Source organism: Lacerta agilis, chromosome 1, assembly GCF_009819535.1.
Source record: "Lacerta agilis isolate rLacAgi1 chromosome 1, rLacAgi1.pri, whole genome shotgun sequence".
In the NCBI taxonomy this organism is placed as follows: domain Eukaryota; kingdom Metazoa; phylum Chordata; class Lepidosauria; order Squamata; family Lacertidae; genus Lacerta; species Lacerta agilis.
In genome coordinates, this window is record NC_046312.1 from 39958545 (window position 1) to 40080393 (window position 121849).

The 121849-nt window shown below is 45.2% G+C and overlaps 1 protein-coding gene and 1 long non-coding RNA gene across 7 annotated transcripts; one reads left to right on the forward strand and one right to left on the reverse strand.

Annotated features, from left to right (window-relative positions):
* Positions 1-11492: 11492 nt before the first annotated feature.
* Positions 11493-38896, forward strand: LOC117044385. Its single transcript, XR_004426288.1, has 2 exons — positions 11493-11806; positions 38791-38896. It is a non-coding gene; the product is annotated as an uncharacterized LOC117044385 (long non-coding RNA).
* Positions 12821-99346, reverse strand: BMF (Bcl2 modifying factor). 6 transcript variants are annotated; one of them, XM_033145046.1, is made up of 6 exons: positions 81276-81343; positions 78407-78509; positions 75085-75405; positions 71603-71766; positions 38715-38875; positions 12841-12940 (listed from the first exon to the last, which is right to left on the reverse strand). In XM_033145046.1, the coding sequence occupies exons 2-6, from the start codon at positions 78459-78461 to the stop codon at positions 12916-12918; spliced, it is 726 nt and encodes a 241-aa protein (XP_033000937.1). In that variant the 5' UTR covers positions 78462-78509; positions 81276-81343; the 3' UTR covers positions 12841-12915. The 6 variants fall into 6 exon arrangements, with proteins under 6 accessions (XP_033000961.1, XP_033000937.1, XP_033000953.1 ...); XM_033145070.1 differs by lacking the exon at positions 38715-38875 and having other exon boundaries at positions 12821-12940; positions 81276-81339; XM_033145062.1 differs by lacking the exons at positions 78407-78509; positions 81276-81343 and adding an exon at positions 99322-99346 and having other exon boundaries at positions 12842-12940.
* Positions 99347-121849: the final 22503 nt, after the last annotated feature.

A 121849-nucleotide genomic window follows, 5' to 3' on the forward strand; every position in this document is an offset into this window, starting at 1 on the left:
GGAAGATGGTGACTGTGAGGAGCCCTCCAAATTTAAATTTTTAACAATTTGGTTCGACTGTTGGAACACCATGGTTGATCTACTAAAAGTAGATCCCTGAACAGGAAGGCTCTTCATTTCGAAATTCTTTGTACAACTTGACGTAGAGATACCCGGGGAGGGAGACATTGAGTCCATCGGAGGAAACCCTCTGGCAGATTTATCATCAGACATTAGGATGATTTTATTGATGCGTCCCATTGGGTCTTCAATCATTTCCGACGGCGGGTCCCGATGTGTAACATTCGCATTTTCCTTTGAAGAAGGTAATTGAGGGGACATCACGGGGGTGGGAATTGCGGAATACTCTCTCGGGGGCATCACTTGTGGACTACTTCTATATCTGGTCGAAACTGGAGAAGATTCAAGATCTGGCATAGATGAGTGTGTTAAAGAGGGATTTGAGTCAAGCAGGGAAATCAGAATTTCGTCCTTAGGTGTGTTGGTCGATGAATGAATGTCGAGGTTACGTGAGGATGGCAGAGCCTGGTCTTCTCGTGATAAAGTGCAAGGGGCAGAAACCACTTGAAGATTTGAGTCTTGCAGGATGGTTTTTGTTTTCAGAGAGGGGCTGAGCTGAAGAAGGTCAACCACTTCTGTCCGTTGCGTCCAAGTGGGGTTATTTAAAACATCGTTAGTATCTTCCCCTCTGTGTTGGACTTGCAAGAGCTGAGATTTAAGCGTGTCAAATCTTTGCATCATCACCGACTGTTCTTTCGGTGGAAGGGCTCTGAACGAATCAATAAGTTCCCTTTCATCAAGGGCAGCCTGCAGATTTTCATCCTCATATATGGCTGTTTGAGAGGATATCGAGTTGGGTCGAGAATGGCACGTTGCAGAGTCATCGCAGTGGGGCCTGACTGTATTTTGAAGTAAAGCAGAGTCTCTTGTCCTATTGACCTCACCATCAGGGCACCTCTTTAGAAGGGGTTTGATCTTGCTATCTGCAAAAACCCTCGTTGCTACGATGTCGGCCATGGTCAAAAGCGTTTTCCGCCTAGCAATGATAGATGGTATCTTTTCAGAGTGGAACGCAAGTATCACCTTCAAGAAGTTGGTCTGTCGGAACAGGGGCATCACAGCATAAAGGTCAATCTGGTGTTTCTTAATTTTTAAAAGTTTGCTTAAACAGTCTTTAGCCCCTTCTAGCGTTGACCATCTTCCTATTTCCGACCTGACAGAAAGGCAACTTTTCTTGGGTTGCAGAGTTAATATCTGATTATTCAATTGGGAATTTAAGATATATTTAATTTTAGTCTCCTTTAATTTATCTGAATTGGGGTGAGGCAATAAATTTTTGACCTCACAAACTGAAGACTGTGTTGTCGATTCAAGTTTTTCGACTTTCAGCAGGATATTGGATAATTGTGAAGATACCTCATCCAGCCTTTTAAAAATACAGTGAAGGGTCTTAATTACTAATTGTAACTGCTCACAACTGGGGAACTCCCCCATATCAGATGTTAAACCATCTTCCTGCGATGAGAGTTTTTCTTTCGTATTCTCCTTTACAGGCTTTACTTTTGAAAAATTTTGAGTCATCAGAGTAGGAGTGGATTCTAAGTCAATTAGAGGTAGGAAGCGATTTTGGGTTTCCACCGCAAAGCAATGCTCAGCATGGTCACTCCCTCCTCTATTCCGGTGTGGCTCCAACCTTGATAGTTTTGGTTTGGGGGATGATAGGGGCTCATCAGAGTCTCTCAAGCGTTTGTTCTGACCCATACTTTCCTCAGGCCAGGGATTATACGATTCTTAAAATTCTTAAAATAACAAAACACTTAACACACAAATAAGATATTTAAAACCACCAAAAGATGGCACCGCGGGTGCAAGCTCCTTGGATGGGTACTAATAGGGAGGTTTTCCTCTCCACTACGATAAAATCCACTTACAACAGCAGTCTTTCGTGAACACCTCGCACCCAGTTTGCTGAAGCTTCTCACAAGGGAAGTACTGAGATGTGACAGCCTCAAGATGTCGAGGGGGTAGGGTGCCAATTGTCCTGGCTCCACTGGCCTCTCACAGCCCTCTATGACAGCAGCCTGGGCACAAACGATGTCTTATCCAGGATTTAAACACCACACAGCGTCTTCCTCTTAAGCCCTCTCTCCTCTCTCCAATTAAGGCAATGGCGTTCTCATCTCTTTTAGCAGCCGAGGCCGGCCCGCTGATAAGAGAGAAACAAGGAGCAGTCTGGAGCAGGGCCAAATCTCTCAGAGAGTTGCTATAGCATGCAGCTGCAGCAATTATAAAATGCTTCAAAAACTGACTGAGTCAGTTAAGATAAAATATAAAAGAAGATTAAAAGAAGTCCGAGGAGCACCGGTAAGCGTGTCTTACCTCGGCGCCATGTTGGCCGGAAGCCTCTTTCGTACAAAGATTACCACAATTAAGGACAAAAGTGGAAAGGACCTAACAGAAGCAGAAGACATCAAGAAGAGGTGGCAAGAATACACAGAGGAACTATACCAGAAAGATATAGAGGTCTCATGCACCCCAGGTAGTGTGGTTGCTGACCTTGAGCCAGACATCCTGGAGAGTGAAGTCAAATGGGCCTTAGAAAGCCTTGCTAACAACAAGGCCAGTGGAAGTGATGATATTCCAGCTGAACTATTTAAAATCCTAAAAGATGATGCTGTTAAGGTGCTACACTCAATATGCCAACAAGTTTGGAAAACTCAGCAGTGGCCAGAGGATTGGAGAAGATCAGTTTACATCCCAATCCCAAAGAAGGGCAGTGCCAAAGAATGCTCTAACTACCGCACAATTGCACTCATTTCACACGCTAGCAAGGTTATGCTTAAAATTCTACAAGGCAGGCTTAAGCAGTACGTGGACCGAGAACTCCCAGAAGTGCAAGCTGGATTTCGAAGGGGCAGAGGAACCAGAGACCAAATTGCAAACATGCGCTGGATTATGGAGAAAGCTAGAGAGTTCCAGAAAAACATCTACTTCTGCTTCATTGACTACGCAAAAGCATTTGACTGTGTCGACCACAGCAAACTATGGAAAGTTCTTAAAGAAATGGGAGTGCCGGATCACCTCATCTGTCTCCTGAGAAATCTCTATTTGGGACAAGAAGCTACAGTTAGAACTGGATATGGAATAACTGATTGGTTCAAAATTGGGAAAGGAGTACGACAAGGCTGTATATTGTCTCCCTGCTTATTTAACTTATATGCAGAATTCATCATGCGAAAGGCTGGGCTGGATGAATCCCAAATCGGAATTAAGATTGCCGGAAAAAATATCAACAACCTCAGATATGCTGATGATACAACCTTGATGGCAGAAAGTGAGGAGGAATTAAAGAACCTTTTAATGAGGGTGAAAGAGGAGAGCGCAAAATATGGTCTGAAGCTCAACATCAAAAAAACTAAGATCATGGCCACTGGTCCCATCACCTTCTGGCAAATAGAAGGGGAAGAAATGGAGGCAGTGAGAGATTTCACTTTCTTGGGTTCCATGATCACTGCAGATGGTGACAGCAGTCACGAAATTAGAAGACGCCTGCTTCTTGGGAGAAAAGCAATGACAAACCTAGACAGCATCTTAAAAAGCAAAGACATCACCTTGCCAACAAAGGTCCGTATAGTTAAAGCTATGGTTTTCCCAGTAGTAATGTACGGAAGTGAGAGCTGGACCATCAAGAAGGCTGATCGCCGAAGAATTTATGCTTTTGAATTATGGTGCTGGAGGAGACTCTTGAGAGTCCCATGGATTGCAAGAAGATCAAACCTATCCATTCTCAAGGAAATCGGCCCTGAGTGCTCACTAGAAGGACAGATCCTGAAGTTGAGGCTCCAGTACTTTGGCCACCTCATGAGAAGAGAAGACTCCCTGGAAAAGACCCTGATGTTGGGAAAAATGGAGGGCACAAGGAGAAGGGGACGACAAAGGATGAGATGGTTGGACAGTATTCTCGAAGCTACTAACATGAGTTTGGCCAAACTGCGGGAGGCAGTGAATGATAGGCGTGCCTGGCGTGCTCTGGTCCATGGGGTCACGAAGAGTCGGACACGACTGAACGACTGAACAACAACAACAAACAGGGTTGTTTGCACAGATATTTTAGGGTTAACAGGCCCTTTGCTTGCTTTAGGCTGAAATCCTAGACACTTACAAAGGAGTAAGCTCCAGGACTCAGGGGCATCGCAGGGGGTGGGGGGCCCCGGGCAGCGCCCCTGCTGGGGGTGACACATCGGGGTTTTTTTTTTAAAAAAAAAAACTTTAAAAAAAAATCTTTTTAGGCTATTTTCGACACTGCCGGGGTGGAGCCGCAGGGGCCGCCAGCGAGTCGGGGTGTCACCCCCCTCGCTGGCCGCCCCAGCGGCTCTGCCCCGGCAGCGCTGAAAATAGCCCCCGCCCTCCAGCGGCTTTTCGCGCCGCTGGCTGGCTTGCGGAGCCGGGGGAAGGAGAGGGGCAGGCCAGCGAAGAGGGGTGACACCCCTCTTCGCTGACCCGCCCCTCTCCCTGCCCCACTTGCGCTCCCCCGAGGGGGCCCGGACGACGGCTTCGGGAGTCTCTGCAGCCCGCAGAGGCTCCCAAAGCCCCCGCCCGGCATCCCCCTGGGGCGGGGCGTCGCAGCGTGTTTGTGCGTCATGACGTCATGACGCATGCACGCATGCGCCACGATGCCCCGCCCCCAGGGGTGCCTCTTGGCTTCCCGCCCCGGGCAGCCAAGGGGCTAGGAACGCCCCTGCCAGGACTTATTTCTAATGGCAGAGGAGCGTGCCATCAGGCTGCAATCTGTACACATTTACCTGGAGTAACTCTCATTGAATACAGTAGAGCTTACCTCTGAGTAAACATGAAAAAGATTGTGCTGTTAATCTCAGATTTCTTTTAAAAATGCTTTTAAGGAATTAATCAGAGGATATAGCACATGAGTGCCACTAACTGAGAGTAATGTGTAGTTAAATCACAGGGCCTGAATGCAATACTTCTCTTCTGCAAACAACAAAAAGAGATAGCATATTGCTGGCATATCATAGCCCCTCAGTTCTTTGGGCTTGAAATGACTCATAATGAGTGTACAGGGCTTCTATTTGCATACATCTGTGTAATGGAGATGCTGCTTGTGCTGGTGGGTTAGGCTGAGCTCCTTGTTTGACTCAGTGGGAGTTCAGAGCCTTTGTGGGCATCTAACATAGTATAACCAAGTATACCAAGCACAAAGTGTACAAAGTATAGTACAGTATAACCAAGTATAGTATAACCAAGTATAACCAAGTATAGGTGCTTCTTAAGGGGACACAGTGAATTCATTGGTGTGGTGTTCAGGGCTTTTTTTGGGGGGGGGTACCCCAATTTCTTTAACCATGGAACCCAAGGCAGTGTGTAGGTGGTTCCCATGCAAGCACTGAACAGACCCAGAACTTCAGCAGGGTGGTAAACTCAAATGCTATCAGATTGTTCTTGAATAAAACACATTTGGGGGATTATGGCGTGACTAAGCTTCCATGTTTTCACCAATCTGAATCAAAGAACTTAGTTTCGGTTTAAATATTTGTTATTAACAGAGGCATCTTGTTGGCATCTATCTTGGGAGAAAATGAAAGAGTGAGCCTTCCGGGGGGGGGGGCACAGTCAAGCTGTTGGAGAGTTACAGTGCCTGCTGTGGCTGTAGAGACCAATACAGGAGAGGCATGTATAGTGTAGCCTGGGAAGATGAAGGCATCTGGTTTTGCTGCTATAGCTGCGCTTCTTCTCTCTGTCTTCCTCGCAGAGGTCATTTCTCCTCTGATCATTGCTAAGGATTCACAAGGGATTCCCACATGGCGGGGTTAAAGTTGCCAGCCTTCATTTCACGTTTACAGACATCTTTGTTACACAGAGTTGGTCTGCCAACTGGCCTAGTGCCTGAAGTCAGCTCCCTGTAAATCATATCCTTGGGGATCCTTCCATCTTCCATTCTGTGTATGTGACCAAGGCAGTATAGATGTCGCTGAGACAGAAATGCAAACAATTCATAGGTTTATGGGTTGTCTCTCTATAGTAGGGTTGCCACACATCCAGAATTTCCCGGACATGGCTGGGATTCGGCCATCTGAAACGACGTCTGGGTGACAATAGCTGAAAGCTCAACTTTGACAAAAGTTCTTTTCACTTTTTGAAAAATGGCGACCCTGCTCTATAGCAACTTACAGTATTGGGGCAGAATTCAACATACCGGTAGTTCTATAGCAACTTTTCTACAAGCGTTTCAGCTTGATAGATGGAACAATCTCCTCTCTCCTCCTGCCCAAGCATTGTTCTGGGGTTTTCCCTAGCCCCCCTGAGCCATGGGGGGGGCAAGGGGGGAAGCTTCGTAGTGCTAGCAGAAGTCCTTGCTGTTACCAGGGCTTGTCAGTTCAATCTGGACCCAGAAATAAATTAACAGAATAAAAACAGTAAGACAGAAATAAAATTGTCAACAAGGCAATAATGCATAATATAAAACAATATGTACATTAAACTGGATCTCAATTACGTAATTCAGGAGCCTTCTACTTTTATTAGAGATTATGTCAAATTTCATGGGTCCTTTTGGTTGGAGTCAAATTGGTGGTTTCACTCCCCCATCAATCATTTCAGGAATCTAGACAGGGCACCGTATTAACACTGATTATTTCTTGAGAATACCAAAGGGAGAGTTTGTAGCTTTCCTATCTCTTAGTGGCTTTGCTATGCTGGCACCATTTATGTTAGCTAATCATGATGAGACCAACCACAACAAAGGCAAAGGGGGAAATGCTTGTTTTGGACCATTCTCTCCCCTTCCCCTCTCATTTATTTTTGGCCAAATTAATCCCGAGAAACCCAATCTGTGTCCAGAGCCATGATCTGCCCTAGACACCAGCCCGGTTACTAGCGGCCTCCACTTTATGGCCCCTCATAATTGGGAAGGGTGAAAGGTCAAGTTGTGGAGCCATTGTACCAGCCTTACAATTCCTTTAAAACTTGTATGCAAGACAAAGCTCCTTAGAGACCCTGATGGAACACTGCCCCAGGAAAGGAGGGAGGGAAGGAGGGAGGGAGAGAGAGACAAGTCTGCCCTGGCCTAGGAGATAAAAGCCACATCAAAAGAAGCAGTGGTCAGCTGTCCATCTGGAGTTGCAGCTTGTTTTGAGAAGCGTGAGGGGAAAACTCTCACAGGACAGTCTCTAAGAATTTTGCATGTGAAGTTTTTGTGTGTGTTTTGTTTTGTTTTTTTAAGCCACAAGAAGGAGGGGAGAAAGCTCCGCTGCAAACAGAAGGAGTTGCTGTTTGGCTAGATTCCCAGACTGAATCACTTAAATCATGTTTAGTGCCTCCAATGTGAGTCGCCGCCTGTTTATAACAGTCACCGCGAGGGACCCAACATGGATGCATTTCCCAAATCAACATCTGAATGCAAGTATGGATCAAAAACTAACATCATAAACTTTAATTCTGGGAAACTTCTTGAACCTTGTGGCTGGGTCCTTTTAAAAGGACGTTTCCTGACTTTACAAAAAGAAACCTACAAAACAAACAAGGCCTGAGCACAAACAGCTTGATGAACTTGTAATACCTGTTTAATTATAGCAATTATTCTGGTTCACAATACAGTAATAGTAAGGGTTGGAATCTAGAGATCCTTGCATGCACACACATAGATGCTTCAGGGCTTTTGAAATATTTCACTGCAGACTGCAGTCCCTCGTAACATACTGGATGCCTCTGGAGAATTCAACTTGGACTATTGTGAATATGCAGAAAACAAAATGTGGCCTTTTTATATTGAATAGTTTTCATGAAGACATCAAACATATTTAAAATTATATTAAGCCCTGCAAAGTCACCTTTAGCAGGAAAAATATTTCCTTTTATTATTATTATTAGATCTTAGTCCCTTGGTTAGCACTGGATGAAAGCTTTGCTCTATGTTATTAACTGGTAAAGTTCATAACAGTAATGTTTTTTTAACTGTCTTCAAGGGCGGCCCAAGGGGCAATTTATTAAAGTAATCAGGTTGAGAAGACACTAGGATATGCAAGTCAGGAAGGATTGTTGTTTTCCAGAAAGGGATGCAGGCAGAATATCAGGGCACATGATACAAGCAGTCATGTTGCTGAAGCTGAGCAGATCTGGATATGGTCCTCACTTTGATGAGAGTTTGCCTGAGAATCCCATGAATGCTAACCTTGAGTTCCGTGATGAAAGAAAGGCAAGATATTGGTGTATCCTGGTGTAGCTATTATGGTGCCCTTCAGATGTTGCTGGACTCCCAACCCCACCAGCATGGCCAATAGACAGGGATTAGAAGTGTTGTAATTCAGTAGCATCTGGAGGATTCCATCCTGGCTACCCCTATATTAAAGGATAATATCAGCTGATGAAGGTACATGTCAAACCACAATAGGTCACCTGGAGAAGGAAAAGCACAGGTCCATGAGATTTTGCCTTTCCAACCTGTTATTCAGCTCTAAATCAGAATAAACATCATTCCACAGAAAAACCACTTGACTTTGCTCTGGTCCAGAGGTAAACAGTGTGTTCGCCCCTGGGGAAAGTGGTGGGTCAAGCGGATGAGCCCTAAGTCAACCCTAAGTCATAAAGAGACTGATTCATTGCTCACTCAGCCATTTTAGTCAAAACTGTTGGATTTGAAACTGGTCTGTAATTTCCAAAATCACCAAGTTGAGAGGAGGCTTCTTCAGTAAAGGTGTAACTACTGCCCCTCTCAGAACAGATTTCTTGCAGTGTCCTTCTTGCAGAGAAACACTGACCACAACCAAGATAGAAATCAAAATAATTTGTCTTGCAAGAGAACACTATAATCCTGAATTTTTGGAGGTACTTTGCTAGAGGTACTGATCCTGATTTTGGAGGCTGAACTTGCTTGGGGACTAATAGTGCCTGGCTGGTTTTATTTTGTGTGTGTGCATCCACCTTCTGCTTATTATATTTTGTTTACAACAACAGCTAACATAAATAGTTACTTGCTTCTTACCTGGTCTGCCTGCCTGTTTTAAAATACTGTTTTCTGTGGGTATAGTTATCAGTATGGGCTACCCTGAGGCAATACTTAGCCAGAGCCTTGAACTTGACAAAAGAGAGTTAATAGCCCAGCAATGTGTTTCCATGGGAACTAATTATAAGGCCATTTTCCTTAAGACTTCTTAAATGCCTGAAAGCATATTAGACACCCCCACTTTATGGATGATGTAATCTAGGTGTCTGTGTACCAGGAGAACAATAGACTGCAGTGTTTGAAATCGAGAAAGAGAAAACACTGGTACAAACTATGTGTGATGCTAAATGTACCCCCCGCAACTATCTCAGTTTCCCCAAAAATTTAATAGCAGGCAGAGGTGCCGAGTTCCACCTGACATATGGGGAGGGTCTCGTTGGGTGCGTGTGTGACAGCACATGCATAAGGAGGAGGCCATGAGGCCCCACGAGGCTCACTGCCACCATGCGGAGGCCCACCGCCACCATGGGGAGGCCTGGCAAGCCCCACCCCCACATACTGTATGCCTGGAAGTCTGATCAGAGAAGTGGAGTGAGTGTCACATTACAGTCATACCTTGGATCCCGAATGTCTTGGTACTAGGATGTTTTGGCTCTCAAACGCCGCAAACCCACAAGTGAGTGTTCCGGTTTGCGAACATTCTTTGGAACCCGAATGTCTGACAGGGCTTCCGTGGTTTCCAATTGGTTGCAGAAGCTTCCTGCAGCCAATCAGAAGCTGCGATTTGGGTTTCGAATGTTTTGGAAGTCGAATGGACTTCTGGAATGAATTCCGTTTGACTTCCAACGTACGACTGTACAGTTTAAGGTATTTCAAACACGTCTCCAGCATTCTCTTTTGTCTTGACCTAGTAAAACAAGGGGATTTGTGAATATTTTAGGATACGTAGTCCAAGATAGTTGGTGGAAGAGATGGGGTTAGTCACTCTGCATCACTGTAGATAGATGGTGGAAGGACCATGAGTGAGAGAGGGAGGGAAGTGGAGGTCTCTCAGGGTGAGAGACTTGGAGAGGGCAGGAAAGCTTCCAGCTGGGAGCTGAAAGAGTTTGCTATTTTCTGCAGAGGTGGGGATTAAGAACTAGTTTTTTACAGAGAGAAGTAGAGGCACTTGTGCACTGTTTCTAAACTTTAGGTATCCTGCAGCTGATTCCCCCCTCATTTTTTATTTATTTTTAGCATGCTAATGTTAAAAAGGGTGGAATTAATCGTTGCAGAATGACAACCCGCTTCCGTCAGCATAGCCATTTCAGCTTGTCAGATGGAAGCGTCTCCCTTCTCTTCCCCCTGTGTGCTGTTCTAGGGGTACTCCCTGAACCAAATTGAGCTGGGGGGGGGCAGGCAGTGGAGGGGATGCACGGGGGTGGGGAAGAGTCCCATTGCACTAGCAGAAATTCTAGTGCTGGCTCCCGCTAGCGCAGCTGTTTAGTTGAATGTGGCCCTAGATGTGTATCATGTTCACCTGAGATAAGCAGGTAATCACTTAAGTTATGAGACACTATTTTACAGGGAAAACAAAATAGAAAAAAAAAATTCCTTCCAGTAGCACCTTAGAGAACAACTAAATTTGTTCTTGGTATGAGCTTTTGTGTGCATGCACACTTCTTCAGATACAGTATAATTAAGACATTGCTGCTTATTATATTTTCATTACGTTCATTATGCATAATGTACAGTTACGTATTATGAAATATTTTGTATTACTTATTATTATGTATTGTATTTATATAACTGTTTAATTTTTTGGCATTGTATGGTTGGTATTTTGTGTAATGACATATATTGTTTATTATGTTCTATGTCATAAACTGCCTTGTGATCTTTTGACAACAGGCAGTATATAAATGTTAAAAAATAAATAAATAGTTTCGAGGGGGCGAAGAAAGTTCAAGATCCCTGTGTGTTGAATTATTTTAGAAATCCTATTAATCAATGCTCTTGGAGGGCAAATCAGTGGGATTTTCACTGGTTAGAAGGAAATTCCCTTGGACAACTTGCAGCTGCAGAAACGTCACAATAACTTGACCTAAGGGTTTCTTGGGGGGGGGGACAATTTAGAGAGAAGATTTTGGCCTTGATTATCAGTATTCTACCTACTGTTTTCAGGGTTAGAAAACTCTATGGGAAAGATTTTCCCCACCATATATCTGCTTGGAAATCTCTGCATAGAAATGTTAGCAATACTTCAAGTTACAGGTAGGTAGCCGTGTTGGTCTGCCATAGTCAAAACAAAATAAAATAAAAAATTCCTTCCAGTAGTACCTTAGAGACCAACTAAGTTTGTTCTTGGTATGAGCTTTCGTGTGCATGCACACGAAAGCTCATACCAAGAACAAACTTAGTTGGTCTCTAAGGTGCTACTGGAAGGAATTTTTTTATTTTATTTTGTTTTAGCAATACTTCAAGGCCTTCATCAAACGGTAGAACAGCTTCCTCCAGAGTCTTATTCCTGCAGATCATCCCTCGCCCTGCCTGCCACCCTTTCTTTTTTTGCATCAGCCTGCCTTGTAATGAAGGGGTTACTGTCCCGATGCAGTGTAATAGTCCTTGAGGGCTGACTTGGCTGGAACAGACGTTAACTTCCACAGTAAATCTGGCAGGAGCTGGTAATTATGGAAAAAGCAGCCAGGGGTCATGCCCAGCCAAAGCTTGGGAGTAGCAGAGCAGAAAATCAAAACAGGGGGGGAAGGGAAGTTACGCTCATCATCGCCTTCGGCCTTCCCTGCTCTCCTCTGAACTATCAGGGGCCTGTCATCGGTTTGTTATGCTTAGAAGCAGCCCCTGGAAGATGAGGTAATAATCATGTTAAACATTAACTGCCTTAGCACTCGTGGCACTGTAAACTCACCTTCATCTCTGCAGTTTGACCATGGAAAAGCTCTCTGTGGTGGCAGACGGAGTGCTTGTTCCTCTGGTTTTGTTCCGAGACCTGCTGTACCTTCGCACAGCCAATATGTTGCCCCTCAGGGTCTCATTCTGCAAATGATTAGCATTAGCACTCACTAACCAAACAATAAAATGGCAGGGAATCAGCAAGCAGGCCTGCAGAAATCTGGAGCAACTGTCCACCGTTTGATTGTGTAATTTCTGTTTGATGGGTAAATATGTTCAGCATATAAATGTAACGTGTGTTTTTTTTTGGGGGGGGGGGAGGGTGAACTCCAGCTGCACTTGATCCACATAACCCTCCCCCCCTTCTTCACAGGGTAAACTGATCATCACCAAACATAGGAAGCTGCTTTATACCAAGTCAGACCATTGAATCATAGAATTGTAGAGCTGGGACACCAAGGCTTATCTAGAACAAGCCACTGCAATGCAGGAATAGGTCCATCTAGCCTAATATTGTCTCCGTTGACCATCAGTGGCTCTCCAGGGTCAGTCCTACCTGGAGACGCCAGGGATTGAACCTGCAACCTGATGTGTGAAGAGCCTGTGCTCTCCCACTGAGCCATGGCTCTTCCCAACAGGTTGTATGGCTGTGGTTGAGGCACATAAACTGTCACAATGTATAAGATGAGGCAGCAGTAATGATCTAACAGGCATCCTTTATTGCAGATATTAATATTGGGCAGCATGAAGCAATTGGATGCATAAAAACGGAATCCATTTGGACTATAAATTGTCCAGAACCAACTTCAGGCTAGTTTGCCAGAATCTGGTTGGCCTCTGTGATAACAGGATGCTGGACTAGATGGGGCACTGGCCTGATCCAGCAGGCCTATTTTATGTATTTTATAAGCTAATGGAGATTTTGTGATCCAGCAGGCTGTTCTTATATTCTCGTGTTCACACACATAAGTACTCCTTGCGATGACATTCTCATTCAGAGATGCACCAGGGTCTCCTCTGAGCTGGAGACAAGCACAGGAGCCTTTTCGGCTGCCCAGCAGAGTCCCGTTTCAGGCTGAGTGGCCATGGATAAAGCTGAAGGGGGAAAGGGAGAAAGAGTGTTTACTCATTAAACCTTTAACAAGCTGCCCACCCTCTGCCTTGTCTAGTGCACTATAGGTTGTTTAATGAAGCAGATATACACTAAAACAGAAACTCCCTTATTAAAAAGCTCAGGGCCATGAACTAACTCAAAGGAAAGAGCTCAGCCTCAGCAGCAGCAGCGGGAAGGTCGAAGGCCACCCATAGGTTATGCCGAATGCTTTTGTCCGAGATTTGCAAGCTGCAATGCCGTTTGCTGGCTCAGTTTACTTTGTACAAAATGTTGGTTTTGCAGATAAAGTGTCCCACACCTTGAGTTTCCATTGGCACACTCATGAGTGCAGTTGCCTTTCACGGCCTCTTCGAAGGGTAATTGGGCTTGTTGAATGTTCTCAGAGCCCCGTGCCAATGAAAGGGGGCCCCTCCATATTGTGTATTCATTTTCCATATGTAGTTTTGTTCAATCAAAACATTGTTTGGAAGGCTTCCTAGATAAATGTCCAAACACATCCATTAAGTGCTTATTCTAGTCAATTGGTTGTGGGGGGAGGCTATGCCTCTTCCACTGGATCAGAGCCAACTTTTAGCCTACATTTGCATCATAGATTGTCTACAGGTTGTAGCTTGTCATATACTGAAATCACACATAGAATCATAGAATTGTAGAGCTGGAAGAGACCCCGAGGACCATCTAGTCCAACCCCCTGCAATGCAGGAATATGCAGCTGTCCCATACGGGGCTCAAACTTGCAACCTTGGTATAATCAGCACCACGCTCTAACCAACAGAGCTATCCAGGCATACATTTTTTAAAAAGTGTTTATGACCACTTGGGGTGTTCCCCTACTTCAGTCCACACAAACTAAGGCAGAACAAGACTCCACATGATGTTTTCGTATTAAAATGGCACACACACCCTCTAGCTAGAGTAGGAGAAGACATCTCTCTGCTGTCCTATCCCAGGTGGTGGCCCACATTGCTTTTGACTAGAGGAAAACACCATCCCATCATATTATGGATGCTTTAGCTGAGATTCCTGCAGTGCAGGGAATTGGACTAGATGGCCCTTGGGGTCCCTTCCAACTCTGCAATTTGATGATTCTTTGATCATACTGTGGTTGGTGCCATGCTGCTAGTGTGATAATTTGTCATAGAGATGTTCTTCTCAAGGCCAGCCCAATATTGTTTGCCATATTTGCCCTGCCCTGATTTTCAGATGTTGCTACTTGCTAGGTTTAGATCAGAATAGATGAGACTAGAATGTGTGTGTGTGTGTGTGTGTGTGTGTGTTAAAAGGTAAAGGGACCCCTGACTGTTAGGTCCAGTCGCGGACGACTCTGGGGTTGTGGCGCTCATCTCGCTTTACTGGCTGAGGGAACCGGCATATATGTGGCCAGCATTGCGAAGCACAGCAGTGCACGGAAACGCCGTTTACCTTCCCACTGAATGCTTTTGAACTGCAGGAGCAGGGACCGAGCAACGGGAGCTCACCCCGTCACAGGGATTCGAACCGCCGACCTTCTGATCAGCAAGCCCTAGGCTCTGTGGTTTAACCCACAGCGCCACCTGCGTCCTAATACCCGTGTGTGGTGTGTGTATTAGGCATGCCTTAAAAAGGATTGTTTAGTTTTGAATAGAGAAAGGCAGCTGCTGTAGATATAAGATTTGCAGCCTGCCACAGTTCAAATATAAGAGTGAAATCCAGAAAAGGAAAAGTAGATTGTTCTGATAATAGGAAACAGACGTTCCTCAATAGATCATCAGTTCTGATTGCAGCAAATCTGGCCCTGATCTAATTACCTGTAAATATCATTGTGACAGCTGTTTACAGTTTTCACAGTACAGCTACCAATATCTGAACATGCCGAGGGACATGAAATTGTCTATGGCCATGGGACATCTGGGACATGGTGTATGTTGTGTGTTGATTGTGTGCATAAAGCATGCTGGATACATAGTGGCGTGAGTCGTAAAGTAGGCTGGATAAGTAAAAGGATTTCATTATGGAAACTTTGCATAAATAAATCTGTACGTGATATGAGCGGTGGCTGTGGTCTCATCTCAGCTCGGAATTAATTACTTCAGAAATGGGGGGGGGGTTATAGTTGCATTTATCATTCATATTAATTTCCCAGCCAATTGGGGATCAGCAGCCTATCTATATGATAGCAGTGTTCCTTTGAGGATGGCAGTGATGGAAGCATGAACATATTAGAGCATCATGTTCTTGAGCACCTCAGCAGAATGTTAACTGGTTTCATGAATCAGATCACAGGATTACTGAAATAAAATTCTCCATCCAGCCCCTAAGTGTGGCAATCCTGAAAAAATAATCCAGTCAGAAGTTTGTTGCTAGTTTCATAAGTTTTAATTAGTGTTTCATATTCACTATTGCCTCTTCATATCTAGTTTTTCCTTGGCAGAGAACAACACTCATACAGTATTTATTTATTCTCTCTCTCTCTCTCTCTCTCTCTCTCTCTCTCTCTCTCTCTCTCCCCCCGCGTGTGTATAAGAGAGAGAGAGTGAGAGGGTGTGTGTTATATGGGAAATCCCTACTCCCAGAGTAGTTATATCTTAAAGATTACGCTAGAAGAAAGGACTCTGTTTCTACAGCTTGCTCTTTTTGAATTCACACAGAAATATGTCCCCTTGATTTTTAACAGAATTTGCTCCCAAATTCTGCTCTGCTGCAGGGTACCAGTTATTCTTAACAATACATAAAGAGCAGTGGCACAATTAGGCAATTTTAGACTCTGGACTTCATGATGCTATGGAGAACTTCCTCTTCAGATGGCAATGTGTATTACTTCATTTAATATATATATATATATATATATATATATATATATATATATATATATATATATATATATATATATATATATATATATTGTTAAATCATTCCTCCTACATCTGAGGGCCCTCCTGTTCACAAATTAAGCAATGTGGACTAAAGTAGCTTCTGGAGCCCCTCCAGGATTAGAGGCCCTGAAATTTAAGATTCATTAGTTTCATAGTAGATCTGCCCCTCTCCAGGATGGTTTAATATGTTACATTTTCCCTTATATAACTATACCCAAAATTCTGTGTACTGTCATATGTTGGGAAGCATCAGCATACATAAGTGCCAGAGTAGTGTGGTTTTGACGCATGGTGACTGATGTATACAGGTGTGCATGTCTCCCAACCACCCACATCCATGTAGGTAAATTCAAAGCTTATTCGGTGCACATGACTTCCACCAAAGAATCCTGGGATCCAGGGGCGTCGCTGGGGAGGGGCGGTAGGGGCGGTACGCCCCCAGTGACAGGGCGACAAGCGGCGGGTGGGGGTGACAAGCGGTGGCCCCTCCCGCCACTCCCACGCGCCGCCGCTCCCTCTGTCACCCCGGGAGCAGCAGCGCTGCACGGACGGGGTGCTCGCTCGGCCGAGCGAGCACCCCGTCCGTGCAGCGCTGCTCCTCCCAGGGTGACCGGTGGTGCGTGGGGAGTGATGGGAGGGGCCGCCGCTTGTCACCCCCACGCACCACCGCTCGCTCCATCGCCGTGGGAGCAGCAGCACACAATGTGTGCGGTGCTGCTGCTCCTGGGGCGACGGAACGAACGGCGGCAAAAGGGAAAGGGGTGAGCAAACGGGCGCTTCCCCCCCTTTCGGCCACCTAAACGCGCCAGCTTTGCTTCTCCCCCCCTTTCAGCCGCCCCTTTCGGCGCTGGCTGGGCTGCGGAGCCGAAAGGGGCAGCCGAAAAGGGGGGGGGAGAAGCAAACAGGCGCGTTTAAGCGGCCGAAAGGGGGGGGGAGCGCCCGTTTGCTCCCCCCCTTTCCCTTTTGGACGCTTCTTTCGGCGCTGGCTGGGCTGCGGCTCTGCAGCGCAGCCGGCACCGAAAGAAGCGAAAGAAAGGGGAGAAAAGCGCCCGTTTGCTTTCCCCCCCTTTTCCCTTTCGGACGAAAGGGAAAAGGGGGGGAAGCAAACTGGCACTTTTCTCCCCTTTCGGACGCTTCTTTCAATGCTGGCTGGGCTGCAGAGCCGCAGCCCAGCCAGCGCCGAAAGAAGCGTCCAAAAGGGAAAGGGGGGGAGCAAACGGGCGCTCCCCCCCTTCGGCCGCTTAAACGCGCCTGTTTGCTTCTCCCCCCCCCCTTTCGGCCACCCCTTTCGGCGCCAAAAGGGAGAGAAAAGGAAGCAAAGCGGGCGCGTTCAAGCAACCGCTTTGCTTTCCTTTTTTCCCCCTGCGGGGGCATCCCCAGGGGCATGGCATCGCGCTGTGCACGTGCGTCATGACGCATGCACATGCCGCAATGCCCCGCCCCAGGGGTGCCTCTTGGCTTGCCGCCCCTGGCAGCCAGGGGCGTCGTAGGGTGGGGGCGGGCCGCCCCTCGTCCCGCCCCTAGGCGGGTGTGTGCGGTGCTGCTGCTCCCGGGGTGACAGAGGCAGCGGCGGCGCGTGGGGTGACAAGCGGCGGCCCCTCCCACCACTCCCACGCGCCGCCGCTCCCTCCGTCACCCCGGGAGCAGCAGCGCTGCACGGACGAGGCTCCCGAAGTGGCGGCCCGGCATCCCCGGGGGCGGGGCGTCGCCGCGTGTGCGTGCGTCATGACGCACGCGCAGCGATGCCCCGCCCCCGGGGATGCCGGGCGGGGGCTTGGGGGCCTCGGCGGGCTGCAAAGAGCCCCGAAGCCGCAGCCTGGCACCCCTTTGCGCTACGGCAGCGGCTTCGGGGCTCTTTGCAGCCCGCCGAGGCCCCCAAGCCCCCGCCTGGCATACCCCGGGGGCGGGGTGTCGCCGCCGCGCGCGCGCGTCATGACACACACGCAGCGATGCCCCGCCCCCCAGGAGTGCCTCTTGGCTTCCCGCCCCGGGCAGCCAAGGGGCTAGGAACGCCCCTGCTGGCAGCCAAGGGGCTAGAAACACCCCTGCTGGGATCTGTATTTTGTTAAGAGTGCTGATAATTACAGTGTAGCTCTATGAGGCAGAAACTACAGTTCCCAAGATTCTTTGAGAGAAGCCATGCGCATTAAATAGGTGTTAAATAAACTATGGCGTGGATTTGCCCCTCTCCCCAGTATCTGCAGCCTGCAGTTCGGCCTATAAAGGCTTCCCAGCAGCATCAACTAACAGCTTCAGCTTATTTAGGGTTGCCATATTTCAAAAACTGGAAATCCGGACACAAAAGTTGTTGGGTTGTTTTTGTTTGTTTTGTTTTGTTTTTTGGCCAAAGCTTGGGCTACATTTGCCAGATGCTCTTCTTGTACTGTAAGTCTTAATGAGCACCACAGTGCCATAGAACAGACTGGGCGTCCATTATTTCAGATACCCCAAGTGACCCTTTTGTGAACTTCTAATCTGGCAAATCTAGATGTCAGTAGTATGGGGCGGGGATCTTGTTATTATGTGGGAAAGACCAATTTAAAGCTATAAATACCTCGTCTCCAGCCACAGAGTTATCATGATTCATCATATTTTTTTCCCTTTTGTAAATAATTTACAATACGATAGAAGAGAGATTTTTGTTTTGTTTTGTGGGATGAAATTGAAGCTAGTTGTTGCAACATGAGGGCAACTGTTAGGTAAATTCTGATGAAACAGGTCAGCTTAATCCCACCACTGAGGAAAAACAGTGTTCCATTAAGAAGAAAGGGAGGGAGAGGGAGAACGTGGGGTTGAGTCACTGTTTAATAAACTGAACATTACTCACTGGGGCTCAGATAATAAAAATAATGCCTAATACGTTTATACTGAGTCTAGAGGAAGAGCCACAGAATCGTGTTTCTCCTGAGAAACTCTTTGCCACAGAGGAGCCATAAAAATGAACATTAACAAAAGACTAGATGAGTTGTTTATGTAACCTTCCTAACCTTCCCTTCTACTCCCGCACCAGCACCTAAGGCCTGCTAATATGCCGATTACCAATTATGGGACAGATTCCCAGGGTTGCTGGTTTTACATGCCCAATTTAGCCAGTCCTTTCCTTGTATTTGTATTGCTGGTCTTGAAGAACAGATGACAGAAACCATATCATTGCATTCCTGAAATGCTCTGTCTCCAAAAGGTCCACAGTTCCATTCCTGTCTGAAATCCTGGAGCAGTCAGGGGCAACAATAGTGATCAACAGTCCGACTTGGTTCTCACTACAGCCAACCAAAGATAACCAACCACACCCTAGGCCACCCCAACCTCTCTCACTACCAAGGAAATACCACAAGTGAATAGTAAGAGAACCCACACAAGTGACGCTGACACAAAACCCCACACATACACTAAGTACAAGAATAGAAGCATAACCACCCAACCCCTACCCAACTCACCATTCTCCCCTTTCCTTCCTAACCTAATACTGCATGCAACACTAATGTCTCACAACTGATCTGTAGAAAACACAACTTGAAAAAAGAGACAAGGCACGTATTTTTGTAAACTAAGAAATCTTTAATTAAAAATAAACAAAATAAAACAGTCTGACTTGGTATAGGGCAACTTGCTATGTTCCCATGAAAAGACCACTGCTCTTCCAATGTTACTATTGCATTCTGCACCTTTCCTTCAAGGATACCATCGGCCGAATAAATAAAATTTACTTCCGCACTTGGCATTTACTCCAGAATGGTTGCGCTTTTTGTTCACTTGCTTTTTATGAGGCAGATATATGATGGTGTCATTCAATCAATCAATCAATCACACACACACACACACACACGTGGTTCTTCTGTCTTTTCTTATGGCTGTTCCAAATGACCTGTTAATTCACCATCCTGATTTGCTTGCACAAAACTTACACAGGAGTTAGGTCCTGTCTTCACTGAGCATTTGTTCTGATCTGTTTACAGGGTGGTTATATGGCAATGACCATTCACGCTGGTTGGCTTTGCACACCTTCCTATTCATCATTCATTCAACCCGTACTTTTCACTGCATTTCCCCATCACATTACTTTCCCAATCATAAAAAGTCACCACGCAATTTATTCGGTGCATATTATGCTTCCCAGTGGCATCATTTTATCAGGGTCATTGTGTGCTGGCGTGAAATCGCGTGCAATTGAAACACCCCATTCCACCCCCAACCCGCCTTTTAGTGCCATATTTTATTATGTTTCCAGGTCATTTCCGGGTTTGGCGCTGTGTGCACGATTGGTAATGCCTAAAATGGGGATTGCTTGGGTATTCAGTTGCAATTCCATGTAGCTTACAGAGGAAGAGCAATGGGATAGCATTAACAGCCACCAGCCTGGAAGCACCAAAAGCCACCCAGAACCCTCTTGGGTACAGATAAGAGGCAGCTTCCCACCCTTTCCAGCAGAAATACAGTCCAAAGATTTGTTCCAGAAAACGTTACAGACTCCAGAGCAAACTCAAGCCTCAAAGCTCTTGATTTCTTTAGCAGCTGGGAATGTTACACCAGAGCTGCTGCAGTCCGCACTGTGGGAACTGATGCTGCTAAATGGTCCAAAAAGCATTCCCCCGCCCTTCGTGCTAAAGCATGGCTCCTTCCAACATGTGGTTACATTTTCATAAATAGATTTTCTGCTATATCATCACATGTAGCATTTGCTACCTGGCACTGGAATCAGATTTAATTCAGGTGGCTTTGTTCCAAAAAGGAAAGAAATTCTGTCCCTTTAAGAGCTTTGAAGCAGAGCAACAACAGCCAAGGTGGGGATTTCCTGCCACTGCCACACTGTGATGGGAGAAGCTGCGCCTGTGGAACTTCCACCTGGCTTAGTGCCCTTAAAAGGACAGTCCTCTTTAGAATATGCACTGCTCTGACTTTGTGTGCCAGATCAATGGGCATTTCCAGTGTTCTTATCAATAGATATGTAGTGTGATTTGTGGTGCAAAATTGTCTGGCAGAGTATGAAAATACATTTTTTCCCTTTAAGACCACACACACCCTATACTCCTTATCCGTTTGTCTGGCAAGCTTGAATGGTTCTCAGTGGACATTTTCATCACCCTTCTTTAGTTATTATGCTCTTTCTGGTACTCACATGAATAAGTCATTTAGTAATAATCTGTTCTCTTGACTCCTTGACCTTTGACCTGTTGCAGCCAAAGGTGGCCAATGATGAATGAAAGCCAGTATTTGCTTCAGGCATTTTCACAAGTGACCCTAAATTGTGTGTTTGAAACACATGGGTTTGGGTTCAAGGACGAATTCAGAAGAGTAACTGAACGCAGTATAGTTTCACATTTGCAATAAGATTTTAACACGAAGCCAATTTAAGCCTTACGTGTGAAAATGCCCTTAGTTGTCTCTTTCTCCTTCCCGTTCTACAACCCGCACCTTGTAGCCTTGAAATGTTGCTCTTGGCAGGAACTAGGCCATGAGGGAGGTTACATTAGCATGAGCGTTCATTGTTTTCCGAAATGTTTTTCTTAATGTCTCGGGATGGGGGGTGGGGAGAGTGTGAGAAGTCAGGCTGAAAGGTCATTTGACCCCTTTGTTTGTTTTGGAATGCCAGATCCAACCGCTTCAGAAATGTTTCATGCACCCGGCACATTTCCATATATCCCACTTTAGATTTTCTCTGCCGTGCTGAGCAGTGCATAGCCCAGCAGAGTAACAAAAGAAGACAAGGGAAAAAGCCGAACGCATCTATGTTGAAAATAATAAAAGCATCTGTATGCGTACTCACAAATGAGTGGAGAATTCAATGTTACAAACCTAAGTGTTGATACTTGGAAGTACAGTATATCCTGAAACATCAAAGAAAAGTGTGGGTGCATAGAGGGTATGTTGTAGGCATCCTGTAACATAAAACAGGCCATTCTTCTTGAGATGGTTAGATTCCAGGGAAGAATTAAACCTGGTAGCAGGCAGATTGCAGTGTATGGTACAGTGGCAGCTAGGCAGAAGTGTCTAGCATGGTGAGGCAGAACAGCTTACCTGACCTCTCAGCAGGTGTGAGTCTCTGCTGCTTACTGGAAGGGGCAAGGTCAGTGCAGTGCAACCACTCCAGCCAAGCCACATTGACATGCTTTCATTTCATTGCCCTCCTCATCACCTCACCCCCCCCCCCTGCCCATGAGCAGCAGTGACTCACCTGCTGGGAGGTCAGGTAAGCACCTTCATGCCACCAAGCTATCCGCTGGTGTAGCAAGGCCATATTGCACCACACACTATGCAGGAGAGAGAAGACTCTGGAGATCTTCACTTACTGGTATATGACAGAAAGGTTGGTGGAAGAGAAGAAAAGACAGAAGATTAAAGGGAAATCGTGAGGAGGGTTAAAGTGGGGGAAATTAAAAGTAACAGTCTGGGGGTAGGAAATGGGAAACCGATGAGGAGTGTGGATTGTTTAATTAGAGAAAAGCTGAGCAAATGATGGCCAGATCCAGAAATGGTTGCTGTTTGGGTTCACAGATGTCCTGCATTTAAGGATTGGTTCAATGCCATGAATATCTTGGAAGTGGTGAAATCTCATGAAATCAGAGGGGTTTATAATATTTCCCTTCACTGATCTGATAGTAGAACCAAAGCTGGAAAATAACCTGTTTCTCTTTTTAAAATATCTACTTTGGACAAATAATATATTGGGTGTTACAGACAACATATAAGACTTGGGCTGCGTTCCTCCAGATGTTATGATACTACAACTTCCTCCAGCCAACATGGCCAGTGGTCAGCAATGATGGGAACTGTGGCCCAGCAACATCTGGAGGGCCACAGGTTCATTGTCATACTCAGAGCAGACTCCTTGAAATGAATGAACATGACTGAGATTCATGACTTTCAGTGGTTCTGCTCTGAGTAGAACTTACCATGCAAACCTGTTGATTGTTTGACCAGAACTGATAATACTGATATTGCTATTAAAGGGTACAAAAACATAACCACAATAAATGTTTAGGATTAACACATCCGTGTGCTGCTCTGGTTCGCCAGAAGCGGCTTTGTCATGCTGGCCACATGACCTGGAAGCTGTACGCCGGCTCCCTCGGCTGTTAACGCGAGATGAGCACTGCAACCCCAGAGTCGGACACGACTGGACCTAATGGTCAGGGGTCCCTTTACCTTTTTATGCATGTATGCTTAGAAGGAAGTTTCACTGAGTTCAACAGGTCTTATTCATTGGTTATGTGTGTATAGGATAGCAGCCATTGTCATGTAGCTGAATGTGAAATGTTGTCTTTGGTTGTGGATTTTACTCTAGTTAGGTGCTAGACATTTTTGGTGGTAAGGCAGGAGATACAACTGTAACAAAGACAAATGCAATACAAATGACTTCATGATAAAGATGCAGCTGGAAGGACAAAAGAGCCGCAGGGCAACAGTTTCTGTCTTGCTCAGGTAATGTATGGCTTGTGGGAATACACTTCGTGGATTCGTAAGAATCCATGGTTATTTGTTTATATTAATGTTTATTATGAACTACTTTTCATATCCTTCCATTTAAAAGTGAAAGTAAAAGTAAGATTCAGTGGGCACTTTGCCACTGAGATCACTCCGCCTAAAAATTGTAGTTCCAGAGGTTTTTGAAGTTGTCAATGGACGTTTATTCTGCTTCCTGCCTTTTTGGGAGGCAGCAACAGCATTTCTATTGGTAATATATCGATCGTGATGTCACACTTGGTTATCAATAAAAGGCTGAGGCTCCCCGCTTAGGCATACTTCTCAGTTAGATCTCAGTTATCTTGGTTCTTTTAGATCTCAGTTCGGTTAGGTTTCTTTGGAGTTTAGTTTAAGGGGTTTTTGGGGAGTGGGTTGGATGGGCTGGACGGGTTGGAAGCGCGTGCAGGTGGTAGTTAGGGTGTAGCTCGCGGAAGATTTGGCGGTAAAGGTTAGATAGCCTTTAGACCTAGCATAGGTTTAGATCGCGGAAGATTTGGCGGTATAGATTTAGCTAGCCTTAGCATTGCGGAAGATTTGGCGGTGCAGGGACTGTTAGTTTAGGGAAAGCCTAGCATAGGGCTAGGAAGTGTAAGAGCCTATGCGGGTCAGCCAAAGCCATAAAAGAAACATCGGTGTCTGTCTTTATTGGGGAAAAGGTAAAAGGATTTGATTTTTAAAAAAAGTTAGGGGTTTCACTTAGTGCTTTAACTTTGCCCTTAGTTTGGTCGCCTTTGCTTTGGTAACAGTACAGGAGGTCACAAGTGGTTTCAAGTTTAGTTTCGAGGCATCATCATTTCCGACTTACTCACGCAACTTCAGATTATGAGGCTTGGCCGGCGCCCGTGCCAATACGCACGTGGAACGCTGGCCGCATTTCCCCGGCAACTGGTATCCCGTGTGTAGGTGGCCTAGACTTACACACGGGAAGCTCCAGCACCGAATCCCCGCAACGGCTTATCTCTTTATCATGCTACTAATTTGGGTCTATGCATACTTAAAAAAATAAAAACAAGAGTTCAGAGAGGCTTCTTAGAATTGCAGGTAGGAAGAGTGCTGTTACGCTCATGCTCAGCTTTCAGGCTTTCCACAGGCAGATGCCTACCTAGGGCAGTGGCGGAGAGCAGGCAGGGGCAGGGCTAGCGCCCGTCCCGGGGCCGTGGCGCACTGCCCACAGTGGCATGACGCGCATCCTGGGGGCATGGCACGCCGCCTGCGGGGGTGTGGTCCCAGCGCAGGCAGGTGGGCAGCCGCGATGGCACCCCACTGGGATTGCGCTACCAGGGGCGGTGCGCTCCCCCCCGCACTCCTCTTCCTCTGCCAGTGACCTAGGGGTTGACAAAACCGGCCGCTGCTAGGGGTGAAGGCCAAGGGATGGAGCAAAAATCACCTATCAGACTTGGGAGTGTATGATGTTTATATGTGTGGTGCCATGCCTCTGCTGTCACAGCAAGATCAAACGCAGGAGAAGCTTCCTGTCCTCTCACTGTGGCACAAGGGTGGATCTTTTCATCCTTCCTCCTCGCCTTGCCCTCACGTAAAATGTAGTAATTTCTAATGTGGCTATTGCAGTAAAGTGGTTTCTTCAGGGTGTGTGTATGCCTCTGTCCACAGGCATCTGATTGGCCACTGTGGGAACATATTACTGGCCTAGATGGGCCATTGGTCTGATCCAGCAGGCTCTTCTCGTGTTTTTATGTTGAATTTACTCAGAAGAAAAAACAAAATAAAAAATAAAAAAATTTCTTCCAGCAGCACCTTAGAGACCAACTAAGTTTGTTATTGGTATGAGCTTTCGTGTGCATGCAAACTTCTTCAGATACCTTCACTCAGAAGAAGGTACTTCTGCTTCCTTTGGGTATTGATTTTTCATGTAGTTTTATTTAGAAACAGGCATCTATTTTGTATTGCTACTGGCATTTTATGGGGAATATACTGGGGAAATAATTTGGCCACATACAGGTTCATAAATTAAGTTGCATTTTCAAATATGTGTGCCAGTTTTCTTTCTCCTCTCTTTCTCTCTCTCTCTCTCTCTCTCTCTCTGCTATGCATGTGTTCTGTTACGGCTCCTAATCTAGCCTCACTTTCTCCATATTTACGACCCCCCTTTGAAAGGGCCATGCCTTCTGGTGATCATTTTTCAGCGGTGGCAGGCAGGAAGTGCTCCTTTTTAAGGATTCAGTGGACCACTGCAAATCAACAGAGTATCTTTCCTTTCCCAAGAGTTTAGGCCAGGTGCCGAGATTCCAACAATTCATGTCCCAGCCAGGGCCCAACAGAGGGAAAGGCTGTTCCCCATGTAACCTTTCATTATAAATACGGAACTTCATCACTTTTGTTTCACCGCAAATTTTTTTTAAAAAAGAATCTAATGTTCCTCCAGCACAGCTGAGGGGTTATAGATTCTTTCTCTCCCAATATTCAACAGATAAAAATAGAATATTTTACAAGCTCATGGAATACAATCCACAGCCATGAAAACCAATGGATCTTTTGCCATGGATCTCAATTAGATGCAGATGATGGCCTCACACCTGCCAACTTTCCCACTTGGGCTAGAAGACTATCAATTTTTATGGCAATATCTTTATCCTCACACTTTGTATTTTAATCTTCTAGACTCACCACCTGTCTTTTTGCTGGGAGGCCTTTCCAGCTCTCTAACCACTCTTGTTTTTAAACAGCACATTTATTTTCATTTATTTAATATTTTTTTATCCCGCTTTTCAAGGAAAATAGCCTCACGAAACAGCAAATAGGAATGTACAAACCAAATAACATGCACAGAATACCACAGTGTTTCGTTACATGTGGTGGCTATGCTGCTGAGAGAGACTAGAAAATTGGTGGGCAGTGTTAGGGAACAGGAGGACGGACTGTTTATTTTTATTTTTACTTATACACTTATTTATCCTCCAAGAAGTTCAGTGCAGCATGCATGGTTCTCTTTCCCCTCACAACAACCCTGCGAGGTAGGTTACGAGGCTTAAGGATGGTGGCTGCCCCAAAGTCTCCTGGTGAGCTTCATGGCTCAATAGGGATTTGAAACTCGGTCACCAAAGGCCCGAGTTCAGTACCCCAACTATTACACCACACCGGATCTATTTATATTAAGCTCTTAAGGACCATAACCATTATGCTAGGGGCAGTAGTGCAGAGGGCAGCGCACTGGAAGTTTTCAAATGGAAGAAACATAAGCCCCTGCCTTTATATAATTTTGATGAGTTGGCATGTATCGTAGGAAAGGTAACAGGAATGGATGAGTTTCTCGATGGTGCTCTGCCACTGTTTGCTCCTCTAAATATAGTGGATCTGTTCATTTCCATTGCCTTGCCAACCTGGTGCCCTCCAGATGTTTCGAACTACAAATTTAGTCACGTTGGCAAAAGCTGTGTTGCACCTTTGCAGCCCAGAGGGCCCTGATTTCCCTTTCTCCAAGAGAAAAGTATCTCTAGCAGTGTCCCCAAATTCCTTCTTTGCATGCTGCTCCCTCCAGAGTTTAAAGAAGCCCAGGGCTTAGCATGGCAAGAGACAAAGGAGGCCTGGGTTCTGACGGCTGGCCTGCTCTATTTTGCTTGAATTCCTTCAAGATCTGTTTTTTTTATTAACTGCTTTGTTATTATTGTGCCTTATCTTGGTGTAAGTAGTTTAAACTTTCTCATGCAAGATTCTCATTCCCAGCATAAGGAAGAAGGACTACGTCCAGGGTCAGAGAAGCAACATGCCTCTGAATGCCAGTTGCTGGGAAGCACACAAGAGAGGAGAGTGCTGTTGTGCTCTGGTCCTGCCATTGAATATAACATAGGCATCTGGTTAGACACTGTGGAGGTGGACTGGATGGGCCATTGGCCTGATCCAGCAGGCTTTTGCATTCTTCAGTGTGGTTTAAAAACACCGGTGACTGTGTAGGTTTGGAAAGCTGCTGCTCAGACTCCCTCACAAATGCAGTTGCATGTCCCGTTTGTCCGAGGGCTGCTTGTCTGATGCAAATCATCCTTGAAAGAAGGCTTTTTGCCATGGAGAAATGGCAGGTTGTATGCTTAACCCTTTCTCAGTGTGGGCAAGATTCAGCTAAATTGTTGCTTGTGCAACAAGACTCCCTTGCCCTCTGCCAGAGAGGGTGTTGTTGTTTTTTGCAGGGGAACCCAGAAACATGTTTGTGGGGACAGGGGGGGGGAAGGAAAAGTCTATTGAACAACCGGACCTCGTTTCCTTCCTGCACACCCCACTTAGTGCTACACTGAATTCCACCTTGTGTGTGTGAGCCATGCACTCCCTAATCTAGGTTTGCTGAGCTTTTTTTTGGGAAAGTTGTTGAGCTGATTTTGGAAAAACCTGGACATATGGCAACCCTACCTAAACTAGTCCACTGCCCTCAGGTGCATGGAAAGATGTTGCCTCATTGCCAGCGCTGAAGTGAGTTTCAACCGCCTTCCCAGCCAGCATCTGCAGATGAAATGGGGAATGCTGTCTTGTCCTTGGCTAGCCCTGGAGGGTGCACTGAAAATTACCCTTAAAAATAAATAAAGGTAATGTCCACATTGTTCATTTAATATAGATTCTCCCTGGGAAACTCAGGAGTGCCAGAGTTAACATACCTGCACTTGAAACCAAACTGCATCACCTGAGAACTGCAAAGCGTACCTTGGCAAGCCTTTCCAAGGTTACTTAGTAAACCAGAGATAAATTGCTGGTGTAAGCACCCTGTGGTGTTTGGAAGAACAGATCCCTTTCCTTTTGAAAAAAGAAAATCACTGCTGTTACAGGCTGTACTGTTGCACGTTATGAAGGTAATGTGTGCGTGCGGCTGTGAGCTTCAGAAACAGAATTTTGACCCTCTCTTCAGGCACAATGGCCAGCACCCTGGCAGCTCACTGAGCGCTCCGACTCTGTTACCTAATCTCCAGCTGTGGGCCCTGTTTCGTGCCAAGTCTCCTTTGGCTCTGTCTAGTAATAATAGTTTCTGGAGTCCGGCCAGGGACTCCTGCCAGTTCCAGTCACACTCTGCTAATGCAAGAGGCAGAGTTTATTAATTCATCGCCAAGGCCCATTGTCTGGGACACTGCCTGGCTGTTTATTTACTCCAATATGGGCCGCATTTATGCAGAAACAGCAAGCAAGGGGACACTCTGTTGAAGAGACGTGGGACCTTCTGCAGAGCTATAGAAAACATTCAGAAAAGAGGTCCACTTCACAAGAGCCTGCTTTTAGTGAACCATAGGGGGAAAGAGTAATAATCTCCCATCATATCCTCATCCCAAAGTGCCTTTGTTTTCTTTCAAGAGCAACACACACACACACACACACACACACACACACACACACTAATGACCAGCATCAGTAGAAAGCAGAGAGTCGGTTTGAGAATAAAAGAAGGAAAAGCTGAAGACCAGGGTTGTTTGGGAAATCTTTAACTCACTCCAGAAATATCAGGTCAACTTAACATCAAGTGGCATGATACCACTTTAAACAGGCATGGCTTTCCCCAAAGAATTCTGGGACCTGTAGCTTGTTAAGGGTTCTGGGAGTTGTTAAAAGAGACCCCTATTCCTTTCTTAAAGCTACAATTTCCAATGTTGCCTATGAAGAGGGATTAATTGTTAAAGCACTCTGAAAACTGTAGCTCCACGCTGTACCCAATGCTTTTTTCTGGGGGTACCCAAGGGTACACAGTACTGACACTCCCCCCCCCCATGTTAAAAGTGTGGCACTTACTGTAACAACTTCAAATGCCACACCTGTTCAACAAAGTGCATTCTGGTAATTTAATCAGGCTTTTTTTTTTTTTTTTTTAAATCACCCTTAATTGAATTCATGTAAACAAATTGTCAGGGGGGTGGGGAGTGGGATGCGGTTTGCAGAATCTGTGTCAACTCTGTTTGCCGTTGTTTAGGTCAGTTTGCGTCTGATTCTTTTCTTGCTATTGTAACCTAGTTTTGTGTTTAATTTCCTGTGTTCGTAATTCCAGACACAGACTTCCAGTATTGCGTGTGAGCTGGTTGGTGTTTTTTTGTGTGTTTTTTTAAATGAGCTTTCTGTGGCTTGAAGCTACGAGGATTTAAAAATAGCTCTTATCACTAGGCTCTTCCTGCTCACAAAGAGACTGCAAGGAAGAGCCGCAGGATGTGCACCTTGCACAATAAGGAGCAGGAAGTGGGTTGTGATGGCAGCAGAAGGTCCAGGTTGCTCAAAGTATCTTTCCTTATCTCTGTCCCTTCCTGAGAGCATGGCTAGGTGTATGGGTATTAAGGGCGCCACCAGACTGCACGCGGCAGCAGATAAACTGGGCAAAATGAAATTGCAGAAATTGGAGCACACACAACTCCAGTGTAAATGCAGGAGGCTCTTCTATAAAGCATAACTGAAGTTGCACTAACAGAACAGGAGTTGGGAAGACACACTATTCAGTGGAGACATGGGAAACGGATGGGGAGCTCACCAGTAGATAGGGTGGCTGTGCCTCCTACTTTACAGAGGACAGTCCTCAATTTGCAGGGTTGTCTGGTCAAAGTCCAGTTGCATCTTCTACAACATTGAAAAGGATCTTGTCTTAAGAACATAAGAAGAGTTTTGATGGAACAGACCAAAGATCTATCCAGTCCAGCATGTGAGTGAACCCCATTGACATGTACAGAATTGTGCCGTTAGTGTGATTGCTGACTGGAAAAAAACCTTGGTCGGAAATATGATGGATATTTAATGTCACCTGCCACTTTCTACTTTCCCAGAGATACCGTATTGTTCTGAAACTTTTATTTGGTGTATTAGCATTTCGTTTCATCAGCACTTTTTGACATTTCTCTGCTCACGCCCTTTCCAGAGCCTTTGACAAACTATGTCAAAACAAAACAAAAAGTGCACGTTCCTTCCTATAAAGATTATGGGGCATTGCAAGCATTCTGACCAAATGCAGGGAAAGAATTGAGTGCACCAGAGAAGGCTGAATAACAGGTGGTGGAATGAACAGTTGATATGGGACTTCTTAGACTAAGCTCAGGCCAAGCATCTCACTGGGGTTCCTTTAAACCATCAGAAGAGGTGTGAAATGTCTTCTGCTTTCTTGTTTGGTGTGCAGAAGCCTGTAGTTACTGGAACTGAAACCTGGATTTTGTTGGTGTCCTTCTGGTGCAAAGATTGGAAACATGCCTTGCCCTTGTGCCCCTTCAGTGCAAAAAGAATTGAAGTATCCAGCGGCGGAGGAAGCCTCTTCACCGCCCGGGGTGGTGGTGTGGAGGCACCCCCCCCCCCAGGGCCAGGGCGTCACAGCGTGTGTGTCATGATGCCACAACGCGTCGGATGCACTGCGCATGCCCGGAATTTCTGGGCATGCGTAGTGGATCCGGCCGGCGCAGCTGCAAGCCGGCGAGCAAGCAGTGGGTCAGGCAGCCCCACGACCCGCCGCTCGCTTGCTGCAGGAGCAGCAGCGCCGGGTCAGGCAGCCCCATCCGTAAAGAAGCACGGACAGGGTGCCGGGCGGCAGGGGAGGGGCTGGGGAGTGTCACCCCCCCTCTCCTGGAACCGGGGGCGGAGCGCCCCCTACGCCCCGCCCTTCCTACGCCACTGGAAGTATGTTATAGAGTCATATGGCTATGTGGTTTAAAAGATGGTGCTCTGAGGATAAAGATTCCATTCTGAAAGGGGGATATGGACCGTCACAACCCCCTGTTGACGTGCTCAGAGACGTGGGTCACTTCCAGATGACCTGTTTATTGAGCATTCATCCTGTTTGCAAGGAGATTAGACAACACCAGCTATTTATCTAACATTATTCCTGATTTGCTTGCAGGGAAGTTAGATGGCATTGCGCTGAGGAAATGTTATCTCACATTTCCCAGTACATTTTGTCATCACTTTCCTTATTTGCAAAATGTCTTCTTTTTTTTAGGGGGAAGGAGGGGGAAGCAGGTTTGATGTGCAAGAGCTCCAAATCAACTTTTTTTATATCTATCAAAATGTATATACTGCAACAACCTTTAAGCAGTTTACAAAGATATGTAACATTAAAATCATCATTAAAAAACAGGTATTTAAAAGCATTCAAAGGATGATTAAAATAGCTATAAAGAGTTGAAACACATGTAACTTTTATATGTTTGAATAGGCTTACCCAAACTAAAAATGTTTAAGTAGATGCTGAAATTTTAATTGCACAAACTGAATTGGCTGGTGTGTGATTGAATCAAACAACGACAATCTGAAAGCACCCCCCAAAGCTTTGAGTGGATTGGACTATAATCCTAAACTTACTACTGTATTCAGTAAATGTGCATAGGATTGCTGTATAAATCTTTTTAAAATGACTAGGTTTTCTCTGTTGATAAAAGTTTGATCTCAGTATTCTGTCCCATTTTAGCAGCACCAAAAACAGTAACCAGGATGTAGACAGATGAAGTCTGGATTCTCAGTGGTTGGAAAGAACAAGAGTAGGGAGAGGCTTAGCCTTCACCCATAGTTAGAACCTAGGGACATCAGAACACAAGAAGAACCTTCTGGATCAGGCCAGTGATCTATATCCTGTTCTCACCGTGGCCACCCAGATGCCTTAAGCACAAGAGCACTCATCTCTTCTGTGATTTCCAGCAACTGGGATTCAGAACCATTACTGCCTCTCACTGGAGGCAGAACATATCCATCATCACTAGGAGCCTTATCCTCCATGAATTTATATGATCCACTTTTAAAGACATCCAAGTTGGTGGTGATCACTGCCTCCTGTGGGAACAAGCGCCATAATTCAACTAGGCACTGCATGAACTAGTGTCTCTGAGAGTATGGTTGTTATTCAGGCCTGTGGAGAAAAGTAAAGATAGAGATCTTTTTGGAAATACTACTGCAAGGAAGGTAGTCACCCACCCTGACAGTGGGTGACTCAGCCCTCACTGGCAGGAATCCCCTTGCAAGGCACAAGCCTTCTTTCCGCTCAAACGCCAGTCATAATAATGGTGGCTATTTTGCTCATACTTAACATTTTGGAGTGCCTCTTATGTTCACTGCCTTTCGTAAGAGAGAACTGAAATGCTGGATTGGGAGAATGGAAAGATTCAATAACAATCTTTCCATTCTCCAAATCCAACTTTCTAGTCCTTGAAGGATTGCAAACTTCACTGATGTGACTGGGAATTGTAGCAGGATTCCCTCCTCGATCTTTTAAACTGGCACATACTCTCTTGCTATTTAGCATAGGTAAATGCTGGCTCAAACTGAATAAAATATTATATCTGGGGTTGATTTCAGGGAAGCTCTTCTGTCTTCCTGTGGTTGACAGATCAAACCTTCAGAAATGAAAAATAGTCAGCAGCTGTAGATTTACCAAAGAAACTGGAAGAAATACAACCTAATGACACAATATATTAATCATATTTGGGACTTAAAAAAAATTATGCAGTGTGTGTGTGTGTGAGTTAGAGAGAGAGTGTGTATTTTGGGAGTTGTCTTCAGGAGCACAACATTCAGCAGTATTTGGGCTTGTCCTACGTCCCTAGTATTGGTAAAAATAACTTCTTTCTCTAAAGTTAATTACAACACAGGGGAGTGATTCTTATCAATAATATGGATGAGGAGGACAACTGCTATTGCCCATGTCTCATGTTTAATTTTTTTTCAACCCATGACGTGATTACTAATCACATCATTAACATATAGCTAGGTCCATAGAGGACTTGTTTCCCTCCACTGGAATATTTGGCCAGACAAAATCTAGTGCAGCATCCTTAACCCACCCAGTGGCCATCTCCATGCCAAGGAGACCCAGGTGGCGCTGTGGGTTAAACCACAGAGTCTAGGGCTTGCTGATCAGAAGGTCGGCGGTTCGAATCCCTGCCACAGGGTGAGCTCCTGTTGCTCGGTCCCAGCTCCTGCCCACCTAGCAGTTCGAAAGCACGTCAAAGTGCAAGTAGATAAATAGGGACCGCTCCAGCGGGAAGGTAAACGGCGTTTCCGTGTGCTGCTCTGGTTCGCCAGAAGCAGCTTTGTCATGCTGGCCACATGACCCGGAAGCTGTCTCTGGACAAACGCCGGCTCCCTTGGCCTATAGAGCGAGATGAGCGCCGCAACCCCAGAGTCGGACACGACTGGACCTGATGGTCAGGGGTCCCTTTACCTTACCTTTATAGAGGACTTGTTTCCCTCCACTGGAATATTTGGCCAGACAAAATCTAGTGCAGCATCCTTAACCCACCCAGTGGCCATCTCCATGCCTTGATAGGAAGCCCATCTGTGGGACATGAGCACGACAGCCCTCTCCCCCTATTCCCCCCCAGTGACTGGCATTTGGAGGCAAAGTGTTTCAGATGCTGGGGGCAGTATAGGGCAGGGGCAAAACTAGACTTTATTTCACTCAGGTCAAAGACCAAGTTTGGCACTCCTCCCCATGTGCATTTGCGCGCGCACACACACACACACAGGCTGGGAGCCTCAATGGCACCCCCCTGGAGCCAGTAAAAAGCCTGGCTAGCCCCACCTCCCACCCTGCCATAGCTATGGCTCTGGTATATCGCCATCATGAGCCATAGTCACTGACAGCCTTATCCCCCCATTAATGCAAGCCACCTTTTAATCAGTGTAAATAACTGGTCAGGCATTTGCTTGAGCACACAGCATTTAAAAACAGGGGCAGGAAGATGCACACAAGCCCTGCCTACACTGTGTGCATTGCCTCCTGGTCAGCCCATGACCTTCCAGTGCTGAGGGCGGAAGGTCTGCTAAGGGCTTTTTCTCCTGTTTGCTTGAGTGTGAGTACATCCCTCAGCTTGATGGGTGGGGGGCAGGCTGATAGAATATGCTCCCCAATAACCCAGACATTTCATGTAAGTGCCTCCCGCAGACCTTTTGTGCTCAAGACCTGAAGCTCAGACCAATGAATGTGGCGATGGACATGCTCAGGGGCACTGGAATTGTCTCAGCTAGCTCCGTGATCCTTCTGGTTGCCCTTTTCTGCTGTGGTCTCTGAGCAGGCAGACTGTATGCAGCAGGCAGTCTGTTAGGATATTGACAATGATGTTATCCTAAAGAAGGAAATTGGGCTGTACCAGAATTCCCTGAAACAGCCTGAGCTAACAAGTGCAGGTGAATCCAAGAAGCATAACCACCTTGCTCCAAAGGCAGTCCTGTTCTTGAGCTCCAGCTGACTGGGGAAACAGGGTTACAATGGCAGGTGGGGATATGACCCAGCCATTCCTCTGGGTCATACATTGATCTGATTTAAAAGGTTGCTTGTTCCTTTTGTTAGGCAGGTTATTCTTAAGAACCCAGAATGACTGGTTGATGGGAGCTAATGGCTACTTGTGAAACTTTCTGCATATGAATGAGAAACCCATCAAAGCTTGAGGTAAGATATTGTGTTTGTTTTTGTGTAGTGCAGTTTGCTCTGGTCCATGGGGTCACGAAGAACAACAACAACAACAACAACAACAACAACAACAACAACAACAACAACAACAACAGGTGCAGTTTGCAAGAAGCAGGAGGAGAGTGAGAGCAGGTGGGTGAAGTGGTACAGTTCCTGCACAGCATGTAGGAAAGCATGTGATTTATGCTCTGCTTGTATATATTTTTTTAGAAAGAAATGTTGCCTAAATGGCTTAAGCATTCTATCTAGTCTTCTCCCATCCAGCTCCAAGAACTCACTGCTAGTGAGAATAGCGAGGGTGCATCTATCAACACAATTCCAATTTTAATGAAGGAAAAGCCTGGCCTGCAAGTAGAAAAAATTATACAGAAAGTTAGATAATATTGCCCATTAGAAAACTGATTTTTAAATATATATCCATATGACAAGCATTTCCATATTAATGCAGCATATTGTTTGATTTTTAACACAATATGGGATATCTTAAAATTTCACCAAAAAGAAGGTCTTATGCTCTTGTCTTTTTCTCCAGCTAATATCTGGTCCTGCTTTCTGTTTTTCCTTTCATTCAAGCAGTGGTTCCCAAATTTAAAGCACGGCATTTCAGGACCCTGCCAGATTGTCTAAGTTTTCTTAAATTCTCATTTCCTCTGGGCACTTGCTTCTTGCTTATAGTTACACTAACCGGTGGAGGGGGGAGGGAGGGAGGGAGAAGATTTCCAGATTGAAATTTCCACTCTGTAATCTTCACTTTTAATATTGTTTTATTCTCATGTTTCTGCGAGCTGCACGTGTACCTGCTTGGGCTTGAAAATGTCAATTCACTTCAAAGCCTGATCCGTATTGGTCTCTTCTTCTGAAAATTTCCCTCGCTGTGCAGAGGCTTACATTTCTCTTTGTTGGTTTTTGCTGTTTATTTTGGTATTACGTGTTCTGTAGGCTTCCTAGGGTGCACCTCCTGCTCTGAAACTCCTCCATCTGTTGTTTGCAGCATTCTCTTTCTCCACAGAGTTCCTTCACTTCCCATAGTGGGGTTTGCCTGTTGTCAAGAATGGGATGAATCCAGACTGTTAGTTGCACTTAGTTCCCATAGACATCAGCGAGATCAACTTCATGAGAAATGTGTCCAATTGAGTAGCAGTTACAACAAACACTAGTTTTCTTCTGGAGTCCTCTTAGCCAGCCAGGCTCCACCCTCTCACATGAGCAGAAGGCAGGAATCAAGAGGGGCATCTGGCAGGAAGAGGGGGAGTAGGGAGAGGTACTGGTACAGTGGTACCTCAGGTTACAGATGCTTCAGGTTACAGACGCTTCAGGTTACAGACTCCGCTAACCCAGAAATAGTACCTTGAGTTAAGAACTTTGCTTCAAGATGAGAACGGAAATCGGGTGGCGGTGGCGTGGTGGCAGCGGGAGGCCCCATTAGCTAAAGTGGTATCTCAGGTTAAGAACAGTTTCAGGTTAAGAATGGACCTCCAGAACGAATTAAGTTCTTAACCCGAGGTACCACTGTACAGTCAAATATTGGTTCTCAAACAGCTCCGTTTTCAAATGTTTCAGTTCCCGAATGCCGAGAACCCGGAAGTAAATGCTCCGGTTTTCAAACATTCCTCGGAACTCAAATGTCTGACACGGCTTCCGCTTGAGTGCAAGAAGCTCCCATTCGGAAGCTGCGCCTCGGTTGTCAAACATTTCGGAAGTCAGATGGTCTTCCAGAACGGATTACGTTTGACAACCGAGGTTTGACTGTACTGGTTAACATGAGGCCCACTATCCCACTTCCAAAAGCAGCTCCCTCAAAGAGGCTGTTGTCTCTGGAAGGCATTTTCATCAGGACTAGGCCCAACTGAGCCTATAAAGTAGCGATTGTCAAGGGGTGCGTCAGGAGATGATGGCAAGTGTGGCAGGAAGATACAAGGACAATCAGAAATGTTTGAACATTTGGGTATAGTATAGTATCAACACTGGAGGTGTGTGTGTGGCGGGGGAATATACAACCTGAAACAGTATCCACACCTCTCTTCAAGAGCCAGTGTGGTGTAGTAGTTAAGAGTGGTAGACTCGTAATCTGGTGAACCGGGTTTGCGTCTCCGCTCCTCCACATGTAGCTGCTGGGTGACCTTGGGCTAGTCACACTTCTTTGAAGTCTCTCAGCCCCACTCACCTCACAGAGTGTTTGTTGTGTGGGAGGAAGGGAAAGGAGAATGTTAGCCGCTTTGAGACTCCGGATAGTGATAAAGCAAGATATCAAATCCAAACTCTTCAAGAGCATTGCCTATTCTTCTACAGTTCTGCACAACATGTTGTTATGAACTCCTTGAGTTGATGAGATGAGACTTTGTCTCAAATTAGACCTATTATAAATGAGATTAGCTGGCAAAAGCAAGCTCACACCTCTCATTGAGTTTGTATACATACTTAAGGTACATATGTGAGAAGCTCTTTTATAATTATATTTTGGGAATGATTTATATTCTTATGTAGCTGCACTGCTTTATGATTTCTGGATGACCATGATCATATTATAAAGTAGTTGTGTTCTTTTGTTATAAATCAGGCATGGCTAGGAGTTGTTTTCTTTTTGTTTTCAAATAAGCAAATTTTTATTCTGGAAAGTTTGGCTGAGAGAAAAAATGTGTGAGAACCACTGCTAGCATAGACCATCAGTCTTAGTGGCTGAAGGTGTTCAGGAGACACACACACGCCCCAAAGCCAGTCCATCTGCACTGATGCTAAAGAAGGGAGGGTCTGCCTGGGACAGTGGAGTCAACCCCAAAGGGGTGACACCAGAGCCTTTTGTCTCTTTGGGCTGCATCTTTGGGATGTGCTCATGTTGACTATTGTCTCACTATAGTGAACCAAAACTCATTAAATCTACTCTTCATGTAGGCCAGCCCAACACATTTTAGCACCTGAGGCAGGGCCCAAAATGACATCCCCCTCCCCACCAGGAAAGAAGTTGTGATGGAAGAGCTACATCAAGAATGAGGGAGGAAGAAACATCAACATAGTGATCTTCTACTGTGTTGGATCCTACCACCTGTGGCAGTTGCCTCACTTTGACTCATAGGTGGGCTGGCCCTTAATACACTGGGGTCTGCTGGCCCTGTGGATGTTGCCACCTGAGGCAGTTGCCTCAAAGGTGGGCTGGCCCTGCTGTTCGTGGTTTGTCAGTCACTTCAAAATATGAAATAATAAAATTTGAGGATCACTCCAAAATCCACTGTTTGGAAGCCAACGGTTTCCCTTTGCAAGACCACCAGTGTCCACTGTCTTGCTGGTATTGTTTCCTTCAACTCTCTGAAGCCTCAAACTCCCCTTCCATTATTGCCATTTCCCTAATTCTTGTTATCAGATTCAAGATTCTGCAGGACCTCAAGTCTAGCAAGCAGAACAGATGCATGCAGTATTTGGCTGTATTGTGCTCATTCTGAAAAAGAATCAAACCCCACCCCCAAATCATCCTGAATAGACAGTTGATGTTCTTTTCCTCCCACATGCAGTTCTATCCCAGCTTCATAGTGCACTTGAAAAAGCTGATCCCAAGAGAACCTATGAGAGTCCATTGAGAAGGGGAGTCTTCATAGGCTGTTGACAGGAGTAAAAGGCTTCTTGGTAACAACGCTGAAGAGGAGCCCTCTTAATCTCCTAGCTCTTAATAGAGATAGACGGTTTCCATGAGGCTCAAGGTTTTTGAGGGGGAGAAGAAGAGGCTTCTTATGCAGTTCATGGGAGTTTGGCCTCAGTAAGGTTTCCTCATACTCTCCGGACAGAGTCTTGGCAGTTTTTCAGGGAATGGAAAACACACGGAAGGTTCAGCGAAAGCAGAACATAGGAAAATGGATTGCGGTGCAGCGAGTACATTAATATAAAGCAATAGTAATAAATTTTGCAATGTTTGCTTCTTCCTGTTATGGGCCCACAATTTCAGCACGTTACTCGCCACCATTCCATGCCTGCTTGGCAACCCCATGGATACATTGGGTGACGTAAGGCTGCAAGCCTAAACACACTTCCTGTCAGCCCTATTAAACATTAAGGGCTTCTGATTCGTGAGTCTTTTCCCCCCCCTAATAAAGTTGCCTCCACCCTTACCTGAGTGTATGTACCCTCTCTCTGAGGATCCAGAGCTCTTCCAAACCTCCCCATCCCTTTTTTTTCTTACCAACAGCTGAACAAGTGCTGAGGATATGGGGAGGAAAACGGACCTTAATCTTCACAGACAGCAGTGGAAAATGCAGATCCTTCATGCAAATCTGAAAGGCATCCAAAATAAACATATATGATCTGGAATAATTATGGCTGTACATCTCAAAGTTTATATGTGAACTGGTGCCAAAAGCTGATCCTTTACAACTGTGAAATACATACCCTGATGAACCGATAAGTGAGGTGTAAGGGCATCTGCTTGTACACTAGGCAAAAAGACTGCAGCAGAAATAAAGGGGCTATAAGCACAAAGGTCTCCATGCCTGATGAATATCCACATTTACTGTGGTACCATTTGGCTGTGGTTGTAGCAAAATCTCTCTTCTATTGTAACTGCAACCTTCTTTTTTCTTGTTCTCACTCCAAATGCATATTCAGGATTATATATACCCTGTGCTGAAATAATGTAAACTTCTGAGTCAAGGAAAGCTTCTCCACTATTAATTTTTCCAAACTGAAATGCACTTTTTAGGTGGGTGGGCTCACATTATTTTTTCATAGTATAAGGAATAAAGTTATTTTTCACAAGAAAATACAACTCTGATTTCACTAGCCATTTGATCATAAGTATCTGGTGGATAAGTGTCTCTGCTACTGCTATCTTCCAAGGCTTCCTGTAGCAACAATTGATGGAGAACTCTTCTGCGATCAGCGTTATAATTTGCAGGTATCGGTGTCTGCAGTAAGGGGCTGGAAATGGGTCTTCTGTTGTCTTTGAAGAGTAAAAAAGTATAATGAGGTTATTTTGCGACTGAACTGCTTGCCATTGATAGTTCTGTATTGTAAACATTCTTAATTTTTGTAAAAAACAAAACAAAAAACCCCACAACACGACAGAGGGTGATTCCAGATGGGTGTTTATTGTCAGACTAGTTCTTCTCATGTATACAAGATTTTTGCAGTGCCTGTGCATCATTGTTATCAAAATGCCAGATGATATATATATATTTAATTTATATAATCTGAATTTACCCCTTCTGGGCAAAAACTGTTAAGTTAAAAAAAGTGTTGCCAAATAACAACAACAACAAAATGTTGCCAACACCCTATCTGCAATATCTGAACAATCCATTTAAAATAAGCTCCTATCTGGAAACACCTGGGAATTGGATGTATAAGGTATGTAGCTGAATAGAGCACTTTTCCACACTAGGGGTTGTAGCTCATATTAGTCATGTCCGTTCATGAGTTACTAAAAGTTACTAACTTGGTGTGGCGTTTGCCCATTATTGGGGAATATATGACTGTGCAGGAGTGGGAAAAGGGTTAATTGGCTGACCATAGGCTGACCAATGAAAAGCCGGAGGAGGAGCTTAGGGGTTTTGAAATCCAGCATGGAAGGGGGGAGTTAGGCAGTTGGTGGAGAGTTGGTTGAAGCAGTTGGTTGGGGCAGTTGGTTGGTGGTGGTTGGTGATTGTGAGGGGTTGTGGAGAAGTAGAAAAGTGAGAATAGGGTTCAGACAGGGCTGAGATAGGGATGAACATGTACCAGTGTAACTAATACCTTAATCTTGTTGACATTTAAAATAAACACTTGTTTCTTTGTTCAACTCAAACCCTGACTGTGACAGTGATTTACCAGGGGGGATCCTGGTTGGTGGCAGCATAGCGCTGTGGTGGCACAGGGATCAATAGACTGTGAAAGGTCCGGGGACCCTGTGTGATCGCCACACTTGGGTCCATCAATTTCAATGGCTTACTGTGCGTTAAACTTTATTGGATACAAACCTAGGTGTTTAGAATGGAATTGCCAAACATAGTCTACAAATCAATTTTTTGCAAGGCATCAGTACAACACCATTATCCAATCATTCCTGTCTTGTATTTTCCCTGTGATCCTTCTGTCCGCTCGCCCCTGCCAAACCTCAGAAAATTTGACATTTCTCAGAAGAAAAAGAGACTAATAGTCTTCAGAGATTACATATTCCTTTAGTCTTTTTTAAAGGGGAGGGGTTTCAAAGCGGGCTGTAATGTACCAGGCAAGCACAGCACGACGTCAATGGGCACCAAGCAGAATGTCAGCAGACTGATTTTCTCCTACTCTCTTAACATTAAAACTTGGAGACATCCAATGAATCTGAATGTTGGAAGATTCTGGAGAGATAAAAGAAAGTACTTCTCCACACAGGGAATAAACCATGGAATTTGCTGCTACAGGATAGGTTTGCCATACGTCTGGAATTTCCCGGACACAGCCAGGATTCGGCTATCGGAAACAGCGACCAGGTGGCAATCACCGTAATGTCCAGGAAAATCCAGACATATGGGAACCCATGTCGGAAGTGCAGATTTTGGCAAATTTCCTTTTAAAAAGCTCAATTTTTAAAAATTTCCTTTTTAAAAAGCTCAAAAACTGTATATATTTATATATATATAAATATATATATATTGCCAAAAAAAAAACAACCCCAAACCCCAACGTTATCAACAACTTTTGTGTCCAGATTTTCACTTTTTGAAATATATGGCAACCCTACTACAAGAGGCAGTAATGGCTACCAACCTGGATGCCTTTGAAAGATTAGAAAAATTCAAGGAGGACAAGGCTGTCAATGGCTACTAGCCCAGATGTCTATGTCCAACTTCCACTGTTTGAGACAGTGTGCTTCTGAATACCAGTTGCTGGAAACTGCAAGAGAGGAGAGTGTGCCGTTGCACTCAGGTGCTGCTCACAGGCTTCCTATAGGCATTTGGTTGACCACTGTGAGAACAAAGTGTTGGAGAAGATGGGCCACTGGTCTGATTCAGTAGGCTCTTTTAACATTTTTATGTCAAAAGGGCACAGGGAAAGAGCTTGTGGGATCCAACGTGTCAAAGTCCTCCAAGAGTAATTCTGGGAGGACAAAGCGGGTAGTTCATCCAGCGTTGTTTCTGGGATTGTGAAACAGCAAAGAGAAACTAGATTTCTGCAAAGGAAGGGGAAATTGATGCATAAAATACACAGTTTAAATTAATAACCAAGCTACATAAATGCATGTGCCCCTCCATGATCTCTGGTAAGTGTACAGGAAAATGCTGAACCTGCAATATAGCTGCTTAATCAGTACCTGGCAAGGTGAAGAAGGGCTGCACGGTGCCAGGGAATTAAACGGCTGCCAGCACAGGAAACAAGGCCCTTGAAATCAAGCCCACATCTCAGAACTTGTGTTATGATTTGCAAAGGACACTTCATGTATTACACATGCAGCGTCACAGGCACTACCAAAACACGGGATTCACGTACAGATGTTTGGGCGAGAGCCTGCTTAATACATGTTACATGGCCTCCTCCCATTCAGGTTCTTCCCCGCTTTGCATGTTCTGCTATCAATTTTGGATTCTTTTGCATGAAACTCACTGCATATATCCTCTCACTTGGCAAAATGTATTGATAATATTAATATCAATAATGCTCATGGGGCTAATTCAGTTAGACACTTCTCCTTTGTCAGCTCACCAGGCAAAGAAAAACCTTAAGCCTGCCTGTGCGCAGTGTACCAAAATAAGCTGGGGAAGCTTTCTTACCACCCAGAGGTGAGTATGATTGCCTGCTAATGCACACAGAGCACACTGCAGCAAAAGCCACAGCTAGATGTGCTGGGAGAAAAGTTGACAACTGAGCTGATGGTTGCTGCCACTCTGTGCATGCATGCTCACATGGACCTGTACCTTGCAGTCCAGTTTCCTCAGTGACCCCACTAGTCCCCAGCATATCGGAGAATTCCATCCAGCCATTCACGTTTCAGAAGGCCTCATTCTCTGAACTCAGAGAACTAGTATCCAGTGATATTTTTCTAGAAAAAGAGGTGCCAGAACTCACCATGAATGCCTCCCTCATTCTCTTAAAATGGCAGTGGTGCCCACCTGACAGATGCCAGAACTGAGTTCTGGTGAGTTGTGGCTGAAAAAAGCCCTGTATGTATCTCAAGCCAGCTTCTCCTGAGTAAGCACAGTAAAACATAGGAGACCTAAAGTGTACAGTGGAACCTCGGCTGTCGAACGTAATCTGTTCCGGAAGACCATTCGACTTCCGAAACATTCGACAACCGAGGAGCAATGGGCAGTTGGATAATTCAATTGAAAAAAATTGAGAAATGCACTTTGGCCTTACTAGAAAAATTAACCAATAAACTGAAACTGACACGGGGACAAATAGAAGAAGATGCCTTCACCCAGGTATGGCTCCCCTTTATCACATACACAGCCCAACAAAACAACGACAAGAATCCATCAACAGCAGACGAATCAATACGACTAACCTGATCCAAAACACCCACCCACCCCACTCACACATGAAAACAAAGTTCACCACAGCCGATCACAAACAAACAACCACACCCTAGGCCAACCCCAACCTCTTTCACCACCAAAGGAACACAAGCAAATAACAAAGAGAACCTGCACAAGCAATGCTGACACAAAACCCCACACATACATTAAGTAAAATAGAAACATTGCCACCCAACCCCAACCCCAACCCCACTCACCATTCCCCCCCTCCATCTCTTCCCCCCTTTTCTTCCTAATGTAACAATAATGTCTCAACAAATGAAACTGATCTGTAGAAAATGTAACTTGAAAAGAGACATTGCACATACCTTTGGAAACCAAGAAATCTTTAATAAAAATACATTAAAAAACGAAAAAGAAATGCACCTCGGAAACTATTCAACTTCCAAGGCGTGTTTGAAAATGGAAACAATTCTGGGTTTTCAGCGTTTGAAAACCCAAACATTCAGCTTCCGAGATGCTCGAAAACCAAGGTTCCACTGTATTTCTGTTGGAACATATGGACAGATTTGATCCTGCTTGCTTGTTCTGGGGCACAAGATGAAGCATTGTTTGGTTTTATTCCAGATCTCTGCTCCTGTTCATTTGTGAGATCATTTGCTGCCAAGAAATTACTTATTTCATGCTTTCATAATTCATATCACTAAATGTCATATTATTACAAATAGCATAGGTATGAATTCTGTCCAGTGAGAAGTTTGCTGCTTATGTGTTTGGGTGGTGGCGGCAGTATGGCTAGGGATAGAGGTAGAGTTTTAACTAACACACTATTATTACCTCAATGACATGTTGCAGAATACACCTGCGAACACCCCCAACCAGCCTGGAGGGGCCCTTTCACTATCAAAAAATCGTAAAATGCAAAAATAGGAAGAGCCATTTAACAGGGGCAGATGCAAAAGAAATAAAAATAGATACAATTAGAGTGTGTGACTCTTGAGTCAATGGTTCCTTCTTGTTTCTCACACAATTCCCCCCACCCCAACCTTTAAAAGCCATTAAGCTGTGCAGAAGTAAAATTGGTTGCCTGTGTACTGAAACACTCAAGAAAAGAGAGGAAAGGAAACCCCCCTCTTTTTTGTGTTTCTTGGTGGGTGCGGTCTTCAGTTTCTACTTGACCTATTTACTGAAAGCCAATTATATCTGCTCAATGTGGGTTTGTTGTGCGTTCTCTCTCTCTCTCTCTCTCTCTCTCTCTCTCTCTCTCTCTCACACACACACACACACACACAGGGTTTGAGTGTCAGCTGCAAATGAGGTCTCTCCAGCAACAGAAGGATGGGATTCTTTTGGATTCTCTTAAGGTTAGAGTGAAAGCATGTGACAGCGAGGGGCAGCGGACACAGAAGCTTTTGTATACCTCAAGAATCCCGAGGCAAAATTGGGCGAGGCAGAAAATACAGACAGATCTCTGTTGGTAGACAAGGGGGTGATAAGACTGAAAAATTGAAGATAAAATCAGAGTTTTACAGTGCCTTCACAAGAGAAACCTATATTAGCCTTGGCTATATTTTAATGAAGAAGATATTTAAATTAAAACACAGAAGGCCCATTCTCCCACCCATTTTGTAGGCAGTAATTTGTCAAGGAGAGAGGTCACTGGAGGGAAAGCTGAAAAATCATGTTGCATGTTTTCCTCGCTGCTTTCATTCCAAGTGGAGAAAAAAAATTCAGGGAAGAATGCCTGGCAGCTTTCAAAGGACATATTGGTTTCTGAATAGCCATGGCTACAACGATCACCTGCAAATCATTTGAACCTTGTGGGTGCCCAAACAGTAACAGTAGGATTGCCTCCAGTGTGATTCATTCCCTCCATCATTTGGTACTTCAAGAACAATCCTATGTTGGGCTCCCAATGCTCACCAGTCCCAGCCAGCATAGCCAGTGGTCAGAGATGACGGGAGTTGAGAGTCCAACAGCATTTGAAGGACCACAGTTTCCTCACCTTTCCTATACATACTTATAGTACATGCATTGAACTGCATCAAGTTGCTCTTTTGTAACAAACACCAACAGACGGATTCAACTAAGTAGGTGCACTAGCAGGAGCAATGGGACTTCCTCCTTCTTCCTACGGGACCACCACTCAGCTCAGGGAGGCAGGGAATCCCCAGAAGAGTGCATGGGGGAAGGAGAGAGGAGACAGTTTTGTCACACGTGCTGGAAAAGCATGCTGTTGCGTTCCTCCCAAGGCATTTAGTGGGTTCTTAGTGTGGCTTGAATTTATGTCAGATACAGTCTAATCTGGAAACTAGTGTGCATCACATATACAGTATATATATACTGAATATACACATATACCTTGCTTCTCAAACTTAATCCATTCCGGGAGTCCATTCGACTCCCGAAACCATTCAAAAACCAAATTGCAGCTTCCGATTGGCTGCAGGAGCTTCCTGCACTCAAGCGGAAGCCATGTAGGACGTTCGGCTTCCAAAAAAACATTTGCAAACTGGAACACTTACTTCTGGGTTTGCGGTGTCCAGGAGCCGATTTGTTTGACAACTAAGCTGTTCGAGAACCAAGGTACCACTGTATTACTAAAACTTAGGGTAAACATTTTTGTTCTTTTTACACAGGGTGATGTGTACTATTTTTACATAACACAAAATCCTACTAGCTTCATGTCCTAGATAAAATAAAAGCACAAGGTTGAAGCAGCCCTATAAAGCAGCAACGGTTCTGCCATCCCAGGAGGCAAGTGGCTGTTTTTCCAACCTAAATTATAGCAGAAGGGAGAACAGCAACCGATAGTCTGACTGCACTGAATTTTGACATGCGTTCAGGTTTACATTTCGTTAGTATGTGGAGAGGGGACTGGAGCAACCTCTGCTTGAATTTATCCTCTGTTGATTTAAAGAGATCCTATCAAAATAAAAGACTGCATCATTGACATTTTGCCCAGCGATAGCATTGGAGCGCATTAGGAGAGTCCAGGTTTTGCTTATCTGATCATCTCAGGTTCTACGGAGTAATACTTCTCTTTTCAAACCACTTTTCAGTATTCATATGAGCACAACCTGCGATAGCATCTTTATTCTTACAATTGAGTAAAGATGGGCTTGGCCCTTTCATGGCAGAATTGTTTATTATTACAATGCTTGCTCAATGTGCCAGAGTCCCGTTCTGTCTCCAGGGGAAGGACTTGTCATCAATTTTCATTGTATTTTTCTATACCAACACCTGCACACTCAGCTCTTTAAAAACAAAAAAACGCTTCATCAACTATAACTCATGCTAAGATTTTTTTTTTTTAATTTACAGGAGAGTTTGAAAACAACTCAGATTGAATTTCTTGCTGTCTGAATCAATTCCACCTCTTTCTCCTCCTGCAAGCAGGATTACAGTCAGAGCTTTCATTAGGAGCTGAGACAAGGCAGGGGGTTCTGAGCTGAAGGAGCCCTTCTCAGAAAATCCAAGGAGAGATTTCCCCTTCTTCCATAATTTATTTGTTTTTAATGAGTCAGAAGCCAGCTAAAATTAAGCCCCATTCAATCACACTGATTTGAATGTGAGAAATTTAAGCACATGCCTAACCCTCTCATGGAAACAGATGGCACTTCAAATGGTGCTTCCGTTTACCTGGATCGTGCCCTGCTCTCGTTTAGAGTGTTGGCTGCAATTTGTGCATAAGAAATCAAGCTGTTATGGGGTCAATTCATGTTGCCACGGGATCCGGATTTCATGTGGATTTGTCCCTGGTGCACTGATAATGACACTTACAAAAGTCACATGAGATGACTTTCCTTCTAGCATCAGGACTTCAGTACAGTCGTACCTTGGATCCTGAACACCTTGCGAGTCGAACGTTTTGACTCCCAAACACCACAAACCTGGAATTGAGTGTTCTGGTTTGCGAACGTTCTTTGGAACGCAAATGTCCGAAGTGGCTTCCAATTGGCTGCAGGAGCTTCCTGCAGCCAATCGGAAGCCGCGCCTTGGTTCCTGAACATTTTGGAAGTCAAATGGACTTCTGGAACGGATTCCATTCGACTTCCGAGGTACCACTGTAGTTTCTGAAAGGTCAAATGAAATAACCCATCAACTACTTTAAAAGTAATGACACTTTTATTTATTCTAGTTGTATAGTTGAACCAGGAGAGACTGTTTGTGTATTTGAAGTACAGGATGCTGCTGAAACCTACTTGCATTTGCCATTTTCATCAAAGCCAGAAGCAGTACTTCTGTTGTTGAACAAATAACTGGATATAGTTATGGGCTGGTTGGGTCCAGGAAGTAGTAGATGTTTCCGTGAGGGAGTAGTCCTAGCCTCTTTAACAGGGACAGTGATTAGACTGCTCCTGAAGAAACCTAACATAAGAACAGCCCTGCTGGATCAGGTCCATTTGGTCCATCATCCTGTTCTCACAGTGGCCAACCAGCGGTCCATGAGAAGCCCGCAAACTGGCTTCTGATTGTCTTGTCCTCCGTGAATCTGTCCAATCCTCTTTTAAAGGCATCACAGCCTCTTGTGGGAGCAAACTCCAAAGTTTATGCAGTGTTGTCTCTCCCGAATCTTCCAACATTCAGCTTCATTGGAAGTCCACAAGATCTAGTGCAGGAGAGGGTAAAACTCTTCTCTTTCCACTTTCTCCATGCCGTACGCATAATTTTAGACACTTGCCTCATGCTGCCTCTTACTCAACTTTTCTCTAAAGTAACCCCCCCCCCTAGATGCTATAACTTTACTTCATGGGGATATTCTGCATTCCCTTGATCATTTGGGTTGCCCTTTTCTGAACCTTTTCCAGCTTTACAATACCTTTTCTGAGTTCAGGTCACCAGAACTATAGAGTGTATTCCAAATGCAGTCACGCCATAGATTTATATAATGGCATTATGATATCTGCAGTTTTATTTTCAATTTCTTTCCTAATTATCCCTAGCATGGAATTTGTCTTTTTCAGTTGCTACTGTCCTGATCTGGTCACTCACTGGCAGTTCAGACCCCATGAAAATATATGTGAAATAAACTTGGCCACCTCACTAACTCTAGATAGTCTATGAACAAGTTTAAAAGCACAGGTCCCCAAAAGCAATCCTTGGGAGTGGGGACGCCACCTTCTAAAAACTCCTCCATTGGGAGAGCTATCCATTCATTCCTTCTCTCTGCTTCCTGCCACTTAGGTAAAGGTAAAGGGACCCCTGACCATTAGGTCCAGTCGTGTCCGACTCTGGGGTTGCGGTCCTCATCTCACAGGGACCGAGCAACAGGAGCTCACCCCGTTGCGGGGATTCGAACCGCCGACCTTCTGATCAGCAAGCCCTAGGCTCAGTGGTTTAACCCACAGTGCCACCTGCGTCCCTTCCTGCCACTTAACCAGTTCCTAATCCACAAAAGGACTTCTCCTCTTACCCCTTGACTGCAAGCTTGCTCAGGAATCTTTGGAGGCATACCTTGTTAAAAACCTTTTAAAAGTCCAAGAACACTATGTCAACTGGATTGCCTCTACTTGTGTGTGTTACTTCTAGTAAGTTAGTGAGACAGAACTTACCCTTGCAGAAGCCATGCTGCTGCTGCTGCTGCTGCTGCTGCTGCTTCAGCAAGCCTTGTTCTTTTATAGGCTTGGTTATTTTGTTTAACAATACACTCCACCAGTCTTCCCAAACAGTCGTTACATTAACAGGCTTGTAATTTCCAGAAGACCAACCTACCAACCCAGATCACTTAATTGGTGTTACGTTGGCTATCTTTTCTAGATCTTAGGGACAAGTTACCTATTTTTGTTAGCTTATTAACATTTTCACATTTGAGTTCCTTGACAACTCTTGAGTGGATGCCACCCAGTCCCAACAATTTGTTCATATTTATTTCGTCTATTAGGCCTTGAACTTATTGCAAAATTTCAGGTACAAGGACCCACCCTATTTATTAATTATTACTATTATTATAAAGAGAGCTACAAAGAACTCAGCCAGCTTCTCTTCCCCTTGTCCTCCTTCAGCACACCTTTGACTCCCTTGTTATCCAAGGGCCCAACGCCTCCCAAAATGGTCTCCTGCTACTAATGTATTTAAAAGATTTTGTTGGTGGCAGTCTTTATGTTTTTAACAATGTGCTCCTCAAATTCTCTTTTAGCATCCCTTATTGTCAGCTTTTTTTATTGGCCAGAGTTCATGTTCCTCCCCCCTCCCCAAATTTGGACACGACTTACCTCTAAGAGCTTCTTTGATTCTGCTCGTCAAACACACTGGCATCTTCTTGGTCCTGGTGGTAACCTAAACTGGACTTAGAAGATGTCCAACAAGTGTAGGCCAGTCGCTAACATTCCCTTTCCTCGGCAAGGGGCTCAAGGTGGATGTCAGGTACTTGGGAACCCCATGCAAGGGATTTTGACTGGCATAATGATCTCATATGATTGACAGGCCATCCACCTGTCACAGATTTGGTCCATGGGGCTAATACAGATAAGGATCTGGCCCATGGAGCCCAAAAAGGTGCCCCGCCCATGTCTTAATACAAATATTTGATCTCAGAGTTCCTTTTGGCTAATCTCTCAAGTCAATTACTGCAGGACGCTCTATATTGAGCTGTATTTCTAGAAGATTCAGAAACCTGTAGCACTGAATGCCCAGTTGAAAGTGCCACTGATGACCTTCAACACCCTTCAAAGACTTGCAGGGGGAACTATGTACCCTAAGGTTCACTTCCTCCCATATGCATCCCCCCCCATGTCCCCTCCAATCCGTAGGAAAGGTGCTGCTTGCATCTCCCATCTTTTACAGAGGTGAAAACTATAAGAACTCAAGAGCAGCTATTATTAACACACAGAACGAGAGGATTTGATTTAAGCCTTTTATTAAAAATTGTACCAGTTATGGAAAAAAAAAATCCAAGACGAATTTCAAATATATTTAAAAGCACCAAAACAGAGAAAAGCCAGAGCTAAATATATTGCAAAGGTACCAAAAACTAAAAGGGGGGGGGGAGAGAAGGATCTCCTCTAAAGTTGCAGAAGAGTCCTGAAGGCACACAACCAGGATAGACAAAATGCTACATTCTCGCTGGGTCTCTGACCATGGAAAAGGAGGTTCGTGTGCTTCAGGACCAAGTTCGCCAAGGATCTGGCTGGAGAGCCATCCTGCAAGCTGGGAGGATCGAAGGGTAGACAGCATGAGTGAATTATATGCTAAAACTAATTCCAATTTTAGAAAGGTTACCTGCTTTCCCAGTGCAATTGGCTATTGTCAAGTTAACTTATTTCTATAAAAAGTACAAGAGTCCAGTGAGGGAGCAACACACCCTTTTCTATACCACTTCCGAAAGAATCGTGGAGCGTATCTAAATCCCTTTTTTTAAAAAAAAATCTGCAATTGGAAAGGGAGACGACTGCAAAAGAAAAAGGCACAATAACCAAATTTAAACGTCACCTGTAATTTACACCATTATAGTAACAGGATTTTCTAAAACCCCGAAACAAGGCTTATGCTTCGGTTAGGAACCCAGTTTTTCAAAACATTTGACTTGTATTTGGTCTTCTTCACATCGCTTGACCAGACTATCTGTCTGAAGAGGGGAGAGAGATAGTATAGCCTTCTTTAATGGATATTACATCAATGTGATGAATATGGTGCCAGGGAGTTGGAAAGGGGAGGCACGGTGGCCATGTGTCCTCCTTCACAGGGGATAGTCCTTCATTCTTTCTTTGTTCTTCACCCCTGTATGACAAACTAGACCTGCCTATTTCTCCTTTGGCCAAGACATTCTGGACAGGTTGGCTTTAAGTGGCTCTTGTGAAAGAGTAAGAGTAAAAAGCACCTTGCACTTTGAAAAGTGATCTTAAAAATGTTGTGTAACAGTTGCCTTCCGGGTTGTGTATGCCTATATCTGACTCCTTGAAGCTCTTCAGAAGAAAAAACCATACAGAAGAAATCATTAGGTTTTTGTTTTTGTTTTTTAGAAAAAGCATTGTACATGCAATAATTTTCATAACACCATTTTAAACCATCTAAACAATTCAATCCCCTTAGCACCCTTAAGTTGCCTCCCCCATCCCACACCCTGATTTACTTCAAATAGACAAAAGCCCTCCTCATAAACACAGGAAATGGCTTTCATAATCTCCAATGCCCCCTCCTGAGACACAGGCCCCACCCAGAGACGGTTAGTTGCACTTAAGACCCATCGAAATCAATGGGAAAAGTTAGGCCTGAGTTACTGGTGTTCACTTGCTTTCAGCAGAGCTTCAGTTAAGCACAACCAACCTTCACTCAGATTTTTCTCTGGAAGATGCCACATTCCAAAATTAATTTCAAAGGAAACGTGTTTCTTATACAAGTGTGTGTTTGTGTCTGTGCAGGCAGAGGGGAGGCAGGCAGCATGGAGGGGAGGTTTGCCAATATTTGAACTAGCCTCTGTAGCTGCGCCTTTCAACAGCAGCTTGGTTGGAATGAAATAACAGGGTACAGCTTTTTACAACATGGAAATGAACATCAAACCACCTTCTAAGCCCAGCCAGTCAAGCTGCTGACAGAGGTCCATGGAAGCAAGGCACTTGAAACAGTAGCAACCATATCTCAAGCAGAGGGATAGAGGAACTTTGGAGACCACATTTTATTTATACACATAAACAATTCTATTCCAGAACATTTTGTGTTTGGGATATTTCGCAAAAGGGGCTTAATTTGCAAATGGGTTGTTCGAGGTATTGCAAATGGCTTGTTGGCAACAGGGGTTTTCATTTATTGGATTTTTCTCCAGAGAGAGGGCAGGGGAGACAGGCTGGCATTTAGATGCTGGCAACAGAGTGTGGCTGCTGCATAAAACCTGCAGGCACAAGGAGCACCAATTCCACAATAAACACTCATCTGGAGACACCCTTGGCCTGCTTTCTCCTGATACTTACAGCTAAGAATTAGAACATTGTACCAGTTCTGAGCCCATGTACAAATGAAACAGAATGATCACAAGCACTCTTTGGGTCAGGGGTGGGGAAACTGTGACCTACTAGATATTGCAGGATTACAACTCCCACAATCCCTGCCCATTGGACCTGCTGTCTCATGGACACTAACGTCTAGCAATAGCCAGAGGGCCACAGGTTCCCAGTCTGTGCTTTATACACTGAAAGAGTTCTTGGACAGCTCACTAAGAAATTCTTTTTGATGCATTTCCCCCCTGCTAGCTAAACAATCAAAAGCAAGCTTTTATTATTTTTAAATTGCCATATTAAGCAGTTTGGGATTATAATCACTGGAACGACAACCGGGGTTGCCAAATGATTGGGGGGGGGAAGCATTCAGAATTTAACGTTTCAGAGCAGCTAGATGTGCAGAAACCAGCAAATATACCTTTTTATAACATGGGCTGTCAGCAGCTAAATCCTGCAAATCAAGCAGCTTTTAGTGGCACACCAACAAGCTGTGAAGCTGGCATCCATATCAACCTTTTTTTTCATGCTATGAAATAGATGAACTGTAACTAAGGCACATGAGCCCTCAACTGAGAAGGATGTCTCAAAAAGAGAGCGGCTTGCAAACGTTGCACCTTGAGAACAGATCTAGGTTTTCAAAGGTAAATTTCTGAGGATTTGCTGAAGTGCTCTGAAGGAGCCGCAGAGATACTGACATGACATGGGGCACAACCCCCTACCAACTTACTAAGTAAGTCCTACAAAGCTCAGTAGGATTTACTCACTCAGGTGTGCAATGGGACTGCACCTCCAGCTCACTTTGGACTTTAGCAGCTACTTTGAGAACACACTTTCATCTGAAACCAATACAAAACAATTCAGATGCAACAAGCTTGCCAATAAAGGAAAGCCCTCCATCCCATTTGAATAAATAGCTGGCGGAATCTGCCAGCAATGGGTATCTTCCACCAGAACAATCCTCAGGCTTGCTTTGCATATTTCTAGCTCCACTACTGAGTTTATTATCCACAGTGGAAGCAGCCACTGTCAGCAGGGTGGAGGCTCGTAGCTGACCTCCCATGCCCAGTGGTGGAGTGGGCACATTGCCAGTGCACTGGTGGGAGTGTCAGATTGGCGTTTGCAGAGTGCTGACCTTGTTGCCCCCTGCTCCGTTCCGGTAAACTGCAGCGACATTCTTAACGGGAGGTCAGGTAAGCTCTGCCCACTGCTAATATGAGGAACTCAATCATTTAAAAACATGATGTAATAGGAGAATGAGCAACAATGCCTGCTTTCAGAACCCAAAACTGTGCGGGTTAGGAGATAATAAAACCCAACAACACCCAGGATGGCTCTCCCCACATGTCATCATTAGCATGCTTGCTCTGCAAAGGGCATAGCTGTCAAGTTTCGGATTTGAAAATAAGGGATCAGCAGCCTCACCTATCCCAGGGACAGTCACATGGCAGTGGTGGGCAGAGCCAGAAGCAAAAGTGGGCGGCACTGGTGTGAATGCGCACAGTAGGCTTACTGTATTTTGGAAACGCTGCCCGTGGGCTACGACGCCTGTAAGTGCGGGAAATGGCTCCCGCTTGCTTTGAGGCTGCAAGGAGGCGAGGTCTTCCCCGTCCCTGGCCAGCAAGGGGAGGGAAAGGAGCTGCTTCCTTTGAAAAAAGGGAAATTAAAGGGGTATAAAAAATAAGGGATAGCAGCGGGAAACTGCTTGAAATAAGGGAGATTCCCAGGGAAAATGGGATACTTGACAGCTGTGGCAAAGGGTATTAAAATCCATGCCAGAAAAAGTAGTGTGTTTGGATTGCTAGGTCACCACCCAGAAACCTACCCAATGCCTTTAAATCACCTGATGCACCCGGTGATAAGGCAGCAGCCCACGAAAATCCCAATGCATATTTTTTTATAACTCCAGGCCTGCACAGCTGTTCCTTGCTCACCAGCATCTGCTGGTCAAGCTGGCTGCCCCATTTCCCCAAATGGGCTGGCCCTGCAGTGATATCTTCCTTCCACCCCAATCCCTGCTAGCTGTGACAAGGCGGATTGTGGGTGTGCGATACAGGTGCGTGGTGGAAGAGTAGCTGGCAGCACACGCAGGCACGTTCAGGTGAGCAAAGTCTTTACGGATGCATTTGGATATATATTTTTTTAAAGGGCATAGGGAGGCACGTGGTCACAGGAACAATCCCTCGTATTTCTAGGTAGGGCTGGGAAACCCCAGAGAACCACTCAGTGTAGACAAAGCTAAGCTGAAAGGACCAATGGGCTGTGTCAGCAGAAGGCACCTTCCCATGTTCCAGAATGCAATTTGGCAATCTGTGACTACAATGTGGAGTAGCAAATATATTTACTGATTTCATCTGTGGTGATTATAGCATTTTCTCTATTTAGTATACACTTACTCTGTTGCCGATTTTTCTCTGTTTGGATTTATGATTTTCTGTACTGCTGGCTTTTGCCGTAATAAAACTGACTGACTGACTGACTGACTGTGCTTATGGCTAGTGGGCAATTTCTATTAAGCCCCGCCATATGTCTTTGTTCAGTGGCATAGATACTTCCAACTTTATGCTCAAGATTCTCCCAACCATTGTGTATGTCAAATTCCACGAAGCACATTCGACCTGTTGTGCCAGGTTCAGAATGTGCGATTAATGCCCTCCCCGGCCCACTTCCACAGGGCAGCATTGTCAAAGTGGGCTCAGAGCCAGCTATTGCTGTGAATCGGGGGGCTATGTATGTGCTTATTTGTGCAAAGTACTTATTAATGTGAATCAATACCGGCTCGCAGCTCCTTTTGAACAGCATCTTGGTGCTTTATCTAACTCAGGCTTTATCGCCATGCCAAAACGGCCCTTATTCATACTCCACATGGAGCAAAACAAGACCAGTAGCCAATCTGAGGAAAAAGCAAAGCTACAGGCACGGCCTCCTATGCAGGCACTGGATTACCCCTCCTGCTCGCTTATTCTAGCGGCTGATATGGACAAAGCTTGCGAGCGGCGGAGAGGCTGGAAGAGCAGGAAAGCCTTGCTTCAGGGCCAGCATGCAAAACGAGAGAGTTCCATCCTTCAGGACCACAGACAAGAACTTGCTGCCAACAGGCTGCTTAGGTTGGCAGAGGAAGACAGGCAGGCCTGGTACAATGGGAAAAATAAAAAGGCCATGGAACATAGAGAAACCTCAGAAACCAACATAAAAACGGTAGCGCTGCATCTGTAGCCACAGAAGTTGTGCAGCAGAGCACTGCTAGCACCGAGACCATCAGCGCTTTGTGAAAAGCCGGTCTTCCCAAGGGCTGCTCTTTTTATCTGAAGACCCATTTTCCCTCCTCTCTCCCCACCTTGCCCTAATTCTTGGCAGCTGGAAACTACCTTAAGGCAGTGCAGTTTGTTATGATTTCTGTCTCAGTTTCCAAGAATTGCAGCAAAAGCACTATTGCTGGCTTTAAAACATCCAAGGAAAGTTGAAAAAAGGACTGACAAAGAAAGAACAGAAAATGAGAAAGAGATAGAGAAGGAAAAGATGCCCAGAATTGTTATTATTTAAATCCTCTTTTCTGAGGATGCTTCCAGATGGGGACTTAATTTGCAAGTAGGCCCTTGAGATACCACAAATGGGTAGTCAACAATAGGGTTCTTTCTCCTTACTGGATTCCCCCCCCCAAAAAAGGGTAAATCCGGATTATATTTTGGCAGCTGGGGGCAGGGGGCAGTGAGGGAATATGAGCTGGTGTTTTGTTGCCAATAACATTGTGTGGATGCTGCCTACAAACAAAGTTGGATGCATGACAGTCCCAAATCCACAATAAACCCCTGCCTGGAAGCACTTTTAGTCAAGGACATATATGCTGATGAAGGGTGTGCAGAATGCAACTTTAAAATAATTATAATAAAAAAAATAATGTCAGATTCTCCTTAAAACTTGTGCTTGAAAAAGTGGGCACATGGTATGAAATAAATCATTGGCTTTATGGAAACATGCATAAAGATACTTCAAAAGATACAAATTTCACTATTTCCCAAACAGTCCAATGGTGATAGCTGTCACTCCAAAACTTCGACATTCACAAATGTCTAACTGATTTACCTGTCTTAACACCCCAAAGCTACCACCACATTCATAGCAAATAACTGCACCGGTTCTGTCCTGTCACATGTTATGACAGTGGGGCAGGGCTGGCTTGGGATCCAGTGGATCCTAGGCCATCTCAGCCCTGTTCCCTCTCCTGATTGGGGGTTTTCTGGGGGCTGCCACCAGCAGGCATATCACCTGCAGAAGAGAAGCTCTGCCCTAGAGAGTGATGCTGGCGACACTCTGCAAGTGGAGGCCACACGCCCAGTCCGCCCCTTCTTCCCAGCCCAGGGCAATGGAGGTTGGAAATGCAGCCTTCCAGCCTGAAATATTTACTTGAGAGAAAACAGAGAGGTCCTCAAATGCACAACCGAGTATAGACGTATGCCCTCCTACATTTCACAGGTGGCAATAGGGACAAGTACTCCTTGCACTGAAGACCACTGGGGAAATCCTCCTCCAGTGTTGTACAAAGGCAGGGGCAGTGTGTGCAATGAATGGTTATACATTTACACACTTGAGCACTCACTCCTCCCAAGGATTAAACCTCTAGACACTTGGAGAAGACAGCTGAATCCCGAAGAGGGCAACCCTAGCATGTCACAATAACAAAATGTTAATGTCAGATCTGCTGGCGGTTGCTCACGAGTGACCAAGCATGCATCCCAACTGTCTTTTAAACAGTTTATTGGTGCAGACTATTTACAGTGCAGAACAAGAAAACATGACCGTCTCAGTCACTTGCAGAATCCGGGAGTGCCAGTTTCCGGCTGTGACCCCAACATAGGAATTTAGGCATACTGAGGCACCTCCTCCCCTGTCTCCTTTTGACCCCTCTGCGCAACTGGGGCGACGGAAGTGGAGCGCTCCCCTCAGAGCGAAACTCACGAGGCATGATGGGGCTCTCAGTAACATCCTCGAGCCCCTGCCGCTGGAGGAGGTACCGCTCTTCCCGCTTGACGAGGTGTCGCTACTGAGGAGGTGTCGGGGCTGTCGGTACATCAATGACACCTCCCGCCCTGCTGAGGGCAGTTCCCTGACAGTTAATATGGCATCACAAGAGGATTAAAATATGTACACTATCCACCAGAAAAAGCAGATCAGCTAAAGTATACAAATGAAACATGATGGAGTTGCAGAACTCATGGGGAATACCCATCACAAGCGAAGTCTTTCTAGCCTGTGCAGTTAAGTTTAATATTTTAAAAGAGCCCAAGGACAGTGGAGGCAACAAATGTGGAACTCCTCATTTTCTATTACCATATCTTAAGTAGCAGCTTTTACTGTTCTCCAGGAAATGAGAAGCTGAAATTCCTTGTAGGCTCCCCAGATCGTCACTCAGGAAAGACGTTTGCGTCCTTATATATTCAAGATAGGATGGAGCCACTGCCTGCTTTCATCCTACTTTGCAGCCCAAGCTGCAGGTCTTGTTTCTCAGTCATACTTTTAAATATGTATGTACTGATTATTATAATTGTTCAGTATTAACCAACAGCCAATACTGACAATAATAATAGTAATTAACACATGAAGGGTTCTACCCAATGAAGTCATCCTTTGAATAGGACTTCCTCTCCCTCTCCACCTCCCATAGTTGGGAGTTCCAGGTAGTTGGGAGGAACCCCAGAACAAATTTGGGGGAGGGAGCACGAGGAGAAGAGGAGCTGTTGAGCAAGTAGAAGCCCTCATGCTATCAGGACAATTTGTTGGATGCAATCGGATATTATTTATTACTCTATGATAATAAATATGTATCAATATTAACTAAAGACGCCCATCCTTTGTTCTACATAATCCGTTGTTCCATATTGCTCAAATACTGTGTATTATTCAGATTCAAAGCCAACATGAACTCTCATGACATTTATTTTTTGCTAGCCAATGTTCACTCATGGCAACCTCCAATACTGCTGGCAAATGGGGATATATCAAATGGACTTTAGGCATTAGCTCTGTAACACATGGGAAAGGAATTAGTTTTATTGATCAGGAAAAGCTGTGAAAGCGGTTGCCAAAAATGAAACTAGACGAGTCCTTAAAGAAGAAGATATAATCCACCGACACCATCACTAACTCCATAGGCCATTATAGGTTGTGCAATCTCATTCAGCAACTGATTTTGCCAGGGAGTTACTCTGAGAAGCATAACTCCCTGAGTATGCATATATTTATATGGCCGAAAGCCCAAACTTGACCTCCCAAAGGAGTCTGCCAATAAAGTCTCATCGTCACAACCACACCTCCTAAATGATCCATTTTCACATTGTGATGAACTATTAGAAACTCTCCAGGGTCTGGATTGGGTCCAGGGAGACCACTTTCCAACAGGATGAAAACAGTCCTTTGAGCAGTAAGCTACCAGGTCATCGTGAAAAACGTTGAGAAATAATCTAACAAGAAATAGCTGCACTGATTCGTGCAAATGTTGCAAAGGTCAGCTTCACGAGAGCATGAGGCAGCAAAGGCAGAGGTGAATATGAAGTAGAATTAAGGCCTGCAAGAGGCGGGAGGGAGGGAGGGAGGGAGGGAGGAAATTCCCTTTCCCCATGCCCTGCTTTCTCCCCAAATGGAAAAGTTGAAAAATTAGAAATTTGGGATGATATCAAATCAAAAACCCTTGTGAAATAAATTTTCTTTCACAAGTGAACTGCTTTTAAAAGCAGCCTTTAAAAATCATACTGACACAGTGAATTAATTCAGTTTTTATTTTCTTAGAGTCGATATATTAAAAGTAAGTACAGTTAGCAAGGATATAATTGCTATTAATCTGGGTTGGATCACTAAATGAGGAATACTCTTAGATGTTAGCAAAGAGACCTCTAAATGTTGCAGAATGCAGAACGTCTTTGGCGATTTGGTGCAGGAATACTGCCAAATATCTGATATTTTGTTTCTGCAGTATTGTGGCAAGGTTTGTTTGTTTTTTGGAAAAGAGACCCTCTGACTTTTTACTTGCCTAAGATTGAAAATGTCACAAGTCCCAAACTTGCCCTGGAGTACCAAACTAGTTTCATAGCTGTATATCAAGGTCTCTCTATCTAAGTCCTGGTAATATTCCACCCCCCCCCCATGTCCACTGTGATGTTTCTGATATCTGTAGTCCATCAATAATATATTTGTTAACATGTGTAGGATTCAACTAAGTAGGTGCGCTAGTGGGAGCTAGTGGAGGGAGGGGGGAGTCCCATTGCACCCCCAGAACCCTCTCAAACTGGCTCTGGGGGGATGCCAGGAGAACTCCAGAACAGTTTGTGTGGCGAGAAGAAGGAATATCATTCTATTGGGCAAGCTGAAATTGCTTGTGCTGATGGAACGATTGGAAGATTGTGACGGTGAACTTCTCCCATCATTTTTACTCCTATTTTCCCCAACTCACAAAAATAAAGATAGGTATCTTAGAGGCAGTAGCTTGCAGCTCCACCTCTAACACTGGATATATATTTGAATAAGATTAAGGCAATGATGCTTAAAATTTTCATAAATATATCATACGGCACCATTTTATCTGCTGGGTTAAACACAATACACTTTTGTGTTCTCAAAGTAGTGCAGTTAGTACTTTAAATGAGAAGGTATTGCTTATTCCCCCCCCCAAAAAAAAATAAAAGATGGGAGGGGGACCCAGCTTCATGGCTTCGTGAATTCCAGAGAAGGTATATTTCCAGTCAAGCTTTGCTCCTTTTTTTAAACCAGTGTCTTCCAGCAATAAAATGTAAGGATTCAATATTCCCCAGCTGTACACGTATGCCATTTCATAGTTGTTCCTGAACAGATTTTTTTTTTTAAAAAAAAGGTTTCCCGAAACAAGTGTGCCTCATTTGTAAAATACCCCAATTCATTGTGACCCATCGTCCCTAAATTCTAACCGGCAAGCAATGTTGCAGAATGCTGCATGCTCCCATCATTGGCTAAAACCAAAGCTTTCCTATACCAGCCCCTTCCTTGCTCGCTTGCTTCTTGAGTGAAAGCCACACACATTTGATTGGAGGATTGTTCTTCAACAGTGTTGGACCAAAGCTTCCCACCTCAGAGGACAGGAAGCCACGGAGAGTGAATGCAAGTCCTTTGTACAAGTGTCCTCAGTTTCACAGGAGCCTCACATCTGTCTAGTGGCATGCACACATGTCTGCCCTGGATTTGTTCAGTGCTCCCAGAAGACTGGATGGGACCCGGAAGAAGCAGGGTAGCTCTCACCTCCGACCCGCGTGGTGTCTGTTGGCCTCCATGTTCAACGCCACGTTATGGAGGAAAAGGAGGATCTGCCACCAGACCTGGTTTCGGTTCTGCTGGTGCTGTAAAAAGGGGAAAGGGTCTAAACAACGATTACTCATATTAAACTCATCGCCCAAGTTTTCAGTGAAAACTCCAGTTATGCTTTCAAGGGGAGGCCCTTCAATCCCAGCGGTACTGCATGTCTGAAGGAAAATGTGAAAGAGGGAGAAGAAGAGAGGGAGAGGGAGAGGGAGAGGGAGAGAAGAAGAGAGGGAGAGGGAGAGGGAGAGGGAGAGGGAGAGAATAAGAGAGAGAGAGGTAGATCCACCAGGAATCACTGTAGCTCCAACATTGTAAAAAAAGAAAAGAGCAGACCCTTTATGTATTGTGCACAAAAGGATTAAGGTTTTTTCTTCTCCTCCTCCTTTCTGCAGGATTCTGCAGAGTTTAGCCAAGTGCTGTTTTTAATCAGATTGGCTTCTGAGCCACTCAAAGCCCCAGCTGCAAGAACAAACAACTCCTTTCCCCTCCTTTTTTTTTTTAAAGGAGGGTGCCCCCCTCCCCACCCCCAAAACATAGGAGAAAGAGAAGGGGGGAGAGAGGGTAGGGAGAGAGAGAAGTGTAGCTGGTGATCCATCTGTAAGTGATTTGACACCGTGAAGGTCAAAGGGTTAATCTTCAATTTAAACCACACTGCTGAGACAGCAAAACTGATTTTATCCAGTACAAGAAAACACACTCCTATGCGCACTCTCTCCCCAACCCCCCCCCCCAATGCTTTGCTTCCCAGCATCTCCAAGATAATACTGCCCCTTTTTATAGCTCCTTTTGACAGTAAGCCATAAATAATCAGTCTTGGAGCCCTTTCCTACTGACTGGAGCCAATTAAACCTTAAGCAAGAACACACTTGAAAACAAAAACAGGGGAAAAAAACCTAGGGGTTATTTCAGGTCCCATTATCAAGCAGCAAATGTAGAAAATTGGTTTGGGGTTGTGGTGGTGGGGAGGGAGGACCTGAAACCCTATGCTGCTACCTTTGGACAAGAGCGCCCGGCCACTCATCTCCTGTCAAATGCCGTGACCAGGCTTTGAAAGTTAGGCACCTTTGGATGCCAGATCCCAGTTTTAAAAAATCAAGAGTCGTGTGCAGACGCAGGGTTGGATCGAGAGATCCAGTGAGTAGAATTGTGCTCACAGCATGCTGCTGCTGAAGGAAGGGGGGGAGAAGATTTATCAGAGTTCCCCCTTCCTTTGCAGCCCACCAAAATCTGCTCGAGTGTCAGAAGGCCATCCAGGACAGAATGGGAAGCAGTGCAGGAAGCAGCAGGGCAATTGCTGGATTGTGCCGCCTCCTGCGGGTGGAAGGAGCTCTTCCATTTGTGGAAGACCGACTCTGGATTCAAGCCATTGTCATTGTTCTACACAGCTGCACGTTTATGACATGTGCTGCCTCCCTTATATCCCATAACGCTGTGATGTAGATTAAAGGGGCAGCCCCCTTAAAACAAAGGACCCCTGGCAACTCCAGGACTGTTTCTCTTTCTGGTTTCCTTCAGTTATCAGCATGAAGTCTGCTTATTCTCATTCATAATGCCTCATTTGTTAACAATGGCCTTTTATTTCCTTCCAAAGCGGCAGAGAATGGAAGCCTGGTTTAAGCTGACCAGGGTTGACCCAAGACATTAAGCAAGCCCAAGCAGCTGTGCCTCATGACCGAAAAAGCTCACATCTCAGCCGTGCAGGCTGAGAGCAGCACTCCCGTACCTTCTGTGACATTGGCAGGGATCTGAAAACATACCAGTTGGTTCCCTTGCAGCATCACCAACTCCCCCAACTGACTGCTTGGGTAACTTCAGGAGTCAGGTCTGCTCTAATGATGGATATAACTCTGAACTCCCAATAATTACCTTTCTGGAGAATATATATACAGTATGGGTTCACTCGGAGGAGACTCTTGAGAGTCCCATGGACTGCAAGATCAAACCTATCCATTCTCAAAGAAATCAGCCCTGAGTGCTCACTAGAAGGACAGATCCTGAAGTTGAGGCTCCAGTACTTTGGCCACCTCATGAGAAGAGAAGACTCCCTAGAAAAGACCCTGATGTTGGGAAAGATGGAGGGCACAAGGAGAAGGGGACGGCAGAGGATGAGATGGTTGGACAGTGTTCTCGAAGCTACTAACATGAGTTTGGCCAAACTGCAGGAGGCAGTGGAAGACAGGAGTGCCTGGCGTGTTCTGATCCATGGGGTCACGAAGAGTCGGACACGACTGAACGACTAAACAACAACAACAACAACAAATGGGTTCACTCTACAACAGGGGTCAGCAACTTAAGGCCCATGGGCCGAAAGCGACCCACGGAGGTCATTTGACTGGCCCACGAGCCACCCCTGAACTGAGCTGCCAGCTTGTGCACTGTGCTAAACCAGTGCGGCATGGCACGGGGACTCGCTTCTGTGGCGCCGAAAATCGCATCTGTGCACACGCTGAAAATTGCAGGCGTGCACACGCAGATGCCAAAAATCATGGCGGCATGTGCGATCCGGCCCATGGAGGGATCTCTGCGGAACTGATCTGGCCCAGGCAAGATAAACCCAAGGAATCTGTTATATGTTATTCCAGCCAGTGTCGAATTCAGAAAACTTCCTAAGATATTTACAGGTGTGGAAGTGTGTGTTCTGAGGATATGGAGAAAGAATTCAGAAGAAAGGAATAACGTTGGATGAAATACCCACAGAGTGTAATCTGAAAGTAATTTTTCAAAATATCTGAGATCTTATTTCCATCACAGTGTTGCTAATTGGGACATCTGGTGCAATGAAATAATTTTTTTTCAAGCAGCTGAGCACTTTACACAAGAGAGCAAACTTTTATTAATGGCGTGGATGTCAAAAAAAAAAAAATCATTTTGGCCCAATCTTAAAAAAAGACCAAGGTGTGGTCACTTCCAAACCTTCAGCCAAGCTTTTATCGGACTAGACAGAGTCAGCATTAACTCTGAAGTTGCCATTCCAACAACATAAAATGGAACACTCAAGACTGGAGCAGAAAATCAAGGGGATTCCAACAACCAAAACACAAACTGATGAGTATGATATGCAAAACAAAGTATGCAGCACACAGAAGCCAGAAGCTGAGTCACTTGAAAAGTTGTTTTGCCTGCCAGGGGCCTGGAGGCAAACTGTGCTGCCACAGGACAGATTACACATTAGGTAAAACAAGGAAATCACTCAAGTTCCCCAAGGCAACAGAGGTCAGGAACATGTTGGAGAAGAAAGTTGGCGGGGAAGCAGAAGTAGTCGCAGAACAACAAGCAGAACCATAGACTTACTATTAAAAAGAAGGTAGGGAACTACGAAAAAAATTGTCCAGCTGTGCTAATGGTTCTCCAATATTCATTTTTTCAACCCAAACTCAGAAGGGAAGATGAGGGAGGTCCTTCAGATACCATGTGCCTGTCACATAAAATGCAAGCTTATGAAAAGGGTGTGTGTGGAAATGTATCAAACACACAACATAATTTTCTTCCCATTAGACTTGAAATAATAATAAAAACTATATTAAGAAGGATGCCACTGAGCATTTAAGAACGGTGCAGTATATTTCAGGAAAAAGTGACTTGGTAAGCAGGGGCAGGGGGAGGGGTAAAAGATATATCCTGGCCACATAAGTAATAATAAGGGCCAACACAGAGTCTGTACGGTGAAAGACACTGCCCAAGGGTTTTGCAGTGTGTGTGTGTACGTGCAGTGGCAGACCTCTCAAATGTCAGAGGCACCCTATCCAATGCCAAAATTTGGCACCCCACCTCTTGCCTTTCATTCTACAATCTATATCATAGTTGCAGGCCCTCCTCCCCAGGACCGAACAGGTTGTGCTCCCCTAAATCCACCTCTGATGTGTGACCCAATCTGTATGCTGGAAGATTTTATAAGGGGACTATTTCTCGGTATGCTTACAATTAAAAATAACCATTCTCTTCCATCTCTGTCCTTCAGGACTGGGGCTGCAGGAAGTAGTAGCAAGAGCCAGTTGACTTCCAAGCCAGAGAGGATAACTGCAGGTCACCATTTCCCCAGGCCCACAAGATGTGGCCCTTCTTTGTTGTTGTTGTTGTTGTTGTTGTTGTAACAATTTATTGCCTGCCTTTTTTATTGAAGAAAGTAAAAAAAATATTTTTTAAAAAAACCCAACACAATTTATTGCCTGCCCTTCACCTGAAGGCCCCAGGGCGTGTTATAACAGTTAAAACACAGCCTTAATATTAAGTAACAGTAAGGCAAGTGTACTCACGCCTATCCTAAAAATAAAAAAGCAATCAGAGAAAAAAAAACAGGGAAATGTGGCTTCATTTCATTGACCCAAGGTGTGCTTTAAGATGCCAAAGCAAAAAGCTTTAGGAAAATGTTTTATGTGTATAGGCCACCAGATGGCTTCCCCATTGATCCTACGCATTAAGAATCAACAGCAGGATTGGCACTGAGTATGCCCAACTGAAACATATTCTAGGAGGGAATTAAAGTGCAGCGCAACATCCTCTGCCTTCCTCGAGCCATCTCTCCTCTCAACCTACAGCACAATTGCCCAAGTATGCACAATTGTCCTGTGCATGTATGGTCATAGGATACGTGCTCCAGACTACAATTCATTTTCCAACTGCCTTTAAAAAAAGTTATTTCCTTCTTCAGCTCATCCTCTCCCTCATCTGTGCTTCTAGAATGGATGTCAGAAGCTGGCCCTTGGTGGTTCCAATGTCTTCACTACAAGAAGATCTATACTTTATACTCCACTACAGTACAGGCGTGAACAATCTGCCTCAGTGATGAAGACCAAGTTTGAAGGATAAATGTGCATTCAGAATGCTCACACCAGGGAGAAGCACCTGCACTTTCTTGCTATGTACCTTTCCAAAGCATTTGGGGATGTCCCCTTTACACATATTAACAGCTGCTAATACTGGTCAGCTACTGGTGCATGGAGCCTAGGGCTTGCTGATCAGAAGGTCGGCGGTTCGAATCCCCACGATGGAGTGAGCTCCCGTTGCTCAGTCCCAGCTCCTGCCCACCTAGCAGTTCGAAAGCACATCAAAAGTGCAAGTAGATAAATAGGTACCGCTCTGGCGGGAAGGTAAACGGCGTTTCCGTGCGCTGCTCTGGTTCACCAGAAGCGGCTTTGTCATGCTGGCCACATGACCCGGAAGTTGTACACGGGCTCCCTCGGCCAGTAACGCGAGATGAGTGCCGCAACCCCAGAGTCGGACATGACTGGACCTAATGGTCAGGGGTCCCCTTACCTTACTGCTACATAAAGAGTGAAAAATGGCAGTTTGCCAAGGTAGCTCTATCTGAAGGCAGCAAGGTCCCTGGCTAGCAGTGCAAACTTCCTTCAGTTCTACTAACTTGCAGTGAAGCTTCCTGCAACAATCCAGTTCTGAGAATTGATTCCTAACTTGCTCTTAAGATTTAGTATAAGCCAGTCAATGGAAGCAGGTTGCCAGAAAAATAAGCACACGGCTTTATTTTGCAACGCACACACACACAAAATCCTTCTTGTCCCAAGAAGCCGATGGACGATCCTTTCACTTAAGCCATCTTTCCCTCTTAGCTGATGCCCCAAGGAGGAGGAGGAAGAGGGAGTGGCCTGTGTTTACGCTACACAGAACTGGAGGTAGAAGTGGAACTTTCAGATCTGCCGGAGGAAGCGACTCAGAAAATCTTTAGACAGAGCTACACTCCTTCTCTGTTGGAGACACACAAAGGCCAGCAGTCAGGTGCAGCACCAAAGTCTCAGCTAATTCAGCCTCTTGTCAGCAGTTGTGATGACTCAGAGGCTAAATATAGAGAGCGATTTAAACAGTGCTGGCCGCAGAGCAAATACTACCCTGCTTCTCCATCTCTCACGCACAGTCATACACATGCATACGCCCTGGACGTTTTTCTTCTTCTTCCTATGTCTAACTTCAAAAACAACCCCCCCCCCCCAAAAAAAGCCCCACAAGCAGCCTAAAGAGGTACATTTCTTGGCTCTGGTGTCTTTTCATTGTCATCGCCTGGGGCTCCATTGCCTCATACTAATCAGGGTTAATAAAAGCAACGTTGGAAAAAAGGGGGAGATTGTGTGCAATGCAGGGTTTCATCCTGCATGAAACTGCAGCAAAGGGTAAAGGAAATGATCCCCTGGGGGGGGGGGGAGCCCTTGGTAATCAAAGCTCCACCCGATGATCCCATTTAGATCCACTGACAAGAGCACCTTTGAAAGGCTGTGACAGGTTTGCCTCCCTTGGTGTGTCTTCTGCAGAAGCAGGGAGGAATTTAACAGTTTGTGTTTCTCCCCTTCTTGCCTCACTGCCATAAACTTTTATTGGTCAATATATACAGCTCTCAATTACAACTCATTTTCAACATAAATGTCCCCGAAGCCCCAAAGCATTATCTCAGCAAGATCTGGAGGCCAGAGCAGGGGGACTGGAGTCAGGTCTCCTGGATTTTATTGACAGTTATGCAGCCCTCAGTACCGAGAGAATAAATTGCCTCCCCATTTCTTATAGACTCCCTGTCTATTACAGGAGGCTCTAGCCAAAATACAGTCAAGTGGAAACTGATTGCTTTTGTTGCTGTTCTAAAAGGCTGCACACTGTTGAGTTAACATTTGCAAGAGGTCTTACCCATCGCTATAATCCCGTGCATCCTTATTTGGGGCTGATAGAGCAATCTAATATCAAGGTGTGTAAATTTAGAATAGGGAGATCTTGGGCTGTCTTTGCTGAACCAGAGCTACGCGAGCATATTTCCCTCATCCCAGCTCGGCCAGCAACATGCTATTAACATGGCTATTCTGGCTTAGCCTGTGCATCTTGAGCCAGTTTAAGTCCGAAATAGGGAGGGTTCTAGAAGTGGGGCAGGACAAGGATAGACCTGCACCTATTCAAAATCTCTTCCAGCCTAGCCACGTGACCTGGCAACCCAGTGGAACATACGCAAGCAAAGAGGGTTGTTGTGTAAGTAAAACTCTGTTTTAAAGGCCAGATCAGCCAGCAGTAGCCTTGCTCCTGAATGGAGTTTGGAATAATGGTAATTTAACATCAGCTTAATTTAATCCGTCATAAATTGCACCAGCTTCCTATACAGTCGTCCCTCGGGTTACGTCCGCTTCGGGTTACGTACCTTTTGGTTTATGTACTCTCGTAACCCGGAAGTGTTTTTCGGCGCATGCACAGAAGCGTTCTGCACAGTTCGCGCATGCGCAAAGCACAATTTTTGGGTTGCATACTTTTCGGGTTACGAACGGCAACCTGGAACCAATTAAGTACGTAACCCGAGGTACCACTGTACTTAGGATTGCACCGTGAGCCTCAGTGAACTCAGCAGGTCTTACTTGTGAGCAAACACTATAGGTCCATGTTCTGCACACAAAGGATCCAACAGCTGTTCCTTAGATGGGTTGGCATCCCACAATCAGGTCTGAGGCCCTGCAGATAAAGAACCTCAAAGTGGTTCATTTTTTATGTTTAAAAAAGATGGATTAATGTACTTTGGTATCCTGCCAATCAGAATCTGACTTTAACATTACTTTGCCTACTTACCCTGTTTCAATACTGCTTAGCTGCATTTTTATGCAGTATACATAAAAATAAATTGACAGGAAATGGGACAATGAGAACATATCATAAAGCCAAACACTACCTTAAAATGGAGCAAGGAAGTATTAGTTATGTGCAAGGAGAGGGCCTGTCTAATCTCAGTTAGCATGGAGTTCCACAGGCTTGGGCCCACTACACTGAAAGCACATAAACAGAATATTAAAGAGAGTGTGATTTGTCTAATAAATTAATAGAGCAGTTGAAGAAAGCTGAGTGCATCTTTTTGAATATGAGTCACCTCAAACCCCAATGAAACTACTCCCATGGATAATATGCACATGGAATTATGTACATTTTCAATGCTGGAAGCCTGGTTTTGGATAGTCTTCTACCTCAAAGAGCAGCTCCATAGCTTGTCTTCTTTGATAAATTTACCGAGAATCTTGGTCTCCAATATTGACAAGGAAAAGGTCTCTGCTTTAGGTGTTCACCTTGTACTGTTTTTAGGCCTATCTTCAGTTGTTCACCCCTAGATTGCTCTACTCTCAGATGCTGCCACTGGTGGGACGCCACCAGAAGTACATCTACTCTAGTTCAGCTTTCGGTTGGCACCTTGGAGGCTCCCCCAGCGGTTTACGTGCTGTCCTGTCAGCAAAGCAGAACAGAAGCTGCTTGCCACAGCCTTTGGCCAACTTTTGGGTTGCTCCAAAAGTGCCATTTGGAGCCATCGAACCAGACGTAGGCAACTGCACGGGCAAGATTTAGTCTCCCTGGCCTCCGACGTCCTTCCCAACCAAAAGAAAAGCGACTGGACAGCGCTCCGTTGATCTTTGCCAAAAACGAGAGGAGAAAGTTGGCAAAGAGCGAGGCGGGAAGGAAAAGACGGTATTAGCATAAGCGTAGCGATAAATAAAACCTTCAATGGTCTGAAACATTGCTCCGTACAAACACAAAAAGTCTCCCTGCCAGCAGAGTGCCAGTTATCAGTCCAAAGACTGAGCGGTGAAGACCCATTGCTTAAGTTCTTCCCCACCTGTGTCCAGGGCTTCTCTCTCTCTCTTTAAAAACAAAACAAATGTTCAGCTAGGACTCTCCCTCTTCTTTACAACACTCTATTATTTCAGCTGAAAGGGAAAGAGCCCCTCCTCTCTTGGCTGCATGAGGTCGTAGTAAAGAGGGATGCTTTTGTTTACTAACTCTTCCACATGCTTGGCTGACACGCGATTCTCCGGCCTCCACAGAAAGTCTCTTTCTACCCTCCTTTTGCTCTGCAGTCAGTTCCTCAGGGGCTCGGGTGCCACGGCAACACACACACTCCTTGCCCGAAGATGAAGAAAAGGGAGGGGACCGGCCAATTTTCTTTTTTTGGTTACAGGTTTTATTCCCCCCCCCCTCCTCCTGGGGCATTTTTGGACACATTTCCCAGACAAAGACATCGGATAGCTACACTCCCCAGATGGAAAGGGTCGAGTTACAACCAGTTCTGTGGCTTCCCTTCAGGACTCTTTTGACAGGAGAAGGAGGGGGAAAAGGCACCCAGTTAACCTTTACTACTCTGGGCAAAGTTAGCTATGCCACAGATGAGCTTCAGGACGGATATTGAAGAAATACTATCTAAGGGCAGGGGTGAGGGGTGGGGGAGATGATGGTGTCCATAGTGGTGGTAGGGGAGATATTTTTTATTTTAAAAAATCCCTCCCCATGTGAACGTTCCACATGCACACAAAGCAACAAAATAGGATGCCACCAGACAGTATGAATAGTAGCTTTTAAACGTTCCAGTTAACCTTATTTCCACATCTGCTTTCTTAGATCATATAACTTTGGAGGCTGCACTCTTTTGCCTTGAACACCCACCCCCACCCCCGGGCAAAGAAAAACCCTAGCTCAAGTGCAACCATACCCCAACCAACAATGTAGAAAGAAGTCCTGGGAAGGAAGGGAATAAATATGATGGTAGCACAAGACTCTGAGATAAACAATGGGCAGTTGGAATGTGAATGTCTGGCACCATGTGGGACATGAGCCAAAAGAAGTGCATGAACACCCCACATTTGCATAGACAGCTGTCCTAGAATGCCTAAAGGAAACATCTATGGATGCAGAATGTCAGACTCTCGCCTTCCACAGCCACTGCCCAGATCCATTCCGCACATGACCCAAACCCACAAGAACTTCCTGAATCTTGCTCCTACTCCCGTCCAGTTAAGAAACAGCCACAGCGAGACAATGCGCCTCAATTTACGTCCCTTAAAACGGCTCAAATGAACATCTTATCTTACAAAGAGACATCCACATTATAAAAAGGTGCAGGTTTCCTTTTTAGAAAGCTTGGTATGCTCGGTTACAGAACTCTCTGGCCCCGGACCAAGGCTTTGGCCCTGTGACACAACTTGCACTCATCCTTGGAAGAGAAGCAGAACCCACAGCAATGATAAGCTCTGGCGCGCAATTCTTCACAGCTAAAGTGGAAATCTGCCCAGGCCCAGATAGGATCATTCTGGGTATGTTAAAACAAACTGGTTTTAACGGTCCTGGCTCTCCCCCAAAGAATTCTGGGAATTTTTTTTTTTGTTGCAGCACTGAGATTTCTGTTTAAGAATGTTCCACATGGGCTGAGGAGAGACTAGCCACAGCAACAGTGAAGGTAGTTTACACAGAAGTAATTGGGGGTCTGGGGGAGATGTAGAGCGGAGGGGCTACCCCATGACCAGAGGTGACCTTAGCTCCTCTCAGACTGCAAAGAAGAGAGGCCAGAAGCTCAAGACCTTAACTTTCTTCCTTTGGTTTGACATATGAAAAAAAAATCAGAAAAGCCCAAGGTGAAACTTCTGACACCTGGTGGTTATAAAGGTGCCTTTGCTTGCAAAGAAATTAAAACACAAAGCAATACTCCTAAACAGTGGGTTGGAGACAGGATCCTTTAATGTGGGTATCAATACTGTACACTGCAGTCTAGCCCAAGGGCACATTTACACCCACTGAAGAGGAGTGCAGGGGGAACGCACCACCCCCGGCAGTACAATCCCAGTGGGGTGCCATCGCAGCTGCCCCCCCGATGGGCGCCACGCCCCCAGGACATGTGCCAGCCCTGCACTACAATACCACTTTAAACAGTCATGGCTTCCTCCCAAAGAATTCTGGGGGCTGTAGTTTGTTAAGGGTGCTGAGAGTTGTTAGGGGTACCCATTCACATCATGGCTTGCAGATCCTGCAGTGAGCAGGGGATTGTACTAAATCACTTCCAGCTCTATGATTCTACAAGGGGAATTTGAGTGAGCAGGAGACTTTGGGATAGTTGAAGTGAAAATGCTAGAGGAGCAGGAGGAGGGGGGAGAATGCATGTGAGAAACCAAAGGTATGTACGGTACGGAGGCATATCTCTTGGGTGGGGGCAAAACTTGCTCTCTGGCATAAGCCAACACACAGTTTATTGAGAAGAACAGATAGGCCCTTTCCTCAACCATTTTGCTGACTTCTCACTCGGTCCTACAGGATTTGGTGAGGGTCATTAAGAATGAAGCCTGCTCCTAACTTCATAACTCCTCATGAGGCCTATTCGTTGGTCGTGCTGCAAGAGAAATTGGCTTTATGTAAAGAAATAATACTGTTCTATAGTCCGACGCTTTGTGTGAAGGAGGGCGGAAAACCCCCCGAAAAATGAAACAGAATGATTATTTTTAAAAAGACCATTGGACAAAGAGTTTGACAGTGAATAAAGTCCCCCCCACTCCACCACCAACGCCCCACTTTCCTTGCCCAAAACACAACCTACCCTCTGTAGATGCAGCCTGTGAAACTGGTCCGCAATGCACTGTAACTTCCGTGCAATCTGAACTTCAGTTCGCAGTTCCTGTGGACTTTCCCGAGGTTCCTCCCGGAGGTGTGGACTCAATGAGAAACCAATGGGGTTGACATGTAAACGGAACCCAGCATTCCCTGCCAAACATCAGAGAAGAGTCAGGCACTTATAGCCTCTCACGTATGTGAACAATCCTTCTGCCATGAACAGCACACCGGAAGAGAATACAGCAAAATCAAGGTCATAATCAAAGAAATAAAATGTCTCGTTTGAATTAAGCAAAGCACTTATAGCTAAACTTCAACCACCTTTTAGAAAGCTAAGGGATCCATTACTGGCAATACCTGCTCAGGACCCTCCACATTGGGCAACTGGGTCTATAAGACTCCATTTTAATTTCCCACAATGCTCTAGAATGACACTACACTGGGACCTCTGGGTTTTTGTAGGAAACTACAATGACACTCACAGCCACCCTAGAGTACTGCTGCCTCTGCTGGATAAACCTAAGGATGCTCACAGGTAAAAGAGGAAGCCCTCCATGGGGCAGTTTCCCCAGTGGCTCCTCTGAGGGAAGTGTGGAGGTTGGCAGTGCAAAAATGGGCCACTCTGTTTGTAGAATGCTCCCCCCAGGGAAACGCACATGGGCACTATCACTGTCAGCTTTTCAACACCAGAAGACTTTCCTGGTTCTCCAAGCTTTTGGTTATTAATTAGTGTCATACTTCAGCACGATTTCTGACCTGTTTGTGGTGCTCATCTTATCATAGGGTGGGGTGGGATTTATCCTTCTTATAGTATTATTGGATGAGCATTTAGATAAAATTTGGTTTTACTGTATTTTTTCGATGAATTTGTTCGCAAACCTTTGTGTGTTTTACGGACTTGGATGTGTCACATTATAGGTCACTTTTAGTCTCTAAGCCAGTGATAGGAAATCAAGCCAGATTTGGCTTGAATTTCCAGCTCTCGTTACACCCATCCACTGGTCTCGCTGGCAGAGGTTGATGGGTGTTGGAAGCCCAGCAAACATCTGGAGGACCACAGATTCCCTGCTTTATGCAATAGCGGTTCATAGAATTTCATGAGAAGTATCATGGGGCCAGGTGGGCACCTTTTTGGAGCAGATAAAAAGATTCAACCATCCCCTTAAACTGGGGATGGGGAACTTATGGCCCTCCAAATGTCCTTGGACTCTAATTCCCATCAGCCACAGCCCCAATGGTCAAGGATTATTGGTGTTGTAATCCAACAACAACATGAGGGCTGAAGGTTCACTACCTCTGCTTTATACCCACAGAGGAACATGCAAACACCGTAAATGCTGCATTATTTTTCTGTAAAACACACAGAGAGAGAGAGAGAGAGAGAGAGAGAGAGAGAGAGAGAATCATGGACCCTGAACTGCCCCAGTTATGTGATTGATTTGATTTCAAATAGGCTGTGGGCCTCCCTCTCTGCCAGGCGTAGGCAAACTCGGCCCTCCAGATGTTTTGGGACTACAACTCCCATCATCCCTGACCACTGGTCCTGTTAGCTAGGGATGATGGGAGTTGTCCCAAAACATCTGGAGGGCCGAGTTTGCTCTCTGTCATCAGATTTGGAAGGTCTGCATGTCTGAGGATGCTGTGGATCTTGTTTCTCAGACTCCCTTCCATAGTCCTAAAGTAATTCTCTACCAAGTGGGAGAGGAAAAACCCTATCCCACTGTTTTGTATTTGGTGCTAGATCCACCTCTGAGTTGTCCTTCCCATTAGGATTGCCATGTTAAATGATGGCATCTGCATATGGATAGAACAATGGTGTTCATGAGAAATGCATTCTCTGTTTTTATTTGGTACCTGAATGTGTCCCAGCAGGCAGTCTCTTTGCAGAGGCCCCCACACTTACTAAGCACTGCTGCTTTAAAAATAATTAACACCTTTTCAAAAGATCTCCTGCCCAGTTCACCAGGTTCCCCTTTCCAACAAAAGATTTTCAGTCAATTAGATTGCAATCCTGTACATACTTACTTGGGAGTAATTTAATGGGACATCCTTCTGAGCTCTGTGTAAGGGGAGAGGGGATCGCAAATAAGGAGTGGGGCAGAAATTTGTTTCACTATGAAGAAGCTTTTAAATTGCAAAATTGCATGAGCTTACGCAGGCGAAAAGCTCTTCAGATGCTAAATTGAAACCAGGGAAAGCCAGGTAATTTAGTCTGTTAAAAGCTGATCAAAAGAAAACATTGTATGCAGTTCTTAAAGGGATAGCAACTCAGTAATACCACAACTTTGGGGCGGGGTGGGGAGTACATTTCATGGATCTCGCTTAACATTGCATATAGTCAAAACACATTGGGTTCAATGGTGGGTGGGATTGCCAAAGTGTTTTTTTCCCCAGATGCCCATCCCCCTTTTAATTTTTTTTTTTTTTAACTTGCCAAGTGCATGAATCTGAATGAAGACAAGTTAAATGTGCTCTAAGGTGCAGGCTTAGTGCTAATATTGTGCAAAGAAACCACAATCTCTGTGAAGGCCCAGGCTAATTCTCTCACATTTATGAGTGAATCCCAGTTTTACTATCTCATGCACCATTTATCTCCATGATTTGGTGTTCCTAAGAACAGTAACTCTGAGATCTACAACAATGGGTCCAGGGAAACTTACATGATAAGCCGCTGATATCTTACTGTTCTTGCTCTTTATATCTGACATTATAGGCCTGTGTGCCTAATATAAACTGCTGATGGGTGGATATTTGCTGCATGAACTTAATTGCACCCCATTGGTAGACATACAGGTATAAGTGCCATATATGTTATGGACAGTACCACTGAACCAACACATTTTTTTTTTTTTTTGAGAAGTAGGCATTCAGGTATGCTGCAAGATTTTGTTCCTTGATGTGAAATTGGTGAGATGTAGTGGATTATATGGGACTGGCCTCTCCCACCTTGAAATGTCCACACTTCAATTAGATACTGTAAGCCAGGGTTTCCTGAACTTGGATCTCAGGCTGTTTTTGGACTACAATTCCTATTATCCCTGACCACTATTCCTGCTAGCTAGGGATGATGGGAATTGTAGTCCAACAACAGAAGGAGACCCAAATTTAGGAAACCCTGCTCTAAGCAGTTTGTTGCCTTTAGAAGAAATGTAAAGGAGCTATTTTGACAACAGTCTAAGTTCCATGAGGAACAGAACTTGCTTCTTTAAAATAGCATATATATTTTGAGGTTTTCAGAACTCTAATGAATTGTGGTAATAAACTGTGTTTTCCCCAAATCCAATTTCATGCATCATGGTGCAGTACTAACCATATAGATTTTAAGATCCTCCAACTTCAGTCCTTTGTCCCACACAAAGAGAGAACTATATTTCTTCAGAAGAATAAGAAGTAACCTAAGAATGACATGAATACTAACACATGACAATTCATTGAGTGCAAAAGTATAGAAACATCCAGCATTCTTACCATAGAAGAGTCTCTGGGGCTCTTCAGTGACCCCACAAGGTAACATGACATCCTGGCTAGAAGAGGATGGGTTGAGGGTTTGAGTTGCCTTATCTTGCTGCTTGGCATGTCTGGTGCCTGGGCCGCAACAGTGTGTAAGTGGGAAGAGCTGGAATCTCCCCAGAAGGCAGTTGTAAGATTTACTCTGTGTGAAAATGCCAGGAAATGTCATCTCATTGGGTTGACTGGCAAGTCCACAGTCTTCAGAGTGGAAGACATCATCCTCCAGCCCATCTAGATTGGAGAAATCCTGCTCCAGGTAGTCAGGGGAATCCATTTCACCTGCAATTTTTTTTAAAAAAGAAACTAGATAAAATGCCACTGAATATTCTAGAGAGGATGCATGGTTTTCTTTGCACTTTCTTCACAAAACAGCCTATGAATTAGGCTTGGGATAAGAGATAAATGATGGAGGCCAACTGGACAGTCTTCCCTCCTTTGCACCCAATGGTTCAGACTTTTTATGAACTAGGTAGCCACAAGGAGGAAGTCCAAGAAAAGCCTTCAATGATGAATGTTTTAGAAGCCAAATACCATGCTACCTCATCACAACCACATATACATGTATAAAGACCTTCCACACCCAGTGCTTAGATTTCAAAGTCCTCAATAAATCCAGAGGATTCTACAATCATACAAAAATGTTTCAAGGTATTAGTGAGGTCTGATGATGTACCTGAAGAATAGAACTGGGACACCAGGTGCTGGAACCTAATCACAACTAGCAGGATCTACAAAATGCTGGGATTTAGTTGCAATACACTGCTGAAACTCTTGAGGATCAAGTAGGACTGGATGGTGACTGTTTGGTAACCAAGCCAAGAAATCCAAAGCGTGCCCCACATTGATGAAATATTCCAAACCAAGATCAAAATGGATCTAGAGAACCCTTATAATTCTATAAACAACTGGAGCAGATCGGTCACTGGCAACTCAAACCACCTTAGCCAGCGTAAGGGGATCAGATCAACAGAAGTTCTCAATAAGAGGCTTATAACTGCTTCTTGGTGGGAGACAGCATCACTTCCTTCTTGAGTAACAAGTGGGGAATTGCTGGTGACTGCTCATAACTGCAGCCTCTCCTCCAGGTTTAATGGCATAGCAAGTCCAAGGAAAGGCCACATTTCAACCACAGTGTTGTATCCTTCATTAATTGCTATAAACTATCAAACACTGAACCCCAGAGAAAAACCCCACTGAACCCCCACAGAAAACTTGTAACATACAGACATCACAAAACTACGTAATAGAGGTCCTCAGTCTTCCATATACAGCAAGCAATCCCATAGAACATGATGAATCGTCTTCTCCATCCCACAAACCTCACAACATCCAGAGTACAAGCCACTCTGGAGAGCACAATGCCCCATGAAAACTCTGAGCCAACTAACTTGTCTCTGTAACTCTTTCATTGTAAAAATACAAAAATCCTCCAATACTGGAGAAAAGGAGAATAACCTCCAACCTATAGATTGCACCTTCCCCTGCTTTTGCTGTTCACCTAATTTATGTCCATTTATGTCCAAGATCAATGTCCCTCTATCCCAAAGCCTTCCTAGCCAGCTGATCAGCCACCTGATTTCTGAAAATGCCCCCAGAAGATAGAACCCAACAAAGTGAAGGATGTTGGGTGCTGTTGCCAGTCTGAATGATGTAGTCAACAGGGGGAAGGTTAGGATGAATGAGAGCCTTGGGGAGGAAGAGGCTTGTTGGGATGTTGCCCAACATAATTGGCCAATCAATAATCAGGGAAGAAGTAAGACCGAGCCCCTCTCTCAAAACTTTAGCATCCAACAAAATGCCAGCAGACTGCATAGAAAAATACATAAGAACCAATATGATGATGGCCCTGAGTGGTATATAAGAAGTATTGAGTGTCCCAGATGCCAGAAAGACCACCTACCACCTCTGTGCAGTGCACGTAAGTTCAACAACTTTTAATTCTCATTCTTCTGCACAGAAAGATCAAAAGACACTGAGATGGACAGACAGAGCATTGCCATAAGTCTAAGACAGAAAAACATAAGGAGAGCTCTGCTGGGATTGTGTCAAAGGCCCATCCAGTTCACCATCATGTTCTGATAGTGACCAAATGGATGCCAGCGGGAAGCCCACCAGCAAAACATGAGTGTAACAGTCCTATTTCCACTTTTGATTTCCAAAAACTGGTATTCAGAGGCATACTGCCTCCGACAATGGAGTAGAACACAGCCTTATCTTCCAAGAAAGGCTCTTCTGATGAATTCCCAAATCCCTTCTCTGTTAAAACTGAACTGCTCAAAATAAGTTTTTGGTGACCACCTCTGAAGAAAAGCTGAGGCAAGAAAAAGCTTCAGTTCCTTTTAGCAGTTCCATAAAAAGCTTGAACATATAAAACCAGAGATGTCCACAGGCATGTCCTTGGGTCAGAGATTACAAGAGCAGGCAATGTAGTGTTTTTAAAGCTCCTTACAACCAGCAATTAAGTCCCTTGCTATTCCTTTTAAAACTAGCATAATCTAAACACACACACACACACACACACACACAAAAATAAATGCCTCCAGACCCTGAACAAGGAAGTGAAACTCAATCTTTGGGTCATTTGTTTTGCTGTGGTTTGTGCAATATAACCTGCAAGACTTTTATCAAGAGCCTTGGCACAGAGGAGTGTTGCATGCTTCTCCTTGGGAATACGGTAAGTCTTACAGAAATCAGAAGGACTTCCAACTGAACCTGCATAGGATTCAGCTGCAAATACAATTCAATTCCAGACAAGTTTCACTCTGCTGTGAAGCTCTTACATCTGAATGATTCAACCTGTGTGATGCATCCTCACTAAACAGAATAATGCTTCTGAATACCAGTTCCTGGAAACCATAGGAGGGGAGAATGTCGTTGAGCTCAGCTCCTGCTTGTGAGAACAGGAAGCTGGACTAGTTAGGATGCTGGATTTGGTTTTCATGTCAGCTACGGCCCGCTATTCAGATCCATGCAATAGGCATAGATTTGTAGTTGTAAGAAGAACTTTAAAACAGACCAGTAGGCAGCAGCATGAACAACATTGTTTCTGAATTCACTGCAAGAGAAGTACAGTAATGCAAATCCAGAGCCTAAGCTCTACTGGAGACCATTTAACAATCCCTGTTCCAAGGTCTCTGGGCAAAGAAAAAGGGAGAGACACCCCAAACTTCTGCTTTAAAGTTGCAATTGGGAGAAGCTTCTGATTGAACTCAGCGGAGCTTACTTCAGAGTCAAGATGTGCAAGTTGATACTAGATGGCTTCAATCATAAACACCCTTACCTGGAAATAAGTCCATTGCCACTGAGGTTAATGTGACTTCTATATAGGAATTCATAACACTGGGCTGTTAAGCTCAAAGTTCCAGAACATGCACACACCACATCTAAAGTACAAGAGGAAAGATGAAGATTACAGATTACAAGTAAGTGGAATAGGAGTAAACATTTCCTGAAACAGTAAGAGTAATATCTTGTTGGTCCAGGCTGAGGCGGGGGTGGGGGGAGAGTATCACATGCTCTGCTTTTCCTTCTTCGGTACTGTAGTTGCACTGGAAGCTCTCAATACACATTGCAGAAGAGAATCTTCTCAGCTTTTCCTTCCACTTCTTGGGAGGTGCCTTCAGTTACAATGAATTCAGACAACCTTCCAAGTGAAAAGTCAGCCACAGGCAAATGGAAAAGGACAACCACTAAAAATATTTTTTTTAAAAAAAAAAAAGAGAGAGAGAGAGAGAAAAGGACAAGTCTTGAAACTGCAAATGGAAGGACAAGTGGCTGTAAAAGTAAAAAAGAGGAGAACAGAGCTGGCCATGATTTGAACCATGGGGCCTGGGGGCAGGAAGGATATTGCTGGCCCTTGCTATCACACCCAGTACTTCCGACCGACCAGCCCTGCACCCGAGCTCATGACTGAAGTATGGTTATCTAGTAGGGTAGGCCCCAAATCCCATAAATGTCTCGAGATACTGGCTGCCACTGTAGTCAGGGCCTTATACTACATATCCCACTATAAAAAACAGGCTTGCAGAGGTCTATAAAAGTGGTGGCGAACCTGTGGCCCTCCAGAGCTTGCTGCACTACAGCTCCTTTCATCCCTAATGACTGGCCATGCTGGCGGGGGCTGATGGGAATTGCAGCCCAACACCACCCACCCATGGACAGCTGTGGGCAGGATTATTGCATTGCAGGGGCTTGGGACTAGATGACCCTTGGGGACCCTTCCATCTCTACAGTTCTATGATCCTATGAAAAATTCTGGAGAGGCACAGGTTCCCTATCACTTGTCTAAACATTCAATAAGATTCTATGCGCAGCAGATCTCAAAGCCAAAGTGTTCCCTTACAATGCAATCTGATGCACGGTTACCAAGAAGCAAGTTCAGCTGTGTTCAGTGGGGCTCAGTCCAAGAGAAGAGACCATAGGGCTGCCTGTGTGGGGGTTTTTGTGCAGTGACCGGGACATTGGGCTTGGCTGAGCATGAAGCTTGGGAGAAACTCTGCACTCTCCTTCAGGCTTTCCACCTCACCAGATTGGGAGGCTGAGAAGAGAGTCTCCATCCTTGGAAGTAGGACAGGATGCAAAGAAATAAGCTTGGAGAAGGAACAGGTTTTTAAAGGGAGGAAAATCTTTACAGTGGTTATTTAAGGATAAGGAATATAGAGCAAAGGCATGGCCTACCCTAGAAATCACTTAGGAGGGCAAGTTGAGGGCACTTGATGCTGTTATATTTATAACTTTATAGAAAATTCCAGCCTGGTCAGCAGCTGGGAGCCCCACATAAGCTGCTCTACATTTCCTGAAAGAGCTGTCAAAGCATAATAAATAATAATCACATCCCTTTGAAAGAAGGAAATCAGCTCAGCAAGCAAGTTCTAAAAAAAAAATCATGTAAAATTAGAATAGTGCTGCAGTTCTCCCAACTTGGAAACACCTGTTGGGAACTATACAATGCATACATTCTTCCATCTCCCTCCAGCATTCCCTCAGAAAAAAAGAAGCCTCGAACAAAACATTGCAGCCACTTGCCTGCTCTCAAGAGCGAAGCAAAGAGGAAGACTATAGGACACACATGCACTGCCAGTTAACCAAAACAAAGCAAGCTGGACTTCACAAATCCCCTTTTAACTCTTCCCTGCACCTTCTGTTCTTCAGAGATTTAAGACTGAAATGCATCAATTCAATTCAGGATGAGGCCAAAAGACATCCTTACAAAACACACACACACACAAGAAAGAAACTCCAAAGTTATTAAGACCATTTGACAAACGCAGTACTTTGCAGAGCACATCTGGTATATAAAGTCATTTGATCCTTTAGTTAAGTATTTGTCTCGCAGCACATTAGTAGCCAAACCACCTAAAGGAAATGATTCCTTTTTTATTAGCAAATAGGCAGTTTTTTAAAAAATCACTCCTTTTGGCACCTGCCTGATCTGTTGCTTTGTGTAAAGAGTTCAAGATCTGTTTACTACGGATGTCTCTCAAGGGAAAGGGCTCAAGTATTTCTATTTCGAGATAGTGAAAGATGAATTGAACTATATTATTTACAGCATGCCAAGAAGCCACAGTGAAGGAAGCGATTAGGAACCACTGAGATGGTTGAACTGTTGGTATCAACAGTTTTGTGGTACCACTAGTTCACTTAATCTGTCTGAGATAGAAGGTGAAGCAGATATACATTTGCCAACAAAAGTTTTTTTATTAACGGTAGACGCTGAAATTTTAAAAGATAAAAAACCCCAAAAGCACCACCCCCGAACTAATACAGATTGTGGGGGGAGGGTGTGCTCCCCTGCTCTACTTATCGGCTCACAGTGCATTGAGATCGCAGAACATTAAGATCCGTATACTGTACTAACGAAGACCTTCAGAGAATTCATTCATTCATTCATTTAAATTTACAGCCCACCTAATCGTGAAGGCTGAAGCCGAGTAACAGTAGGTACTTATGAAATGCAACAATCCCGTTAAAAGTTGAAATGAAGATCTGATCAAAGGCGACCCATGAGAGCGATGGAGTTAACTCGCCGTCCCCGTCTGTAGGTCACGGATCAAATAATATTACACCCACAATCACCTATATATCAAAATCTATATCCACACGCGCGACTAACACTCACACACACACACCACCCAGAAGTCACTACTGACCTGGTGCCCTACTTGCGACTCCGCCTGGGCGGGACTGTCGTCGGGGTTTTGCGGCCAGCGAGCGTCTCCTTTAGGCAAGAGGCTCGGGAGCCGCTGCAAGGCGGGATCAGCGAACCCTGAAAAGCGGAACCCTCGCCTGATCTGATCTGATCTGCAGCAGCAGCGCCAGCGAGCGCGGCCAGCGGAAAGAGCGGGAGCCGGAAAGTCCCCGGGCTGCAACCTCAGGCGCCGCCGCCAGCCGCACACGGCATTGTTTCCAAAATACACTTGCTTCCTGGCATAACCCAAACAGCTGATGGGAGCCCCGCCCCCGCCGTGACGCGTTGGACGGAGCCGGCCAATGGGGATCCCCGGAGGCGTCCCGGGCTCCCGCGAGCGGCGCTGGGGGGGGGGGGGACACAACGTGGCTGCTTCGCCCAGTCGCGCTCGGGATCTCCACTCACAGCGAGGCAGGACGGGAGAGCGGAGCGGCTTCCAAGCGAACGCCAGCTCACCCCGGTGCTCTCCTCTCCCTGCGAGCCTCCTCTCTTCGCTCCCGGAAGGCCCCCTTCACACGAACGGACTTTCCCCCCTGGAGATGGGAGAATCGATGTTGTGGGAACTTGCGCTACCGCCCACTCGTGTGCATACAAGTTGCTTGGACTCTCACGAGACCCCATCATCTCACTTAGAAGGCAAAGTTTGTTTCCGAGTCCCGATTTGGGACTCGGGTATACTGCTGCTGAACAGGGATGTTCCATTTAGGTGTTACACAGCGCGTGGCTATGTAGATCAGTCCTCCCTAGATTGAGCTCATATTTTTTTTAAAAGCCACCAAGATGGCACAATTCCCAGCGGAGATCCTTTGGAGACTCCATTGTAAAAAAAAACCCCGTCTGTTCCTGCCTTTGCTTCCTGTTTTGAAACTGCTTGTAGCTCCACTAGTGGACTAGGCATATCCTATGACTCTTGGCACCTCACTCCTGTAACTATACATGTATCCCCCAAGACAAATAAAAAGCAAGGGAAGTCATCCTGGTCCATAATGTGGGACAGGAGACAGAATTTTGCTTTCAATTTTCAATGTCAAGTGAGAATTTCTTTATTATTCTCTATATTTCCCATAGATTTTGAAGTTTGGGTTTTAAAAAAGTTTTTACGGCCTGTTATGATTTAATTTTGTTGGTCATCTCTGCTTCGCTGTGTTTTATACTGTATATTGTTTTCTTGAAAGATGTTCATTGTTTTAACAATTTTTATATATGCCACCTTCAGAACTTCAGTTACGGAGCAGCATAGTAATGCTGCTAATTATGAATAACAAGTCAATTATCTCTTGTTTCCCTTTCCATCTGTGTGTGTCGCTTAAGGGTTGGAGAAAGCTCCAGGTAACTGCTGGGTTTTATACTTTCATAAATGGGGATCAGCCATCATTTGCTTCTTTGTCCCTGCAGTCCTTAGGTGCAACTTGAAACCTGCACAGCACCCAGCAGACATCGTTAGATTAGGCTCTATTATATCTCGAACATGCCGTCTTGGACTAAATGCAGACGTTGTGGCTTCAATATAAAGTCAGCTCCTCTCTCCCCCCCCCATCTGCTTAATATTCAGTCCGATGAAGAATTCTGGAAAACTCAAAAGCTTGCTCACTAACTTTGTGACATCTTGGTTGCTTGTAACAAAGGTACAGTCCATGACCTGACCGGAAGACGTATACGTTAAGTACTGTATATGTAACTGCACTCATTACTTGCATTATTGCTACCCTTTTCCTAAGTCTCCCTTCTCCACGTTTCTTCTCCCCATTGTCAACATTAGCTGGTGAGCTCCATAGGATATCCGACTTTGGCCATGAAACACTGTGAAGCACAATGTCCATTGATGCAACACCCATTGATAGCAATGTTTATTCAGGAGTAAATCTGATGGGGCTCAGCAAAGAGCTAGTCTTAAGTAAGCATCCTTAAGAGGCTTCGGTCAAGGTCTCTGTCCACTTCAATGGGACTTACACCCTTGTAAATGTGATGGGATTTCAGCCAAAGTATATAATCATCTGCAAGGCTACACTTTTCTAAGGCTGGAAACAGATTACAGCTTTTCCATAGAGCTGGAGGTGGTTTGAGAGAGAGAGACAGGATTACTGCTTGAGATAGGCACACTCCTTATCATGTTTGCTTCTGTAAAACAAGCTGTTCAGGTTTCCTGTATCTGTCCTGCCTGCTGATGAGCAGCTGCTGAGATGCATCAGTCCCTGGAAGGTTTGGGCCCACTGGGGGGGGGGGCTGCTCTGCACTGTGCACAGCAACACTTCCTCCCCTTCCTACTGTTAACCCTTTAACTCGAGAAGATTGGGGAAGCAAGGGATACAAAGAGCAGCTACCACTGCTCCTGATCATTCGCCTTCCTTTCCCTTTGGGATTCTCTACCTGCTTGCTCACCCTGCCTCTGTGCGCAGTCAAGAGTGGGCTCAGAAAGAAGTGCCCCAGAACAAATGCAATGGCAAGCCTCTGCTTGCTCACCCTTTCTTCCCCTCTGCGTAGTAAAGTAGCGAGGATATTTGGCTGGGGTGCCAATCCTCCATGCTGCAAGGGCAGAAATTAAGTGAGCAGAAATAACAGCTTAAGTGTTTTTGTTTTGTGAAGGCAGCACCACAGAGTCCAACTGTCCCTGCCATTCTGCCCTGAGAGTGTGTTCATGCTCTGCCCCTTTACCCCAATTGCTTCCCCTCTCTTAAAGGTTGGATAGAGTCAGCCCAAGATATTTTGGCACCTGAAGCAAAATCGCAAGGGGGGTGATCTACATCAGGAACAAGAGGGAATAAAGATCAACAGTGGGAATGGGATGGGAGGAGATTAGTAGTGCCTCTTATTCACTGAGAGGGCATTGTGGAGGCAGCATGGGCCAGATCTTCTGCCCCTGTGGATTCTGCCACCTTAGGCAGTCACTTCACCTCGCCTCATGGGCAGGTCGTTCCTGGGTAGGTCAGGTTGAGCTAACTAGAGGGGGCACCCAATAGTATGTTTCCCAAGGACCCCTGTAACTTGCCCCTTTGAATATTGCTGCCTGTCTCCAGCAGCCTGCATGGTTTGCTGAGACTTTCAAGCCACAATCTCAAATTCACCTAGAAGTGATTTCCACCGATGGAAATGAGTAAATATGCATAGAATTTTGCCGCCACATGGACTTTTAAAAGATGAAGAGGCGAGACTTTGTTTGCAGATGCTGTTCTATGGTTAAGAACTTCAACAATTCTAGCCTTGAGAATTCTAGTCATGTCGGAATACGTTTCACGGATCCGCCATGGATTCATATTTATTTGGTTATTTTATGAGTTTTTCGAGGTCTATTTTTGGTATAACTGCGCGCAAAAGCGAAAGCGAAAGCATGAATGAATAGTGTGGTTCACTTATGAGATTAATCCGCCTTTATTTTATAGTTCCGGTCATGTTCAAAGTTGTTAATGAGCGTTAAACTTGCTTCCCGCCTTTTTGGAGGGCAGCAACAGTGATTTTATTGGTTAAAGCATTAATGATGATGTCACGTTTGTTCCCTAATAAAAGGCAGAGGCACCCCCGCTTGGGCACGTTCACGTTCAGTTTGGGTTAGGCACGTCGTTCTTCTTATGTTCTTTTAGTTGGGTTTTAGTTGAAGTCAAGTTTAGTTTAAGGGACTAGGAGCGGGCTGGATGGGTTGGATGGGTTTTTCTTTAGTTAGAGTTAGATCGCGGAAGATCATTCGGTTTTAGTTTTAGATAGGTTCTTTTAGGTTAGCCTAGGGTTAGGCCCGCGGAAGATATTTCGGTTTTAGTTTATTTAGTTAGCCTCGCGGAAGATTGGGCGCGCAGGGACTTTAAGCTTAGGAGAACTTAGCTTAGGGGACGAGCCTATGCGGGTTCTGCCGAAGCCACTAAAGATACAACCGGTGTCTGTCTTCCTTTGGGGTTAAAGGGGGGAGTAAAGTAAAATTTTTAATTTCTTTAAACTGGTCCGTCTATTCAGAGTCAGGGTATATATTTTATTTCACGAGGCAACTTTTCACTAAGAAGGCAACTAGGAACTCACAAACTTTCGGAGTCGTCAATTGGCTTACTCAACATCCTTCAGACTGTGAGGCTTGGCCGGCGACCGTGCTCAAAAGCACGCGGAACGCTGGCCGCTTTCCCCGCAACTGGTACCTCGTGCATAACCAGTCCAAGGCCGTGCACGAGGAGCTCCAGCACCCAAACCCCGACAAGTGGTGCCCCGTGTGAGGCAAAGCGTAGTCGAAAATCGCTTCCACGAAGACTCCGGTTAAAGGCAACATATCGGAAGTGGCTCGGAAACAGACATTGAGAGGTGAGGTATAACGGCCCGGTTTATCCAGGATTTCGCTGCAGTAGCGCGAATCCACCGCTTGCCCAAAGTAGTGTAAATAGAAATTGCGCGCGTGTATTTTGCCCCAAGGGGTCCCCGGGTAGAGCGGCAAGGAGTTTAGTGTAAGCCTACGGGCAGGGCCGGTGTCTCCCGAAAAGCCTACGGGTGGGAGGGAAAGGTTTTCTGGCTAAAGCCTACGGGTGCCAGGGTTTTCGGTCAAAGCCTACGGGTAGGGCCGGTGTCTCCCGAAAAGCCTACGGGTGGGAGGAAAAGGTTTTCTGGCAAAAGCCTACGGGTGCCAGGTTTTTCGGTCAAAGCCTACGGGTAGGGCCGGTAGCCCCTAGTAGAAGCCCACGGGTGGGGGCGGAGGTTTTCTGGCTAAAGCCTACGGGTGCCAGGTTTTTCGGTTAAAGCCTACGGGTAGGACCGGTGTCCCCTAGTAGAAGCCTACGGGTGGGGGAGGAAAAGTTTTGGAAAAGTGTTAAAAAATGGGCTCCTCACTCTCAACTGCTCAAGTTAAATTTTGTGAAGATTTATTGTACCTTTTTAAAAGAAATGGTCACCCTGTCTCTGAATCAGAAGTAGAGCTTTTAGTTAAAACTATTGGGGAAGTTTGCCCTTGGGTCCCTAAGGAGGGAACGAAAGATTTAGCTTCATGGGAAAGGATCGGGTTAGAATTTATGGCCAACCCGAAAATCGGAATTCCTGTACAATTAGTATGGAGCAAAGTAAGAAACTGCTTTCAACAAATCGCTCCAAGAAATGTTTTGCTTAATGGAACAGTGAATTTGGGAAATACTGCTTTTAATAGTGCCCCTGTGCTGCCGCTTGCGGTTGTGCCATTTTCGGCCCCCTCGCAGCAGCCAGTTCAGGCCCCGTTGTCGTACACGCACTCGCCCTTGTCCAATTTGTCATTGCCAGATTCATTGCCGCCTGTGCCGGTGCAGCAGACGCCGTCGGCCTTTCAAGCCCCGCCGCGGACTGCCCCACCGCCAGTCGCTCAGCAGTCATCGCAGGCCTTTTACCAGCCAGCGATCTCAAGTCAGCAGCAGCCGCGGACCTCGCTCCAAGCAACGGTCCCGCTTCCTCCATCGCAAGCCGCGCTTTTGCCAGCGATCCAGCAGCAGCAGCAGCAAGCAGCCTTTTTGCCAGCAAACCCTGCTGCCCTGCAGGCCGCACTCAAGCCAGCAGCTCCAGTTTTGCAGCAAGCTGATTTCCAATCAACAGCAATCCAAGCTTCAATGCAAGCAGCACAACAGCAATTTACCAACCCTTCAGCACCTCCAATGCCAATGCAGATTCCAAGACAAGAGCAAAGCCAAACAATGATGATCCAGATGCCAGGACTTGCAGTACAGAGCCAACAACCTTATGCTCCAACTTCAAGTCAGCCATCTTGTCTTCATCCAACTTCAAGTCAGCCATCTTGTCTTCATAGTCAGCCATCTTCAAGGCATCCAGATGTCAAAGACTCTTTAGCACCATCTAGTGGCTCATCATTTGGAAAGCATCAAGAAGATTTAAACTCACTGATGCCACCTACAGATCCAACAGCAATGCAACCCATCTGCAGAACCCAAGCTTTGGAAGCAGCTTTGGGACAAATAGACTTTAGTGCTGATCCAATGCACATCTTTCCAGTGATTCGTGCCAATGGAGGACAACCTGCAAGATATCAAGCCATCCCTTTTGAAACACTACGTGAACTGCGAAAAGCCATACGCGAAAATGGACTTCAAGCTCCTTATACTAGAAGTTTACTTGAAGGACTGTCCACTAGTAGACTTCTGCCATCTGATTGGAAGTTGATTCTTCGCACCTTCCTGTCGCCTACAGATGCTCTTCTGTGCCTGCAAGAGTGGAAAGAAGTAGCAGCCAGACGTGCAACGCCACTCGCCACAGAAGATATGCTCACAGGATCAGGACATTACTCCAATCTCAATCAACAGCTAGCCATACCTGATGCTGCACTCGTCACCATAGCAGACATCGTGGTCAAAGCTTGGCGCAGATTACCCAATCGCACAGATGCTAGCTCAGTATCAGGGTTCGCTGCAGTTAGGCAAGGTCCAAAGGAGCCTTATGGGGACTTCGTGGATCGCCTGATTGTTGCAGTGGAGCGCCAAATAGAAGATCGTCATGCCAGAAACATTCTGATAAAACAACTCGCCTTTGAAAATGCCAATGATGACTGCAAGAATGCCCTAACAGCAGTTGCAGCTCGCCCAGATGCCACATTGACTGAGATGCTACGCGTCTGCCAGAATGTTGGTACCCACTCCTACAAAGCACAACTCTTGGCAGCTGCGGTACAGATGCCACGTCAAGACAGCTCTACGCCAGTCAAGAAGTGCTATGGGTGTGGAGGCGATGGGCATTTCCGGTCGCAGTGCACAACAACGCCAAGGCCTTCCGCCAAGCCGCCAGAGAGATGTCCCATCTGTCAAAAAGGATTTCATTGGGCAAATGATTGTCGTTTGAATCCACAAAATACATCACCTACCTCATCTCCAGTTCAGGGAAACGGTTCTGCGGGCCGCGCCCCGGCCCCGGTATCAAAAGGCTTGGAAATTGCCAGACTCTATTTACTTACTTCCACACCTACAGCTCCTGTAGACTCTTTGCCTCCTCAGGCAGCAATGGCGCTAATCAAGATTACAGAAGAACGCCCTCATCTCGTCTTAGAAATGGGTGGACGAAAGATCAAGGGTCTTCTTGATACAGGCGCAGATGTCACAGTTATCGCCAGAAAGGATTGGCCTGACCAGTGGGCAACGACTGTCACCCAGGAAGTCTTCGGAGTCGGAGGTTTCGAACCCGCCCACCAGAGCGTGCATCCGATTACCTTCCAGTCAGACTCAGGCTCCATGGTGCAGCTCCGTCCACTTGTTATGGATGTGCCTATCACCCTTTGGGGTAGAGACTTATTGTCTAAAGCAAGAACTGTTGTTCATACACATTTTTGATGTGGGCCTTTGCATCAGCGCCAGTACATGCTCTTCCACTCACGTGGAAGGAAGGACCCCCTGTATGGGTCGACCAATGGGCGCTGACGTCAGAAAAGCTCGCTGCAGCAGAGGCCCTAATCAAAGAGCTACTACACCAGGATCGTGTGCAACCCTCTAATAGCCCTTGGAACACTCCAATCTTCGTCATCAAGAAGAAAAGTGGAAAATGGCGTTTACTTCAAGACCTGAGAAAGATCAACGAGAGAATTGTTCCAATGGGTCCCCTTCAATGTGGACTTCCTAACCCTAACCTCATTCCTAGAAACCATCAGCTTGCAATCATCGACCTCAAAGATTGTTTCTTTACTATCCCACTGGCACTTGCAGATCAAGAAAAGTTCGCTTTCACTCTACCTGTGTTTAATAACACCAGACCAGCTTCCAGATACTCTTGGAAGGTACTCCCTCAAGGAATGGTGAATTCACCGACTCTCTGCCAGAACTTTGTGGATAAAGCATTACAGCCTTTCAGAGCACAATATCCAGCCTTAGAAGTTTGTCATTACATGGATGACATCTTGATTCATGGAGAAAAGGTCTCAGAGCATCATATTGAGCATCTTACGCGCATCCTGAATTCTTTTGGGCTTTGTATCGCCCCAGAAAAGGTACAGCGCACTGCTCCATTTCATTACTTGGGTCACAAACTGCTTCAAGATACAGCCCTGCCAGAGATGCCGAGCATAGTCATCCCAGAATCCTTTACCTTGACACAACTGCAGCATCTCTTGGGACAGATAAACTGGGCTCGAAAGTCTCTAGCAGTTCCAACCTCTGAACTCTCACCATTGTTTTCTGCTCTTAAGGGACATACATCTCCTTCGGATGTTATTCCGTGCACCTCTGAGATGCGTCTTGCTTTACAAGGAGTAAACACAAAGTTGCACCAAATAGCTGTAGATCGTGTGCCAACAGCTAACTGCACTCTTTCATGTGCCATCTTCACTACACCAAGATTGCCTACCGCAGCCTTATACGTTCCGGATACTTCCTCGAAAGTGGCAATCGTGGAGTGGATTCATCTTTCACACACGCCTCAAAGGAATGTGTACCCCAGTATGGACGCTGTTGCTGATCTCCTTGTTAAGTGCAGAGGCCGTGCAATTCGCCTGAGTGGAAATGATCTGCTTTCCATCTACCTTCCTTTCTCTCAAGAACAAGTGCTAACTTTGATTCAGTTTTCAGATAGTTTCCAGATTGCTATTGCTGATTTTGTCGGTTCATTCTTGTATAATCCTCCTAAGGACAAAAGATTCACTTTGTTGCAACAAGTAAACTATCACCTTTCATCCATGTTGGTGCTTCAGCCTATTCCCACTGCAAAAACTCTGTTCACAGATGGCTCCTCTTCCTATGGTGTCCTTGCATGGCGGGAGGATGGACAATGGAAGACTGTGTTTACAGAGAAACAACTTTCAGCACAAAGATCGGAACTGGCAGCAGTGATTCTTGCTTTTCAGACTTTCACTGCAGAAGCATTCAACCTCGTTGTAGATTCTCAGTATGTATATAGACTGTTATCATCGCTTCCAGTTGCTTATCTGTCTCCGTCCATGGACGAAAATCTCTTTAATTTGTTCGCGCAGCTTCAAGAACTATTACAGAGACGTTCATTTCCCTTTTTTGCTGCACACTTGCGCTCTCATTCTAACCTCCCAGGATTCCTGGTGGAAGGAAATGCAGTAGCAGACGCCGCCCTCAGGACTCTAGCTTTCTCCTTGTTCGACAATCCTGTGACAAGCCATGAAACTTTCCACCAATCAGCAAAGGTTCTACACAAGACCTTCAACATTCCAATGTCACAAGCAAGGGACATTATTTCATGCTGCCCTTCGTGCTCCAAGTCTCCTATCTGCTTGCCATTTGATGCTGTAAATCCTCGAGGCACGGAGGCGAATCAGCTGTGGCAGATGGATGTGACACATGTCCCAGCCCTTGCTCCAATGTCTAAGTTGCATGTCACAGTGGACACCTTTTCAGGTTTCATTTGGGCTACAGCACTGAAGGGAGAAACTACGAGGCACGTCATACAGCACTGCATGAGAACCTTTTCAGTTATGGGAAAACCTCAAGCCATTAAAACAGATAATGGTCCGGCCTATGCTTCTCAGGCCTTTAATGACTTTTGTGTGCAATGGAATATTTCCCTATCCCACGGGATTCCGTTTAATTCGACAGGCCAAGCTCTCATTGAAAGGACACACCTCACTTTCAAAACTCTGCTCCATAAACAGACTGCAGGACGTCACCTTCCAGCCTCGGAGATCCCTTTGGCAGTTGCAAAGGTGCTGTTCACCTTAAATTTTCTTCTCTTTCCACATAACAAGCCTCATTCCCCGGTGGATCTCCACTTCAAAAAAGAGGAACAGCTTCCTCGACCTTTGGTCTCTTATCGCCTCTTGCCTGACATCGAATGGCGAGGACCAGTTCCACTCATCACTTGGGGTCGTGGGTATGCTGCAGTTGCCCTTGAAGAAAAGGCTGTTTGGGTGCCTGCCAGGTGTGTGCGCCCTTGGAGAGCTAAGGAACCAAGTTGAGAATATCCACCTCGTTGTTTGACTGCACCAGTTTCCAGTGTCAAATGCAGCGTTCTGGGCAGTTTGCCTTACCCTCCTACTGCCTAGACCTTTTGTTTGCCCCTGGGCAGCCCTCTGATTCCTGGCTGCCTGGATTTGTTCCAGTTACTCTCTTACCTGCATTCACTAGCAGATCACCTTGATTTGCTTGCTTAACCTTCTTTCTTCTACAGGTATCGTTGTTTCTTCAGAACTCGATGTTTCAGTACTTTCCTGAGCTCCATGAACTTTTCCTGAGTTCCAGGACTATTTCTTCTACATAGTCATGTGTAGTCGGAGAAGAAGACGACCGGCAACTCATTCATCGTCTTCATCCTCCTCTCCAACACCATTTTGCAGTTCTAAACCTGTCTTGTACTTTATATTGTACTTGTAAAAATTGCATATTTACCGTTGTATGCTTCTTGAAATATCCGCCTCGCATATTACATGTGTTTTCCATATAGCTTGGTAATTAATGATATGGATGTTTATATATATGAAACTTTTCTGAAATGGTTTCCATTTAGAGCGTCACAATTTTGATGATATGGAAATGTTTATGTAAGGTCAAAGCATCGTCTTTGTGCAGTTCTAGTCATAGACATATTCATGCATATATGTTTTATTTCAATAATCCTAAATCTCCACGTTGTGCTTGCAAAAGTTGTAGTTCAAAATGTGGTAACACTTATATACCTTATTTGAAATATTTTCCTTGGTCAAAGAATTGGTCATTCTCAGATTTGTTCAGGATATATATGTCAAGTCTGGTGGCGTCCTACCCTCTTGGTACCCCTATTTTCTTTTTTAAAAAAATCCCCCTCTATATGCTACCTTTTGGCAGTAAACCAGGTTCCCAGCTTTTCCCTTCATTCTGTTTCCTGCTGTTGATGGGAGACCCTTATGTAGCTGGTTTAAATCCCATCTTGTTTCGCTGGAAACCCTTGCGTAGATGGCTTAAATCCTTCCTCATGGTTGGGAGACCTTTACTTAGGTGGTTTAAATCCCAACTCACGGCTGGACAGCCATTACATAGGTGGCTTAAATCCCCTCTCTGGAATCGGACCCTAGTTCCCCGTTACCTGTGGTCGCTGTGGTAAGTCCAGAATCTAAAGTTCCCTCGATTCTGTAGCCTCAGAGCCACAACCCTTTTCTGTTACCTTATCCATTTTTCTTCAGTTTTCCAAATAAAAATTAAAAAAAAATGGGGGAGGGGTCTGGGTAGGCTATGTAGCCCCAGCTCTAGTTATACTTTAATTTTGGGTCCCGGATCGGGACCTCTCTTATGTTTGGGCAGTCGTTATCCGTTATTTTTAATTTTGGACCTGTATCAGGTCCTCTCTTGTGTTTGGGGAGTAATTTGTTGTTTTACGCTGCACGCGAAAGTATACATGCTTATGAGGTGATTTGTTGTGTTACACTACATATTGAAGTATTTATATATGCCTAAGAGGTTTACAGTGTATCGGATCGATCACTTTTTATGTTCGGCTAGTGGTTTGTTATTTTCATGACTTTATTGCTACATTATTGTACAAGTATTTCCTCCTATGAAAAGATGATTATGGACAAAGTCGGTAGTGTTTATATCTAAGTCTATATCATAACAAATGGTAATGTTTATGTCAGGATAAATGCTTTTGATATCTTTAACCTTCTTTTTTTATATAACTAAAACAAAAATAATTTAATTTAAAACAAAAAAAGAAAGATGATATGTCGGAATACGTTTCACGGATCCGCCATGGATTCATATTTATTTGGTTATTTTATGAGTTTTTCGAGGTCTATTTTTGGTATAACTGCGCGCAAAAGCGAAAGTGAAAGCATGAATGAATAGTGTGGTTCACTTATGAGATTAATCCGCCTTTATTTTATAGTTCCGGTCATGTTCAAAGTTGTTAATGAGCGTTAAACTTGCTTCCCGCCTTTTTGGAGGGCAGCAACAGTGATTTTATTGGTTAAAGCATTAATGATGATGTCACGTTTGTTCCCTAATAAAAGGCAGAGGCACCCCCGCTTGGGCACGTTCACGTTCAGTTTGGGTTAGGCACGTCGTTCTTCTTATGTTCTTTTAGTTGGGTTTTAGTTGAAGTCAAGTTTAGTTTAAGGGACTAGGAGCGGGCTGGATGGGTTGGATGGGTTTTTCTTTAGTTAGAGTTAGATCGCGGAAGATCATTCGGTTTTAGTTTTAGATAGGTTCTTTTAGGTTAGCCTAGGGTTAGGCCCGCGGAAGATATTTCGGTTTTAGTTTATTTAGTTAGCCTCGCGGAAGATTGGGCGCGCAGGGACTTTAAGCTTAGGAGAACTTAGCTTAGGGGACGAGCCTATGCGGGTTCTGCCGAAGCCACTAAAGATACAACCGGTGTCTGTCTTCCTTTGGGGTTAAAGGGGGGAGTAAAGTAAAATTTTTAATTTCTTTAAACTGGTCCGTCTATTCAGAGTCAGGGTATATATTTTATTTCACGAGGCAACTTTTCACTAAGAAGGCAACTAGGAACTCACAAACTTTCGGAGTCGTCAATTGGCTTACTCAACATCCTTCAGACTGTGAGGCTTGGCCGGCGACCGTGCTCAAAAGCACGCGGAACGCTGGCCGCTTTCCCCGCAACTGGTACCTCGTGCATAACCAGTCCAAGGCCGTGCACGAGGAGCTCCAGCACCCAAACCCCGACATAGTCATCAATACCCAGAGGAGAAATTAAACTCATATCCCAGTATAATGGTTCCTTTTTACGAAACATGGTACCAAGTACAAACATAATACAGCATTTTAAGGGTTCCTGATTTAACAGGCAAGGCCATCTTCTCCCAGTCATGCCCTCCTGTCACTCACCTGACATCACATGATACCAGGTGTGGGGCAGGTAAAGCCACAACTGCAAATGAACCATCAGGAGCCTTAAGGGTGTGCTCTCAATTGTTCCTTTGCAAATGTGGTGTGCATTTGTTGCCATTTAAATTCGGTACCAAAGGCAAGCTGCACAGCTAGGGTCAGATCCACTCAGCAGCTCCTGATATTAGCGACCCAGTAGATCCAATGTCTGCTGGATGCAACACGGCTTGTTTTCAGTGTCAAATTTAAACAGCGCCAAAGGCAAGCTTTTGCTCCCAATTTTTCCTTTGCAAACCTGGGTTGCATTCTGTGCTGTTTAAATCTGGCACTGGATGCAAGCTGCGCTGCTTTTGGCCTAGGTTGGATCCACAAGGAAGCTTCACTCAGAGTAGATCCAATTTGGCAGCGTGGCTTGTATTTGGTGCTAATTTAAACCGGACCAAATGCAAGCCACAGTTTGCAAGCTTTGCAAACCATGCTGCTTTCGGACTATGTCAGATTCACAATCAGGAGCTCCCAAGTGGATCCGACCTGGTAGAGTGGCTGGCATTCAGCATCCCATTTAAACAGTGGTGCATGCAAGCCACACTTTTAAAAGAACAATCGGGAGCAATTTTATGTCGCTATTTTATTTTAAAAACATACAGCCCACCTTTTAAAAATGCAGCTTAAAACAACAAGACAAAGCTTACATACGCATCAATGGATAGAAAATAAGCATGGAGCAGCAATTACAAAATGGAACAGGATTGAGTCATGACTTAAATAACAATAATCACAGAACAATAATCATAAAAGGGCCAGCATTAATATAACAACATGCTAAGAAGTACTACTCAGCAAAACACCACCTTAAACAGTCATAGCTTGGCAAAATATCTAAAGGACTATAGCACACCAGGGCCTAAGAGATCTCACTTGAAAAGGCACTCCACAAAGTGGGTGCAACCACTGAGAAGGCCCTGCTTCTGGTAATTTTAGAACCAACTCCAAAACTGGGAAGGGAAAGGAGGTGTACAGAGCCTTCAGAGAATAGAATAAAAATAATGGTAGGCTAGTGTAGCATTGGTAAGCCAAAGAGATAACCTTGCTGGCATTTACAATTTGGTAACAATGTGGGAAGGCAGCCTCACTCGTTTTTGCCAGTCGGCATTGCTGAGAATAGGCTAAGATATTGTTACAGTGGTACCTTCGTTCTCAAACGCCTTGGTACTCAAACAACTTGGAACCCAAACACTGCAAACCCAGAAGGAAGTGTTCTGGTTTGTGAACTTTTTTCCAGAAGCTGAACATGCTCCATTTTGAGCGTTATGCTCCCGATTTGAGTGCCACGCTTCCATTTTGAGTGTTAGGCTTCTGATTTGAGTGTCACACTTCTGTTTTGAGTGTTACACTGAGGTCTGTCTGTTTTTGCTATTTACTTTGCGTTTTTGTTTTTGAGGCTTTTTTGGTTTGTTTTTGTGACTGTGTGTAGCCCAGTTCAGCTACTGATTGATTGATTGATTGTGTGACTGCAGTACATTGATTTTTGCTTTCATTTTATGGATCAATGGTCTTGTTAGATAGTAAAATTCATGTTAAATTGCTGTTTAAGGGTTGTTTTTAAAAGTTGGGAACAGATTGATCCATTTTGCATTACTTTCTATGGGAAAGCACGCCTTGGTTTTGGAACGCTTTGGTTTTGGAATGGACTTCCGGAACGGATTAAGTTTGAGAACCAAGGTTTGACATGCTTTAAGAAAGAGCTGGATGAGCACTCCTGCAGCAGAGTGTAATGTAAAGTGGAGTGCCCCTCTTCTAAGGTATGAAGTCACAAAGGCACATTTTAAACAAAAGTGACTGTATGAATGGGAGTGGCGGGGAGGGGGACAGTTGCTGTTGTATCACTTATCTTTGTGTGGCATTGCAAGCAATTCTGGGCTACAGCTCCTCAGGTTAATAACTGCTTCATGGGCACTCTGAGAATATTGCTGTTGCGCGTGACCATTTATGTTGCAGTGTGTAAAAAAGTTGCTGTGATACTCATGCAATTACTTTCCACAAAACAAGAATCCCATCTCCCTGGGAGAAGAATTGCATTTTCCCCAAAGGCAAAATATAATACAGCCAATAGTGAGGGGAAATGTGATAGCCATGTGGCTGATATCCCCACAATACAGAGAGCGGATGTCTGGACTGTGTGCAACAGAGCAGTAGTGGCTGCACATTTACTACAGAAAAACTAATACTGTACTATAGTTGGGAAATGCCCTATGAAACACACTATTTTTCTCTGAAACTACCAGTAGGGGGCAACATCACCAACACAAAACAAATGTACAATGGCTGGGAAAATGCACTATACTGTATGTGCTTTAGCACTTAAATAAGACACACAAAGTTCATTTACAATTATATTAGCTTATGAGGCAGATTAGAGATCCCGGCTATCGAAATCAGGACTGATGTGCAAAGGATGTTGTTTGTGCTTCCAAGATACCACCACTGCATTTCCAGCTAATTGTGCCAGCATTTTAAAACCACTCTAGTTCCCCTTTTTATAATGTGTTTTACTGGCATTGGCCACAAAAACATAATTTCTGCTTCATAAGCATATTTTCAGTTTGGATTGCTGCCTAAAACCATTGTTCCATTTCTAAAGAAACAGGCAGTTCTTCAGCCCTGTAATGATATTATTTTGCAGGTGATTTCAGGTAGCTTTGCCATTAAAACAATTCCATTTTCTGAAGAATCCCAAGGCGCATTAAGTGGGTGGGCATTCTCATTTATTCTTAATGAGAGAAACAATCATCCTTAAATCAGAGCACCTGGATCTCCACCAGCCGGTTCCAGCCTTGTACACATAATAAAAGTTTTTGCGTTCAAGGTCTAGGGCCTAGGCGAAGGATGGTAGAAAGCCTCTTGGCAAAAAAAGAGCAATGTGCAGAAGTGGGTGGGCAGGTAGAAGCCACATGCCAAGGCAAAACCAGGCAGCAGGTAGAACCAGGGGCAGCATCCACACATAGACCCTTCCCTGCCCCACTCATGCATACCCAGACATAAACACAGGCATACAACCTCCCCACTCTCTCACAAACGCCTCTGTTCCCTAGGCATCAGGACTGCAGGTTCCAACCTATTCTAGTTCCCAGCAATCCCAATGCAGCTAAAATTATTGTTCCTATGCAGCTAGCCATCGGCAGTCTGGGGCCAGAGATCGTGGCTGTGTCAGGAGTGAAGGGGTGGGGCAGGTTAAAATCTACTTTCCCCATGCACTGATACAGCTAGTATTACTGATCATCTGCTGCTTAGCTGCAAGGAGCACAGCAGTCTTTTTCCTGCCACACGGTTGATGGATGATCAGAGGGGTAAAGGGGCAGGGGATTGGAAGATTGCTTTGGGAGCTGCATGTTCTCCTGGCTCCCACTTGCAGGAACATTCCTTGGACTCTCAGCTCGATTATTACCCAACCAAAAATCACTACAGTGCCTAAACTTCGATCAGGTTACAGGTGATGCGGCTCAGTGGTTGAAAGCAGAGATCTAAGATGCATGGATAGGCACGATGTGAGATGTTGTCCCAACACCTGACATGCCCCCTTTGCCCTCCTTTGGAAGAGTAGAGCAAGCAAAATCATCTGTGTGCTCTGCATCCCAAACAACATGACTGGGCAAGCAAGGCAGCTCTTCTGAGTCTGTTGTCAGCAGTGCATCTTTGGAGGCAGAGGGTGGGGTCTGCCCAACTAGTTCATTATCTGACCCAGGTGCCTACCCAGTTGCTGGGGAGATTACACTAGCAGGAGGCAGGGTGGGCACTGCTTAAGATGTCTCTCCTGCCTCTGCTGGGATGTCTGGAACTGCTGGGGCAGGGATATCATCTGCCAGATTACTCGGCTACTCCCCGGCATCCAGCTCAACACTTTCCAATTCCTCCTGCTGCTCTGAACAGTTCTTCCTGCCAATAAGTCTCCACTGGGCTTGTGATGCATGTGGTCTGTGAGCCACAAATTGCCCATGTGTAGTCTAGGCCACCCCTGTGCAAAAAGGCTACTGCTACCACAATGTCTAGGGCTGCAGAGACGCAGGTTCAAACCCTCACTCAGCTGTGGAGCTCACTGGGTGACTAGGGGATGCTCCCCTGCCCTTAGACTAACCATAGGGAGCATGGGATATGCAATGGCCACAGCTGAGAGATGGGGGGAGGAAATCTAGGTGTAAGGTGGGTTGCTAAATCATTTTGTTGGGTTTTTGGAAGCTATCATTACTGTTGTAGATGGTGCTTTTGCATGCTCTTATTTCAGTATCTATGCAGAGCATTGCCCTGATTTTTCTTAAATTACGTTTCCCATAAATTGTTGCTGAATTTTCAGTATGATGAAAAGAATTCCATGGTAGGGCTATACTGTTACTGGGCCAATGAAATGTTTTCTTATGGGCCAACCTGAATATATTTGTTAGTTGATACTGATAGGACCCTTTAATCACACAAATCTAAATTTCCTGGGAGACCCTTGAATCTCTCAGACAAAACGCTGACAGTTTGGAGGGGATCATAATTGCCGAGGTGATTTGAAAGGAGTTTGCGTGCTGCCAGATTCCAAGAATGGAAAGGGCACAGAATCGAGAAACTGTCTTCGGTACAGAAATAACTTCAATGTGACAAAGACAAATGAGAGCAGAAGCAGCAAAGCAGGAAGTGCTGGGACTGCACAATCATTCGGGCCTACTAAAGTTATTCAGGCCTAACTGCTAACAGTTGAGTCACTCTGACATGTGACTCATTCTCCTTATAAGTACAGTGGTGCCCCGCTAGACGAAAATAATTCGTTCTACGAGTTTTTTCGTAGAGCGAATTTTTCATCTAGCGAAGCGGCAATGGAGCGCGGAGGTTTTCGAGCTAAAAAAATAATAATTTTTTTTCGTCTTGCGAAGCAGCCCCATTGACTTTTTTGTCTTGAGGGGCAGCTTCCGCTAGACGAATGCTGTTCGTCTAGCAAGGCATTCGTCTAGCGGGGCACCACTGTAGCAGCCATTTTCTCTCTGTTCTCAGTAAGATTTCAGTCAGTCAGTCTGCCTCACTTGTGAGCAGAGTCAGTATGTAATCTCAGTCAAACTGTTTGGAAGCATGTTGTTTATGAAGAAGTTTACTTTAACTTAGTAAAGCTCTTATTCTTTCACTGAAAAATTCTGCATTATTAATTTATGCTGCACGACAATAACTAGTTACACTGTTGCTCTTAAGACAAAAGCAAGTCCTGAACTCAGTAGGAGAGCAAACATTTTAGTGCCGCTACATGCTTATTATGGATATTAGTTGCAGGTCTGAGTTACTTACCATATATGAAAGACCATCTGCTGAAGAAAACCAGGTCACAGCAACATGGTAGTCAGGAAGTTCCCCTTTTCAGTTTCCTGCTCTTATGCACTGTGAAGTACTTCTGGGATAGAGGCATGTCCAGACTTGCCGTCCACCCTCTGATGCTCTGAACTACACTGGAAGCCTTAAATGCTATGTGCTCTCAAGGCTGCAAACCTAAAATCCATTTACAGGTAGGTAGCCGTGTTGGTCTGCCATAGTCAAAACAAAATAAAAAATAAAAAAATCATTCCAGTAGCACCTTAGACACCAACTAAGTTTGTTCTTGGTATGAGCTTTCGTGTGCATGCACACTTCTTCAGATACACTGAAACAGAAGTCATTTGCTATTGAGCATGGCTTTTTTTAGCTGGAACTCGCTAGAACTCAGTTCCAGCACCTCTCAAGTGGAAGCCATTGCCATTCCAAGAGAACAAGGGAGGTGTTCATGGTGAGTTCTAGCACAGTTGGATTTACTTCTGATTCAACATGCATAATAGTGATTTGTGCAGCTCTGTAACATGCACCAAACCAAGCTCACTATACAGTTTTGCTACTTACAGTAATTTTAGTTCAGAATTACAGCTTGGGGAGCCCGAATCAATGTTTGGGCAAGGGCCCAAAAGGTGAAATAATTATTTATGTTTTCATGATAAATTCTACCTCTCTGCATAATAAAGTTTTCCTGCAATGTTGGTAAAGAAATACAATAAATAAAAAACCTTTCAGTTGAACATGGTGTATTAAGGACTTAGAATGTTCACTCAAGCTCCAAAATAGCAGGAAATTGCAGCTGTTAAGGGCCACACCCTTAAGAGACACATTATTTAGGCCATATTGATATGGAATGATGTAACTGGTTCCAGCTTCAGCACTTCCTTGGAGCTGGGAGGCTGTCAGTGGCAGTGTGGTGGGTCTAAACTAAGGGCTAATCCGCACCCCCACGAAACCCACTGTTTACTGCCGAATCAGAGCAAACGTCAATCAAGTTTTATCCGGATTGATGTTTGCTCTGATTTAGCAGTAAAGAGACGGTTTTCCAGGGGCAGTGGCAGGGCAAAGGCAAAACTGCTCAGGCCTGGGCTTGGAAAGCACAGGACAAGCAGAATTGTGAGCAGAGTCTCAGATTTGTCTATTCACTGGAATACACATGTGTAACCTTTGCAGGTGAATCAACTATTCCATGTCACAAGAACCAAACTGAAAACCAGTATCATCAACATTAGAGTAGGAAACACGTTTCTTCCCTGTTGTTGTGTATTCTGGCACCGATACTGATCCCATTAAAAATGTTTTAACAACAGGAGCTGATTCTGACAGATGTGCACTGCAAGGCAAGAATATCCTTAATCACTTGTGAACTGGAAATAAAAGAATGCTCCATATTGTTGTGTAAGGGGCAAAAGAAAAACACCAGGCCTTGCCGTAAATCTCAGCGAAGGTATGAAAGTGAAGACTCACATCTGACAATTGTACCTTTCTTAAAGGCAAGCTTTAAAGCACAATAATCAAAGTTGTATCACCTTTTTATGTGGTCTTTTTACAGTAGCCAGGCTCTACACAAAAACCAGCTGCAGATCTACACCAGGAATTTGAAATGATTTCAAGTGTGTATTCTAAACAAGGAACCCTGGGATTATTCATTAAGTGGCTAGAGACTAAGAACATAGAATCACAAAGCTACACTTCCCAGAGTTATGGCAACCTGAAACCAGTTTAAAACGGGGGGGGGGGGGGTTAGGACAACACCTAAAAATGGAAGTCGTCCTGCTCTTCTAGAAGCATACTCATCACCCTGATGTCAAATGTTCTTACTCTTTTCTATAACTTATTTCAGTGAGATCTCTTTGGGTGAGCTAGAAGCAGAAGCTGACTGTGTTGTCTAGCTGGTGGCTCTGACATATTTATCCCACCTGAACTATCTCCCTTAAGTTTTGCCTTTTTTAAAGAGAAAGAGAGGTGGGATTTTTTCTAATACATACTGTGGGAATACGTTTTTGGGTTTTCCCGCACGACAGCCGCTTTACCGATCCTTCCGCGCAACACGCAGCAGAAAAGAAGATCCGGCCGGAGATTGGTGCCTGGATCCCTCTGCGCCTCCCTGAAAGCGCGCCAGGAAGCCTCCTGGCTGGTTTCCCGCCCGGAAACACTCGCTATTGCAATGCTGTTATTGGTTAATGCTTACTTGACGATGCTGTATAATTTGCTAATAAATAGCCCTGCTCCTGTTGGCTCGGCGACGAGACGAGCAGAGCGACAGAGAGCTTGCTCGCACTGAGTGCACTTGAAACCAATGACTGCAGTCTTTTTATTTGGCCTCCTTCCTGCTTCTTCGGCCACACCTTTTGCTTCGCTTCTTGCTGCCTGTCCTATCCTCTTCAAACCTTTGCAACGCCCGAAAACTCCTCACGACCTTCAAGAAACCCTCATAAACAGCGGACCCATCATAACCAGCCGGAGCAGGCTCTCAGACGACTGGTTATCCCAGAAACTGGTTATCCCGACAAGATACCATGCAATCTTATAATTGCATAAACAAATTTAATTAATTAATTTATAATCCAAGGCTGGGGAACCTGTGGCCCTGCAGCAGATGTTGGACTCCAACTCAGGTCAACTCCAGCCAGCGTGACCAGTGGCCAGGAAAGATGGAAGATGCAACTCAACAGCACCTAGGCAGCCACAGGTTGCTGCTCCTGATATAAATGGTAATATGCCAATTAATGGAATCTTTTGAGTGTTTTCACCCACCCACTCTCCCACCGACCTTGAATTTTATGAAAAATTGCTGGTCTGAAACTAGCTTGTTTAGATTTGTCCTTTTCCATTCCTAATTGTTGTGATCCTAATGAATTGAAAGGAATGCGTGAATAACAAGAATGGAATGCAAATTACAACATAATTGATATGCAGCAAAACAAAATTGCATTTGATCTTGCTAGTCAGATATCACTGGGCTTAAAGCCTTGGATTATTCTCCACTTTTGACAGCCTTGGTTCCAGTTCTGAAAGCAGTGCCATCGTAACAGATGCTCTGGAAGCTCTTGGCTGGGCCTGCAACTGATTTCAGACTTCTGCTACAACAGCCAGTCATTTTCAAATCAAACTATTGTTTGTTTGGGCTTTTGAGGCTCCCAGAGGCTTTTGAAGTCTGAGCAGTGCACTATTAGACTAAAGGAAACAATGGAGCACATTAAAATGTGTGTTTATGTGCTTTTATGCCGATGTGCCTAATATGAGAGGGGAAATTAATGATCCGTAGGAACAAAAGAGGTTAGTAACGGGGCAAAGATTTCTCGGGAGACTCCTTTGTGAAAAGCCCTATCAAGCAACACCAAAAAAATGAAGAAACAAAAGAGAACAGACACTGCACACAAAAGTCCTTCTTAAATAGGGTTGGCTCGAGACATTTTACTGCCTGAGGCAAAGACGGCATCTCTCCCCATTTCGGACACAGAAGCTGATCAGAGTGGCAACTAAATCTTACTTGAACACTGGTGAAGGGACAATGAAAGATACTCGGAGTCGAGTGTGAATTTCATGCTCTTTATTCAGCTCATAGTAGTGAGGAATGCAGTTCCCCCAAAATGTTTGTTTTATATATACACTATTTACACAATGGGCCCCACGTGATTGGCTAATTCCGGGATACTCCTGTATGCCAATCGGAATGCGGATTCACTTCCACCTGGAGCTGGATTGGGTGGCTCCTGCAGACCAATCAGACTGCTGCAATCTCAATCCTATTGTTCTGGGACCAGTCAGACTGCTGCAATCTCAATCCTATTGTTCTGGGACCAGTCAGACTGCTGCAATCTCAATCCTATTGTTCTAGGACCAATCAGCCTGCTGCAGTTTGGATCCTATTCAACTCAGTACATAACACCCCTCCCCTCTAAGTTCCAGTAGTGCCTGGGAGGTTGCATCCATAGTCCTCAAGGTACGCTGGTCGCCTACGTGTGCGTTGCGGCCTGGGCTGTTCCCTGGTCAGGGGTTCTGGTTCTGGCTCGTGTTCCGAGGCTGCTGGTTGTGATGGGGCTGTTTGGTCTGGCGCAACCAGCTCGCTCTGTCGTGGCTCTGGTTCCGGTGCCCTTTCGGCCTCGCGGGTCCTCTCAGTATTTACTGATTCTGCCTCCCCTGCCAGCCCCTCCTGCTCTACGGGTCTCAATGCCCCACTGTTCCCTTGGGACTCCTCTGACCTGTCCTCCTCCTGGTTTTCTCCTGGGAATCGTCGCCGTAGCTGGTCGCAGTGGCGGCGCCAGCATTGCCCCCCCTCTGTTAGCACCTCGTATGACACGGGGCCCGTCACCCTGGTGACTGTGGCGGGTACCCATGCCGGGCCTGCCCCAAAATTCTTTGCATACACTGGATCCTGGGCCACAAAGGTCCGGGGGTTCCTGCCTTCACCCACCACTACCTCATCCTGAGCTCTGTCGGGGTGGAGGCGGTCCAGTCTGATTGCGAGGCGCCGGCCCATTAGTAGTTCCGCGGGGCTCCGGCCAGTCGTTGAGCTAGGGGTGCTGTGCTGTGCTAGAAGGAATGTGGCAAGGCGGTACTCCCAGTCCCCTTGCGTCATGCGGCGTAGGGTGTCCTTGGTGGTCCGCACCATGCGCTCTGCTTGGCCATTGGTGGCAGGGTGGAATGGTGCTGAGCGGGTGTGGCGGATGGCATTCTGCGCTGTGAAGGTCTGGAATTCTTCTGACGTAAATGCGGTTCCGTTGTCTGAGACAAGAGTGTCAGGGAGTCCATGGGTTGCAAACAGCCTGCGTAGTACCCGGATGGCTGCAGACGTAGAAGTGGATGGTACCAGTGCGACTTCCAGCCATTTGGTGTAGGAGTCCACCACTATGAAGAATGTTTTCCCCTGGAAGGGGCCCGCGAAGTCCATGTGCAGGCGTGACCATGGTGCTCGGGCGGACTCCCACGACTGGACTGGGGCCCTTGGGGGATCTGGGCGGGATTCTTGGCAGGCCTGGCAGTGTTTAACCCAGGTCTCTATCTCTCCGTCAATTCCTGGCCACCATACATAACTCCTGGCGAGGGCCTTCATTCTCACTACCCCTGGGTGTGTCTCGTGTAGGGCTATAAGGACCCTTTTGCGAAGGGGCTCAGGAACGACGACCCTGCTTCCCCATAACAGGCACCCCTTGTGGGCCGACAGTTCATGTTTACGGGTTCTGTAGCCAGCAAATTCTGGCCCGGGGCTGCTGCTGGGCCATCCCCTCCACACCCAGTCCAGGACCCGGGAGATGACCCTATCTTTCTTGGAATGGTGTGCAACTTCTTGTGCCTGAATAGGGCGGTCGGGAAGCAGCTCCAGGCTCATAACCTCTTGTGCGGGTGCTGGGTCGGGGCCTGTTTCTGGTAGTGGTAGCCTGCTGAGGGCGTCTGCGTGGCCCATCGCCTTCCCAGGGCGGTGAATCAGTGCATACTGGTAGCCGGCAAGGAAAATTGACCACCTGAGAACGCGCGGAGACAGCACTTGGGGGGTCTGCTTTTCGGGGGCAAACAAACCAAGCAACGGCTTGTGATCAGTCACCACGGTAAAGGGCCGCCCGTACAAGAAATCATGGAATTTTTTTACTCCCTTCACGATTGCCAGACCTTCCTTGTCGATTTGCGAGTAGTTCCGCTCAGCTGTGGTGAGTGTCTGGGAAAAGTATGCCACTGGCACCTCTCTTCCATCTGGGAGTTGGTGTCCAAGGACAGCGCCGATGCCGTAGGGTGAGGCGTCGCATGCTAGCACCACCGGCAGCCTCTCATCGAAGTGTGCCAAGACAGAGTTTGAGACGAGCAAGTCCTTGACTGCCTGGAATGCGGCCTCCTGGCGCTGGCCCCACACCCAAGGGGCCCGCTTGTCCAGGAGTCTGTGTAGGGGCTCTGCTACTGCTGCCTTATGGGGAAGGAAGGCATGGTAAAAGTTCAATAGCCCCAAGAAGGCCTGAAGTTCAGTCTTGCCCTTGGGCGCTGGGGCATCACAAATGGCCCGTACCTTGTCCCCAGTCGGGTGGACCCCTTCTGCATCCACCATAAATCCCAGAAAGTCCACCTGAGGCACTCCTAGTAGACACTTTTCCCGCTTCACCTTGAGACCCGCCGTCTGGAAACGGTGCAGAACGGTGCGAAGGCGGTCCTCAAACTCCTCTGCTGTGGGCCCGGCAATCAACACATCATCGAAGAATGGGGTGACGCCAGGAATCCCTTTAAGCAGCGAGTCCATTAGATTCTGGAATATGCCTGGTGCCACGCTGACACCGAATTGCAGCCGCTTTACCTTGAACGCTCCCCTGTGCGTCACAATTGTCTGTGCCTCTGCTGTGGCTTCATCTACTGGCAGCTGTTGATAGGCTTGGGCCAAGTCCAGCTTGCCAAAAAATTTTGACCCAGCCAGGGTGGCGAGGACATGGCTGACCACTGGCACTGGGTATGCGTGGGCCATGAGGGCCTTGTTTATGGTACATTTGTAGTCTGCGCAGATGCGGACCGAACCATTAGGCTTGACGGGTGTGACGATCGGGGTTTCCCAGGTGGCATTAGGCACAGGCTCCAGCACTCCTTGCTCCACGAGCCGGTCCAATTCCTCGTCTATACGGGGTTTCAGGGCGAACGGGACCCGGCGGGCCTTGAGCCTGACAGGTCGTACTGCGGGGTCCAGCTGTAGGGCAATAGGGGGGGCCCGTATACTGTCCCAATTTCCCATCGAAAACCGCCGGAAACTCCTTGCATATGGCGTCCACATCCACTTGTAAGCTAGTGCGGTTCACCCCGGTGACGGCTAGCCCCAGTGGTCCAAACCATGCCAATCCCAGTAAGCTAACGTAGGAGCCCTTGACCACGAGCAAGTCCAGTTGCCGCGTCCGCCCTCGATATTGCACCCTGAAGGTCCCCACCCCCATTGTGGGGACCTTACGTTTCTGGAAGTCCCGGAGGGTGAATGGGGCCGGCCTGAGTTTGGGACCCCCACTAGGGCACAGTTTCCTTAAAGTCCGTGCCGAGATTATGGATAGGGTTGAACCTGTGTCCAGCTCCATGCGGCACGGGGCCCCCTCTATCTGTACCTCTACATAAATTTTCTCTATGTTGGGGTGGGGCAACTGGTATACCTGGTAGTCCGTGGTCTCCGTCGAGTTGCCTTGGTGCGTTGGGCCCCGGGACCTGGGGCTCTTGGGGCGGTCATCTGATGCCTGGCGTCGGATGGGCCGAGCCCGACACACCCGGGCGATGTGGCCTGATTTTCTGCACTGCCTGCACTCGGCATTGCGGAAACGGCAGGTCCTCCTCTCGTGATTCTCCCCGCAGCTTGCGCAGTTCCCTCCTTCTGGTCGAGGCAGCTGTGGTGTGTGCACGGCTTGAGTGCGCCGCTGTACTCTGTGCACCTCCTCCCTGTCTGATCCTGAATCGTCGATGAGGTCCTCGTGGTGGACCCTTGGTTGGGACGGCACGCTCGGCCGTGCCTCTTGCATTGACCTCTCGGCGGCTTCTGTTGCCAGGGCCTCCTCCAGAGCGACCTGGAACGTTAGGTCCTTCTTGGCATAGAGGCGTCGTTGCAGCTTCTCGTCCCTCAGGCCACCGACGAGGCGGTCACGCAGCATGTTCTCCAACTCTGAGAAGTTGCAGAACCGAGCGGCTTGGCGGAGGGAGGTCACAAACCCCGTTATGGTTTCCCCAGGGGCTTGCCGCTTTGCATAGAAGGCATTTCGACGAGCCACCACCGAGGGCTGTGGCGAGAAGTGCCCCTTCAGCCGTTCCACTATTGTTTTGTAAGGAACGGTAGCGACATCATCAGGCGCAAGGAGAGCCCGGGCGATTTCGAATGTCTCCTCTCCACAGACACTGAAGAATATCGCCCTCTTCTTGGCATCGTTGGTGACCCCCTTGGCTTCTAGAAGAAAGGTGAAACGGGTGGCGTATCCTTCCCAGTCTCCTGATGCTGGGTTGAACGGCGAGAAGCTGCTGTCCGTTGCCATCTTGAGTTCCTTGGGACCCGGAGCTGAAGCCTGGATACACGGTGCGAGGCAGCTGTGCGGCAGGTGGCGTTGCTGCGGTGCTGTGTGTGGCAGTCAGCTCAGCGGGATCCCATCCTCGTCGCCAGTGAAAGATACTCGGAGTCGAGTGTGAATTTCATGCTCTTTATTCAGCTCATAGTAGTGAGGAATGCAGTTCCCCCAAAATGTTTGCTTTATATACACTATTTACACAATGGGCCCCACGTGATTGGCTAATTCCGGGATACTCCTGTATGCCAATCGGAATGCGGATTCACTTCCACCTGGAGCTGGATTGGGTGGCTCCTGCAGACCAATCAGACTGCTGCAATCTCAATCCTATTGTTCTGGGACCAGTCAGACTGCTGCAATCTCAATCCTATTGTTCTGGGACCAGTCAGACTGCTGCAATCTCAATCCTATTGTTCTAGGACCAATCAGCCTGCTGCAGTTTGGATCCTATTCAACTCAGTACATAACAGACAACTATATGCCCCTGAGGGCAGCAGGCTGTCTTAGGGGGTTTGTGGCATCCACAGCTCTGCCCATTCCTGCTCCTTAGCATTAGCCACCTGATATATAAGGGAGAGCAGGGGTCTTGAAGTTGCCCATCAACAGTTAGTACCTTATAGAAGACTGAGCAGGGACACAGCTCACAGTCTTCTCCACAGTGATGAGATGTATTGTTTCTAGGTTTACACACACACACACACACACACACGCACACTAGTGTATGCATATTTTGTGCAAATTTATTCTTGTTTTTGTGATGTATTGCTTTTTTTTTGCAATGCATGTGTCCAGCCATATAGGGTGGCCTCGCAGGTGCTAATTCAATCTGCTGTTTCTGATGCTTGCCTAGAACTGCACAAACAGGGAGAGGGCAAGGGATACATCTGGGCAGCTCATAACTCAATAACTCATAGCCGGTGGGCATTTAGCACAGCGGTGTATGCTACACAGACTGGGTCATTAAGACTTTCCTCAGACTCCCTCTCATTTACAGAGCCAAGGCGATGAAGTTGCTTCATCAAGCCTTGGACTACACTGGCATGGGGTGAAGACACGTGATGAACCCACTTTGCTGAAGCTAAAGGTAGGTCTAGGTAGTCTCAGTGCCTGGAGGAGAGTCCAGGTGGGAATTCAACCTGTATTACCTTAAATCCATCAAGGAAGAAAGGTGGCATCTAACTTATATAATACAGGGACATGGGCATAGCCAGGATTTATGTTTTTGGGGGGCAGAACCTCAGTTACCATAAGTGTTTTTATTGATTTACCTGATTTGGGGGGGGCAACTGCCTAACATAAATGCCCCCATGTACCGGGATCACAAACCTTTTTAAGCCTGATTGGGCACATTTGGATTTTTTGAGCAAGTGCTGTGGACACCACCCTCTGGTCACTTCACTCCCACCTCCCCGAATCGGGCCCCTCGCCAGAAAATCCCTTCCCCTGCTGAAAGCGCACTCATGGGCACATGTATCACTTTTTCAAGAATCTGATAGTTTGATCCAGTAGAATTGATCTGAGCGTAGAAAATCGCCTGGAGCTGAAAGAGGAAATGGAAAAGAGCTCCACTCTCCAACTTCCTTCTTCAGCTCTATGTACTTCTCAAGGAAGCGGGGGGGAGGGGGGGAGTCACCACCTTCATCTCCTCATAATCAAGGGGACTCGAGAGTTTTCGTGGGCATAAGGGGAGTACTTGAAGGGTATTGTTACATCCACAGGCACCAAGTTGGTGACCCCAGGTATAATAAGTAAGCAGAATGTGAAGAATAGGTTGTGGTTGCTGATTTTAGTGAGACTGCTCAAAGGAAAATATTCGAAGCCTGCACCTTAAGATGAGAAGTAAAAGTTGCACGTCTGACAGCCTAATGCAGTAATAGAGCTCTGGAAGGATATTTTGCCTTGCAATGATTTACAGAGAGATATGGCGGGATTTAATGAAAGGATGGACTCGGAGGAATTCCTTGAGGAAATTAGTCATTGTTAAGCATTGGCTCTGAGTAAATAGACCAAAACCAAGACCGAGACAGTGTGTCTGAAAGAGAAAACAGTGAACTGAAGCAAGTTGTGCAGCGGTGGTTTTGCTCAAGGTTGATAACGAAGCTGCCACAATAGCAGAGGGGAGACAAAAGGAAACAATCAGCTGAGAAGTTTTCCTGCACGCGCAAGACCCATTCAGGATGAATGGAAACAGCATGAGCATAGCGCTCTTGCGCGGTTGCCTGTCATTGCACTGGAGCTTCCACAATGAACAAATGCAGCCCTGTTTGTTGGCACCTTGCTAGCAGTAACTGATCTTAGAAGCCAGAACTGTCCACACATACACACACGGACATTCAGAATACTGTATTGGAGAAAGAATATCCAAGTGTGATCCACCTCCAAGGATAATAATACCAAAACCAGGCAACAACATTAGTTCAGAAGTGGTGGCGGGGGGAGGGGGAGCTGTGTGTGTTTGTGTGTTGCTGAAGCTGATTGTAGCAGTAGGATGGCAGGAGGGGTGATTAATTGCTTTATCATCCCTAAGGGGAAAATAAGATACAGTAGTTGCTGCCTGTGGTATAAACCCTTAAATGGGCATAGTGACTGTCTCATCTGTGTGACAACATTGCTGTTCTTATTATGATATATTAATAAATAATCACAAATTATCTTACAATACACAGCTTGCTTTTTTACCATTTTCAAACTTGAAATTTAACCAAGCAGGAGCATGTGGATTGCTGTAAATCTTATTATTATTTTTCAGCCCCTCCATCTGAAATACCACGTTTGATCTTGTATTGGATGTAGTACAAGTGGTGGCGACCATTGTAGGTAGGCGCATCCAGTTGATGCACAATCGCTGGCACCGTGTGGGTCCTTTTGGAACCAGAAAACGGCAAAATGATGGTGGGGGACCGTGAACAGAACCCCCGTGCAAAATGGCCATTGCCTGTATTGCTGGCCTAAGATCAGTTGGTGAAAGACTTACAGTAATAACTGGTTCACTAGTGGGGTGCCACAGGGTTCTGTCTTGGGCCCAGTCTTATTCAACATCTTTATCAATGACTTGGATGATGGGCTTGAGAGCATCCTGATCAAGTTTGCAGATGACACCAAATTGGGAGGGGTGGCTAATACCCCAGAGGACAGGATCACACTTCAAAATGACCTTAACAGATTAGAGAACTGGGCCAAAGCAAACAAGATGAATTTTAACAGGGATAAATGTAAAGTACTACACTTGGGCAAAAAATTGAAAGGCACAAATACAGGATGGGTGACACCTGGCTTGAGAGCAGTACATGTGAAAAGTTTCTAGGAGTCTTGGTAGACTTTATCACTACCCAAAGGAGTCTCAAAGCGGCTAACATTCTCCTTTCCCTTCCTCCCCCACAACAAACACCCTGTGAGGTGAGTGGGGCTGGTAGACTTCAGAGAAGTGTGACTAGCCCAAGGTCAACCAGCAGGTGCATGTGGAGGAGTGGAGACGCGAACCCGGTTTACCAGATTATGAGTCTACCGCTCTTAACCACTACACCACATTGGCAGCATTCACATCAGTTTCCCCAACGTTTCCTTAATTTAATTTCCACATTATTAACCACTCTATTCTGCCTTGGTCAGACCACACCTGGAATACTATATCTGGTTCTGGGCACCACAATTTAAGAAGAATGTTGACAATCTGGAATGTGTGAAGAGGGCAACCAAGATGATCAAGGGTCTGGAAACCAAGCCTTATGAGGAGTGGTTGAGGGAGCTGGGTATGTTTAGCCTGGAAAAGAGGAGATGGAGAGGAGATATGAAAGCCATCTTCAAATATCTCAAGGGCTTTCACATGGAAGGGGAAATAAGCTTGTTTTCTCCTATGCTGGAGGGTAGGTCTCGAACCAATGGCTTTAAGTTGCAAGAAAGAAGATTCCAACTAAACATCAGGAAAATCTTTCTGACAATAAGAGCTGTTTGACAGTGGAATGGTTTCCCTCGGGAGGTTATGGACTCTCCTTCCTTGAAGGTTTTAAATCAGAGGTTGGATGGCCATCTGTCATGGATGCTTTAAGCTGAGATTCCTGCAGAGTAGCAGGTTGGATTAGATGACGCTTGTGGTCCCTTCAGACACGACTGAACGACTTCGGACACGACGAACGACTGAACAACAACAACAACAACAACAACATGGTCCCTTCCAATTCTACGATTCTATGATTGTATATTTGAGCTTTCATATTACATAAAACCACTTCCAGAAATATAGTGTAATATAGCACAGGTTTACTGCTCATTTCCATGTTATTCGAAAATGGAATTTTGTTTAAAGCAAATAACATGGAAATGAGTGCTTAATTTGCAATATATTCTACTATATTTCTGGAAGTGGCTTTTACTTCACGTGAAAGCTCAAATATAAAGTGGAAATTAACAGCTAGGGAAACGTTGGGAAAATGGAATAAACTGATGTGTGAATGCAGCCTTTGTGTAAATATGTTAAGGATTGCAGCCTCAATTTGTTAACTAACTGCAGCCCACAATGTTTGCTGCCCCAATTTTTAGCTGTAGCCATCTTTGAGAAAGTGGAGGAGGGGAAGGACATAAAAACTTAGGAAAGACGTATTTGATCAGTATCTCTAGACAATATTGTTTTTCAGACAGTTTATGGAATATATCTCAGACTGATTTATTTTTTTAAAAAAAAGAGGTAGAAACTCAAGCTGAGGAATAAATACTGGTGACTCTTCTCTGTGTTTGAGCGCGGGGCATGTCTTATTTAAAAAGAGAAGCAAGAAAGAAAAGTGAGATAGAGACTATCTGAGCGAAAGATACCGAAGTACAATCCCGGTGTGAATAATTGAAGTGGAATCTGGAATGCACACCACATTATCAGGGACTTCTGGAGACTGCATCTGATCGGAAGAACTGACTTGTTACCTGAGAGGTAATGGAGAAGTTGTTGGCCTCAAGCTTTGTAGTCTCAGCCTGTTGTGGAACAGTGACACCAGGGATTGAGCAGCAGGCGGAGGGAGGAAATCCTTGAGGGGGCACCTTAACTCACTGCACAAAGTGTGTTGGATTTGAAAACCAGGCACCAGTCCAAAGTCTAAACACAGCCTCACAAAGCAATTGTTCAGCAATGCCAGGGGCAGCCAAGAGCTGGCCTCTGAGGAAAGAGTGCCAGGATTTCGACGGCAGAGATGCCAAAGGTGATGACAGACTCACGTAATCATTTCTCACTCACTTTTGCTACTGAACACCCTTCCAGCAGAAGCTGCTGAGAGGCTGTTTGCACACCTCCTTACTGCTTTTTGAAAGATAATGTTCTTATAACTGAACCTACACAATACGTTCTCAACCACAGAACTGACACACATCTCTTAGGTACAGTTTACATGTGGGCCCAACACACAGTTTTCACATGTGCTGAGGCATGGGAGTGAACTTTGAGCTCACAAGGAATAGAACCGGCAGAATGAACAGAGGCCTGTACACACAAATGACAGCAACGAGCTCTGTTCATACAATTCATCCAGCCTTTCTTATTTATTTTCCAGTGGACAGCCCACCTGATTGCAGTGTCCTTCCACAGTGGGGACATACCCTGTTTCTCCTAAAATAAGACATGGTCATAAAATAAGCCATAGCAGGATTTCTATGCATTTGCGAAATATAAGCCGTTCCCCGAAAATAAGCCATACCCCGAAAATAAGCCATAGTGATGCGGCACCTCCCATTAAAACAGCCTGGAGAGGCGTGGCTATGCAGCGTACTGATGCGATGCGGTTAAAATAAGACATCCCCTGAAAATAAGCCATACTGTGTTTTTTTGAGGGGAAAAAAAATATAAGACGGTGTCTTATTTTAGGAGAAACACGGTAGGTTTCCGGATGGGAGTTGATCATGGTGAGGATCTGCCAGTTTCTCCCTTTTGTCCTGACTTTGTGCTTCTTCAAAGTCCATGATGCATTTGGTAGAGGCTATTATCTAATTGGAACACTCACAGGCCAGTGTTTCCCAATTATCGGTGCTTATACATTAAACATCTTTTGTTGTCCACTGGTATTTCGCTTTCCATTCTTAAGTTGGGAATAGAGTAGTTGCTTTGGAAGACAACAATCAGTCTTCCGAATGACATGACCAGTCCAATGAAGTTGAGTGGGACGTTTTAATCTACGTAGCTTTTTAAAAACAGAATTGCCTTTAATTCCCCCCCCCCCCCGGTTTTAATGTATTATGTGTTTGTATACAATATTGTAAGTCGCTTTGAGTTGCTGTGGCAAAAAAGCAACCAATAAATTTAATGAACAAATGACGTGGAAGTGCTTTCACAAAACAATCCACAGAGAAGGTGTGTGGTTGTGCAGTGGCATGCAAGCTTCAATGTCTGGGACTGAATGCAAGGGAAAGTTTATATTTATGTTCTCGTAAATGGTTAATGTTTGGTTTCCTTGGAGGACAACTAAGGAAGGAAAAATAAATGTACTTCTGTGACAATGTAGATCCATTTACTTTCCCAAGATATTTAAAGACGGTGAGCGTGAATAGTGGGCAGTCACCAGATCTTACGAGACAGGGATCAGTGTAGCTAGAACTGTCAATCAAAAGATGATAGCTGATATTTCAGCATCTGTACTACACTGTTGTGTAAGGAGTAGATGGTTTATTCAGTGGCTTCTCAATGACAAATGTCAGTTGTAAACCTTTCTACGGTGCATATCATAGTCGTATCTGAGCTCTATCTCAGCTGTCTGGAAGTCAGTAACAGAAAACGGCCATTTGATCCTGGCATTTTTAAAACTCTAATCTCATCTATCTATCACATGCTCTGCTGAGTGGTACCTGACCACCTTAACAGAAATTACACAAAGTCAGCAACCTTCCTGGAAGAAGCTTTGTGTGTTAAAGTATTATTTACCCCAGTAAATAATGTCACCCTAATTATAATTAGAATAGCGTCTGCTGCATTGAAAGAAATTGAGACCCAGGTGGATATCTTTTGGTCATCCATATGCAACCCTAGTCACGCAGAATCTGGTGCACAATGTAACAAGGGTGTGTTTATCGATCTATAGTGTGTCCATACCACTAGTAATATGTAACTGTGAAAACATACTGGTGTGGTTATAACTGATAGTATTCAGTTGCTGAGGCAGCAGGTGTTATTTACATTGCCGGCATATCATCAATGTAATTAACTCCCTGCTGCTCACAGATATGCATCTCATCTTCATGTTGAATAGAGATCAACTGAGGTGGGGAGGGGGGCTCCTCCCAGCCTCTGGTGAATACTGAATGCTAGCCAAAATAGCCAATATGCTCCTTTTATATTAGTTTATTTTATTTTAAAAAATTATAAACCACCCACCTTTCAAAAGGACTGTTACGGCATACAAAAAAAAAAAACAAACAAAATACAAAGTTAAAGGGGTTGGGGAACCCCACATTATATCTATTTGTAAAACCAGCAGGAACAATATCCAGTTGTGCTGCCCTGGAAAGGCCTGGTTGAATATAAAAAAAAGTCTTAAGCAGATGCCTAAAAATGGATTGATGGCACCATCCTAATTTCCAGGGTAGCTGTTCCAGAGTATTCTTTCTGTGCGTAGAACATGTAGAAAGGAAATCTCCAGTGAAGGAGGAGTTAACATTATCCCCACTGCTTAGGGTGTCTGTGTCTCAAACTGTGGCAGTCCATAATGGACCATCTCCATGTTCAACATGGAAAATAAAATTTTGATGCTACTGGGGTTTTATTATTGTAGTGAAAATGATGGTCCTGTAAGCCATCTTGAAGCTATGATAAAGCAGGATATAAATCCAATGAACAGACAAACAAAGAACATATATATATGGTGCAGAGATAACTGTATATGGCTGCTCTCTAGTCCTTTCTTTGAAAACACAGCAAGTCAGAGCATTTTCCAGATGTTGAAGTCATTTCCCTGAGTTTAAACTAGCATTTACAAATGTAATCCTTTATTTCAGGTGTAGCCGAAGTGATGTCTTCTGTATGCTGTTGGACTATAACTCCCATCAGCCCAAGCCAGCCAGGCCAGTGATCAAGGATGATGGGAGTTGTAGTCCAACATCTGGAGGGGAGCACATTGGCTATCCCTGCTATACCAGGTAAACTCAAATGTAACTCCCAATGCATTCAGTAGGGCTTACTAGCAGATAAGTAAGAACAATCAAATGCTAACTATGTTTATTTGGGATTTAGAGTGCAATCCTTAAGTATTTATTCTTGCAGATTTCATTGAAGCTGACAGGGCAATCCTATTCACGAGTAGTCAGAAATAAGTCCCACTGAGTTCAATTGGACTTACTCCAAGGTAAGCAGGGTTGCGGCCTATAAGTACCAGTATGTTGAAGATTGCAGTACTGCAAAGAAAGCAAGGGAACCAGGGCCTTCTTGGTAGTGGTGCCTGCCCTGTAGAACTCCCTCCCATCAGATGCCAAGGAGATAAACAGCTATATTGCATTCAGAAGACATCTGAAGGCAGTCCTGTATAAGGAAGATTTTAATGTTTGATGTTTTACTGTGTTTTTATATTCTGTAGGAAGCAACCCAGAGTGGCTAGGGCAACCCAGTCAAATGGGTGGGGAACAACAACAACAACAACAACAACAACACAGTGGCTATAACTTTTAATGAAGAAATAAATGCTTAAAAATACCTTAACAACTCATGCAACCCTCTGAAATTTAGAGGCTCTCATATACAACAGGGAACAGGATGATCAGCACTACCATCTTAGAGCAGGCTTCTTAAAATATTCCCATTCCTGAATAAGAGCATATTTGAATCCTAGCTGCTTCAAGCGTTTTTCTCCCTTGTGGCACCCGTTTCCTCTGCCTCCAGTGCAGGGATCCACATTCAGAAGCCTGTTGTCGTTGATAGATCACTGTTGCTGGCATGGAGTGGAAGTCAAAGTCTTGATGGCCAATGCCAGACTAGTAAAACAACCACTTGCTTGATCATCTGATTTGTACTTGCGAGTTAGAATTGCCTTCACGTGATCGGGAATATTATTAACACCGTCCTGTGCTTGGATGTGGGTTCTTTGTGTATGTTAAGCTTTCTCTATGAACAGACACTCTGTTCTTATGCCTTTTTGACACCTTGTCCTTAATATGATTTCTGCAATTTCTGAACTCGCCTGCAGGTTAGATTCAACCTGTCTGCCTCCAATGCCAAATGAAGAATAAACATTTTTAGAACTCGCATGCCCATTTTGTGGGAGAACACCTGCCACTTTTGGGGTTTGGATCTTGATGATATATGCTTGAGTTAATATACTGTACCAGCGTATGGCCAGCTAAGAGGCCTGGAGCCAACACTACATTATCTCAAGTCACACTAAGCTAACAGTGCCTGCAATTAACAGGGGATCATGTGCCTAAGTCATATAAATAAATGAAAGGGACAGAGTCATCCTTCAGAGGCTTGTCACCTTTTAGGCACTCATGCATACCTTAAACACACCAGGCCAACACAACAGCCTGAGAACAAAATGAGCAATTAATTAAACAAATGCACAGTAACGGAGTAACTATCTGAAGAGTGGGAAAGCTTCCCAGAGCTGTATCGCCTAACTAGGGCCATGGTTCAAAAGAGAAAATAGGGATAGATAATAGCAACTCCCAGGGAGTTTAGGAAAAGCCAGTATGAATTTGTGCCCATCATAAACAAAGTGAATTCTATTTATTTGGATTCTATTTATTTTTGTTTCTGTGGGTGGTACCGGGTAAGGTGTGTGTGCATGCATACAGGTTGTTATTATCATACTTCATTATTTCTGCAACATGTAACGTGCAGGTTGTTACAGTTTTCTGATATCACAAGCACCATTCTGTCAACAATATTAGTACAACTTCTTCCTAATCGTGGCTTATTGTGATGAGGTACTGCTTATGATAAGCTCTGTTGCTTGTATTACGTGGATAGTCAATTGGATCAGATACAGGTGGGTAGCTGTGTTGATCTGCCATAGTCGAAACAAAATAGAAAATTATTTCCAGTAGCACCTTAGAGACCAACTGAGTTTGTTCTTGGTATGAGCTTTTGTGTGCATGCACACTTCTTCAGATACACTGAAACAGAAGTCACCAGATCCTTAAATATAGTGAGGGAGTGGGGAGGGGTATTACTCAGAAGGGTGGTGGGAATGGGTGATCAGCTGATAGGTGTGGAAAACCTGTTGCCTTTCCCTGCAATTAGTCTTGCAGGGAAAGGCAAGGGGTATATCCCTCACTATATTTAAGGATCTGGTGACTTCTGTTTCAGTGTATCTGAAGAAGTGTGCATGCACACGAAAGCTCATACCAAGAACAAACTCAGTTGGTCTCTAAGGTGCTACTGGAAAGAATTTTCTATTTTGATTAGATCAGATGTTAAGCACTTAATGAAACAGGCAGTTAATACAACAAGCCCTCTAATCTGTGATTTTTTTTGTCATTGTTACTGCTTTGAGTTGCAGCCATGTAAAATCCAAACTGGGCTCAATGATAAGGCATTTGAATGTTGAAAACCCAAAGGCGCTTGGTACTCTTTTAAAATTTCCAGTTCCTGTACGAGTACTTTCTAATTAAAGGTTAATGTCTGAGGTGAGGCTGTTCCTGGTTATCATTACCAAACTGCAGAATATTTGTTACAAGTGAAAACAATGAAATAATGAAACCCCTGGTCATTTTGAACAGCTTCCCAAAGAACAACTATCAGCTCTACCTCAAACACATCCCTTAACTGACAATTTATGTTAGCAGTTTAAGGAGAAGACTTACAACACATTAATTCAGACTTTGCCAACTTGGTGGCCTCCTGATGTTTTGGACTACAATGCCTATTAGCCTCAACCTGCTGAAGTACTTTTTGAATTTCAGCAGTATTCCATAATTACTTCAGTGTTAAAGGGTAGAAGAGAAAATAAACTTTAAAAACCTGGAAAAACATCAACGCAGTGATAAAAATAGTAGCAAGCAGAAAAAACAGAATGGCAATATTCCTTTTTAAGACAACAGTTTCTAAAATTTATGCAAGCACCCTATTTCATTTAAATGCTATTGTGCAAATATTTTAATAATAATAAGTTTATCAGTAATAATGTTAATTAAAAGATTAACTAAAACATGCAGCTGATATGGTGCTGACTGGAAAGGTAACAGTGAAGGTGATAGACTCACTTGCCCAGTATGTCACTACCCACATCTTGAAAAAGCCAAAAGAGCTTCCGGGTCATGTGGCCAGCATGACTAAGCCGCTTCTGGTGAACCAGAGAAGCGCACGGTAAAATGGTTTACCTTCCCACCAGAGTGGTACCTATTTATCTACTTGCATTTTTTGTGCTTTCGAACTGCTAGGTTGGCAGGAGCAGGGACCGAGCAACGGGAGCTCACCCCGTCGTGGGGATTCGAACCGCTGACCTTCTGATCAGCAAGCCCTAGGCTCTGTGGTTTAACCCACAGCGCCATAGTCACCTGTACTTCAACCTTAGTCTTCCAGTAAACAGCAGTGATACTGCTTCTGCTGCACCCCACTGGATGAGCCACTCCAGCGTGGCTATTGCACAACCAGCTACAGAGCTGCTTCAGGGCAGAATGATGATGAAACTGGGGGCTGTGTAAACTCGCCAGCAGAGCCAATCTGGCAATACTGCCAGTGTGCCCACACTGACAGCCAATCTGATGCTATTGCTGGTGTGCCTGCATAACTCCTGTTCTTATTGCTGTCATACCCCACCTTCATAGCATCCAGATAAGTTGCATCAATGCCAGTTTTGGGATGGCAGCTCTGCAGCCCCGCACCATCGGTCCCTGGCTTATTGCGTGCTCTTGAGCAGTCATTCTCACTTAACCTAGCCTACCGTGCAAGGCTGCAATGAAGATAAAATGGGGGGGGGGAGCCATGTTTGAGTTCCTTGGAGGCAGGGTGGGATATAAATGAAATTAATAAATACAATTAAAACAAAAAACAAAAATAAATACATGATCAATGTAACATGGAATATATGGCAATTGTTCCATGCCAAAATAGTGCCTCTGATATGTTTCTACACACTGCTTTTGCTTTTGATCAAGAGTGCAGGACAAGTTTATTAGGTCAAATAATTTACTTCAAGTCACGATACATAGTACCAATTGTTGTGGATAGTTAATTGAGGAAGTCTTTCTCCTATTTGAAGTAATTTTCGAAGACATCTAGCCTGGTAGAATAAATGCACAGGTTTTAATTTCAAAAATATGAATCCTGTATCTGATCTCATCTTCATCTGCTAGAAGGGATACCAACCCACACTAGTGTAACGCCATTTCACATGGTTGACATGATGTCAGGTGAAGAGGTACCTGTTGCTTCATGAAACTCACCAAGTGCTCCTGGATTAATAGTGATTTCCTACCAATAGCCATAAGGACAGGCCCCTTATTCTGGACTGGCCCCGTTTATATTCACAAGAGATATTCCATAGGGTGAACACTGTACAGTTCTCAACACTTGTCTTAGGAAAGAGCAAATATTTGCAGATAGATTGTGACAAGAAATGTTGTGTGTGTGTGTTTGTGTGTACACAAACACATATCCTATCCTAATAGCAGCACCTAGTGGCCAGAAATGCAAAGAAACAAACTACAGTGAAAATGTCTTGCTCCACTGCATACATACTATACTTTCAAAGCACATTTGAAGTACATTCCCTGCTCAAAATGCCCAGAATTTGTTGAGAGGAAAATGTGCTTCCAGTGTAATATATATAGATATAAAGGCTAGGCATCATCATTCATGGGGAGATATATAATGAGATTGACTTCCTGCTTCCAATAATCAGCTCTTACTTCTGTATGCTCCTCCCCTCTGCACCACCCAATGTGATTATCTTCCCAAATGACATTCCTTAAGAAAAGGTTTAAAGGGTCAGGTAGTTAGTTACAGGACTGGAAAAGTTAGTGGGAAATGCTCAACAACTTTGCTCCCACTTTTTGAAATATGGCAACCCTAATCATAGCTGGCAGTCCAGTATATTTGTATTAACAATTGATATGATCAAAACACCTTAACCCAGAGGTCGGCAAGGTTTACCACGCCTGGGTCGGTTCACTCCAGCGGAGATCCCTCCATGGGCTGGATTGTGCGCACGTGTGGAGGGATCTCCACTGGAGTGAACCAACCCAGGCGAGCGCCCATGATTTCCAGCGTCTGTATATGCGCAAACGCGATTTCCGGCGCCTGCACAGACGCGATTTCCTACGTCGCGGAAGCGGGTCCCCGCGTCACGTTGCACTGGTTTAGCACAGTGCGCGGGGACTCGCCAAGAGGGCAGCTCAGTTCAGGGGTGGCTTGTGGGCTGGTTAAACGACCCCTGTGGGCCGCTTATGGCCCATAGGCCTTAGGTTGCCTACCCCTGCCTTAACCCATGCCCCTCTTTCCTATTTTATTTCCCTTTTTATTTTATTTTTGCGTGTTGCTTAAATTGTATTGTTCAAAAACTGTAACAAAAACCTTTTAAAATAAAAGAAAACCAAGAACTAAAGTCGCAGCTGAGCCAAGCAAAGTTTGCATTCTTCCCCACCCCATCAATTGCAGTATTCACTGCAATTTACTCCCAATATATACTGCTAAAACGTGACTCCTTTTCTCCGCTATTGAATTAGACCATATGAGTGAGCAGTAGGAAACGTAGTGTGGAGCCAGGAAACTGTTCTGCTGCACCCAGAAATGCTTTTGTCATTCGAAAGGCTGCCCAAAGAACTACTCTTCTTTCCATGAAGTGTTTGGCACAGCTCCCTAGCTCCCGCCTTAGCTTAATTCACTGAAATAATCACATTTCACAGGTGTGTGGGGCAAGGGGAGTGGTCCTTTGATCCTGAACGGCCACTCCCATCAGGCCCAGCAAGGATAGCCAATGGCAAAGGCCAGGGATGATGCGAGTTGAGCAACATCTGGAAAGTCACTGTCTCTCCCCACCCGACATATTTCACCCCTGGCAACACTAGGAGCAAAACGCAAGAGCATGTGTGTGCATACATATGTGCAAACCTGGCACTCCAGTGTCCCCATGCGTGAACATGAGGCACAGTGCCAGATTTCTGTATAAGCTAAACAAGCTATAGCTTAGGGCCCCTTTCTCTTGGGGGCCCCAAATTTTTTTTAAAGAAATAAAAAACTTCATGTACATTTCCAAAATAGAAGATAAAAAACAAATAAAATAATACCTACATACAGCAACAGTATTTTGTGTTGTGTAGGCTCCTATGATGTAAGTAATGGGCCCCACCTGCTAGCCTGCTCCCCAAAATATCACTGGTTTGCTCATTTCTATATATAGGGTGCCTACATTCTGTATGTGCAAATGGCTTTAGATACCTATTAGGTCCATAAATTTCCATATAGCATATATTCAACACAAAAAACAGCGACCAATAAAGGGTCCCATTACCTTCAGTAGCTTACGGCCTCATCAAACCTAAATCCGGCCCTAACGAGGCATGTTCTTGACTTGCGTGTACGCCCCTGCCCGCTGCAACACACTATTTCACCT

Coding starts and splice junctions, on each gene's coding strand:
- BMF (XM_033145046.1), bottom strand. CDS start 78,461: ATGAATTCCTATATAGAAGTCACATTAACCTCAGTGGCAATGGACTTA. Junction 38,876..71,602: donor ACAGGCTGCATCTACAGAGG/GTAGGTTGTGTT, acceptor GATGCCTTTCAG/ATTTGCATGAAGGATCTGCA. Junction 12,941..38,714: donor GAGAGGGTACATACACTCAG/GTAAGGGTGGAG, acceptor TTCCCCCTTCAG/CTTTATCCATGGCCACTCAG.